General features: G+C 43.3%; 3 protein-coding genes across 6 annotated transcripts; 1 reads left to right on the top strand and 2 right to left on the bottom strand.

The window, feature by feature from the left end:
- The first annotated feature begins 28542 nt into the window (after positions 1-28542).
- On the top strand, positions 28543-62624 carry LOC115109649 (transcription initiation factor TFIID subunit 4-like). 4 transcript variants are annotated; one of them, XM_029634840.2, is made up of 15 exons: positions 28543-29767; positions 30035-30204; positions 30757-30846; positions 34354-34548; positions 34853-34975; positions 35234-35323; positions 36209-36385; positions 36834-36909; positions 37240-37351; positions 38329-38498; positions 38747-38877; positions 40927-41052; positions 48436-48492; positions 55792-55914; positions 60707-62624. In XM_029634840.2, exons 1-15 carry the CDS (start codon positions 28555-28557, stop codon positions 60866-60868), a joined length of 3015 nt encoding a protein of 1004 aa, XP_029490700.2. In that variant the 5' UTR covers positions 28543-28554; the 3' UTR covers positions 60869-62624. The 4 variants fall into 4 exon arrangements, with proteins under 4 accessions (XP_029490700.2, XP_029490701.2, XP_029490702.2 ...); XM_029634841.2 differs by having other exon boundaries at positions 34357-34548; XM_029634842.2 differs by lacking the exons at positions 55792-55914; positions 60707-62624 and adding an exon at positions 43061-43180.
- On the bottom strand, positions 62163-76740 carry LOC115109650 (BTB/POZ domain-containing protein kctd15-like). Its single transcript, XM_029634844.2, has 5 exons — positions 76071-76740; positions 72499-72674; positions 71638-71782; positions 66949-67251; positions 62163-65083 (listed from the first exon to the last, which is right to left on the bottom strand). The coding sequence occupies exons 1-5, from the start codon at positions 76095-76097 to the stop codon at positions 64925-64927; spliced, it is 810 nt and encodes a 269-aa protein (XP_029490704.1). The 5' UTR covers positions 76098-76740; the 3' UTR covers positions 62163-64924.
- An 8375-nt stretch (positions 76741-85115) lies between these two features.
- Positions 85116-88742, bottom strand: LOC115108987 (carbohydrate sulfotransferase 8-like). The gene is made up of 3 exons (XM_029633535.2): positions 88248-88742; positions 87696-88105; positions 85116-87455 (listed from the first exon to the last, which is right to left on the bottom strand). The coding sequence occupies exons 1-3, from the start codon at positions 88275-88277 to the stop codon at positions 86747-86749; spliced, it is 1149 nt and encodes a 382-aa protein (XP_029489395.1). The 5' UTR covers positions 88278-88742; the 3' UTR covers positions 85116-86746.
- Between the last annotated feature and the right edge of the window lie 55437 nt (positions 88743-144179).

Consider the following 144179-nt stretch of genomic DNA (forward strand, 5'->3'; position numbering starts at 1 on the left):
CAGGTGCATCAAAGCTGGGACCGAGAGACTGAAAAACAGCTTCTATCTCAAGGCCATCAGACTGTTAAACAGCCACGACTAACATTGAGTGGCTACTGCCAACACACTGACTCAACTCCAGCCACTTTAATAATGGGAATTGATGGGAAATGATGTAAAATATATCACTAGCCACTTTAAACAATGCTACCTAATATAATGTTTACATACCCTACATTATTCATCTCATATGTATATGTATATACTGTACTCTATATCATCTACTGCATCTTTATGTAATACATGTATCACTAGCCACTTTAACTATGCCACTTTGTTTACATACTTATCTCATATGTATATACTGTACTCGATACCATCTACTGTATCTTGCCTATGCCGCTCTGTACCATCACTCATTCATATATCTTTATGTACATATTCTTTATCCCCCTACACTTGTTCGTATAAGGCAGTAGTTTTGGAATTGTTAGTTAGATTACTTGTTGGTTATTACTGCATTGTCGGAACTAGAAGCACAAGCATTTCGCTACACTCGCATTAACATCTGCTAACCATGTGTATGTGACAAATAAAATTTGATTTGATTTGATTTGAACAATCATGTCCCACATTTTATCAACTAATACAAACACCACAAATTTAGAAAAAAAAAGTTGATTTGTCCCTTATTTCAGTCATACATTCCAACCTGTCTCTTGCATTCATGTTATGCATATGAAAATATATACAATGCCTTCGGAAAGTATTCAGATCCCGTGACTTTTTCAACATTTTGTTACGTTACAGCCTTATTCTAAAATGGATCAAATAAATAAAAATCCTCAGTAATCTACACACAATACCCCATAAAAACAAAGCAAAAACAGGTTTTTATACATTTTTGCACATTTATTCAAGATAAAAAAACAGAAATACCTTATTTACGTAAGTATTCAGACCTTTTGCTATGAGACTCTAAATTGAGCTCAGGTGCATCCTGTTTCCATTGATCATTTGAGTCCACCTGTGGTAAATTCAAGTGACTGGACATGATTTGGAAACGCACACACCTGTCTTTATAAGGTCCCACAGTTGACAGTGCATGTCAAAGCAAAAACCAAGCCATGAGGGTGAAGGAATTGTCTGTAGAGCTCTGAGACAGGATTGTGTCGAGGCACAGATCTGGGGAAGGGTATCAAAAAATTGTGCAGCATTGAAGGTCCCCAAAAACAAGGGGTCTGAATACTTTCCGAAGGCACAGGATGTGGTAGTAGTGATGTTAAACACAATGTCATAGGCCTATCATCCATCAATCACATATCTGATATTATTTCAAGCTAAATTCCAGCTAAACTTGGAGATGACAGTTAGGCCTCACTACTTACTACTTGCTTCTGGTGAAGAGCTACAAAAGTAAGTAAATAGCCGTATTAACCTAGACCGCAAAACCTGAACATAGATGGGGAGGGTTAGGGTGAGCAACTAGGGGACGTAGCACCCGCTCAGACCGCGGATCTGGCCATGAAGCCGGGCTGAAAACTTTACTGACAGTAGTACCTGAAGGGAGTGTGATATTCCAGGTGAACTCATTTCAAGCAAAGATGGTGATGTGTTCTTTCTCCACAAAGAATGCTGGAATCACTCCTCGATGAACTACAGTAACAGCCCACCTTCGGTGATATCCCTATCACCAGTACATCCGTGTTTTGTAGCTTTGAGGCCTTCAAGAAGCAGTTGATATGATGGGATATGATATCCTGGGGGAAACTTTGCTGAACCAGGACCTGTCCAGGTCGGATGGCCAACCTGTTCGTCATTCCTCTTCACAGGGAGGTCCTGCTTCACACGGAGGGCCGTCTCATAGGCATACTTGCACAGGGGTTGGATTCTTTGTGATTTCACGAACTCTGGCCCTGCCACTCTATGGCACATCTGGGCTAGCCGCCTAAACAGACTGCCGTTCGTTCTAATGATGACAGACGGGTGATCTTGTCCAGGGGTTTCAGGGCACACAAGTGCTAGCGCCTTCATCTTTTCTTGAACACCGGCCACTTCTGCTGGGAAACTCCAAATCAAGAACTACATAAAGTAAGGGTATATGGTATTACTGACACCCCAGATAGCAAGCCCAGTCACTGGGTGTATAGGAACGTGGGCTAAGTGTTGCCAATACCAACTTTCAAACAGTGTGATTACTTGTGATCCACTGTCTAATAGAGCATTACATGAAATTCCATTGAGTTTGACAGGGACAGTGGATGATGGTTCTATTAGACCTTGAGAAATGTCTGGACATTGTATGTTCTGTGGCATAGCTTTCAGACATGAGCTAGTTTTCACTGGGGGCTGATGCACCCCCTTTCCTTGGTCCCCTTTCAACATTTTTCTTCTGCTGGAACAGTCTCTTCCCCACTAGCGTGGCATTTTCCTCATTCTTACAATGCGAAGCAATGTGTCCATCGCAGCCACACCTGTAACAGAACCTGGAATATCGTGCTGGAGCTGATGTGGAGGCTGTAGAAACACTTTCTATTTTTGTGGGCCCTTGTTTGCTGATTCTGGACCATTATTTGACTGCACTGCTAATGAAGCTGCTGTTTGTTGAAGCTCTCTAACCTGGCCCCAGAATGCTGCATCATCACCATCTATAGAGAAGGGGACTTTTCCCATTTGGAGTGACTGCCCAGATAGCTGATTAGTTGGGACAGGCTCTGGGGGCCTGTTGTCTTGAGTCATCAACCAGAACATGCCTTCCTCAAGTGTGCACACCTGTTCTCTTAGACCCTCTATTTCCTTTGCCTGCGGTGATGCTGTTGAGGTCCTCTGCATTATACACACTGGAACTCTCAGTTGCAGTTTCTGTAGTTCTAGCTCCTCTTCCTCTTTAATCTCCAGAAACAGGTCTAGGAAAGTCACATGAGCCCATCGCACTAACTGCTCTAGCCTGACTAGATTAGTTCTGGCCTGGTCCAGGCAACCTTTTCTTACAGCTTTCCGTAAGAGGCCATCTATTTGCCTAAGAAAATCACACATTTGAGGTTCTGAAACATAAATACAGATCTTCCCCTCTCTCACTGCTTCCAAATGTACTCTCAAGGGCTTGGAGGTGGGGGTTTTACTACCTTTGATATTACATCCCCAATTACTCTTGCAATGGCCTCTGTGGGGGTGGTTTGTACAGTATGCCCCCCCCCCCCAAGAAACCAGAGATATCATCCACTGTTTTCCCTTCTTTTGCCAGGGAGTCTTTTAGTAAAGTTGCGAAATCAGGTTAATCTTTAAGTGTCTTGTCTGACTGACTGGTAAGTGGAAACTACCCAGGTATCATTGCCTTTAGGTGGAAATTTTATCATGGTCCACACTCTCACTACAGGCTCTGTGTGTCAACTTTGAATCATTTCCCCCTGACATGCACTCTTCCTAGTGCTTTAACATTTTGTAATGTAATGAATTCATTTGGAGTGCCTTCGGGAATGCCCGTCACTAAAATAGCTTGTTGCCTTCAAGTGAGCACCCAAAAAGTCTGGGATGTAGTAACCCTCATCTTCTGAATCACCTTTGCCACCTGTGAATTCATGTTCACCTAGGCTCTCAAGTGGAAGGGGAGCAGTTGTCGTTTGGGCCCTAGTACTGTTTCACCAGCAGCGCATCTCTCCAGCCCACCCCGGCTTTCCGAGACCCCGCTTACCTCCTCCGGAGCGCTACGCTGGAGATTCAGGAACCTTTCCCTCCCAGTCCTTTCTCTCCCCGATAGCGTACCTTATAACGCTAATGTCCGGTGGGGCTCTAGCCTGGGCTAAAGCGGTGTGGGAAAACAATCCACTGTGTGCTTCAGTCTGGAGGAGTTCATGGTGGAGGTTAAAAAATGTTTTGGATTTTCCGTTGTCTGGGAGAGAGGCTGCTCGGAAGCTAGTCCTACTACGTCAAGATTCCCGTAGTGTGGCAGACGACGCGGTCGATTTCCGCTGGCTTTTCTTGCCTGGCTCCGTATAACATACAACGGCACGAGAATGAGAATGAGTTCCAAGATACCCATAAGGTGATGGCCTTCGTAAAAGCTAAACGTTCTACCGAGGTCAGACAAAGCAAATGACTGAATGTTCACCTATTTGGCGATTAGGGTAATGGATAAATGTGTCTAGCACTGCAGACTTGCCTCTCTTTTTAAGATACTGTAAAGCGTTTCCAGTGACATCAGTTGGTGTTGTTACTTTTAGGTAACGGTAGTGAACGTTGCCGGTATCATCAGTTGATGTTGCTGTTATTATGTAACGTTACTGCCTTAGTTCTGGTGAGTCAATTCTAGTTTAATTTGATTTCCATGAAGCTGCTAATTTCATTTCTGGATGGTACCCGTATCCAGGTTAGAATAAGCACAGTTCTATTATTAGGCTATGTCATTTCTTTAAAGACACTAGTGGTACTGCTATTATAAAATATTTTTACTTTATTTTAAAACAGCCTAGTTTTGCATTGCAAAAAAGTATTTCTTATTTATTTCTTATTTGTAACTTGTTTTAAATCCTTCACCATTTCAGCACTACAAGCACATTTTCACTATTTCAGCACTACAAGCACATCTTCACTATTTCAGCACTACAAGCACATTTTCACTATTTCAGCACTACAAGCACATCTTCACTATTTCAGCACTACAAGCACATTTTCACTATTTCAGCACTACAAGCACATCTTCACTATTTCAGCACTACAAGCACATTTTCACTATTTCAGCACTACAAGCACATCTTCACTATTTCAGCACTACAAGCACATTTTCACTATTTCAGCACTACAAGCACATCTTCACTATTTCAGCACTACAAGCACATCTTCACTATTTCAGCACTACAAGCACATCTTCACTATTTCAGCACTACAAGCACATTTTCACTATTTCAGCACTACAAGCACATCTTCACTATTTCAGCACTACAAGCACATCTTCACTATTTCAGCACTACAAGCACATTTTATTTCAGCACTACAAACACATCTTCACTTTTCAGCACTACAAGCACATCTTCACTATTTCAGCACTACAAGCACATCTTCACTATTTCAGCACTACAAGCACATTTTCACTATTTCAGCACTACAAGCACATCTTCACTATTTCAGCACTACAAGCACATCTTCACTATTTCAGCACTACAAGCACACCATGTGTCGATATCTTTGCATGGGGATTAGCAGTTACCTTGTTGAATTACGTGACCAGGGTGGGTTTTCTTTTTCATACCAGACTTCTGAGTATTGTTTGTTTGTTTTTTTCTTTATTTTTTCTTAAACTTTTGTGTTTTTTATTTGCTCTTTTTGGAAAAAAATGTAATGGGCCAGTTGTTATTGTAATCTGGCTGTCACGTTCTGACCTTAGTTCTTTTGTTATGTCTTTGTTTTAGTATGGTCAGGGCGTGAGTTGGGTGGGTTATCTATGTTCCTTTTTCTATGATTTGGGATTTCTGTGTTTGGCCTGGTATGGTTCTCAATCAGAGGCAGCTGTCATTCGTTGTCCCTGATTGAGAACCATACTTAGGTAGCCTGGTTTCACTTTTGAGTTGTGGGTGATTGTTTCCTGTTGTAATGTTTGTTTCACAGTTCAGGACTGTATCGGTTTTATCATTCACTTTGTTATTTTGTATTCTTTAGTGTTCAGCTAATAAACTGAAATGGACACCTACCACGCTGCACATTGGTCCGATCTCTCCTACTCCTCCTCAGAGGAGGAAGAGGAGACCCGTTACAGAATCACCCACCACCAAAGGACCAAGCAGCGTGGTAACGGGCAGAAGCAGCGATCTCCAGACTCCTGGACATGGGAGGAGACCCTGGATGACAAGGGACCCTGGGTACAGCCGGGAGAGTATCGCAGAGCTGGAGGCAGCGAAAGCGAGAGGCGGCAGTATGAGGAGGCAGCACGGCAGTGCGGTTGGAAGCCCGAGAGGCAGCCCAAAAAATTTATTGGGGGGGGGAACACGGGGAGTGTGGCTAAGTCAGGTAGGAGACCTGAGGCAATTCCCTGTGCTTACCGTGGAGAGAGAGGGACAGGGCAGGCACCGTGTTATGCCGGGAGGCGCACGGTGTCCCCAGTGTGCAGGCATAGGTGTTTGTCTAGGTGTTTTACTCCTGTCTAGGGTTTTTGTATATCTATTGGGTTTTAGTATGTCTAGGTCTATGGTGGCCTGAATTGGTTCCCAATCAGAGGCAGCTGTTTATCGTTGTCTCTGATTGGGGATCCTATTCAGGTTGCCATTTTCCATTTTGGTTTTGTGTGTTATTATTCTATGTTTAGTTGCCTGTTCGCACTAGTCATATTGCTTCACAGTTCGTGTTGTTATTTTGTATAGTTTTGTTCAGTGTTGCATTCGTTTAATTAAATAGAATGTACGCTTATCACGCTGCGCCTTGGTCTCCTCCTTATGACGAACGTGACACTGGGCGAAAGCATGAGGAAGCTTTTAAGAGCTTTCATTTTTGTGGAACCCAGCAGGAAAGTGTCCTGGAAGCATAGAGTCAGATGAAGACAGAGTGGGAATTGTCATGGTCTCAGACTTTGGTTTTCATGCATATATAATTATGCATAGCTTATCACATTGCTAATACTGTTATGTTTTGTGTGTCTTTTTGTTGCTTTCCAAGTCTTATGCTATCACTCTCGCAGGAACCAGAAGGAGAGAGTGGAGAAACACAAAAGCGTTCCAGCTGAAATGGAACAATACAGCAGATTCAGCTGGAATGGCATTTTGTTGTGTTTTTCTCCATTTGTTAGTTTTTTAAATTTGTTTTATTATCATTTGTCCATTTATTAGTATTTACTTTCTCTTTCTTTGGGCAGAAGAATTAACACGGTTAAAATGAATGTATTACCTAAGTTTTTATACTTATTTCAAAGTATTCCTATCTTTCTGACAAAATCATTTTTTAATTCCATAGAGAGAAACTGATACCTGCTTTTATCAGTAAGAAGAAAAACACTCATACATAAGAGCGTATTGCAGAGATCTTGCCCCCAGTGTGGTCTAACACTTCCAAACTTTCAATATTATTACTGGGCAGCTAATATAAGAATCATTCTAAATTGGATGACAGAAAGAAATCCCTGACCTTTCAGGCCCGAACTGGTTGACCTTGGAGATTTCATCCTGTGGCACCCCCTCCTTATACCTGCCTTACTATACTTAAAACGTACATTACCTGAGCCTGTTTCCAAATACACTAAAGACCGTTCACATTCACAAAATATCAGGAAACTGTTCAGGCGATCGGTTGGTCAGTGAATTTTCCATTTCAGCCCTGTTATTAAAGAACCATACATTCTCTCCATTGTTATTAGACTGTTTCATATCTGGTCTGAAATAGGGATCTCCTCACTGAATGACTTGTGCGTTGATATGGATTTTGCATCTTTTGAACAGGTGGTAGAAAGTTCAATGTCCCTAGATCCCATTTCTTTAGATACAAAACTACGCAATTGTAGGTATCTTCATACACAAGTCACTTCCCATCACGCCCAGCTACTTCCCTTCTAGATTCTATTATAAAAGTGAACCCTTACATCAAAAGGGGCATAAGCCTGATCTATATGTTAAACTCGCACAATCTGGATTCACTGAACTCTCTTAAGAACCAATAGCAAGAGGATTTAAGTGAACAACTTTCAGATAACATTTGGCAGAGTATGCTGCAGAGTTTTACATTCTTCATCGATATGTCTAAGGCATGCTGTAATTTGGCATGCTGTAATTCGGCTGCATTGGTCAAAGGCAAAATTATCCAAGATTAGACCAGAAATAGATTCCACTTGTGACCGATGCAAGCTGTCTCCTGCTACTTGTGTTTTGGATATGCCCGAAATTGACAGACTTCTGGATATCCATTTTTGAGATGTTTTCTAAGATACTGGAGACACCTACAGTATAAACCTTGTGTCTTTATTACATTATTTGGAGTGGCACCACAGGAGGCCCCTCTAAACATGCTGGCATTTACTACTCTTGTGGCTAGACGTATTATACTATTTAAGTGGAAGGATCGGTTTCCGCTTACTTTTAGCCATTGGATAAAGGAAGTTATGCAACATCTCAATCTATAGAAAATACGCTACTCCATTAGGGGATCTGCAATTACATTTCATAATATCTGGCAACCTTTCCTATCCTTTGTAGAAGACTCCATTAACCAACCCAAATTAGAATTTGTATCCCTATTATTACACTATTACTATTATTATTACTATTTTTTACTTTTTTATCAGTATGGTATCATGCAAGATAACTAGAATTCAGAAACTCATAGTAAACTCAGTAATTCACCAAAGAAAAAAAAAAACTTAAATAAAGTAAAACCGGTTGCAACGTTTAAAAACCTGGGGTACCCTTTATTACTAGTCAACTCTTGCTCGACCCCCAAAACACGCTGAAACGGATGCGCACACGCGTACACACCACCTCATTATTGCAGAGTCCTAGGAAGACTACATTTGCGTTCTGGAGGACTGACATAAGCACGATGCTGCTCATTTGCTCATCAACTTATCCTATAAAATGCCCATTTTGTTTGAATATAGAAAGTGATGTGTAGGAAGTAGAATATGTCAGTGATATGTCTGCTGTGCGCAACCTTGATGGATCCCATCAAATCAAATGTATTTATATAGCCCTTTGTACATCAGTTGATATCTCAAAGTGCTGTACAGAAACCCAGCCTAAAACCCCAAACAGCAAGCAATGCAGGTGTAAAAGCACGGTGGCTAGGAAAAACTCCCTAGAAAGGCCAAAACCTAGGAAGAAACCTAGAGAGGAACCAGGCTATGTGGGGTGGCCAGTCCTCTTCTGGCTGTGCCGGGTAGAGATTATAACAGAACATGGCCAAGATGTTCAAATGTTCATAAATGACCAGCATGGTCGAATAATAATAAGGCAGAACAGTTGAAACTGGAGCAGCAGCACAGTCAGGTGGACAGGGGACAGCAAGGAGTCATCATGTCAGGTAGTCCTGGGGCACGGTCCTAGGGCTCAGGTCCTCCGAGAGAGAGAAAGAAAGAGAGAATTAGAGAGAGCATATGTGGGGTGGCCAGTCCTCTTCTGGCTGTGCCGGGTGGAGATTATAACAGAACGTGGCCAAGATGTTCAAATGTTCATAAATGACCAGCATGGTCGAATAATAGTAAGGCAGAACAGTTGAAACTGGAGCAGCAGCATGGCCAGGTGGACTGGGGACAGCAAGGAGTCATCATGTCAGGTAGTCCTGGGACATGGTCCTAGGGCCCAGGCCAGTTGAAACTGGAGCAGCAGCATGGCCAGGTGGACTGGGGATAGCAAGGAGTCATCATGTCAGGTAGTCCTGGGGCATGGTCCTAGGGCTCAGGTCCTCCGAGAGAGAGAAAGAAAGAGAGAAGGAGAGAATTAGAGAACGCACACTTAGATTCACACAGGACACCGAATAGGACAGGAGAAGTACTCCAGATATAACAAACTGACCCTAGCCCCCCGACACATAAACTACTGCAGCATAAATACTGGAGGCTGAGACAGGAGGGGTCAGGAGACACTGTTGCCCCATCCGAGGACACCCCTGGACAGGGCCAAACAGGAAGGATATAACCCCACCCACTTTGCCAAAGCACAGCCCCCACACCACTAGAGGGATATCTTCAACCACCAACTTACCATCCTGAGACAAGGCCGAGTATAGCCCACAAAGATCTCCGCCACGGCACAACCCAAGGGGGGCGCCAACCCAGACAGGCTGACCATCCCATGGGATGATGCAGCACAGTCTATGCCGATAAGCCTATCCTTTGCCTTGTTATATCCTTATTGGACGGTTATTACTAGAGTTGGTTATGTAATTGTTACCCAATGATGTGCGTTACTCCAGAGGACGATTCACACAGGATTAGTTCTTCTAAACTGCCCCGTTAGGGATGAAGATATTTCAACGTCATGCCTAGATGATAATAGGCTACACTGATAACTCATGTGTTATATCTTAGCTGTCAAAGAATGCACATCTGCACCGTTTCACATTGCACTTCACTCTCTCGTTTAATGACATGTGCCACTCATTCTGACAACCCTTTCATCCGTAAAGCAGTACACTGTCGTAAACCATAACAACGTACAGTGCGACGAACAGCACGTCATACCATACATAACATTTCAACCCCCCCTTTCCAAAACCAGGGAATGGTACCATATATAAAAATGTCCATAGGGCAAGAACCTAGAGTGATACCTGTTAGAAAGAAACATTAACCTTAAACGGAAGAGGTAAATAACGGCCAGTTCAGTCCATTTAACCTGGAGGTTGACTAAGACACATAAGTCTAAGAGTCTAAGAATGAAAGGAGGTTAAGTAGTCCCCCAGATGAGCAAGGCGAGTTCGTGCCCTCATAGGCCGTTCTTCAGCCGCCCCAGCTTGTGGCTCTGACCCTTGGGGAGCCCACAGAGGCTGGGGCTCAGGTGGTAGGCGTCTCAGGCTTATAAGTCAGTTTTGAAGGAATCTGTGTTGCCTTGAGGAGCTGGGACTTTTTTTGAGGCTGCTGGCGTGCCAGGAATGTGCACCCCTGGACCAGTTGTGCTCTGATGCTGTTCTTCAGCATTTGGTTGAAGCGTTCCACCCCTCCGTTAGCTTGTGGGTTGGGTGAGGGGTAGGCCCCACCTTGTGAACAGGCTGTCTAGGATGTCCACTATGGCCTGTGTTGTGACAGTTCCGACAGGAACCACTTCTGGCCACGTAGAGTGGTGATCATATGCCACCACAAGGAAGACAGCGTGCCCATGGATCTCGCCACAGATGTCCAGCTGGATGTGCTCACAGGGGCGGGACAGCCACGCGAGAGGCTGCAGGGGGGGTGGGGCGGACTTGTTTTCCCACTGAGGAGGCATGCAGCACAATCCCTGATCAGGGCTTCAATGTCGTGGTCGATGCCTGGCCACCATACAAGGTCTCGATATCGCTGCTTGACCTTCACTATGCCCAAGTGAACCTCATGCGCCATTGATATAACACGGGAGAAACAGACTTCTTCCCAGCAAGAAAGTTTGTGCTTCACCCTGACGAAAGTCGCCAGCTCTTCCAGCGCACGTGCTGGCCATCTAGTGCGTATGTAGGTGCGCAAGGTAGACCATGTGGGATTCTGTTCTGATGCTTGCTTCAGCTCCTCCAGTGAGACGGCTGACTGAAGGGGGGCGTAGAGCATTTGGAGTAGGAGCGTCAAAGGAGCGTGAGAGGAGGTCTGCCACCACTATCCCTCCCCGGAGTGAACTTCAGCTGATAGTCATACTGTCTGAGGCGGTCGGCCCATCTGTGCAGCCGAAGTGGCTTGTGGCCAGTTCCTGATGCTGACAGTAGCGTTGTGAGGGACTGGTGGTCGGTTCGGAGCGTGAACAGCTGGCCATATAGGTAGAGGTGCCACCTTTTGCACGCCCAGACACAGGCCAGTGATTCTCGTTCGCGCACAGAGTACTGTTGTTCAGTGGGGCTCAGGGCCCTTGAGGTGAAGGTGACAGGCCTCTCAATGCCATTCTGTAGCTGTGAGAAGACAGCTACTAGTGCTCCAGTTGATGCGTCACAGGTGTCAATGGTGAGGCAGATGGGGGTCAAAGTGAGCCAAAACTGGGGCTGTGGTGAGCTGACTCTTCAGTGAGCAGACCACATCTGAGCAGACTGCCGTCCAGGCCCATGGCTTGTCCTTCTTGAGGAGCTGGCACAGGGGCGCTGTGGTCTGAGAGTAGTGGGGCAGAAACCGGAGGCAGTAGGCTGTCATGCCCAAGAATGAGGCCAATTGAGAGGCTGAGGTTGGTTCCGGGATGTGGAGGACAGCTTCAATGTTCGACATGAGTGAGGCAATGCCTTTGGCCGACAGGCAGAAACCCACAAACTCAACGGCTGGAGCTGCAAAGGTGCACTTTCCACTGTTCAGGGTCAGGTTGTTCCGCAGTAGAGCACTGGATACTCTGTGGAGTCGATGGTCATGGATGTGGATGTCAGGGCAGTGAACCACGATGTCATCCAAAAGGCATGCGTGTATATCTGAACACACCAGCATATGTGACAAAGGCTGTGAGGTCTCTGCTGGTGGAGGGGCACCTGCAGATTACTCTTACCAAATGCTGCAGATTACTCTGACGTAGGTCGAGCTTCGTAAAGATCGTGGAGCCATGAAATTGTGCGGTCAGCTCCCCAGCTGTAGGCAAGGGGTACTTATCCGGGACAACAGCCTTGTTCACAGCACAGAGATCCACACAGGTCCAGATTCCACCTGACTTTTGGGTTGTGATGACCAAGTTTGAAATCCAGGGGGCAGTGTTGACTGGCTCAATGATGCCTGCCTCCAACTGTGACTGGAGATCTTTTATGTCGTCATCACGCAGTGTAAAGGGAATGCGCCGCAGGGGCTGCATGATTGCGGTCACGTCCGGATTCACTAGGGGCCTGTGAGTAAAAGCTGTGTGGCAGCCCAGTCCATCAAGCAGAGTTGGCCAGTTATGTTGCCATGTGCCGGTAACTTGGTGGATAGCTGACCCACTGTCATCTCTCAGTGTGAACCCCAAGCCTGTGAAGAGGTTGAGGCCCAGGAGGTCTACCATACCCACACAGGGCAGTGGAGGGCTGTTGGAGTGGTAGGTGACTGAAAAACTTGTAGTAAGTTGCAAGGTTGAGCAACGACACAGCAGCGCCAGTATCCAGTAGCAAAGGTAAACCCACCTAGCCCAGCTGCATGGTGCATGTCTTGAATGACACATGGTTAGTGGAGACGGTTTGAATTTCAGTGTGTTCATGTTGAAGAGTGAGATGAAAATAAGGGCCTGTTCTGGATGGAGCTAGTAACTGGGGCAGAATGACACACTTTAACAAAGTGATTGTATTTTGAACCGTTCTTGCATATTTCCCCATGGGTTGGGTAATATAAAGCCCTTGAATTGTGAGAAGTAGCCCCACAGTTGCCACAACTACTTCTGTTTGTTTGTCTGTGTGCCTGCTGTAGTGCGCCTGCTTGGGCTGAAGCCACTGTGTGAGAATGACTGAATGGCTGGGGCCAGTGTATGCTGCATAGTAGAGCATTCCAAAGCCGCTTCAACCTGGAGTGCTATTCTAATAGCTCCATCAAGTTGTAAAGGATCCGATTCCAAAGCACTCACCCAGGGGAAAGTCGGAGGGGCCCTCGCTCTTTCCCGGAGAGGCTGACTGCAGTGGTGAATGTGGGAGCAGATCCAAGCGCTCTGAAAATCCTCTGTAGTGAGGCAGTGACTGGAGCAGTGCTGTCCTCCGCTTGTCGGAGATTGAAAAAAAGTCCATAGCTTCAAGATAAGTGTGAAAACATTCAAGCCAGTTATTCCATGGGGCTGGAAGTTTGCCAGGCACGGCGAGGAATGGTGCTGGTGGTGATAAGCTGAATTCAGCCATCTTCGTCGCCAATTTTATATTTAGCTTAGCTGTCAAAGAACGCACATCTGCACAGTTTCACATCACTCTCTTGTTTAATGACATGTGCCACTCATTCTGACAATCCATTCATCCGTAAAGCAGCACACCATCGTAAATCATAACAACGTACAGTACGAAGAAACAGCACGTCATACCACACATAACATCATGCTTGGCTGTCAAATGTATAGGTGTCCCCATAATATTTACATTGATGAAGTCTGATCATAATCATTATTTAAGCGATCCATGGTCATTCCTAATAACTGTCAGGATGGTGTATTGGAACGGCGATGGTTAGAAAGCCAGTGACGTCGATCGCCGAACGTCGCCCGAACAAGGAGAGGGGCTGACAGAAGTTGTGACAGTACCCCCCCCCCCCCCCCCCCCTTGACGCGCGGCTCCAGCGGCGCGCCAACACCGGCCTCGAGGACGACCCGGAGGACGAGGCGCAGAGCAATCCGGCCGGCGACGGTGAAACTCACGCAGCAGTTCAGGATCCAAAACATCTGCAACCGGAACCCAGCACCTCTCCACCGGCCCGTACCCCTCCCACTCCACGAGGTACTGAAGGCCCCCCATCCGACGCCTCGAATCCAGGATGGAACGAACGATGTACACCGGGGCCCCCTCGATGTCCAAAGGGGGCGGAGGGACCTCCCGCACCTCAGATTCCTGGAGCGGACCAGCCACCACCGGCCTGAGGAGAGACACATGGAACGAGGGGTTAATACGATAATCAGAGGGAAGCTGTAATCTATAACATACCTCGTTCACCTTCCCCAGGACTTCAAATGGCCTCACAAACCGCAGACCCAGCTTCCGGCAGGGTAGGCGGAGGGGCAGGTTACGGGTTGAGAGCCAGACCCGGTCCCCCAGTGCGAACACCAGGGTCTCACTGCGGTGAAGGTCCGCACTAGCTTTCTGGCGACGCGCGGCTCGCTTGAGATGGACACGAGTGGCCTCCCATGTCTCCTCCGCGCGCCTAAACCAATCGTCCACCGTAGGAGCCTCGGTCTGAATCTGATGCCACGGTGCCAGAACCAGCTGGTACCCCAATACGTACTGAAATGGCAGAGGTTAGTGGAGGAGTGGCGAAGAGAGTTCTGTGCCATCTCGGCCCAGGGCACAAACGCTGCCCACTCCCCCGGCCGGTCCTGGCCATAGGACCGCAGAAACCTGCCCACATCCTGGTTGACTCTACCTGCCCGTTACTCTCAGGGTGAAAACCTGAGGTAAGGCTATTCGAGACCCCCAGACGTTCCATGAACGCCTTCCAAACTCTCAACGTGAACTGGGGACCCCGATCAGACACTATATCCTCAGGCACACCATATTTCCGAAAGACATGTGTAAACAAGGCCTCCGCAGTCTGTAGGGCTGTAGGGAGACCAGGCAGAGGGAGGAGACGACAGGACTTAGAAAAACGATCCACAACGACCAGGATTGTGGTGTTACCCTGTGAGGGGGGAAGATCCATTAGGAAATCCACTGACAGATGTGACCAAGGTCATTGTGGAACGGGTAAGGGATGTAACTTACCTCTGGGCAGGTGTCTCGGAGCCTTACACTGGGCACACACCGAGCAGGAAGAGACATAAACCCCCACGTCCTTAGCCAAAGTGGGCCACCAGTACTTCCCAGTCAGACAGCGCACCGTCCGACCAATCCCCGGATGACCAGAGGAGGGAGACGTGTGGGCCCAAGAGATCAACTGGTCACGGACAGCAGACGGAACGTACACACGCCCAACGGGACACTGGAGGGGAGCGGGCTCTGTACGTAACGCCTGCTCAATGTCCGCATCCAGATCCCACACGACCGGCGCTACCAGGCAGGAGGCCGGGAGAATGGGAGTTTGATCCATGGGCCGCTCCTCTGTGTCATACAGCCGGGACAGTGCGTCTGCCTTAACATTTTGGGAACCGGGTCTGTAGGACAGGGTAAACACAAAACGGGTAAAGAACATGGCCCACCTTGCCTGACGAGGATTCAGTCTCCTTGCTGCCCGGATGTACTCCAGGTTGCGGTGGTCAGTCCAGATGAGAAAAGGGTGTTTAGCCCCCTCAATCCAATGTCTCCACGCTTTCAACGCTTTAACCACAGCCAACAACTCCCGGTGCCCCACATCATAGTTACGCTCCGCTGAGATGAGCTTCTTCGAGAAGAAAGCACAGGGGCGGAGTTTCGGTGGCTTCCCCGAGCGCTGTGAGAGCACGGCTCCTATCCCAGCCTCAGACGCGTCCACCTCCATTATGAATTCCAAAGAGTGATCCGGATGGGCCAGCACTGGGGCCGAAGTAAACAGAGCTCTTAGTTGCCCAAAAGCCCTGCCGCCTCAGCCGACCACCGCAACCCTACAGGACCACCCTTCAGCAATGAGGTAATGGGCACAGCAACCTGGCCAAAACCCTGGATAAATCTCCGGTAGTAGTTGGCAAACCCTAAAAATCGCCAATTACACAAGGCTACAATGCGGTCACTCTCCATCTCCACCCCTGATGTGGAAATGTGATACCCTAGGAAGGAGACGACCTGCTGAAAGAACAGGAATTTCTCAGCCTTGATGTACAGGTCATGCTCCAACAGTCGTCCAAGTACCTTGCGCACCAAGGACACATGCTCGGCGCATGTAGCGGAGTAAATCAGAATGTCATCGATATACACCACTACACCCTGCCCGTGCAGGTCCTTGAAAACCTTGTCTACAAAGGATTGGAAAACTGATGGAGCATTCATCAACCCGTACGGCATGACTAGGTGCTCAAAATGCCCTGTGGTGGTACTGAACGCTAAAACTCCAAACAGCCTAAAACTCCAAACAGCAAGCAATGCAGGTGTAGAAGCACGGTGGCTAGGAAACACTCCCTAGAAAGGTCAAAACCTAGGGAGAAACCTAGAGAGGAACCATGCTATGAGGGGTGGCCAGTCCTCTTTTGGCTGTGCCGGGTGGAGATTATAACAGAACATGGCCAAGATGTTCAAATGTTCATAAATGACCAGCATGGTCATATAACAATAATCACAGTGGTTGTCAAGGGTGCAGCAAGTCAGCACCTCAGGAGTAAATGTCAGTTGGCTTTTCATAGCCGATCATTAAGAGTATCTTTACCGCTCCTGCTGTCTCTAGAGAGTTGAAAACAGCAGGTCTGGGACAGGTAGCACATCCGGTGAACAGGTCAGGGTTCCATAGCCGCAGGCAGAACAGTTGAAACTGGAGCAGCAGCACGGCCAGGTGGACTGGGGACAGTAAGGAATGCCAGGTAGTCCTGAGGCATGGTCCTAGGGCTCAGGTCCTCCGAGAGAGAGAAAGAGAGAGAAAGAGAGAATTAAAGAGAGCATACTTAAATTCACACAGGACACCGGATAAGACAGGAGAAGTACTCCAGATATAACAAACTGACCCTAGCCCCCCGACACATAAACTAATGCAGCATAAATACTGGAGGCTGAGACAGGAGGGGTCAGGAGACACTGTGGTCCCATCCGACGATACCCCCGGACAGGGCCAAACAGGAAGGATATAACTCCACCCACTTTGCCAAAGCACAGTAGTCAATGCACGGGCGTAAACCTCCGTCCTTCTTCTTCACAAAAAAGAAACTCGAGGAGGCGGGTGAAGTAGAGGGCCGAATGTACCCCTGACGCAGGGATTCAGAGACATACTGTATGTATTCATAGCTCTCCGCTTGCGACAGGGGATACCCGTGATGCCTGGGAAGCGCAGCCTCTGCCAGGAGGTTTATAGCACAATCCCCCCGTCGATGAGGTGGGAACTTAGTCGCCTTCTTCTTACAGAAGGTGAGAGCCAAATCGGCATATTCTGGGGGGATGTGCACGGTGAAGCATCAACGGAAACCCCTACACACCAACCCGAGCACTCTCGCGACCACCCCGTGAGAGCCCTCTGTTGCCAGGACATAGTGGGGTTATGTAGAGCCAACCAAGGAAGGTCTAGTACCACATGAAATGCAGGAGAGTCAATGAGAAAGAGACTGATTCTCTCCTGATGATTCCCCTGCATATCCATGGCCAAGGAGATGGTGCCCTCCTTGATTAGCCCGGACCCTAATGGTCGACTATCTAGAGTGTGTACCGGGAAGGGTCTAACTATGAGAAAAATAGGGATCCCTAACCTAATGGCTAATGCTCTGTCGATAAAATTCCCAGCTGCGCCTGAATCGACGAGGGACTTATGCTGGGAATGTGGGGAAAACTCAGGGAAACAAACAGGGAAACAAACCAGTACAAACAGTTGATCAACAGAGGACTCTGGATGAGTGTATTGCAAACTCACCTGAGGTGACGCCAGACTGCCCTGCCTGTTGCCTCGACTCCCAGAGGAACCAACACGGCACCGACCGGCAGTGTGTCCTCTGCGGCCACAGATGGCGCACGTGATGGCTCTTCCTCCAGTCTCCCTATGAGCAGGCCCTCCTAACTCCATGAGCACCAGTGCAGGAGTGCTGGATGATGGAAGTGACAGAGCCCCCTCTGGACGTCCGTGGGTAACCAGCAGGTTATCCAACCGGATGGACAAATTCACCAATTGGTCGAAGGAAATTGTGGCATCCCTGCAGGCCAGTTCACGTTGGACGTCCTCTCGTAGGCTGCATTGATAATGGTCGATGAGGGCCCTGTCATTCCAGCCTGCTCCTCGTCCCCTGTCTCAGATGGAAGAGCCTCTCCCCCGCCGCTCTGCCCTCAGGTGGATAGTCGAAGACGGCCCTGAAGCGATGGGTGAACTTCTCGAAGTGGTCTGGCGCCACGTCTCCTTCTCTCCACATGGCGTTTGCCCACTCCAGCGCTCTTCCTGTGAGACAGGAGACGAGGGCGGCCAGTCTCTCCCCTCCTGAGGGAGCTGGGTGCACAGTGGCCAGGTAGAGGTCCAGTTGTAACAAGAATCCCTGGCACTGTGCTGCTGTTCCATCATACTCCCTAGGAAGAGAGAGATGCATCCCACTGGAACTCTCTCAGAATGGAACAGATGGAGATAACCCCGGTTGTACTGGTCAAGGCACTGGAGAGATTTCCTGTCTCTCCCAGCGGTCCATGGTCTGGACAACACGATCCATCATAGCACCAAGATGTTGTAACATGGCCGAATGCAAGCGCTCCTCGACTCCTCGACTCCTCTTACCGGGGTACCTGCTCCTGCTGACTCCATTGAAGGTGTGTAATTCTGTCAGGATGGTGTTTTGGAGGCGAAGTTAAGTGCAGGAGAGCAGATACAATGAACAGGCTCACTTTTATTATAGTTCCAAAAACGAGAGCACTACATGAAACAAACGCGCTCAAAAAGCGGAACATAAAAGTAGAGCGCGTAAACTAACACTACCTAACATTAAAACAATTACACACAAAAACATGATGGGAAACAGAGGGTTAAATACAAGTAGCTTAATTGGGGAAATGTAAACCAGGTGTGTATGGAAACAAGACAAGACAAATGGATATACGAAAAATGGAGCAGCGATGGCTAGAAAGCTGGTGACATCGATCTCCGAACGTGCTGGAAACAAGGAGAGGGGCTGCCTTCGGCAGAAGTCGTGACAATAACAATGACCCCCATCCTGCTGATTTGAGCTGCTGAACCGTATTTCCACTTGCGATGCATTTATGGATGAGAAAGTGAACTTGCCATTTCCAAAAGGTTAATGGGGATGCCCTGCTTTGCAATCTATTGCCTGCTGGGCTGATTGCCTAGGGCAGGACTCTCCAACCCTGTTCGCCAAAAGCTAACCTGTAGGTTTTCACTCCAATTGTAATGAGTACTCAGGGAGAAAAAGGTGTAGATTCACGTGCAGAGCACGGCAGATGTTTATTAAGCCTTCGCAGAAGGCAGGAATCGTGATTACAGGCAGGCAATGGTCAAACACAGGTAGACAGTCAAAACAAACAATACCTCACAACCATACAAACAGAAAGAACTGAACTAAAATAGGGAGCTGATGAGACCAGGTGAGAAACGAACACAGTTGAAATCAATGAACAAAAATGAAAGACAGGGCTACGTTCCAGAACATGAAGAAACAGGGCTACGTTCAAGAGCACAAAGACAAGGAGCACAAGGTTGACTAAGAAAAGAAAAGCAGAACCTTACAACAATCATAATCTAATGCATCTGATTAAAAACTAGCTGGTTGATAAATCAGATTAGTTACAACTGAGGTTGGAGCGAAAACCAACAGGAAAGTAGCTCTCCAGGAACAGGGTTGGAGAGACCTGACCTAGGATATCAACAGCCAGCAAGGGTTTAATTACATACATTATTGCACATTTGGGCCTAATTAAACATGCATTTGGCGATGTTCAACTTCAATTCACTGGCACTATGTGGCACTATGAAGCACATAGAAGCACATTCACTATGAAGAACAGCCATATTCATTGCTAGCCTAATATACTGTATACTTTAATATACTGTTGGTGAATTTACAAGCATTGCAAAACAAGACATTGAGAGCTACAGATTACCAAAATACAGATGACCAAGATATAGCCTATGCGCACGGATCACACTGTCTGTCTGTCTGCCCCGATCCTCTCTCTCGATTATTAGAAGATGACAACCCACCACTTGTATTCAGTGCAGTGGTGGTTCACAGTAAGACTTGTGTAATTTCAACAGTAAACCACTAGAATTCATAATAAAATAACATACAAGTGTTTTACAGCATTATTGCTGTAGATTGCCCTGCATTATGAGTAAAATGCTGAAAAATACACTTAATTGAAAGCCTCCTGTACAAATGACTCTAACATACTGTATTTATTTACAGTAATATATTGTTTACTGTAGGTTCAAATGATCCGTTTCAGATGCCAAACTCATGCTGTCGGGTTAGACACGAAGCTCATACTATTTTAGTAAATATCTTCTTGAAGTGGCTGTGAAGTGGAAGAATATTTTCATTAGCTGCTAGCTAGGTACAGTACCTTAACTTCGTTATAAATATCTTGAATGCTAGCCAACGTTTAATTACTGCATGTTTTATTAGCTAACCTAGCTAGATAGCTGGCTAATGTTAGATATGACCAATATATTACTGGCACAACGTTTTGTTTTCTCTCGGATTGACGGGCTGCATTTTACACATACTCTACCAGTAAACCAAGTCGTGGGCCATACTCGTGAGCCACTAAATCCGATGTGAATGGAGAGTGTCGCATCGAGCTGCCTGCTGACCTATGGTGCAGTGGGCAGCTATTGCCTATCACAGTGTCGCCGGCAGTAGCTAGTAACATGGCCAATTTTGTTCCCTCCCAAGATTATATTTCAAGTATGATGGCAGCCTACACAACAAATCATTAATATTGATAGTAAACTAGATGTCACTATGATATAGTCTACTAGTCAATGTTAAACCATGAACATCAACAACACCGGGACACAGTGTGTCACCAAGGCGCTTGCACGAAATGAGTGGACCAAGGCGCTTGCACGCCCAGGGATCAGCACCTTGCCTCCGAGTCATCCCGGAAGCTCCCGGCGGTCACGTTGCCAAGAGAACCTGGCTTCCCGACCTGCCACGAGGGCTGCCGAAGACGGCCGAGTCACCGCTTCCTGAGCCTATGCCACTAGGCAGAGCTGGGTTGTCGCCAGCGAACGGCAATACAGGATCGACACGAAGAGTTGTCTGTACTGCGGGATTCTTGGTCATTTTGTGTCCTCTTGTGCTTTAAAAAATCAGGCTCACCGGTAAGAGCGAGTACTCTGGTGGGCCATATGGAGAATGTTCCTGCTTCCCTTGCTTGCACTCCTTTTCATGCCATTCTCTCCGGGTTCTCATTGACTGGGGCCGACAAGAGCTTTTTGGACGCTACCCTGGCATCCGAGCTGAACATCCCCACTCAGCCCCTCTCCATTTCCTTGGACGTTAGAGCTCTGGACGGGCTCTCTATAGGCCAAGTCACCCACAACATCTTTTCCATCAACTTACGTGTGTCAGGGAACCACAGCAAGGCTATCCAGATCCTGCTCATCAAGTCCCCTCAGATTACCGTAAGATTGGAATTCTCCTGGAGCCCGCTCTGCCATGCCCATTGCCTGAAATCAGCACAACCTGCCCCGGGATGTCTTCCTGGGGGCCCGGAAGGTGCCCCGGACCTCTCCGCCATTCCCGCGGAGTACCATGACTTCCGGGAGGTGTTCAGCAAGGTCCGAGCCACTTCGCTCCCACCGCACTGACCTTACGACTGCAGGATTTACCTTCTCCCTAGCACGACATAGCCCTGGGGATGACTGTGCTCTCTGTCGGGACCAGAGACCAAGACGACGGAGACCTATATTGGGGACTCCATTGCTGCAGGATTCATCCATCCTTCTTCTTCTCCTGCCGGTGCAAGTTTCTTCTTTGTGGAGAAGAAGGACAAGACCCTGCGCCCGTGCATCGACTACCGGTGAAGAACCGCTATCTGCAACCACTCATCTCCTCGGCCTTCGAGCCGCTCCAGGGAGCCACCGTGTTTTCCAAGCTGGATCTACGGAACACCTACCACCTGGTGCGGATACTGGAAGGGGACGAGTGGAAGACCGCCTTCAACATGGCCAGCGGTCACTACGATTACCTTGTCATGCCATTTGGCCTTACCAACACCCCTGCTGTGTTCCAGGCTCTGGTCAAGGATGTTCTCAGCTACATGTTGAACCGGTTCATCTTTGTCTACCTAGATGACATCCTCATCTTCTCCCGTTCCACCCAAGAACATATGCTCCACGTCCGACAGGTTCTCCAACGCCTCCTGGAGAACCAGCTGTTTGTAAAAGCAGAGAAGTGTGAGTTCCATCGTTCCATTCACCTTGTCCAAGGTTCCGTTCACGTGGTCTCCAGCTGCTGACCAGGACCTCAAACGTCTCTTAACCATAGCTCCCATCTTGGTTCATCCGGACCCTTCCTGTCAGTTGGTAGTAGAGGCCGATTCTTCGGATGTCAGAGTGTGGTCGGTCCTGTCCTAGCGTTCTGCCCTGGACCTCAAGCTACCTCCCTGAGCCTTCTTCTCCCATCGCCTCAACACGACAGAAAATAACTATGATGTGGGGAATCATGAGCTTCTCGCAGTGAAGATGGCATTGGAGGAATGGAGGCGCTGGCCGGAGGCGTGGACAATCCATTCATTGTGTGGACCGACCACAAGCACCGCCAAGCATCTCAACTCCAGGCAAGACAGATGGGCCCTGCTGTTCACACGGTTCAACTTCTCCCTCTCGTACCGGCCAGGACCCAAGAATGTCAAGCCGGATGCACTGTCCCGCCGCTATAGCCCCACTGGTACCACCCCGGAGCCCGAGACCATCCTTCCCACCTCATGCCTGGTGACGGCACTAATCTGGGGTATAGGGAAACAGGTCCAGGAGGCGCAGCGGTCCCAGCTTAACCCTGGGGGAGGGCCCTGATAATCTGATGTTTGTGCCTGACACTGTTCGCTCTGCGGTCCCGGAGTTGGCCCATTCCTCCAGGCTTGCCTGCCACCTGGGCTCCCATCAGACCCTGGCCCTTGTATGACAACGCTTTTGGTGGCCTACGATTGTTCCAGATGTCGCCACGTTTGTCTCCGCCTGCACAGTCTGTGCTCAGAATAAGACTCCTTGGCAAGCTCCGGCTGGTCTTCTGAAACCACTGCCTGTCCCTCACCATCGCTGGTCCCACATATTCCTGGATTTAGTCACGGGTCTCTCCCTGTCTGAGGGCAACACTACCATCCTGACTGTGGTCGACTGGTTTTCCAAGGCCGCTCTCTTCATTCCTCTCCTGAAACAACACTCGGCCAAGGAAATGGCCCAGCTCATGGTACAGCACGCCGTGGACATGGTCTCCGACCAGGGGCCTCAGTTCTCGCCCCAGTTCTGGAAGGTAGTCTGCACCCTCATTGGGTCGCAAGCCTGTCCTCTGGGTTCCATCCCCAGTCCAAGGGCCAGTCAGAGCGAGCCAACCAGGATCTTGAGACTACTCTGCACTGCCTGGTCTCCGCCAACCCCACCGCCTGGAGCCAGCAGATGGTGTGGGTCGAATATACCCGCAACACCCTTCCCTGCTCTGCCACAGGCCTATCTCTGTTTGAGTGTTCCCTGCTCTTCCCTGAGCTGGAGGAAGAGGTCGACGTACCTTCTGCCTAGATGTTTGTCCGCCGCTCTCGTCGTTCCTGGAGAGCCCGGTCGGCTCGACAAGCAGATCTCTGGTATCGGGGAGAAGGTATGGCTATCCACCCGGGTTCTGCCCCTCCGGGTGGAATCCCGCAAACTCTACCCCCAGTTTATTGGCCCATTTCCCATCTCCAAGATTATTAGCCCTTCTGCTGTTCGTCTTCTGTTGCCCCGTACCCTTCGTATACATCCCACCTTTCATGTGTCCAGAGTCAAACCTACAGTTGAAGTCGGAAGTTTACATACACTTAGGTTGGAGTCATTAAAACTTGAAATTCCAGAAATTGATGTGATGGCTTTAGCTTTTTGACACATGCTGAATTTTTTATTATTGTTTTTAGAAAAGGGTGGGACTTTTTTTGCAGAAAGTACAGATTGGCTCATCAGTTATCGTTTCCCAAAACCAATCTTATAGGATTTTTGAGAGGATTTAAGAGCTATGTTAAAAAGGCAAACACATGCCATTCCTGTGCTATACACCCTCAGGTTTTTTCTGTTGGGAGGTTGCCGATTGGGCATCTCACAGCCCTCAATGAGCCAATGTTTTGGATGCAATCATCAGCAAAACGCAGCAGCGCTGCATGGGTAAAATCAGTGGGGAAGCCAAGCCAGGGGGAAAAAAATCTATATTACAACCTGTGTGTTGTGATAATTTTATTGTTCCCTCTATAACCTAATCTCATGCCTTTTGCACACAATGTATATAGACTCCCCTTTTTTTCTACTGTGTTATTGACTTGTTAATTGTTTACTCCATGTGTTGTCTTTTCACACTGCTATGCTTTATCTTGGCCAGGTCGCAGTTGCAAATGAGAACTTGTTCTCAACTAGCCTACCTGGTTAAATAAAGGTGAATTTGTATTTTTTTATTTTTTTAAGTTTCTTAAATGGAAGAAGTTTAGAACCACCAAAACTCTTCCTAGATCTGGCTGCCTGGCCAAACTGAGCAAATTTGCAAAAGGCACCTAAAGGACACTCAGACCATGAGCAACAAGATTCTCTGGTCTGAAACCAAGAATGAACTCTTTGGCCTGAAAGCCAAGTGTCACGTCTGGAGGAAACCTGGCACCATCCCTACGGTGAAGTATGGTGGTGGCAGCATCATGCTTTGGGGATGTTTTTTAGCAGGACTTGGACTCCAATTGTCAGGGTTGAGGGAAAGATGAACGGAGCAAAGTACAGAGAGATCCTTGATGAAAACCTGCTCCAGAGCGATCAGGACCTCAGACTTGGGTGAAGGTTTACCTTCCAACAGGACAACAACCTTAAGCACACAACCAAAACAATGCGAGAGTGGCTTCGGGACAAGTCTCTGAATGTCAGAGCCCGGACTTGAACCCTATCAAACATCTCTGGAGATACCTGAAAATAGCTGTGCAGCGACGCTCCCCATCCAACCTGACAGAGTTTGAGAGGATCTGCAGAGAAGAATGGGAGAAACTCCCAAGCTTGTAGCGTCATACCAAAGAAAACCTTAGACTGTAATCATTGCCAACGGTGCTTCAACAAAGTACTGAGTAAAGGGTCTGAATACTTAATACGTATTGTGAATACTTAAATCATATTTCCTTTTTAAATATTTTTTTTTTTGCATTTGCAAAAATGCTACAAATCTGTTTTTATCTTGTCATTATGAGTTAGTTATTATGGGGTAGTGTGTAGATTGATGAGGGGGGGAACTATTTAATACATTTTAGAATAAGGCTTTAACAAAATGTAGAATAAGTCAAGGAGTCTGAATACTTTCCGAATGCACCGTATTAACCATCTGCACAAGGCTACTACTTTTGCCCTCTCGCATTGCAACACTTCAGCCACTAGAACCGGTGCATATGCATGGTCTAAACAAGTTTGGGGGAGTATAAGCACATTCTCAAGTTCAGTTTTATGTTTGCCAACTTTTATGTGAAATCTGGCGCATGCATGTTTTGGAGCATATTTGTTTTTGTGTGCATATGCAACATTTATAAATGAGGCGGCTGGAACCGACAATTATAGCCTGATCAATTATAGTTTTTTGAGCATGAATTAAGTGACACGTTTTATGAAATTATCTGCAGTGCTTCTCAGAACATTTATTTCAACTGTTATTGTTGATTGTCTCTTGTAATCACAATATAACGTATAAACAATGTTGTCTCTGTTATTCTTTTTAAAAACGACTTAATACTGGCAGGTAGCCTAGTGATTAATACTGCTCGTAACTGAAAGGTTGCTGATTTGAACCCCCGAGCCGACTAGGTCAAAAATCTGTTTATGCCGTTGAGCAAGGCACTTAACCCTAATTGTTCCTCTACAGTAAGTCGCTCTGGATAGGATTGTCTGCTAAATGACTCATATGTAAAAGTACAAGTCCTATACCTTTACTGTGTACTGCTAACCTTGTTAGATTAGCAACAGATATACTGTAGGACTATAATTTGTAAATAATTGTCTCCATTTATTGCCGTTCTGAAAGTGTGAATATACTAAAAGCCTGGTTTATATTCACTCATTTAATTTGTGAATATTATTTTCTTTTTTTAAATTAAATGTTCATTTTGTTAGATTTTTGAACACTTCATGTAATGATATTTGACATTAAGTTTCACATGGGGTCACAACCTTTCACATGTGAAATCATGTGGTCCAGAATACTTCAAATTATGATGTTTCACTTGAAGTTTCACATGTGGATATTTTTCACATGCGATTTCCTGCAAACAAACACTGTTTTTAAATTACATATTTCACTTTTCTATTTATACAGTAAGTAGCATTCAACATGTCCTCACCTGGGATTTGAATACACAACCTATTGGTGCATGGCTTTCTGCGCTTCCTACTACACCACCATGTCTGTGTCAATGAATGAGTTCACCTATAGGCTTATTCCTATGCTTTGCACTACAAAGTAGATCTCAGCTTTGTTAAAAATACACAGAAGAAAAATAAATGTATCATAGAGTGATTCAGGAGTAATATTAAAACAGAATAATATGCACCATCAACATTAGACAGCTATACTGAAAACCCACACTCAAATTACTGAAATAAGTTAATTAAATCAATGAGAGAATAGTCATATTAATTTATAACTAAAACAGCACTGCTGTTTTACTCAGCGCAGAGACATATTTTAGGTAATGAATGTGTAGTGAACTTTCAAGATTTAACAGATTTGGTGGTGCAATAGAGAGATCATCATATTCTAGATGCAGAGGTCATGAGTTCAAATCCCGTGGGATTTACTGAAAAGTAAGCTCCAATTGATCAACTGGAGTGTGAACATTAAATAAAGATGTTTACACTCTTTTATCTGAACAGCATTACCGCTTACCTTAAAACCCCCCTTACTATTCCACTACTTCCCTTACAATAATAAAAACTTTAAATGTGTAGTTTCACATGTGGAAATTGAATTTGCACTATCACGTGAAACATTTTCAAATGTTGATACTTGTAGTTTCATGGGATCACATTTTGAAATGTTATACCTATTTATTTACCATGAGATCATGTTTTCTTAAGTACTCAAACGTTTTCACATGTGTAGTTACTTTATCACGTTTCTTTTCCATGTTGTCACATGTGGCAGTGTCAGTGTCAGAGGAAGGCCCTAAAATTAGTCAGACTCCAGCCAGCAAAGGCATAGACTGTTGTACCGCACAGCAAGCGGTACGAATGCACCAAGTCTGGAACCAACAGGACCCTGAACGGATTCTACCCCCAAGACATAAGACTGCTAATAGTTAGTTAAATAGTTAACCAATATCTTGCTACCCGGACTATCTGCATTGACCCTTTTTGTCTCATCACATATGCTGCTGCTAATGCTTATTATCTATCCTGTTGCCTAGTCACTTTATCCCTACCTACAATATATGTACATATCTACCTCATACCCATGCACGTCAACTCTGTATTGGTAACCCCTTGTATATTGCCAAGTTATCGTTACTCATTGTGTATTTATTCCTCGTGTTATTATTTCTCTCTTTTTTTTCTCTGCATTGTTGGGAAGAGCCCCACGTGAGTTTTTCACTGTTAGTCTACACCTGTTTACGAAGCATGTGACAAATAAAATTCGATTTTAATTGATATGATCACGTGAAAGGGAACGCTGTATTATTCAGTCCCAGGTTAAATAACACCATATATAGATTCTACAGAACCTACTGAGTACTCCCAATCCGATTTTTCCTTCTGCGCAAATAATCGTTCTTTCACTATATATTATGCCAATATGAAATTCATATAAAGTGATTTGCTTTCAACATACAATACCAGTATTTGTTTAAACTTTCAAACCTAATGCTAGTATAAATAATACATTATAATAAAAGTACATAAAATCATCAATGTATCTTGTCCAAGGTGGTTGCAATGCTGTGAAAAACAGTTGTACGTGTATCGAGATTAGACAATTTTGCATATCTTTGCATGCGGCTCTTATTTTGAAAAGGAGAATCCGCGATCGTGACGCCAGCATCCGGCTACATGGAAAATGGTAATATCGTTTTTCTAAATTTGGTGCTGACGGGAAATCAACATCTCGCGGGTTTTCGACATCGTCTGGAACCAATGGTGGAGTTCGTTTTGCATGGCTCGGTGCCCGTATGTGGGGAGTTTGGATTTTAGACCATTCGATTGGTGCTTAAGCTAAATCTCCACTCAAACGGGGAACCGGGGCATGCAAAACAAACTTCCACACTCTAACACGTCTGGAATGGGTTTATTAAATAGCAGCAGCATATAGCTTATGGGTTTACTAAATAGAAGCAGCATATAGCTTTGATTTATACATTAGTAGGCCTATTTGTTTCCTTCTTTATTATATTTGTCTTGAAGCACTACTGTAGGGTATCTTGTGGAATGAGAAACGTTGAGGTACAACCAGCGCAAATCTGCATTATAGTAGAACAGTGGTCCTTTCTTGAAATTATATTTCTACATTCGAAGCCCACGCGCATGCGTACATTCTAAAATACGATTTGCACAACGGTCTATCATCAAAGATGGCGGGAGCCTCCGACCCACTGGAGGACATGCTCTTCAATGAGGTAGACGAAAAAGCAGTAAGTGACTTAGTTGGCTCTTTGGAATCGCAACTTGTCAGCCAAAAGACTTCGCCCGCCACATTTTCCGATATCAAACGAGAAGGATCTACGGGCACTGTCAGCCAGTTCTCAGGGAAAGTGCGTGATCAAGTGGGTTCTCTGGAGCCGCCACAACAAGGACACCCAAAAGCGGTGTTAAACGCGGAACCCTGCGCGAATCAGGCGATTTCGAACAAGAGTATCACCGCTTCTACCTCTTCCATCACTACTGGGGGCATTATAAACGCTGGTACCAATTTACAAACACATGGAGCCGCATCTCGCATCATTTCCCCCGCACCACCAGGATCGGTAACTTTGCCTGCTCAGACGACTAGCTACAACAGAGGGACTGTTTTGGGTCCAGTTGAAACATCGGCGGTGACGGCTCCGAACTCAAACCTCACAACAACAACGGCTATCAGGACTCCTTCACCTGGATTACAGAGTTTTAACGGTAGCCCCGGAGCTGTGAAGTTGGTCAACTCGCCAGCTGCTGCTCCCCAAATCGGGTTAGGCGGCAACACTGTTATAAGTACTGCCAGTGCGGGCAACTCAAATATCATTGTGTCTATGGCTTCACAGCCTCATTCTCTACCAAACTATCCGGTATCTCAATCTGCTGTGGCATTTGTTACTCCCACTGTTGCATTGCAAAGGCATCCCAACCCCATGGCCAGTGCCTCACAGAATGGAGTAATAGACCCTAAGGTTTCTGCAGTGGTCACACAGGGTGCAGGTTCTCCGGGGGCCACCACCTCTCAGGTCATGAACCGCAATAACACTCTTATTAACACTACAATGGTGGCACCCAACCAGCCAGTCTCTGCTGGCCAATCAATCATTCTCGGAGGGTCTCCCTCTCCTGTTGTTGTGAACTCACCCATAAGCCAGGCACAGAGTGTGGCGAGTCCCACTCTCGCAGCCGGGGTGAAACCAACAGTTAACGGAGTTGGTCAGCCCACGGTGACCATCGTGAGGCCCCCCGGCGCTCCTGTGATGGCCACCTCCGTGCAGCAGCAGAGACCTGGGCTGGTAGCGAGTCCCACGAGGACTGTGGCACCACAGATGGTCGTCAGACCACCACAGCAGACCACCATTCAGTTACCCCCTGGATTTACCATACCTCCCGGTAAGGAACCCTACTGACGTTATCCTGATTCTAAAACCTTGAAAACCTAGGTTCTGGTTCCCCAAGCTCCATTCTGAACAGAAATGTGCACTCTTCAATGTGTTGACCCATGAGTCAATCAATTAAACATTCATATAGTCAATAACCTAGTCTGCTATTCATTAATGCATTTATTAACCCAATGCCTAGGCCCCAAAAAACCCAAACAGTAAACCATTGAAAATGGCAAATAGAGAAAGATGTGTGACCTGACTGTTTCTCCCCCAGGTATGGTGCTGGTGCGTACAGACACAGGCCAGCTGGTAATGGTTCCTCAGCAGGTTCTAGCCCAGGCTCAGGCTAAGACCCAACAAGGCCAGGCTGCTGTCTCTAACATCTGCCCCCGGCCTGCTACACCTACCGCTGGGACCACCATCAGAGTCAGTAATCCCAGCCAGGTATGGATGGGGGAATCATGCTGAAGTTATCTAGAGGGGGACTGAACTGTATTATGTCATATCAAACGTGTTTGTCGATCTGAACGACGTCTGTCTGCCATGTAGTGTCCAATCCTCTTTAGTGGCCCAAGTATAGACCTAGTCCTCCTGAATGGCACTGGTAGATCATGTTGATTTTGCATAAGATCGATGCTGCCCGTGTCAGGAATATTATTGGGGATGATGTAGTATATGACTGCTCATGGTCATGGTCAACATCAGTCTCACGAGAACATAGATTCTCGTTCGGGTCCGGTCATGGTTATCTGCTGTGGCTGTAGAGTCCCATTCGTGAGCGGTATACTCTGCCACTGGGCATAACCGAAGGTCTGCCCTTACGTTGTAGGGATGTCCTGCTTTTTCTTCCTCTTCACCCTTTTAATTTCCCTCTCAAGTTGGGCCAGTGTGGGTTTCACTTTCAAGTAAGTCATAAGTTGACCATGTATACCGGTACTAATGTCTGTACTAATGTCCAGTGCACCTCTGACCCCTTGCTCCCCCTGTCCTCTGCAGGCCCCTTGTACAACCCAGGCTGTTCGTCTGGCCTCCCCTGTCCAGGCCAGAATGTTGCAGTCCCCCTCTCCCACCAGCTCTGCTATACAGGTGTGTACTTACTGTCTCCATTGCAGCCCTCTGTCAGAAAAAACACACCTAATTATAGTTAGCTACTAGAGCCTCTCAGTAGATTTTAAATGAATTTGTATTAAGTACATTTCACATATTCCAGCCCTGTTTTTATTTTTGTTGTGGTTTTAGTTGTTTGACTTACAGTGCCTTTGGAAAGTAATCAGACCTCTTGAATTTTTTCTCAGCAATCTACGCACAATACCCCATAATGACAAAGCAAAAATAGGTTTTTAGACATTTTTGCACATTTATTAAAATAAAAAACAGAAATACTTTATTTACGTAAATATTCAGACTTTTTGCTGTGAGACTCGAAATTGAGGTCAGGTGCATCCTGTTTCCATTGATCATCCTTGAGCTGTTTCTACAACTTGATTGGAGTCCACCTGTGTTAAATTCAATTGATTGGACATGATTTGAAAAGGCACACCTGTCTATATAAGGTCCCACATGTGACAGTGCATGTCAGAGCAAAAACCAAGCCATGAGGTCGAATTAATTGTCCGTAGAGCTCCGAGACAGGATTGTGTCGAGACACAGATCTGGGGAATGGTACCAAAAAATGTCTGCAGCATTGAAGGTCCCCAAGAACACAATGGCCTCCATCATTCTTAAATGGAAGAAGTTTGGAACCACCAATACTCTTCCAAGAGCTGGCCTCCCAGACACACTGATCAATCGGGGGAGAAGGGCCTTGGTCAGGGAGGTGACCAAGAACCCGATGGTCACTCTGACAGAGCTCTATAGTTCCTCTGTGGAGATGGGACAACCTTCCAGAAGGACAACCATCTCTGCAGCACTCCACCAATCAGGCCTTTATGGTAGAGCGGCCAGACAGAAGCCATTCCTCAGTAAAAGGCACATGACAGCCCGCTTGGGAGTTTGTCAAAAGGCACCTAAAGACTATCAGACCATGAGAAACATGATGCTCTGATGAAACCAACATTGGCACCATCCCTACAGGGAAGCATGGTGGTGGCAGCATCATGCTGTGGGGGGTGTTTTTCAGCAGTTGGGACTGGGAAATTAGTCAGGATTGAAGCAAAGATGAATGAAGCAAAGATGAACGGAGCAAAGTACAGAGAGATCCTTGATGAAAACCTGCTCAGGACCTCAGACTTGGGTGAAGGTTTACCTTCCAACAGGACAACGAACCTAAGCACACAGCCAAGACAAAGCAGGAGTAGCTTTGGGACAAGTCTCTGACTGTCCTTGAGTGGCCCAGCCAGAGCCCGGACTTGAACCTGATCGAACATCTCTGAAGAGACCTGAAAATAGCTGTGCAGCGACACTCCCGATCCAACCTGACAGCGCTTGAGAGGGTCTGCAGTAGAGGTCGATCGATTATGATTTTTCAACGCCGATACCGATTATTGGAGGACCAAAAAAAAAAAGCAGATACCAATTAATCGGCCGATTTTTACAACATTTGTTTATAGTAATGACAATTGCAACAATACTGAATGAACACTTATTTTAACTTAATATGATACATCAATAAAATCAATTTAGCCTCAAATAAATAAGGAAACATGTTCAATTTGGTTTAAATAATGCAAAAACAGTGTTGGAGAAGAATGTAAAAGTGCAATATGTGCCATGTAAAAAAGCTAAAGTTTAAATTCCTTGCTCAGAACATGAGAACATATGAAAGCTGGTGGTTCCTTTTAACATGAGTCTTCAATATTCCCAGGTAAGACGTTTTAGGTTGTAGTTATTATAGGAATTATATAACTATTTCCCTCTATACCATTTGTATTTCATTAACCTTTGACTATTTGATGTTCTTATAGGCACTTTGTTATTGCCAGTGTAACAGTATAGCTTCAGTCCCTCTCCTCGCTCGAACCAGGAACACAACGACAACAGCCACCCCCGAAGCAGCGTTACCCATGCAGAGCAAGGGGAACAACCACTCCAAGTCTCAGAGCGAGTGACGTTTGAAACGCTATTAGCGCGCAACCCGCTAACTAGCTAGCCATTTCACATCGGTTACACCAGCCTAATCTCGGGAGTTGATAGGCTTGAAGTCATAAACAGCGCAATGCTTGACGCACAACGAACAGCTGCTGGCAAAACGCACAAAAGTGCTGTTTGAATGAATGCTTATGTTCCTGCTGTTGCCTACCATCGCTCAGTCAGACTGCTCTATCAAATCATAGACTTAGTTATAACATAATAACACACAGAAATACGAGCCTTAGGTCATTAATATGGTCGAATCCGGAAACTATCATCTCGAGAACAAGACATTTATTCTTTCAGTGAAATACTGTTCCGTATTTTATCTAAGGGGTGGCATCCATTAGTCTAAATATTCCTGTTACATTGCACAACCTTCAATGTTATGTCATAATTAAGTACAATTCTGGCAAATTAGGCAGCCTAAACTGTTGCATATACCCTGACTCTGCGTGCAATGAACGCAAGAGAAGTGACACAATTTCACCTGGTTAATATGGCCTGCTAACCTGGATTTCTTTTAGCTAAATATGCAGGTTTAAAAATATATACTTCTGTGTATTGATTTTAAGAAAGGCATTGATGTTCATGGTCAGGTACACATTGGAGCAACGATAAGCACAGCATCGATTATATGCAACGCAGGACACGCTAGATAAACTAGTAATATCATCAACCATGTGTAGTTATAACTAGTGATAATGATTGATTGATTGTTTTTTATAAGATAAGTTTAATACTAGCTAGCAACTTACCGTGGCTTACTGCTTTCGCGTAACAGGCAGGCTCCTCATGGAGTGCAATGAGAGGCAGGTGGTTAGAGCATTGGACTAGTTAACTGTAAGGTTGCAAGATTGAATCCCCTGAGCTGACAAGGTAAAAATCTGTCGTCCTGCCCCTGAACGAGGCAGTTAACCCACCGTTCCTAGGCCGTAATTGAAAATAAGAATGTGTTCTTAACTGACTTGTCTAGTTAAATAAAGATTAAATAAAGGTGTACAAAAATCACAAAAAAACCACTTGAAATCGGCCCTAATTAATCGACCATGCCGATTAATCGGTCGATCTCTAGTCTGCAGAGAAGAATGGGAGAAACTCCCCAAATACAGGTGTAGCGTCGTACCCAAGAAGACTCGAGGCTGTTGTCGCTGCCAAAGGTGCTTCAACAAAGTACTGAGTATAGGGTCTGAATAATTATGTAAATGTGATTTTTCAGTTCTTTTATTTTTTATAAATTAGTAAACATTTCTAAAAACCTGTTCTTGCTTTTTGTCATTATGGGGTATTGTGTGTAGATTTTGAAAAAAATATCTAATCAAGTTTAGAATAAGGCTGTAACGTAACAAAATGTGGAAAAAGTGAAGGCGTCTGAATACTTTCCGTAGGCACTGTGTTATGTTGTGGTAAATGGTCGTTTACTCTCTCAGCTGAACTATGTGCGTCGTGTTAACCGTTGTTTCCACGACTGTATAAAGTTCTAGTCATATTCTAGTCATTTATGCCTGTTGCCATTCTCTCCAGAAGGCGATAACCGTGGCTCCTGCAGGTGCGTCTGTGTCGGTGAAGATGACCACCCCTCAGAAAGCCCAGACAGTGATCACAGGGGGTCAAGCCCTGGCCAAGCCTGGTGCTGTACGGCCCTCTATAACCTTTAACACTGCAGCAGCAGCCAGTGCCTCCACAACCCCTACAATGGTAACTGCACCAGTCTCCCAGGTTTGTCAATTGTGTTACTTTACTGACACTTTGCTAGACCCAAACAGTGTGTGGTTTACCATGTGGTGAGTTGATTGACATTTTTTTGGGGGCCAGTTTCCCACTGGGGGGGGGGGGGTGTTGTTTACTGTAAAGTGTTTTGCTATTTTAAATGCCCCTTTAAAATAATGTTTTGAGTTGATTTAATAATGTTTTCTAATACCAGAAGTGGTGGTGACATGAGAAGCAATGTTTGTGCAAGACTTCTCAATCATTTTCATGGAAAGTCTAATCCTACTCAATGACCCATTCTCCTCTCTTGCAGGAAATGCAAGAAAATGTGAAGAAGTGCAAGAACTTCCTGTCCACCCTGATCAAGCTGGCGTCCCACAACTCCCCATCTCCAGACACATCCAAGAACGTCAAGGCCCTGGTGCAGGATCTTCTGGTGAGTCAAGACTCCTATAGAACACTAGGTTAAGAATATGATGAGGAGATGACGTCGTTTGTCGTTAACTCATGCCTTATAAATGATCTACGAGTGGTTTATATGTGACAGTTATAAGGAGTGATGGCTTTTCACATTTTGTTATGTGGTTCAATTGTCAGTGGAATTATGGAGCGTGGGAATTATGACATTTCCTTTGATTTTATTTCTTTTTTTGTTGTCTGATTTTCACACTTAATGTCTTCTTTCTTTGATCAGGATGCTAAAATCGAGCCTGAGGAGTTCACCACACGTCTGCAGGCTGAGCTGAAGTCCTCTCCCCAGCCGTACCTCATCCCCTTCCTCAAGGTTTGTTTGTTACCCTTAACCCTCAGACGGACCTTTTTCTGAGCTCATTGCTATGCAATTACTAAAGTACCATGTAACATGTTACTACAATCTTACTAGTGTAATTAGTGTCACTACCCAGGTATAAGAGCAAATTCACGTAAATTGTTACCCTAACATAGTAAATTGTTACCCTAACATAGTAAATAGTTACCCTAACATAGTAAATAGTTACCCTAACATAGTAAATAGTTACCCTAACATAGTAAATTGTTACCCTAACATAGTAAATTGTTACCCTAACATAGTAAATTGTTACCCTAACATAGTAAATTGTTACCCTAACATAGTAAATTGTTACCCTAACATAGTAAATTGTTACCCTAACATAGTAAATTGTTACCCTAACATAGTAAATTGTTACCCTAACATAGTAAATTGTTACCCTAACATAGTAAATTGTTACCCTAACATAGTAAATTGTTACCCTAACATAGTAAATTGTTACCCTAACATAGTAAATTGTTACCCTAACATAGTAAATTGTTACCCTAACATAGTAAATTGTTACCCTAACATAGTAAATTGTTACCCTAACATAGTAAATTGTTACCCTAACATCGTAAATTGTTACCCTAACATCGTAAATTGTTACCCTAACATCGTAAATTGTTACCCTAACATCGTAAATTGTTACCCTAACATCGTAAATTGTTACCCTAACATCGTAAATTGTTACCCTAACATCGTAAATTGTTACCCTAACATCGTAAATTGTTACCCTAACATCGTAAATTGTTACCCTAACATAGTAAATTGTTACCCTAACATAGTAAATTGTTACCCTAACATAGTAAATTGTTGACGACATTACCACGTAACCCATATTTGTTTCCTTCCGTTCAGAAAAGCCTTCCTGCCCTGCGGCTGTCCCTGCTCAACAACCAGCAGACTCTGCTGGCCTCCACCAACGCTTCTGCCCTGGCCGCTGCCTCCACTACTACCACCAGCGCTATCAGGGCCCGGCTCCCCACCACCGTCAGCCCCGCCACAGGCATTGTCAGGACACCCACCACTTGTCTGGTATGACCTTCCCGAACTTAGACACTGGAGACTGGAAAGATGCGCTGCCGTTTTTAAGGGTTCTTCTTTCCATAGTAGGCCAGGCAGAATTCCTTTTGAGGCCGTTCTAGGTTGTCTCTCTATAATACACACAACCATTCAGTGTTGTGGTCTGTTCTATTCAGTTGGTTGTGTTCTGTCTGTTATGCACCACTTGGCTCAAACTATTGTGAGTTCCGTTTTCTGTTCCAGGTTTTATGTGTCACATGCACAAGTACAGTGAAATGCTTAAACTTGCTAGCTCTACCCAACAGTGCAGTATTCAATATCAAAGTAGTATAACTAATAATAAAAATAATTTTAAAAAACACAATAAATAAGGGAGGAAGCTATATACAGGGACAGTGCCAGTACCAAATGTCCAATGTGCAGGGATACTGTTCATGTTCTAATGGTTCCTCTCTTCCAGGGTGTGAGAAGACCAGGGGTTCAGGGGGTCCAGACTCGCATGCCGATGGTCATCCCTCAGACCATCCGGCCACAAGGTACTGGCACCGCACAGCGCCCTCTCTCTCTCCATGCAGACAACGGACAACCTCAATAGGCGCTCCCGGCGCTCTCGACCTGTGCTATTGTTGAAGGGAAGAGGTTATCCCCAGTGGGCACTTGTTTTACCCACATCGTTCAATTATTCAAGGCCTGGATGATTATTAAGTGTCTCGGGTGTTAAGTGTTGAGCTATAACAGAAATGGACCAGCAGGGGAGGCCCCAGGACCGGATTTGAAAACCCCTTGTTAAGAGCAATGCACCGAGGCCCATTTTCTCACCATGCTATTGAACAGCTTTGTAATGATATGTTTTGTTTCTTTGTCAGGCACAGTTGCAAGAGGACTCACTATTATTGCAGGCAGATCCCCTGTGGGCATTGGTGCCCAGGCCTCTGCCAATCAGAAGAAGCTGAATGAGCCTGGAGGCGGGACGTTCAGGTACAGAATATCCCGGGTTGGCAGGGGGAAACTATACTCTCTGTAACCAGGTTTCCATCCAACCTTTTTATGCAGGTAAATGTTGGTGGAAATGCTTTTATGCACAAATATTGATCTAATAACCGCCATATCGAAGTAAACTTGGAGTCACGCGAGATGACTTGTTGTGTGACCCTCCCACTACGACTCGTTGGGAAAGCATGAGGTTCATTAGGCTACAGATGAAATAAGTTATAATGAACTTCAAAGGGTGATGAAAGTGCAAGGTGAGCTTGATGCTCTTTTCCAATAAATATCCAGGGTCTTATACCAGAGTGGGCATACTCGCTATATAACGCAACATTGTTTGTGGGATTTGAAAATGTGATGGAAACACTTAACTTGTATTTGGTACATGGGGAATTAAACCACACAGGGTATTTTTATGTGTAAATGTCATCACTCACAGCCTTTTTTCTGCAACAAGTCAATTTGATGGAAACATCTCTTGTGGGAAAATGTGCATATTGTTTTTATGCAGATTGTTAAATATTCACATAAATCTCTCACCGATTGGATGGAAACCTAGCTACTTTGGGTATCTGACCCCATGTAAACCTACAGTGTTTGAGGCTCCTGGAACTTTTTGGCTTAGTTTTACTGTGATAGTTTTCCATGACGCACAGAAACAGATCCACCACAAGATGGCAGCATTTCACACGTTTTGACACAATGGTGGGGTTGAGAAACACACTTAAGAAACACCAACTCCTGTCCTTGATCTGTGTGTAAATTACTTCATGTTCTTTTGAGAAATTGACATGAAATCCACATGGTGTAATTGTCTAGGCAACCACCAAATGTATATTCATGTGTAGCTTTCTTTAATGAACCAGAAAATCAAGACCTAACTGACTGATTAACAAAGTTAGCTGGCCAACTTAATGAACTTGCTTTCTGGAATGCCCCACTGATCTGTGTATACTGCATCTCTTTAGGGATGATGATGACATCAACGACGTGGCGTCCATGGCGGGGGTGAACCTGAACGAGGAGAACGCCCGCATCATGGCCACCAACTCTGAGCTGGTGGGCACCAAGATCCGCTCCTGTAGGGACGAGGCCTTCCTCCCGCCAGGCCTGCTACACAGACGCATCATGGAGACCGGTATGTGCAATAACCTGTCCTTTCTCCTGAACCAGCTATAAAACCCCCAAGTGTGCACTTGTTCACTTACGTATATATTGGATATGAAGGGAAATGACTAGTGTCAGAAATACGCTTCTGAAAGAAGTGGAGCTGGGCCCTGATGTCTGTCGATCGTCAATAAATGACTGACCGCACCTTGCCATCCTACCACAGATAACGGCACTGATTGGCTGCTAATGCCTTTCTCTCTCTTTCTTCTGCTAAAGCCAAGAGGTTTGGGGTGACAGAGGTCCCAGCTGAGGCAGTGAACTACATCTCCCATGCCACCCAGGCCAGGCTGAGATCCGTGCTAGAGAAAGTGTCAACTATCGCCCAGCACCGCACTGACGGGGGCAAGGTAAGAACAGGAAGAGTCGAGGTTATCATGAACAGAAGCAGGTGAACAGTACAAGCGCAACAGTACATGAATAACACAAAAATAACACATGACCAACATCATGAACAGTACACAAACTACATCAACAACAGCATGAACAATACACAAACTACATGAACAGTACATGAACAGTACACAAACTACATGAACAGTACATGAACAGTACACAAACTACATGAACAGTACATGAACAGTACACAAACTACATGAACAGTACATGAACAGGGGACAAACCAAATAAACAACATCATGAACAGTACATAAACAACATGAACAGTACACAAACTACATGAACAACAGCATGAACGGTACACAAACTACATGAACGGTACACAAACTACATGAACAGTACACAAACTACATCAAGAACAGTAGTGGACAAAAGTTTTGAATGACACAAATATTAATTTCCACAAAGTTTGCTGCTTCAGTGTCTTTAGATATTTTTGTCAGATGTTAACTATGGAATACTGAGGTATAATTACAAGCATTTCATAAGTGTCAAAGACTTTTATTGACACTTACATGAAGTTGATGCGGAGTCAATATTTGCAGTATTGACCCTTCTTTTTCAAGACCTCTGTAATCCGACCTGGCATGCTGTCAATGAACTTCTGGGCCACATCCTGACTGATGGCAGCCCATTCTTGCATAATCAATGCTTGGAGTTTGTCAGAATTTGTGGGTTTTTGTTCTTCCACCCGCCTCCTGAGGATTGACCACAAATTCTGAATAGGATTAAGGACTGGGGAGTTTCCTGGCCATGGACCCAAAATATCGATGTTTTGTTCCCCGAGCCACTTAGTTTTGCCTTATGGCAAGGTGCTCCATCATGCTAGAAAAGGCATTGTTTGTCACCAAACTGTTCCTGGATGGTTGGGAGAAGTTGCTCTCGGAGGATGTATTGGTACCATTCTTTATTCATGGCTGTGTTTTTAGGCAAAATTGTGAGTGAGCCCACTCCCTTGGCTGAGAAGCAACCCCACACATGAATGGTCTCAGGATGCTTTACTGTTGGCATGACACAGGACTGACTGATGGTAGCGCTCACCTTGTCTTCCCCGGACAAGCTTTTTTCCGGATGCCCCAAACAATCGGAAAGGGGATTCATTAGAGAAAATGACTTTACCACAGTCCTCCGCAGTCCAATCCCTGTACCTTTTGCAGAATATCAGTCTGTCCCTGATGTTTTTCCTGGAGAGAAGTGGCTTCTTTGCTGCCCTTCTTGACACCAGGCCATCCTCCAAAAGTCTTTGCCTCACTGTGCGTGCAGATGCACTCACACTTGCCTGTTGCCATTTCTGAGCAAGCTCTGTACTGGTGGTGCTCCAATCCCTTAGCTGAATCAACTTTTTGGAGACGGTCCTGGCGTTTGCTGGACTTTCTTGGGTGCCCTGAAGCCTTCTTCACAACAATTGAACCGCTCTCCTTGAAGTTCTTGATGATCCGATAAATGATTGATTTAGGTGCAGTCTTACTGACAGCAATATCCTTGCCTGTGAAGCCCTTTTTGTGCAAAGCAATGATGATGGCACATGTTTCCTTGCAGGTAACCATGGTTGACAGATGAAGAACAATGATTCCAAGCACCACCCTCCTTTTGAAGCTTCCAGTCTGTTATTCGAACTCAATCAGCATTGACAGAGTGATCTCCAGCCTTGTCCTCGTCAACACTCACACCTGTGTTAAAGACAGAATCACTGACATGATGTCAGCTGGTCCTTTTGTGGCAGGGCTGAAATGCAGTGGAAATGTTTTTTGGGGATTCAGTTCATTTGCATGGCAAAGAGGGACTTTGCAATTAATTGCAATTCATCTGATCACTCTTCATAACAAACTGGAGTTTATGCAAATTGCCATCATACAAACTGAGGCAACAGACTGAAAATGTATATATGTCATTCTCAACATTTGGCCACGACTGTACATGAACAACATCATCCTACGTGTCCCTTTTTTATTAGATTTTTTTCACTCTCCCTTTCTCCTGTCCCTTCCCTCTCTATGCAGGATGAGGAGTGGTATGAGCCGTCGACAGACGTCAGGGCCCAGCTCCGCTTCTTTGAGCAGCTGGACAGGATGGAGAAACAGAGGAAGGACGAGCAGGAGAGGGAGGTCCTAATCAAGGCTGCCAAGGTAGAGACACGCACCACCGGACTACATGCCCACCGGGACTGTGCTACTACCACATTACCGCATCACCGGCAATAATTTGTTTAACTCCAGGAGAGGAGTGGCCTGTTAATAGTTGCAGTGTGTTTGTCGGTGCGTGTGCGCACGCGTGTCCACCCCATGGGAACGATGTGACACATGAAAACGGAGGTAATTAGTGGAGTTTGAATAGAAACCACAACTCCCTCTACAGACATCATTAGACCTCCACGGGAGTGTACACACGCACGCTAATTAACTTAATGTGGGATAGAGATGTCATCCAGGAGATAATTAGCTCTGTGGTGCTGTGTAGATGGGATCTCACCAACCATATTAACACTGTCATGTGGGAGTCGGCCTAGTTACTATGCATTGCCCTGCTTGTAATTGACATTAGACAACACATACACTGGACAAAAATATAAACGCAACCATTTTAAAGATTTTACTGAGTTACAGTTCATACAAGGAAATCAGCCAATTTAAATTAACGAATTAGGTCCTAATCTATGGATTTCGTAATGACTAGGAATACAGATACCTTAAAGAAATGTAGGGGTGTGGATCAGAAAACCAGTCAGGATCTGGTGTGATGACCATTTGCATCATGCAGCGCGACACATCTCTGTTCGCATAGAGTTGACCAGGCTGTTGATTGTGGCCTGTGGAATGTTGTCCCCCTCTTGTGGCTGTGTGAAGCTGCGGGATATTGTTCGGGAACTGGAACAGGCTGTCGTACACGTCGACCCAGAGCATCCCAAACATGCTCAATGGGTGACGTCTGGTGAGTGGCGCGAGGAGCAGAGCGTGCCCAATTTGACTGGAACGCGGAGCGAGATTCCCGAAGACTGGAGCATCAGCTGCCGCCTTGCCCGCTCCAGTAGCGCTCACTTCACGAGTTCAGAGCATGCCAGGCCCAGCACTCACGTGTAGGCTACTCTGTCGATTACTTGTGTGCTGCTATGGCTACTCTCATGGAGTTTGCTAAATATTTTCGAAAAGAAACTGATCAAATGCACAGGTGCCAAATCAAGGTGACTTACAAAGATGAGGACTAAGAGTAGTATAGTGAGTGCAATGATGTAAGGTCCGTAACTAAAGAATCATATTGTGGAATCTGAAAAGACGCGTATGCTAAAAGAAAGTAACGAGGTGTGTAGCTAATTGTCATTGTAGCAAAGTATTTATAAACAAAAAATCTGATCACTTAAGTTTCCTTTTATTTTATCATTTCTATTATCTATACAATTGATTTTGGCCCAATAGACCTGGCATATTCCAACTTTCAAGGAGCTTTCTGTTTTCATTGGGTTATTTTGCTTAAAAACCTTTTATGCTTACAACTCTGCATGCCTGTCAAGAGTGACCAAAAGGGGTGTTTAGCGTCCCCAGTGGCTCTGCAAGAGCAGAGAGGATATTCTCCGCTGCTGACCTGCTCTCTAGGAACAATCACATGAGCCTGAAGCCACAGACTCTGGCCAAACTCGTCTTTCTAGAAATGAATTCAAAGGCACTGTCGACTGAGCCTAATAAGGCTTTTTTTGTTTAATTTGTATTTAATTCTAAGTAAATCACAACCTATATGTGCAATTTATAGACTAATAATGATTTGAATTAAAATAGATGTTTAAATGCTGAGCGCTTAATGTCTCCAACTTAATGTCTCCGAGTGTGTTGCACTCGCAAATGCTTCACAATGTATTTCTTTGTACGCTATAACCTTGAAATAATTGGCTCCCTGTCTGGCTCTTGACCCGATTTAGAGTGTTTATATGCTGTTTTAATACGACATGTAGCCTATTTGAAATGACGAGCACTTCTTACATCTTTTCATGTTTTATTCAAATACATTTCATTCAAATGATATGGTTTGGTTTCAACGCTTCAAACCAAATGGTCCAAAAATAGATGGTTGTTGGTGAAATTGTGATTTTGATGAATGGAGTGAATTTGGAGCTGCTTTTTTTTTTTTTTTTGTTCATGTGAGCAGGTAGCGGTTTTTAGCAGAGCACTTGGAAAGGACGCAGAGCTCCGGAGAGGTGCACAAGCACCGCTCCATGAGCGGTGAGCGGGATTTCCGACCGCTCAACTCCACTCACATACTCTGCTGGTGAGTAACGCAGGCCATGGAAGAACTGGGACACTTTCAGCTTCCAGGAATTGTGTACAGATCCTTATGACATGTGGGTCGTACATTATCACGCTGAAAACGTGTGATGGCGGCGGATGATTGGCACGACAACGGGCCTCAGGATCTCGCCACGGTATCTCTGCATTCAAATTGCCAGCGGTAAAATGCAATTGTGTTTGTTGTCTGTAGCTTATGCCTGCCCATACCATAACCCCACCACCAACATGGAGCTCTCTGTTCACAACTTTGACATCAGCAGACCGCTCGCCCAAATGACGCCGTACACGCTGCTTGCCATCTGACCGGTACAGTTGAAACCTGGATTCATCCGTTACGAGCACACTTCTCCAAAGTGCAAGTGGCCATCGACAGTGGGAATTTACCCATTTGAAGTCGGTTACAACGCCCATCTGCAGTAAGGTCAAGACCCTGGTGAGGACGACGAGCACGCAGATGAGCTTCCCTGGGATGGTTTGTGCAGAAACTATTCGGTTGTGCAAACCCACAGTTTCATCAGCTATCCAGCTAAATGGTATCAGACGATCCCGCAGGGGAAAATAAAAACGTGGTCTGCGATTGTGAGGCTGGTTGAACGTACTGCCAAAATTTACATTTACATTTAAGTCATTTAGCAGACGCTCTTATCCAGAGCGACTTACAAATTGGTGCGTTCACCTTAAGACATCCAGTGGAACAGCCACTTTACAATAGTGCATCTAAATCTTTTAAGGGGGGGGGGGGGGTGAGAAGGATTACTTTATCCTATCCTAGGTATTCCTGAAAGAGGTGGGGTTTCAGGTGTCTCCGGAAGGTGGTGATTGACTCCGCTGTCCTGGCGTCGTGAGGGAGTTTGTTCCACCATTGGGGGGCCAGAGCAGCAAACAGTTTTGACTGGGCTGCGCGGGAACTGTACTTCCTCAGTGGTAGGGAGGCGAGCAGGCCAGAGGTGGATGAACGCAGTGCCCTTGTTTGGGTGTAGGGCCTGATCAGAGCCTGGAGGTACTGAGGTGCCGTTCCCCTCACAGCTCCGTAGGCAAGCACCATGGTCTTGTAGCGGATGCGAGCTTCAACTGGAAGCCAGTGGAGAGAGCGGAGGAGCGGGGTGACGTGAGAGAACTTGGGAAGGTTGAACACCAGACGGGCTGCGGCGTTCTGGATGAGTTGTAGGGGTTTAATGGCACAGGCAGGGAGCCCAGCCAACAGCGAGTTGCAGTAATCCAGACGGGAGATGACAAGTGCCTGGATTAGAAAAAAAATAATTAATAAAATGATGTTGGGAGGCGGCTTATAGTAGAGAAATGAACATTAAATTCTCTGCCAACAGCATCTGGTGGACATTCCTGTAGTCAGAATACCAATTGCACGCTCCCTCAACTTGAGACATTGATCATGCTGTTTAATCAGGTTCTGTGCCACACCTGTAAGGTGGATGGATTATCTTGGAAATGCGCATTAACAGGGATGTAAAGACATTTGTGCACACAAGTTAAATTTTATTTCAGCTATTGAAACATGGGACCAACATTGCGTTTTTTTATATTTTTGTTCAGTATATAATTGACTAAAAGTGAAAAACCAATACTTCTTTTCCCACACCAGATGCATAATCTTTATCAGTAGTTCAGAACAATAACTGTAATATACTATAACAGTGTTCTTACACCCCACATTGGTGCTATGATCTGCGGCTGTGACTAATGGAATTTTGGATGACGGTAATTGGCTAGCTAAATGACGCGGTCTCATTAATAACCGTTCTAATAGCAATAGACTTTTGGTAAAAAAGCAAAAAATGAGTTTTAATTTAGGAAATCTGTTCCCAACTATTGCCACACAAAAAAAAAAAGATGTGATCGCGTCTCAATGTAATCATCAAGGTATGCAATTATTATTTTCAGATACAATCTCTTTTTGGGCTTAGTTGTGTTCAATTTGCAGAGTACAATTTATTATAATTATTTTGCGCCCCCCGATTATTTTCCTGCCTGCTGAAGTTGTACATTTCCAAGTTTAGAAGAAGTGACTGCTAAATGCTAACTCCCGATCTTATAAGCCATTTCTGTATGCATAGCTAGCACACAGAAATTGGTGCTTGTAGTCAGTCGTTGTTAACTGTTGATTGGCGACTATGGCATGAACATATATTGGGGTTGACATCCATACAAGCATTTTCTACTCCGAACTCAACATAGTGTGAAATGCAAGTCGGAAGTTCACATACACCTTAGCCAAATACATTTAAACTCAGTTTTTCACAATTCCTGACATTTAATCCAAATAAAAATGAATTGCCTTTTTAGGTCAGTTAGGATCATCACTTTATTTTAAGAATGTGAAATGTCAGAATAATAGTAGAGAGAATGATTTATTTCAGCTCTATTTCTTTCATCACATTCCCGGTGGGTCAGAAGGTTACATCCACTCAATAAGTATTTGAAAGCATTGCCTTTAAATTTTTTAATTTGGGTCAAATGTTTAGGGTACCCTTCCCACAATAAGTTGGGTGAAGTTTGGCCCATTCCTCCTGACAGAGCTGGTGTAACTGAGTCAGGTTTGTAGGCCTCCTTGCTCGCACATACTTTTTCAGTTCTGCCCCCGTATTTTCTATAGGATTGAGGTCAGGGCTTTGTGATGGCCACTCCAATACCTTGACTTTGTTGTCCTTAAGCCATTTTGCCACAACTTTGGAAGTATGCTTGGGATCATTGTCCATTTGCAAGACCCATTTGCGACCAAGCTTTAACTTCCTGACTGACGTCTTGAGATGTTGCTTCAATATATTCCCATAATTTTCCTGCCTCATGATGCCATCTATTTTGTGAAGTGCACCAGTCCCTCCTGTAGCATAGCACCCGCACAACATGATGTTGCCACCCCTGTGCTTCACGATTGGGATGGTGTTCTTCGGCTTGCAAGCCTCCCCCTTTTTCCTCCCAACATAACGATGGTCATTATGGCCAAACAGTTCTATTTTTGTTTCATCAGACCAGAGGATATTTCTCCAAAAAGTATGGTCTTTGTCCCCATGTGCAGTTGCAAACCGTAGTCTGGCTTTTTCTATGGCGGTTTTGGAGCAGTGGCTTCTTCCTTGCTGAGCGGCCTTTCAGGTTATGTCGATATTGGCCTGGTTTTACTGTGGATATAGATACTTTTGTACCTGTTTCCTCCAGCATCTTCACAAGGTCCTTCGCGTTTTTATTTCCTGAGCGGTATGATGGCTGCGTGGTCCCATGGCGTTTGTACTTGCATACTATTGTTCGTGCAGATGAATGTGATACCTTCAGGTGTTTGGAAATTGCTCCCAAGGATGAACCAGACTTGTGGAGGTCTACAATTGATTATCTGAGGTCTTGGCTGATTTCTTTCTATTTTCCCATGATGTCAAGCAAAGGGGCACTGAGTTTGAAGGTGTGCCTTGAAATAGGCTAATTGACATCATTTGAGTCAATTGGAGGTATCAGAAGCTTCTGAAGCCATGACATTTTCTGGAATTTTCCAAGCTGTTTAAAGGCACATTCAACTTAGTTTATGTAAACTTTTGACCCACTGGAATTGTGATACAGTGAATTATAAGTGAAATAATCTGTCTGTCAATAATTGTTGGAAAAACTACTTGTGTCATGCACAAAGTAGATGTCCTAACCGACTTGCCAAAACTATAGTTTGTTAACAAGACATTTGTGGAGTGGTTGAAAAATGAGTTTTAATGACTCCAACCCAAGTGTATGTAAACTTCCGACTTCAACTGTATGAACAATAGCCTAAATGTAGGAACATTTTGCTGGGGGGGGGCAATGATATTCGTGATCTTTCTCCCACGCATTTCCATGTCATTTCCATTGACCTCTTTACCGCATCTATTACGAGTGTACCCATGTGTTTACCAGTCCAATTGCCAGGGTTAGAGGTTCCAAGCCCTTTCTATTTTCTACGTGTGCTGCTTCTGCATTGTGGGGGTGTTGCCTCGGCCAGTGGTTCTCAAACTTCTCCTCGTGGACCCCCCCAGACGTTACACAATTGTTTGTTGTTGTTCTGAACTAGCTCACCTGATTCAACTAGTCAAGGGCTTGGTGATTTTAGTTGACAAGTTGAATCAGGTGTGCCGGCTCTGGAATAGATCAAATGCATGGAACGGCTGGGGTTCCCCGAGGAGAGGTTAGAACCACTGGCCGAGAACCGGAGACTCGTTTGCTTGTTTCAGCAAGGCGCAACAACGTTTCTTCACACTGTTAATGGTACCGCAGAAACGGACTCAACCGCAAAGAATGCCTGTGGCCGTCCTGTCTTAGGTCAGCTGTTGGTTCCTAAAGACAATATTTTATCTTCTTGTCGTTCTTCGTCCATAACCATTGGTTACGCAGTTATATAGTTATTGGGCCCAGCCCTACAAGCTAAAGAAAATCGATTCAAATCTAATCTTATTTGACACATGCGCCAAATACAACAGGTGTAGACTTTACAGTGCAATGCTTTGCTTACGAGCCCTCACCAACAATGCAGGGTTAAAAAGTAAAACATGTAAAAGTGAGAAAAATGTGCTAGATAAAAATAGTAACACAATATAGCAATAACCAAGCTATATACAAGGAGTACTGGGACCGAGTCAATGTGCAGGGGTACGAGGTAATTGAGATATGCACATCTAGGTAGTGGTAAAAGTGACTCGGCAATCAGAATAGATAATATACAGAATAGCAGCACTCTGTGTTTGGCGTCAATATGCGTGTGTGTTCATAGAGTGTGAGTGTGCATAGAGCCGGTGCAAGTTAAAAAGGGGGGTCAATGCAAATAGTCAGAGTAACAATTTGATTAACTCTTCAGCAGTCTTATGGCTTTGGGATAAAAGCTGTTCAGTAGCCTTTTGGTCCCAGACTTGGTGCTCCGGTACCGCTTGCCGTGTGGTACCAGAGAACAGTCTCTGACTTGGGTGGCTTGAATCTTTGACAATTTTTCTGCCTTCTTCTGACACCGCCTGGTATAGAGGATTTGGATGGCCGGGAGCTCTGCCCCAGTGAGGTCCTGGGCCGTACGTTTTTTTTTCAGGGGGAAGAGGGATTGTCGTGCCCTCTTCACAACTGTCTTTGTTGTATTTGGACCATTTTATAGGTCCTTAGTAATGCGGACACCGAGGGACTTGAAGCTCTTCCTCTCATGACAAGGTATCCACCTCCCCTGTCTCTCTCTCTCTCTCTCCCTCTGTCTCTCCTTCTAACCCGTGTTTCTCTCCAATATAGAGTCGCGCCAGGCAGGAGGACCCAGAGCAAGCTCGGTTGAAGGCGAAAGCTAAAGAGGTTAGTGCTTCATTTTGTTTCCATCCACATACAAACACATCAAAGCAGTTGACACTCAGTATCATTATCGATGTACAATATCCCAAAATACACAAATGGTGTATATATATAGTCCATTGTCAGACAGCTACAGACTGGCATCCAAGAACGTTCCACCAAAATACAAACATTTTCCATATAGACCTCCCCACCCCAACCATGCCCTTATTTGAGGCTAGCTCTCCCCATATTATAGCTCTGCCTTGGGGCACACTCTGTTTGGACAGTGTTTCGCCACTTCGACCCAGAGGGGGCTCTGTGCCTTGGGGCATTATCCATAAAGATCAGGGAAGGGGAGCCCAAGTCAGGACATGTTGCTGTAGTACCGTAGAAGTCACCTAATCAGTCTTTTGTTTAGCTTTATCATTTTTGTTAGTGATGGGCTTGAACAAAGGCATGTAAAGCCAAGTTGCTCCCCAGGAGGAGGGTTGGCCACACCTGGTTTGATGTTTGGTATTTTATTAGGATCCCAATTAGCTGTTGCAAAAGCAGCAGCTACTCTTCCTGGGGTCCAACACAAAACATGAAACATAATACAGAATGACATAATACAGAACATAAATAGACAAGAACAGCTCAAGGACAGAACTACATACATTTAAAAAAAAAGGTAGCCTACATATTAATGCATACACACAAACTATCTAGGTCAAATAGGGGAGAGGCGTTGTGTTGGTTTATCTGTTTATTTGAGCAATATGAGATGGAAGGAAGTTCCATGCAGTTAGGAGTCTATATAATACTGTATGCTTTCTTGAATTTGTTCTGGATTTGTGGACTGTGAAAAGACTGCTGGTGGCATGTCTGGTGGGATAAGTGTGTGTGTGTGTCAGAGCTGTGTGTAAGTAGACTATGCAAACCATTTGGGATTTTCAACACATTAGTGTTTCTTATAAAAAAGAAGTGATGCAGTCAGTCTCTCCTCAACTCTTTGCCAAAAGAGACTGGCATGTGTAGTATTTATATCAGCCCTCTGATTACAATTAAGAGCAAAACGTTCCGCTCTGTTCTGGACCAGCTGCAGCTTAACTAGGTCTTTCCTTGCCACACTGGACCACACAACTGGACAATAATCAAGAGTAGACAAAACTAGAGCCTGCAGAACTTGCTTCTTGTAGTGGTGTCAAAAAAGCAGAGCATCTCTTATTTCGGCCAGACCTCTCCCATCTTTACAACCATTGAATCTATATGTTTTGACCATGACAGTTTACAATCTAAAGTAACAGAAAGTAATTTAGTCTCCTCAACTTGTTCAACAGCCACACCATTCATTACCAGATTCAGCTGAGGGCTAGAGCTTAGGGAATGATTTGTACCAAATACTATGTTCTTAATTTTAGAGATGTTCAGGACCAGTTTATTACTGGCCACCCATTCCAAAACAGACTGCAACTCTTTGTTAAGGGTTTCAGTGACTTCATTAGCTGTGGTTGCTGATGCGTATATGGTTGAATCATCAGCATACATGGACACACATGCTTTTTTTATGCCAGTGGCAGGTTATTGGTAAAATAGAAAAGAGGGCTTAGAGAGCTGCCCTGCGGTACACAACACTTTACATGTTTCCCCATCTCTTTCAACTATACAGTTTTTCAATTCTGCATCAATCCATGGAGCCTTAACAGTTCTAACAGTCAGTGTTTTAATAACTTCTTAGGGCTGCAATCCTATTAACGGGATCGATATGACAACAGCCAGTGAAAGTGCGCCAAATTCAAAACAACAGAAATCTCATAATTAAAATTCCTCAAACATACATGTATCTTATACCGTTTTAAAGGTGATCTTGTTGTTAATCCCACCAGTGTCCAATTTCAAATAGGCTTTACAGCGAAAGCACCACAAACGATTGTTAGGTCACCACCAACTCACAGAAATATTCAGCCATTTTTCCAGCCAAAGAGAGGAGTCATAAAAAGCACAAATAGAGAAAATTAATCACTAACCTTTGATGATCTTCATCAGATGACACTCATAGGACTTCATGTTTTGTTTGATAAAGTTCATATTTAAATAAAAAAAATCTCAGTATACATTGGCACGTTACGTTCACTAGTTCCAAAAACATCCGGTGATTTTGCAGAGAGCTCATTTTATTGCAGAGATCATTTTACAGAAATAATTATAAATGTCGATAAATACAATTGTTAGATATACCTCTCCTTAACCTCTTGCTTCTACCTGAGACGCTTGCGTCCCAACTAGAGCTCTGGAAATGCAAATGCCCTACGCTAAATGCTAATAGTATTAGTTAAAACTCAAACGTTCATTAAAATACACATGCAGGGTATTGAATTAAAGCTACACTCGTTGTGAATCCAGGCAAAAGTCAGATTTTTAAAATGCTTTTTGGCGAAAGCATGAGAAGCTATTATCTGATAGCATGCACCAATACACTACAACACAAAAGCCACGCAGGGGACGTAAACAAAATAATTAGCATTTCGGCGTTACACAAACCACACAATAAAATAGAAAACAGTCATTACCTTTCACCATCTTCTTTGTTGGCACTCCTAGATGTCCCATAAACACTATTGGGTCTTTATTTCGATTAAATCGGTCCATATAAAGCCAAGATATCGTTATATGTAGACTGTGTGATAAACGAAAAAAACAGCGTTTTCAAAACGTAACGTCATTTTTTAAAATTCAAAAAGTCGACGATAAACTTTCACAAAACACTTCGAAATACGTTTGTAATGCAACTTTAGGTATTAGTAAACGTTAATAAGCGATAAAATTCATCAGGAGGCGATGTAAAGATCATTAGCTGTCCGTCTGGAAAAATGTCCGGCTAGAAACTCAACGAAAATATCCGGTCCTAGACCTGAAGAAATACGGTGCCCTGCATGTGTTTGACCAAGAAAAAACTCGAAGGGAAATGACAAGACTCTAGACACCGTGTGGAAGCTGTAGGTACTGCAACCTCAGTCAATTAATTGTGGTTCACCTTTATCAATGGGTTCAAGTAGCGCATGGATATATTTTCCCATTTTCAGTGATCAGTTTTTCCTGTGCTTTTCGATGTAAATGCCGTTCTGGTAAAGCCACAGCAGTGATTTAACCAGTTTTATAAACGTCTGAGTGTTTTCTATCCACACAGACTAAGCAAATGCATATACTATATTCCTGGCATGAGTAGCAGGGCGCTGAAATGTTGCGCGATTTTTAACAGAATGTTCAAAAAAGTAGAGGGTAGAAGCAACAGGTTAATACAACCGCTGTGTCAGATTTCAAAAAGACTTTACGGAAAAAGCAAACCATGCAATAATCTGAGACGGCGCTCAGAAAAATATATATATATACCCGCCATGTTGGAGTCAACGGAAATCAGAAATAACATTATAAATATTCCCTTACCTTTGATGATCTTCATCAGAATGCACTCCCAGGAATCCTAGTTCCACAATAAATGTTTGTTTTGTTCGATAATATCCATTATTTATGTCCAAGTAGCTACTTTTGTTAGCGCGTTTAGTACACAAATCCAAACGCTCGTGCAGGTCCAGCCGAACGTTGGACGAAAACTTATATTATATTAAGTTATATTACAGGTTGAAGAAACTTGTCAAACTAAGTATAGAATCAATCTTTAGGATGTTGTTATCATAAATCTTCAATAACGTTCCAACCGGAGAATTCCTATGTCTGTAGAAAAGCCATGGAACGCAGGTCGCTATCATGTGAAATGCGAGTGACCAGGACCTGGTTCTCTGCCAGACCACTGACTCAAACAGCTCCCATCCGGCTCCACTTCACAGTAGAAGCCTCATTCAAGTTTCTAAAGACGGTTGACATCTAGTGGAAGCCTTAGGAAGTGCAACATAACCAATATCAATGTATTCAATAGGGGCTGGGGTGAAAATTGACCAACCTCAGATTTCCCACTTCCTGTTTGGATTTCTTCTCAGGTTTTTGCCTGCCATATGAGTTATGTTATACTTACAGACATCATTCAAACAATTTTAGAAACTTCTATCCAATACTAATAATAATATGCATATATTAGCAACTGCGACTGAGGAGCAGGCCGTTTACTCTGGGCACCTTTCATCCAAGCTACTCAATACTGCCCCTGCAGCCATAAGAAGTTTAACAGGTGCTTGTTTATTAAGAATTGGAAGAAGCAATTTCATAAATTCATGAAGTGCAGCGTCTGGATGCTCCTTATTAATCACATCAGACCAACAAATATTTTTTAGGAGTCACAGCAAAATCTATTGTACACCTTTTTAGGCCCAGCTGTTGGAACTTTGGCTTTCCTGGATATAGCCACTACTGTATATTGTTATCACTGCATCCAATGGGTACGAATACAGCTTTAGAACAAAGTTCTACAGTATTGGTAAAAATGTGATCAATACATGTGGATGATCTTGTTCCTGTAGTGTTTGTAAACACTGGTAGGTTGATTAATAACCTGAACCAGATAACAGGCACTGGTTACAGTGAGAAGCTTTCTTTTGAGCAGACCACTTGATGAAAACCGGTTCAAGTCCCCAAGAAAATAGACGTCTCTGTTTACATCACGTATTCCATCAAGCATTTCACACACATTATTTAGATTCTGACTGTTAGCACTTGGTGGCCTATAGCAACACCCCAAAAGAAAAGGCTTTAGATGTGCCAAGTGAATCTGCAACCACAACACTTCAATAACACTTGACATGTCTTCTCTAAGCATTACAGGGATATATATACAGCAACACCTCCCCATAAACATTTGTCTCTTCTATAGATGTTATATCCTTGTATTGCTACTGCTGTATCAAATTAATTATCTAAGTGACACCTAGTTTAACACCTATGTCAAGAATAGAAAACTGGTTTTCATTCTCTCCTAATCAGAGACGGACTCAGACCTGAGACACCAGGTGGCCTCTGTCCAATTAATCTGTGACATACAGTTGAAGTTGGAAGTTTACATACACTTAGGTTGGAGTCAGTAAAAATCGTTTTTTCAACCACTCCACGCATTTCTTGTTAAAAACTATAGTTTTGGCAAGTCGGTTAGGACATCTACTCTGTGCATGACACAAGTCATTTTTCCAACAATTGTGGACAGAGATTATTTCACTATCACAATTCCAGTGGGTCAAAAGTTTACATATACTAAGTTCACTGTGCCTTTAAACAGCTTGGAAAATAACAGAAAATGTCATCATGGCTTTAGAAGCTTCTGATAGGCTAATTGACATTTGAGTCAATTGGAGGTGTACCTGTGGATGTATTTCAAGGCCTACCTTCAAACTTAGTGCCTCTTTGCTTGACATAATGGGAAAATCAAAAGAAATCAGCCAGGACCTCAGGAAAAAAATTGTAGACATCCACAAGTCTGGTTCATCCTTGGGAGCAATTTCCAAACTCCTGAAGGTACCATGTTCATCTGTACAAACAATAGTACGCATGTATAAACACCATGGGACCATGCAGCCATCATACCGCTCAGGAAGGATACGCGTTCTGTCTCCTAGAGATGAACGTACTTTGGTGTGAAAAGTGCAAATCAGCAACAGCAAAAGACCTTGTGAAGATGCTGGAGGAAACGGGTAGAAAAGTATCTATATCCACAGTTAAACAGTCCTATATCAACATAACCTGGAAGGCCGCTCAGCAAGGAAGAAGCCACTGCTCCAAAACCGCCATAAAAAAAAGCCAGACTACGGTTTGCAACTGCACATGGGGACAAAGATTGTACTTTTTGGAGAAATGTTCTCTGGTCTGATTAAACAAAAATAGAAGTGTTTGGCCATGATGACCATTGTTATGTTTGGAGGAAAAAGGGGGAGGCTTGCAAGCTGAAGAACACCATCCCAACCGTGAAGCACGGGGGTGGCAGCATCATGGTGTGGGGGTGCTTTGCTGCAGGAGGGACTTCACAAAATAGATGGTATCACGAGGCATGAAAATGATGTGAATATATTGAAGAAACATCTCAAGACATCAGTCAGGAAGTTAAAGCTTGGTTGCAAATGGGTCTTCCAAATGGACAATGACCCCAGGCATACTTCCAAAGTTGTGGCAAAATGGCTTAAGAACAACAAAGTCAACGTATTGGAGTGGCCATCACAAAGCCCTGACCTCAATCCTATAGAAAATGTATGGGCAGAACTGAAAAAGCGTGTGCGAGCAAGGAGGCCTACAAACATGACTTAGTTACACCAGCTCTATCAGGAGGAATGGGCCAAAATTCACTCAACTCATTGTGGGAAGCTTGTGGAAGGCTACCCAAAATTTTGACCCAAGTTAAACAATTTAAAGGCAATGCTACCAAATACTAATAGAGTGTATGTAAACTTCTGAACTAGTGGGAATGTGATGAAAGAAATACAAATAAAGCTGAAATAAATCATTCTCTCTACTATTCTGACATTTCACATTCTTAAAATAAAGTGGTGAGCCTAACTGACCTAAGATAGGGAATTTTTTACTAGGATTAAATGTCAGGAATAGTGAAAAACTGAGTTTAAATGTATTTGGCTAAGGTGTATGTAATCTTCCGACTTGTAAATAAATCATTACTACTACAAGGTAGAAAATAAAACCAGCACTACTTGGGCCCTCCAGTCCTCTGGCCTATGTGATCAAGACTAGTTTCTAGAATGTGCAGAGAGGCGTAACCTGGTTCTGCCTCTACCAATTTAATTTCTCAGACAGACAGGGACCTGACCAGAGGCAATGTTGGCTTACAGTGCACCACTCTCTGCCTTGTGCCCTCATAATATCTGAAGATACAATGCCCCCGTCACACACACACACGCGCTCGCCTGCTTCTGGCCGCTGTTCCATCTTAACCTCCAGGGTCAGGTCTCAGCTCACTGTACCACATCACCAGTGTGTGTGTGTGCAGCACTTCCCTTTCAATTAGCATTAGTAACGTTGACATTAATGAGGACGTCAACGTTGCCTTGAATGATATCTTCTGTCGATTCCAGGCTCCCCCTTTGGAGCAGGCGGATGTTTTAGTTTGTAGCACTAGCCTGCTGCAGAAGGATTTGTTTTCATGGCAGATGATAATAAGCTCAATAATATGAAATGGTTGTAGTCAATGAATAGGCCCATTAGAGGCGTTTGTCCCGTATGAATATCTCGGTGCCGTTTCATAAAGCTACTGTACTTCTTCGCTCTGTATCACATCTCTCTGTTGTAGATGACAAACTGTCTCCATTCCAGCTATTATGCCACCACTGATAGATCCTTTTCAGGATGTAAATCAGACAGGAGAGGTGTAAATGTCTCTCTCTTTTCCCCTCTTAGATGCAGCAGGCAGAGCAGGCCCAGATCCGGCAGCGTGAAGCCAACCTCACTGCCCTGGCTGCCATCGGGCCCCGCAAGAAACGCAAGATGGACTCGCCAGGGAGCTCCACATCGGGCACAGAGGTAAGGGTCCCTAAAATGTGGCAGTATGAAGGTGCTTATATCCTAAGTTTGATATCCTAATTTTCCAATGACTTTCACCCTCTGACTCTTCATCACATTATGGGGGGGGGGGAATATGTGAACTCGCCTTTGAAGTAATGCCAAAAAAAGAAAGTGTGGATTTATTTGCTCACAGTCATACACCTGTGTCATCAATGCACATCCCCCAGCACTCTCCCTATCCAGCAGAGAGCAGAGTAAATGTGACCAGAGTTGAGTGAAGGGGGTCAGCATGGGCCTCTAGGCTTGTTGTGGGTGTCTGCACCACTCTACCCCCTCCAAGCCCTCTCTCCTCTCACCCCCTGAGAGGAGCCATAGATTTCAGCTCTGCAGAAATGAGCCTGGGGGACGACAGCATGGGGCGGCTGCAGTATGGGTGCCTCGGTCACACCCATCACCCCCTCCCACATCCAGCCCTGAGTTCTCCCCAAAGCGATCCCAGACAAAAGGCTCTGTGCTGGGTGAGAGCCCGGGATTAGGAGAGGGAGGGAATGCAAGCTTTAGAGTGAACATTTTAGGGAGGGGAAGGTGTAATAATGAACTTTGCCATGGTGAAGTAATCTGAACGGCTAGCAAGCTTGTTGGTCAGTTGGTAGGTTAGCCAGTTGGTGAGCTAGCCAGGTAGTTAGCTGGGTCGTTCCAACAATACTGGGTGCCTTTTGAGAAGTGTAACTCTGTAAAAAATGTCCTAAAGAGCACATGTTCAACTTTATAAAAAACATGTTTTCCCATCTCAAGAGATTAAAAAATAAATAATACTATAGTAAGTGACTATTAGGTGGCAAATAAAGTAACAGGGTTGACTGCCATTTTATTCAGACATAAATCCCCTTGTGACAGGGTGAATGGAAGCTTGTTGTGTGCAACAGGGAGTGGCAATTGAATGCAAGCTTCCCAAAAAATGAAATTGTGTCTAGCCTGTCTATGCATATCAAGGTTGACTTGTAATGCTCAACCCGCTCAGTTTTCCACCACAAAACACTAATGGCCAAAAAGAATACATGTCCAATTTCTTCTTGTGGGAAAACAAAATATTTAAATTAGCAAGTTTCACCATATTAAAATGAAAGTTCAGTTCACATAACAGGGTTGACCTTAAAATGAGGGACAGATGTAATTAAATAATCATCTTCATAAATGACTGTCAAAGCAACACAATAACTAAGGCTTTACAATGATGGCGAAAACACAGAGGGACATGTCAAAATGGCACTTTAGCAGTTAATTATTCATGTTACATTTATTTCATGTGGTCTATATTAAAGGACACTTCTCTTAATATAACAGGTTTTTAAAATTCAATATTGGTGCACAATTTCTACTTAAAATATCAAAGGGACGCAAAAGGCACTCATTTTGTGGAACTACCCAGCTAGTCCCTCATCAGCTACTTTGCTTGCTAGTTTGTAAAATGGATATAAAGTTGCTAGTGGCTGCCTTAAAATGTAGTAAAGAAATTATAGAAAATATTCCTGATATTAAAATGTGGAGTAGGGAAAAAAATACTAATGTTTGATTACATTTTAAGGCCGCAACATGTGCAAGGGGAGTGTAAACTCACTAGCCACTGTATAGGACTTCAGGCAGTTAGATATACAGGTAACTGACAAAAATAAAGGAAACGCCAACACAAAGTGTCTTAATAGGGCGTTGGGCCACCACGAGCTGCCAGAACAGCTTCAATGTGCCTTGGCACAGATTATACAAGTGTCTGGAACTCTATTGGAGGGATGCAACACCATTCATCCACAAGAAATTCCCATAATTTGGTGTTTTGTTGATGGTGATGGAAAACGCTGTTTCAGGCACCACTCCAGAATCTCCCATAAGTGTTTTAATTAGGTTGAGATTTGGTGACTGACACACACACACACACACACACACCCTTTAAACATCCCATGCTCCTTTTAAGACCTCTCCTTCAAAGTCCCTGAGATTTATTTTAGCCAAGGTAGCCAAAATAAGGGGCAACTGGGGATTTCTATACATGGCCCTAAGCATGATGGGATGTTAATTGCTTAATTAACTAAAGGAACCACGCTGGTGTGGAAGCACCTGCTTTCAATATACTTTCTCTCATTTACACAAGTGTTTACTTTATTTTGAACGTCACCTGTATGTTAGTTAGATACGGTAGTTGGGTAATTAGCAAGTAAACAAGGTAGTCCCCTATGGGATGTTTATTTTCTACCGTAGGTAATGAGTAGTAATGCACAAAGGTTTCCTGGCTCCTCTGTTAGCATTTCCTCATACAGTGTAATTCAGACCCCTTGACTTTTCCCACATTTAAAAAAAAAAGTGAAAACAAATGTATTAAAAATGTAAAATAAACTGATTTATACACTATTTATACATAAGTATTCAGACCCTTTTGCTATGAGACTCAATTGAAGTGCACCCTGTTTCCATTGATCATACTTGAGATGTTTCTACAGCTAAATTGGAGTCCACCTGTGGTAAATTAAATTGATTGGACATGATTTGGAAAGGCACACACCTGTCTATATAAGGTCCCACAGTTGACAGTGCATGTCAGAGCAAAAACCAAGCCATGAGGTCGAAGGAATTATCGCTATGGACTAATTAGGAATTAGTCCATAGCGCTCTGAGATAGGATTGTGTTGAGGCACAGATCTGGGGAATACCGAAAAATGTCTGCAGCATTGAAGTTCCCCAATAACACCGTGGCCTCCATCATTCTTAAATGGAAGAAGTTTGGAACTACCAAGACTCTTCCTAGAGCTGGCCGTCCGGTCAAACTGAGCATTCGGGGGAGGACTTTTGTCAGGGAGGTGACCAAGAACCCGATGGTCACTCTGACAGAGTTCCTCTGTGCAGATAAGAGAACCTTCCAGAAGGACAACGACCTAAAGCACACAGCCAAAACAACGCAGGAGTCACTTCGGGACAAGTCTATGAATGTCCTTGAGTGGCCCAGCCAGAGCCTGGACTTGAAGCCGATCTAACATCTCTGGAGAGACCTGAAAATACCTGTGCAGGGACGCTCCCCATCCAGCCTGACAGAGCTTGAGAGAGTCTGCAGAGATGAATGGTAGAAACTCCCTAAATACAGGTGTGCCAAGCTTGTAGTGTCATACCCAAGAAGACTTGAGGCTGTAATCGCTGCCAAGTGCTTCAACAAAGTACTGAGTAAAGGGTATGACTACTTGTAAATGTGATTTTGTTTTTAATTTTTAATAAATGTGCAAAAACAATTCAAAAAAATCTGTTTTTGCTTTGTCATTGTGTGTAGATTGATGCAGGGGGAAAACGATTTAATCCATTTTAGAATAAGGCTGTAACGTAACAAATTGTGGTCAAGGGGTCTGAATACTTTCCGAACGCACGGTACATACCCAAACGTTCTGAGGTGTTCGTGGCAGGCGGATGTGTCTGTCTCACCCTGACCACTCCTGCAGATGGGTGCTAAGGGGCCTGTTGGCAGCTTGGAGACGAGATTTCACGCCGGGATTCAATCCGATCGCCCCTTTTCAACTATGCACCTTGAAGGCAATTCCTGTATTCATAAAGATTTGCATTTGTCAGCTGTCAGATTTTTTTTAATGAGATTTTCAGGAGCTCAATCAGAAATATTTGTGTACCTGCTATATAAGGCGGATCTGATCGGAATGAATTTGGCCTTTAAGTCAGAGAACTAAATAACATTTGTAATGCGTTCTTCTCAATAGAGAAAAGTTATTTATCCACGGCCAACTTCCATCGTACCTAATGTGAACAAGTTTCCTGAGTGATCAGACCGGTCAGAGTTATATCAAAAGAGGATCTTTGACTGATTTGAGTCGGAGCGGTGATCTCGTGCAACCCATCACGCTTGATTGGAGTGTCTCCACTGGGTGTGTGATGTTGGGCATTCATTGTGCCAGTATGGAGTACACACCCATGTGTGGCGCGTGTGTGCAGGAGGTTACCACACCTGCAGGCTGTTAAGCTGTATAATGCTCTGATTGTGTTCCTGTATGAACCTGGAGCCTTATTCCAATCCTCCAGTGTCAGCTCCCCCCTCAGGCTCTCTGCACATAGAAGTAGAATATGGTACTAAACTCATTTTACATAATAGGAACCACCATTGTTTCACAAAATGGCCATTTCATGAAAGACATTTTCTAGTTCCCAAATGTTTTTCCCCTTGAGCCCCGATAATGAAATGTACCCATTGTCAACACCAGGCCCCAGTTAAGGAACCGCTGACTGGCTTGTAGCCTATCCGTTCCAGGATACATTACAGGGCTATTCAGTTGGGCACAATGTCACGGAGTTCACTAAGACATGTACAATTTTGTCACCCCATCAAACAAGCCTCAGGATATTTCAGTAGTGTGCACCACGCAGCATCAACTCAACCCACACTGTGTGATATCACATTGGTAATTGCTGCTCTTTTGAGTTTGTTGGAGTTGTCCCAAAATGGAGAGAGCATGGCATTTAGTGTGCACGGTAAGGGTGGGACCGCTTCCCTCCAGCTGTACACACACCTTGTATGAAACTGTGGTGACGTACGTACAAGCCTGGGCTGTCAAAGCTTAGTGAGTGGGACAGGATAGGTGACAGTGAATTGACATTTCTCTGGTTAGACCACATCGCTTGTTCCCCCTGCCTGCATTACTATTGCTTGAGCCTCGATGTTGGCACACAGGCTGGATATCGCCAACACATATTTTAAGTCAATCGAAACGACCCTAAATCACTTACTAGCAGATCTAACTTTTGTAATGCCGTCCCTTTTTCTCCTCAGGTTGCTTTGGGTTCAGGGGCTGGCTCTTCCACAGCCGCCTCCTCCCGCCAACAGCTCCGTCAGCGGATCACGCGAGTCAATCTCAGGGACTTTATCTTCTGCCTGGAGCAGGAGAGAGTCACATCCCGGTCCTTACTGCTCTATAAGGCTCTCCTGAAGTAGTGGAGTCCCCCAGGGTTCTGGACTTGACCCAATACAAATTTGTGACAAGTTTCCCCTTTACCAACTCATATATATATATATATACATACACACGTTCCTGTACCACACTATCCTTTATCCCCCTAATCTGATACTAAGCAACCCCACGCCACCCCAACGTTGCCCCCTGATCATACAGCCCCTTTGGACAGGTACACTGCTGGCTCTACTCTTTCACTTGGCCACATCATTGTTCTCACATCAAGTCTAGTCTCATTCACTAGCTGTGTGCTTTACAATGCTGAGAGCCTCGAAGCTGGCAGGCGGGCACACACTCATTTTTTACAATGACTTCTGCTATGTACCTGACGAGGTGCCTTTTGAGTCTGTCCCAATCCGTTGCCTAATTCTCAAACAAAACCTACAGTTGTAAGATTTGTGTCAGGATCCTTGCTATTTTAGCCCAATGGCTACTCACTAAGGATGTTACATCACACCACAGATAGTTTTGACTGGATTTTCAAGAGGATTGTTTGGTCACCCTGGGTAGGATCTGTGCTCTCCAGATCAAAACCTACAAACACTTGTGTTATCTACGTTTTTCCAAACATTGAAAAGGAACCATTTCAAATTGAAAGATAATGTTTGCATTTTATGTACCATACAAGTAAGTACGGCGTTAGAAACTACAGGTTTTAATTCACCACACCATATAGTGAATGTTAGAGAAATCTAATGTCAGATAAATGTACAGAGTACTGTGATGCCTCATTTTAAAACAACAAATACATATAGTACTTACTAGTTCCAGACCTGGGTCAAATACTTTCAAATGATTGAGCTGTGCTTGATTTAGTTTGCCTGGTACAGTAGAACCAATGGAATAGTCCCATTAAATGCAAACGCCAAGCTAAATCAAGCGCACCTTAATTTGACCCAGGTTTGGCTGGTATACATGGTGGTTTAGGGTTCATATTACGATATTACTGCGCAGCATGTCTGATAGGTATTATGGCAGAATAGTGAAACATAAGATTATTATATTTTTTTGTGTGTGTGTAAAGAGCCAACTCTGTTTATATAGGGTTCATACAAAGACCCGTCTCTCCTATTGTAGACCGTGAATCTAGATATATTATTATTCAGACTCAAGCTCAGCACAGAACAGGGAGCTGGCTCTCTTATACACTCACTCAGGCTAATGAAATAAAAACGTCAACAAACATTGTTGTCATATTGAGCACCATTCCTATCATTTTCTTCTCAAGACCTTAAAATTCCATCCAGGGTTTTATTTTTCATTTTTTCCCCCACCTGGAAAGTCAGTCTCTTGCAGCACCGCGCAAACAAGATCTATAGTGTGCTTTGCTATGTTAATGCGGATCAACATCAAAATGATCTGTCGTAGCGATCGAGCAAGTATTTTTCTAATGCTAATTGTATACAACTACTCATTTTTTGGGGGACGAAAGTGCTTTTTTCCCCCAGTTTGACTTTGGAATGACTGAAGGTTTTTAATGCTTTAAATGTATTTTTTTACTGTAACAGGCATTTGTTTATATAGTGCATAGTTCTAATTGATCAATGAGATACAGCTGTGGTGTTAAGAGTCTGGGTCTTAGCACCTAGCTACAGTACCATCTGTTGAAGGACACATTTTTGTGACTATTTATATTTCCTACTATCTGTGTATTCAAACCTGACGCATTTCAGGCGATGCAATTTTACTATTGTTTGTACCTTTGCAAAAAAAATTAATAAAGAAAGTGACAAAGTACACATAGCCGGATTTCTTTGATGGTACAGTACATTCGGAAAGTATTCAGACCCCATGACTTTTTCCACATTGTTACGTTAGTCTTATTCTAAAAATATTTTTTTTTCCCCCCTCAACCTTAACAAAATACCCCATAATGACAAAGCGAAAACTGGTATTTTTTTTTTACTGCAAATGTATTAAATAAAAACATACCTTATTTACATTAGTATTCAGCCCCTTTGCTATGAGAGAACCTGTTTTTGTTATTTCATTGTGGGGTATTGTGTGTTGATTGAAGGGGGGGTGGACGATTTTATCCATATTAGAATAAGGCTGTAATGTAACAAAATTTGGGAAAGGTCCAGGGGTCTGAATACTTTCTGAAGGCACTTTGTGCCAGGTTGAGTTTGGCTTAATGGAGTCTTATAAATCTCTGCAACCCAGAACCAAAATCTCCCAGCTACTTGGCTGTCTGAGAGATTAGTAAAACAAAAACTGCCAAAAACAGTTATCAATACAGCTGCACAAACAAAAATGACTAAGCAAACATACCTTAAATATTAACTGAAATTGCAGTTAAATCTGTGAAATGTGCACCACATACAAAACCCCAGTTTTCACATCATGAACATTTGTCAGGAAAGTTTTACATTAGTACCAGTCAAAAGTTGACACCTACTCATTCAAAAGGTTTTTATTTGGACTTTTCTACATTGTAGAATAGTGAAGACATCAAAACAATCATGTAGTAACCAAAAAAGTGTTACACAAATATTTGAGATTCTTCAAAAGTAGTCACCCTTTGACAGTTTTGCACACTCTTGGCATTCTCTCAACCAGCTTCAAGGAGTTCCCACATATGCTGACCACTTGTTGGCTGCTTTTCCTTAACTCTGCGCTCTAAATCATCCCAAGCAATTGGGTTGAGGTCGGGTGATTGGAGGCCAGGTCATCTGATGCAGCACTCCATCACTCTCCTTGGTCAAATAGCCCTTACACAGCCTGAAGGTGTGTTGGGTCATTGTCCTGTTGAAAAACAAATGACAGTGGGACTAAGTGCAAACCAGATGGGAGGGCATATAGCTGCAGAATGCTGTGGTAACCATGCTGGTTAAGAGTGCCTTGAATTATAAATAAATCACAGACCGTGTCAGTAGCAAAGCACCCCTGCACCACCACCTCAATGCTTCACTTGGGAACTACACATGCAGAGATAATCCGTTCACCTACGGTTGGAACCAAAAATCTCACATTTGCACCCATCTGACCAAAATACAGATTTCTACCAGTCTAATGTCCACTGCGTGTGTTTCTAATGAAGGATTGTAGTTTCTCTTTGCTTATTTGAGCTGTTCTTGCCATAATATGGACTTGGGCCTTTATCTGTATACCCCCCCCGACTACCTCATGAAGCTGGTTGGGAGAATGCAGAGTGCAAAGCTGTCATCAAGGCAAAGGCTGGCTTCTTTGAAGAATCTCAAATAAAATATTTTGATTTAACACTTTTTTTTTTGGTTACCACATGATTCCATACTTGTTATTTCAGAATGTTGATGTCTTCACACTTATTCTACAATGTAAAAAAAAGAAAAATACAAAAAAGGAAAACCCTTGAATGAGTAGGTGTCCAAACTTTTGACTGGTACTGTATATATATACAAATTGGAAACCCCATATTGTCCATTTGACATTTAATTGAACAAATACCTACACGTTAGTCAGATCTTGGGTAGGAAGTCGTCAAGAAATGAGGCAAACACAGACATGTTCTGTTCTTCCTGCGGTAGGGCATGGCCATTTTTGGTTGCATTTATACAGTTTACCAATCATTGGACAAAAGATCAGAATTGGGCTGCCTGTGTAAACGCAGCCATAATGGCTCTCAAGCGGAGGTCATCGGTCATACCAGTAGACCCATCCTGAGGCTTGAACAGGAGTCCCCAGTTAAACCTAAGCTGGAATTGAGCACCATATTACTAGAGCTATTTCCTCCTAGTTGTCAACAGCCCAGAAGTCACGGACCGTTTCACTTGGATCCTGATAGATACTGTATCTCTGTTGGAAATGGCAGCAGTAAGAGTTCCATACAAACAGAGCTAATGAGCTCACCTCAGAGGATCCCTTTAGTGTCTTTGAGTCTCCATAGAATCACAACCCTCTCACATCTTGCTAGTCCAGTCTACATTGCCACTGGCAAATGATATTCCCAAGCATGAAGAGTCCTTGTGTGTTTTTCCACTGTTAAAGTTGTGTAAATAGGACTCGAAAATCAGCACCGGACATGTTGATCTCTCACGGGTGCCTCTGTTCCTCCCAACCTAGTCCAGAGGCTCTTGTTTGATGTGGATGGTGGTGTCGGTGGGCTGACCCCTGCGGAGCTCGCGACACAGGACGTACTCGCTGAACTGGGAGGAGTCAACTCCGCCGCCACATGACGCCGTCACGCTGAAGCCCTTCTCGAACAACCTCTCCAGAACCTGCAGGGAGCACAGGAGAGTCCGACAGGGTTTTTAGACATAAGTTATAGTGCCGAGTACCCTCTTCCTTGTACGCTATACAGTATATACACAAAAGTATGTGGACACCCCTTCAAATGAGTGGATGCTGCCATTTCAGCCACACCCGTTGCTGACGGATAAAAATCGAGCACACAGCCCTGCAATCTCCATAGACAAACGTTGGCAGTAGAACGGCCTTACTGAAGAGTTCAGTGACTTTCAACATGGCACCGTCATAGGATTCCACCTTTCCAACAAGTAATTGTCAAATTTCTGCCCTGCTAGAGCTGCCCCCATCAACTGTAAGTGCTGTAATTGTGAAGTGGAAACGTCTAGGAATGGCTCACCCGCGAAGTGGTAGGTCACACAAGCTCAGAACGGGACCGCCGAGAGCAGACTGTCCTCTGTAAATCTTAACGCTACAGCATTAAGCATACAATGACATTCTAGACGACTCTGTGCTTCCAACTTCGTGGCAACAGTTTGGGGAAGGCCCTTTCCTGCTTCAGAATGACAATGCCCCCATGCACATAGCGAGGTCCATACAGAAATGGTTTGTCGAGATCTGTGTGGAAGAACTTGACTGGTCTGCACAGAGACCTGACCTCAACCCCATTGAAAACATTTTTGGAATGACGACTGCGAGCCAGGCCTTATCGCCCAACATCCATGCCAGACCACAGTAATGCTCTTGTGGCTGAATGGAAGCAAGTCCCCGCAGCAATGTTCCAACATCTGGTGGAAAGCTTTCCCAGGAGAGTGGAGGCTATTATAGCAGCAAAAGGGGGACGAAGTCCCTATTAATGCCCATGATTTTGGAATGAGATGTTCGACGAGCAGGTGACCAAAAGTATGTATAATAGAGTTGACCAGGAGCCATATAAGAACAGAGTTGACCTATAACTACATCACTGCACCCGAACTGAGTTGAGCCTATTAAGAACTTAAACATTTTAAACTGGGTTTGCAAAGTAACTGAAGTAAGTCAGTCGGCCATGTTACAGAGTTGACTTTTAGTCTTCGGCATTGCTGACCCGATCCGCGGTGTACACAAAACATTAAGACTGACCAGGTGAATGCAGGGGAAAGCTATGATCCTTTATTGATGTCCCTTGTAAAATCCACTTCAAAAATCAGTGTAGATCAATTGGAGGAGACCAGTTAAAAGGACTTGTAAGCCTCGAGACAATTGAGACGTGGATTGTGTACGTGTGCCATTCCGAGGGTGAATAGGCAAGACAAAAAGATGTACAGTGCCTTCGGGAAGTATTCAAACCACTGGACTTTTTCCACATTTTGTTATCGTTACAGCCTTATTCTAAAATCTATTAAATAGTTGTCGTTTTTCTCTTCCATTTAAGAATGAATGGCCACTGTTCTTGGAGACCTTAATCCATTTTAGAATAAGGCTGTAACGTAACAAGATGTGGAGAAAGGTCAAAGGGGGCTGAATACTTTCCGAAGGCACTAAGTGAAACAGGGTCCTGTAGTAGGTGCCAGGCACACCGGTTTTGTGTCCAGAACTTCAACATTGCTGGGGTTTTCACGCTCAACACTTTCCCATGTGTATCAAGAATGGTCCACCACCCAAAGGACATCCAGCCAACTTGACACAACTGTGGGAAGCGTGGGCCAGTGGACCATTCTTGGACCCTGTGGAACGCTTTCGACACCTCGTCGAGTCCATGCCCCGGAGAATTGAGGCTGTTCTTAAGTCAAAAGGGGAGGGTGCAACTCAATATTAGGAAGTTGATCCTAATGTTTGATACACTCAGCGGCATTTACCTGAATCCACATCAGAACAGAATTGACCTATAGAACTACAACTATATCACCGTCCGCACCTGAACTGAGTTGAGCCTGCAGTAGCCGTTGAGAGGGAATCGGATGACATGCGTGGGGTCGTGGTTCCAGCCGGCATTCACAGAGTTACACATGACGTCTCCAGTCTCGGGGAAGATCTCTTCGATGAGCACCTTCCCTCCGCTGAGGGCAATCCTCTCCCCCAGGTCAGGGGTCACTCGGACCACCAGGCACTCGCAGGGCGGTCTCTTCTGGCCCTCCTGCTCCGTCTGCCAGCGCTCCAGCTCGCGGACCATGGGTGTCAGTTGGTAGTAGCGAGCCTCCTCGTATAGCTGGGGGAAGTCCTGTCATAGTAGAAACACATAAGCAAGGATACACACCCACAAGAAAACATACCCAAAACACATGAACACACCAGGGTTTCCATTAGCTGGTAATAGCTGGCTTTTGTCTGATAAATAAAATTGGTGCCACCAATTGTCCAGGAGAATAAGAAATATCTATTCATGGAAATACAGTTGACTGGTCAGGTTTATCGGTCCATAGGTTAATTAGCATCATTTAGTGGAATTGCGTGTGTGTACAATATATTCGTTATGTACAGTATCTTATCACACACGTTCAGTGTACAGATACAGAGCCTGTGAGCGGAAAATCTGTCAGACAGCGCAAGCATTGCTGCTACAGCATCTTGTGCTGCTTTCAAGACAACTGGGAACTCATGACATTAGTGGTCTTCAGATCGGGAAGTTGGAGCTCTAGAAATAAATCCTTGTTTCAACAGGATGTTGTATCGATGCCTTATGTCATGCCTTTTTGGTTTCATTTACAATATATGTTGGTGGAAAGGTTGAATGTTGCCACATACATACTTAACAAAATTAAGGAAGTTTCTATTCAAATTATTAATAAATATTATCCTGCCAACAACGATATAAAGTTTTAAATAAAAAATAAAAACATGCATTCAAATTGTACATTTTGTAATGACCACCCAGAAATGGTGTTGCATCTTTTTTGGCATTGTATTCATGTAAGGAATCTCTGGCAAGACATCAGCAGACTTATAATTGAACACATTTCAGATTGTAGACCATTATGGAGGATTGTACTGCTTGGATTCATTACCCACGAGTTAAACAAATACATTTACAAACAAAACACGACATTTTCTTAACTTACATTTTTTTTTGAATACAATTAAATTCTCTACCAACAAAAAAAGCTGTTAGAATTCTAAAGTGTGTGTATGTCCCTTAAGGTCCTTGTGTAATGTGATATTGTACCCCCTAGCCCAATTGTCCTTTGAACACACACACACACACACAGTTGAAGTTTACGTACACCTCAGCCAAGTACATTTAAACTCAGCTTTTCACAATTCCTGACATTTAATCCTAGTAAAATGTCCGTCTTAGGATCACCACTTTATTTTAAGAATGTGAAATGTCAGAATAATAGTAGAGAGTGGTTATTTCAGCTTTTATTTCTTTCATCACATTCCCAATGGGTCAGAATACACTCAATTAGTATTTGAAAGCATTGCCTTTAAATTGTTTAACTTGGGTCAAATGTTTCAGGTAGCCTTCCACAAGCTTCCCACAATAAGTTGGGTGAATACTGGCCCCTTCCTCCTGACAGGGCTAGTGCAACTGAGTCAGGTTTGTAGGCCTCCTTGCTCGCACACGCTTTTTCAGTTCTGCCCACAAATCTTCTATTTGATTGAGGTCGGGGCTTTGTAATGGCCACTCCAATACCTTACCTTTGTTGTTCTTAAGCCATTTTGCCACAACTTTGGAAGTATGCTTGAGGTCATTGTCCATTTGGAAGACCCATTTACGACCATGTCTTGAGATGTTGCTTCAATATATCCACATCATTTTTCTCCCTCATCTATTTTGTGAAGTGCACCAGTCCCTCCTGCAGCAAAGAACCCCCACAGCATGATGCTGCCACCGCCGTGCTTCAAGGTTGGGATGGTATTCTTCAGCTTGCAAGCCTCCCCCTTTTTCCTCCAAACATAACAATGGTCATTATGGCCAAACAGTTCTATTTTTGTTTCATCAGACCAGAGGACATTTCTCCAAAAAGTATGATCTTTGTCCCCATGTGCAGTTGCAAACCGTAGTCAGTAAAAGTGCAGTAACTGCAGTCGACTGGTATTTTGGACTCAGTGATAGCAGAATAACCGCAGTGTACAGCAGTTGAACTGCAGTTACACTGCAAAATTACTGCAGTAAAAACAAATATATATATATTATTTATATATTATTTGGGGTGCAGCAGTATGTGCAACATACTGCACTCTAACTGCAATCTCCTTTTGAAAGGGAAGACATGTCTTTCCATCTCACTCTCCCCTGTATCGTCCCCTTGCATGCCCTATATTATGACAGCACTGCGGCACATAGACATGCACACAAACACAGAAACTTCTGCTGAGAATTACTGCATGTGAAACAGAGGGAGCTGCCTCTATCTGCCTTTGCGCCATACTGCTTCTGACAACAGGCGTACACAGAGCTGCTAACCCCGCAGGCTCCTCTCTGTATCAAAGCCTGCCTCCTTAGCTCCCCCTCCCTTCATAGGCTTGAAGCGAGGGATAGATGTGTTTTATAAAAAATGAGGGCTCTATCTGCAGGGCACTTTAGTCATCCTGTGCAAAGGACAGAATAACACAGCCACACTAACTACAGAGAAGGACACACACACACACCCTCCTCACACATCAATTTAGCAGAACACACAATGCCCCTACTTCCAGCCATGCAGAACTGGCCCCTGTAGAAGCCCAAGGCATAATGGATAACTGATTCAAGTGTTCGAATACCTGCAGTTTACACACACAGAGTGCCTATAGTGGCACACTGTGAGAATTAAGCTAACGATGTGTTTCTGGGTACTGCGGGATAATTTGTATGACTTTACGGTCATGTTTGCATAACCATCCTGAAATCACTGTGAGAGACACTATTATTTCATACACAGAACAAAATCCCACAAATTTTTACCAAGCCTGCATTTTCATACCAGCTTTTTTTTGTATATCTGGAATGGGTAGAGAGAAAAAACATGGGGCAAAAATGAAAAGCCACCTAAAGACCTAGTCATGATTCCTGCATTTTCCCAGACCCTGTAACCAAAATACAGGTATTGGGTCTGTGTGATAATGACAAAGTCATGACAAAGTAAAAAAAAATTTTTTTTTTTACAAATGTTTGCTAATTTATGAAAAATATTTACATAAGTATTCAGACACTTTTGCTATGAGACTCAAAATTGAGCTCAGGTGCATCCTGTTTCCATTGATCGTCCTCAAGATGTCGACCTGTGGTCAATTCAATTGATTGGATATCATTTGGAAAGGCACATACCTATATAAATAAGGTCCTACAGTTGACCGTGCATGTCAGAGCAAAAACCAAAGCCATGAGGTCAAAGGAATTGACCTTCCGGAAGCACAACCATCTCTGCAGCACTCCACGAATCAGGCCTTTATGGTTGAGTGGCCAGACGGAAGCCACTCCTCAGTGAAAGGCACATGACATCCCACCTGGAGTTTACCAAAAGGCACCTAAAGGGCTCTCAGACCATGAGAAACAAGATTCTCTGGTCTGATTAAACTAAGACTGAACTGCCAAGTGTCATGTCCGGAGGAAACCTGGCACCATCCCTACGGTGAAGCATGGTGGTGACAGCATCAAACTGTGGGAATGTTTTTCAGGGGCAGGTACTGGGAGACTAGTCAGAATCGAGGGAAAGATTAATGGAGCAAAGTAGAGGGATCCTTGATGAAAACCTGCTCCAGAGCGCTCAGGACCTCAAACTGAGGTGAAGGTTCACCCTCCAACAGGACAACGACCCTAAGCACACAGCCAAGACAACACGAGAGGCTTCGGGACAAGTCTCTGAATGTCCTTCAGTGACCCAGCCAGAGCCTGGACTTGAAGTCGATCTAACATCTCTGGAGAGACTTGAAAATAGCTGTGCAGCAACGCTCCCCATCCAACCTGACAGAGCTTGAGAGGATCTGCATAGAATAACTTCCTTATACATAGGTGTGCCAAGCTTGTAGCGTCATACTCAAGAAGACTCAATGCTGTAATCGCTGCCAAAGATGCTTCACCAAAGTACTGAGTAAAGGGTCTGAATACTTATTTAACTGTCAGGTTTTTTTTTTTTATATACATTTGCAAAAATGTCAAAACGTATTTTTTTCTTCGTCATTATGGGGTATTGTGTGTAGATTAAAAAGAAAAAAATGCAATCAATTTTAGGATAAGGCTGTAACGTATCAAATTGTGGAAAAAGTCAAGGGGTCTGAATACTTTCCGAATGTACACTGTATTATTAAAAGGGGTATAGCTGCCAATAAGTGGTAAATAGCGAGCTGTTTGAAGGGGGGGTCATATAAATATTGGCTTGTATTTTTACAGGTAACATACCACATTTGAGGTCTGAAATGGGTATAAGTTTGTATGTGTTTGTATGTGTACAAAAAAGTTGGGAAATTAAGTAATACCTGGTTAATAGACTGTGTTAGCCTAGGCATTAGCTCAGAAATAAAACAAGTATTCACGCCTCAGGCAAGTTTATGCATAAGTAACAAAGTTGGTTTGGTTTAACTATGCTCGGGTGATAATAAAGTAATGTATTAGGCCCATTTTACTCTTTTGGTGAGATGTGAGCTATTTTGGACAAGTGTTGTCCCCCTGCATTGTGAACTGTACCTTGAAGTCCTCTGGGAGCAGTAGTTTGCAGGTCCTGAGGAAGCTGAGGATGTATCTGAATATATCTCCATCCCTGTCAATGAAGTAGTGCTGCTTCAAGCTGTCCAGTACAATGGGCTCTGTTCCATTAAACAGACGACTGATTCTGGAGAGAAAGACAATGGTTAAGAGCTCTAGATTAATACTATGAATCAAGTAGTACTTGAAGTATGTTTAGTGAAGCGTAAAACTTGTTTCTAGTGTAGTTGATCATTCATTGAGAGTGACGTAAGTCATGTAGGCCTACATTTTAGGCAGGAAGTGGGCTACAAAGTTTATTTTAGTACAGAAAATGAATTGGGTCTACTATGACTTCGGAATAACATACTGGGTTGAATACAACACTCTCTCTCTCTCTCTCCCTCTCTCTCGCTCTCCCCCTCTAAATCGATGCCAACTGCACAGTACTCATCTTTCTTCTCCCCTATGCCTGAGGTGGTCCTCTCCTCTTCCAGCAGGAGTCTCACCTCATAGCTCCAGACAGCTCAGCCTTCTCCACTCTCTCTTTGTCTTCCAAAAAGCAATTAAAATCTACTCTTTTCCTTTCTCTCTCTGCCCTCTCTCTGTATTTGCTTACTCTCAGACCAATTACCATGGATACCAAGCTGCTTGCGTTTCAACACGATGCTATGTGGATTTCTAGAAGTAATTGAATAACGTATCAGTCATAATGCACAGTCAATAGACCTATTCATGAACCTGACATGTTATTCCATAGGGGGGGGAAAGTTAGTATTGAATCAATAATACATTATTTTCCACGAGGAAATTATTCACATTGCCATGGTGGTGGTGCTATGCTTCATGGCCTTATACTCTTACCTAGACTCTGGGTATTTGGTGAGAGTACCCAGGCTGCTGGTGTACATGTGTCCTCCCACGTCGATGTGGACCGGGGCATTGGCTTTAGTCAGCTGGGCCGGTGATGGGATGCCCTGGGCATTCATTGGAGAAACTGGAGAACGACTCATAGACATCCTGGACATGCTTCTTCCCTCCTACAGGAACACATGGAAATACACTGCTCAAAAAAATAAAGGGAACACTTAAACAACACAATGTAACTCCAAGTCAATCACACTTCTGTGAAATCAAACTGTCCACTTAGGAAGCAACACTGATTGACAATAAATGTCACATCCTGTTGTACAAATGGAATAGACAACAGGTGGAAATTATAGGCAATTAGCAAGACACCCACCCCCAATAAAGGAGTGGTTCTGCAGGTGGTGACCATAGACCACTTCTCAGTTCCTATGCTTCCTGGCTGATGTTTTGGTCACTTTTGAATGCTGGCGGTGCTTTCACTTTAGTGGTAGCATGAGACGGAGTCTACAACCCACACAAGTGTCTCAGGTAGTGCAGCTCATCCAGGATGGCACACCAATGCGAGCTGTGGCAAGAAGGTTTGCTGTGTCTGTCAGCGTAGTGTCCAGAGCATGGAGGCGCTACCAGGAGACAGGCCAGTACATCAGGATACATGGAGGAGGCCGTAGGAGGGCAACAACCCAGCAGCAGGACCGCTACCTCCGCCTTTGTGCAAGGAGGAGCACTGCCAGAGCCCAGCAAAATTACCTCCAGCAGGCCACAAATGTGCATGTGTCTGCTCAAACAGTCAGAAACAGACTCCATGAGGGTGGTATGAGGGCCCGACGTCCACAAGTGGGGGTTGTGCTTACAGCCTAACACCGTGCAGGACGTTTTTCATTTGCCAGAGAACACCAAGATTGGCAAATTCGCCACTGGCGCCCTGGGCTCTTCACAGATGAAAGCAGGTTCACACTGAGCACATGTGACAGACGTGACAGTCTGGAGACACCGTGGAGAACGTTCTGCTGCCTGCAACATCCTCCAGCATGACCGGTTTGGCTGTGGGTCAGTCATGGTGTGGGGTGGCATTTCTTTGGGGGGCCGCACAGCCCTTCATGTGCTCGCCAGAGGTAGCCTGACTGCCATTAGGTACCAAGATGAGATCCTCAGACCCCTTGTTAGACCATATGCTGGTGCGGTTGGCCCTGGGTTCCTCCTAATGCAAGACAATGCTAGACCTCATGTGGCTGGAGTGTGTCAGCAGTTCCTGCAAGAGGAAGGCGTTGATGCTATGGACTGGCCCGCCCGTTCCCCAGACCTGAATCCAATTGAGCACATCTGGGACATCATGTCTCGCTCCATCCACCAACGCCACGTTGCACCACAGACTGTCCAGGAGTTGGCGGATGCTTTAGTCCAGGTCTGGGAGGAGATCCCTCTGGAGACCATCCGCCACCTCATCAGGAGCATGCCCAGGCATTGTAGGGAGGTCATACAGGCACGTGGAGGCCACACACACTACTGAGCCTCATTTTGACTTGTTTTAAGGACATTACATCAAAGTTGGATCAGCCTGTAGTGTGGTTTTCCACTTTAATTTTGAGTATGACTCCAAATCCAGACCTCCATGAGTTGATAAATTTGATTTCCATTGATAATTTTTGTGTGATATTGTTGTCAGCACATTCAACTATGTAAAGAAAAAAGTATTTAATAAGAATATTTCATTCATTCAGATCTAGAATGTGTTATTTTAGTGTCCCTTTATTTTTTGAACAGTGTAGATAGTATTTGTTATAGAAGTGTGTACTGCATCTGCCCTGAGCTGAGTAAAGTGAAAAGTAGTGAAGTAGAGAAGTCTACTTTTTATTCAAGTTAGGCTACTGATTGCGTAATGACGTGAAGCAATAGCAAATGAGGTGTATGACTGTACAGTGGTTTAGACTCTGGCTCGCAGCCAATCAAATTATTTGAGAGATACATAAACCTCAGCGTTCCCCAATTAACATGAATACAATATTCATAAGCTGCAGACAGTTGTTGAAGTTGCCCACAGTGGGTGAACAGAGGGTGTTCATGACCCCAGGGCACTGGGCAAGTGCAGCTTCTGGATTAATTAAACCATCCATCCCCCACCAAGTCTCTCCATTGTAAAGAGGTTCTTTGAACCATAAAAAGGTGAACAGGAGGTGAACTTCATTCAATGTTTTGCCAGGGGCAAGATGCCCGGGGCTGCTGAGCAGAGCACACAGAGTTCTCACTATATTTCCTGGGCGTTGTCTCCTCTGCATAGTCAGAAACCAGTATTTTATTTAATCCAATTATTAATGTATTTTTTAAACACATTTCTGGCCATGAAACCAAGTGGGAGAAAAAAAAATATTGCAAAGATTCTACTCAACACTTGCATACTTTCCCCCCATATTTTGAAATTGAACATTCTTTAGCATATTATTTCAGACATTAATTCAAACAAGATGCAGTATAGAGGTCAATGACCAAACAATGGATTTGCCATGAGGGGGGCGAATCTCCTCATTGCCCCCTAGCAAAAATGGCCAAATGTTCATATGTGTATTTCATAATATGTTGAAGTGAAAATCGGAGTATAATGTTTGTAATATGGATGTCAACCCCAACACATATCAACCCCAACACAACTGCATTACAGTTAAAGGTGTTACACGTAGGATTTATAGATTTTGTTTTGCATTGTAATTTCAGAAAATGTCAGTGTAGAATTTTAGCAACCAGGAAATAAATCAGAACTGTTTTCCCAGTTGGACAACTAGGTGCCGCTCCAGCTGGAGAAATCAATAGGCGAATATCACAGCCAATCACAACACTGGCGGGTAAGTAATACTATAAAACAGTAATATTCCATTATTAGAGGCAGATATATTATGGACACTTTCTGAAATTGCAATGCACATTTTAATTATATGTGTAGCACCTTTAAAAACGAGGACTACATCCACGAATGCTAGCTATGCTAACCAGATTATACGAACGGGAGTTAGCATTTAGCTTCTAAACCTGAAAAGGGACTAAGTTACTTCTAAATGTTATGCAGCGAAAACAGCCAAATATATCCAAATTGGATTTAAGTAACCCCATTGTGGGTCTGTTACAATACATAAATCATGACGGATGACAAGTATCCACTTTGCTAGACCCGATCTGTTGAATGTGCACCAATCTGGTCAAATGGAACGTCTTGAGTTCCCATCGACCTCTTTACCACATCTAGAATCGAATAGAAACTACAGTATCTCAATAAATTGAATCCACCGTTTCAAGCATTTTTTAGATCAGATGCGTTCCGGTGATGATTCTATCAGGTCACTGAAGCTTCCGTTCCACTAGAATATTACAAATACATTTGACACAATCCAATAGTATCCGAATACTGGCGGCTAGTTTTTCTTGGCGTTTAGAGTCCAAATGTTTGAAAACTTTGGGGATAGTCCCTGGAAATCTACACCAACGCAAGGATTTTAGAGCGTCCGGTCTTTAAGATTCAATTTCTCAGACAGACTAGCCTACCCCCCAAAAACTACAAATAAAACAAATTGCGTCCTTACCTGGGAGGACACGGATAGAGAAGACATAGTAATCTCTTCTCCCTTCCAATTGTATCAATGTTTTATGCCAGTTTGGTCGTCGTTTGCTGTATATCTGTCTTTGTCCGGGTCTTTCCTTTTCTGATATGATGAAACCGTCGAGTTTTATGAGAAGAAAGCCAGTCTGTCCCTAAATAAGAAGCGGGCTAGAAGAATTCTTGCTCTGGGCTATTCAAACGCCTGCAGGGCAAGGGTTACGTTATAATAGAGCAGCCCTTTCTATCTCGCCACATCTCAGTTCAAGGTGAAAATGAGATCCACTGTTTCTTATTTCACACGTAAATTTGATTTGACCAAAAAACATGGCAGTTTTATTCCAACGGAGAGCAGTCTGGTCTGCTGCATGGGTAGCAGTGTTCGGTTTAATCTTGCTCCCAATTGTCATAACTCACTCATCGGATTTAGGAGTGTGAAAATTGGCTACGTTCGTCCTAAAAAAACATACATGTAACGTTTTGATAAAATGTCTAATAAAAGGGATACTGTGAATGTCCATAAAACTATTAAATGATAGGCTCTTAAATAAAACTGTCGCATATTCAGGGCGCCCGCAGATCCTCTCAGTTCTGTAGTGTTTTCGTCTTTCTCCCCAATAGTTTTATATTTAAACATCTCCCTGGCATTAAAGCCAAATTACGTCTATCGTCATGCATTATGCCATTGCAAAAACCGCCTTAGGCAAAATGTGCCATTTCAGTTATTGCGCGCTAGTAGATGGAGATGCTTGCCCCGAGCGCTTGCAGGCAGATACGTTTTACTCCTCAAACACTAGCTCAGTTTGGTAGTCTATTGGTATCAACAACAAAAAAACTGTTATGTCAATTTTTGCACCAGTGCTCTAGACATTAATTGCCAGGGTTGGGGAGTAACTGATTACATCCGTTACATGTAATCTGATTACAAACGGTCATCTGTTACCTTACCAGCAACACTGTTGTAATCAGATTACAGATACTTTTTGAAAAACTAGTTTACTTCTTGGATTACTTTTAAATTCAGTTTTTGATGTAAAAAAATACATTGACACCTTTCTGTTTTCTCAATGACATTCAATTCAGAATTGAAAAAAGGTGCACGTTTTAGTTTTTCTCTTGAGCAAGTCTGACCACAAGTCAGAGACCACTATGATGACACACCAGATGTGTTTTAATGGATCCTTTTTTGTCTTCTAATACCTCTTAAGGGGAAAGTAATCCAACAGTAACATAGTAAAAATATTACTTTACTGAGTTTTGGTAATCCAAAAGTTAAATGACTGATTACAATTTTGAACAGGTACCTAGTAGCTGTAATGGATTTCATTTAGAAAGTTACCTACCCAACTCTGTCAATTGCCCCAATGTTTAGATTGATTGTCAACTAGTCGTACTCAAAGGATCCAAGACAGACCATATTGAGAACACACAGCAAAATACTGTCCGTTACAAAAATGTACCTTAAAGATATACATAGGCTAGCCTAACTATGGACCATTTCAAGCGTTACCCAATGCTTTCCCTCTCGTATGAAGCTACAGTATGGGTGAGGAGGATGGGATGGACATAAAAGACGTTGCTTTGATCATTTCCTTGTTAATTTTTACATGAAAGTCATTCTCTTCATCGGTTGTAGAGCAATACACACAATGTCTGTTTGACACTAAGACTCCAGTGTTAAATCCTCCTCTTCCATTTGTTTTTGCCCCAGGGTGATGCTGTGCATGTGGTTTCCTCTGCTGTAGTGAAAACCACACAAGGACTTGATTCTGCCTCTGTTCCAAATGGCACCCTATTCCCTAGATAGTGGACTACTTTTGACCAGTGCCTATAGGGTCGTAGTCAAAAGTGGTGCACTATAGGAATAGGGTGCCATTTGGGACAAATTACTATATTTTTTTCTTATTAAAGCAACCCTGCAGTTAGTTCAATTAGATTAAGTATGGGGAAGATGTTGTGAATTTGTAGATTTAAATAGCTGGCAAAGTCACCTCAGGCAATGGCAGTTCATTTTCTTAATTTATGAATGTTATGCTGAGTGTCTGATGTGGAAAGAGAAGAAGCAGCTCAGTTGTCTTTATGTCCAAAGAGCTCATCTTCAAATAAAGAAAATTAACCGTCTCGTTTTTGAAGTCATAAATGTAAAGTGTTGGTCCCATGTTTCATGAGTTGAAATAAAAGATCCCCGAAATGTTCCATTGACACAAGAAGCTTATTTCTCTCAATATTTTGGCAGAAATTTGTTTACATCCCTGTTAGTGAGCATTTTATCCTTTGTCAAGATAACCCATACACCTGACAGGTGTGGCATATCAATAAGATAATTAAACAGCATGGTCATTACACAGATGCACCTTGTGCTTGGAACAACATTTCTGTCTGTAATAAAGTCCTTTTGTAGGGAAAAACTCATTCTGATTGGCTGGTCCTGGCCCCACAGTGGGTAGGGATGGCTTTCGAGTGGGCGGTCCTATGCACTCCCAGGACCACCCATAAATCAATCAAATGTATTTATAAAGCTCTTTTTACATCAGCCAATGTCACAAAGTGCTGTACAGAAACCCAGCCTAAAACCCCAAACAGCAAGCAATGCAGATGTAGAAGCACGGTGGCTAGGAAAAACTCCCTAGAATGGCCAGAACCTAGGAAGAAACCTAGAGAGGAACCAGGCTCTGAGCGGTGGCCAGTCCTCTTCTGGCTGTGCCAGGTGGAGATTATAACAGAACATGGCCAAGATGTTCAAACGTTCATAGATGACCAGCAGAGTCAGATAATAATAATCACAATGGTTGTAGAGGGTGCAACAGGTCAGCACCTCAGGAGTAAATGTCAGTTGGGTTTTCATAGCCGATCATTCAGAGTTAGAAACAGCAGGTGCGGTAGAGAGAGAGTCCAAAACAGCAGGTCCAGGACAAGGTAGCACGTTGAACGGGTCAGGATTCAATAGCCGTAGGCAGAACAGTTGAAACTGGAGCAGCAGCATGACCAGGTGGACTGGGGACAGCAAGGAGTCATCAGGCCAGGTAGTCCTGAGGCATGGTCCTAGGGCTCAGGTCCTTCGAGAGGAGAGAGAGAGAGAGAGAGAAAGAGAGAGAGAGAGAGAATTAGAGGGAGAATACTTACATTCACACAGCACACCAGATAAGACATGAGAAATACTCCACATATAACAGACTGACACTAGCCCTCCGACACAAACTATTGCAGCATAAATACTGTAGGCTGAGACAGGAGGGGTCGGGAGTAGAAGTCAAACGATTATGATTTTTCAATGCCGATACTGATACCGATTATTGGAGGACCAAAAAAAAAAACCTGCTGCCGATTAAACGGCCGATTTTATATATATATATTTTGTAATAATGACAATTACAACAATACTGAATGAACACTTATTTTAACTTAATATAATACATCAATAAAATCAATTTAGTCTCAAATAAATAATAAAATGTTCAATTTGGTTTAAATAATGCAAAAACAACGTGTTGGAGAAGAAAGTAAAAGTGCAATATGTAAAAAAGCTAACGTTTAAGTTTCTTGCTCAGAACATGAGAACATATGAAAGCTGGTGGTTCCTTTTAACATGAGTCTTCAATATTCCTAGGTAAGAAGTTTTAGGTTGTAGTTGTTATAGGACTATTTCTCTCTATACCATTTGTATTTCATATACCTTTGACTATTGGATGTTCTAATAGGTACTTTAGTATTGCCAGCCTAATCTCGGGAGTTGATAGGCTTGAAGTCATAAACAGCGCAATGCTTGAAGCACAGCGAAGAGCTGCTGGCAAATGCATGAAAGTGCTGTTTGAATGAATGCTTACGAGCCTGCTGCTGCCTACCACCGCTTAGTCAGACTGCTCTATCAAATCATAGACTTAATTATAATATAATCAGAAATACGAGCCTTAGGTCATTAATATGGTCAAATCCGGAAACTATCATTTTGAAAACAAAACGTTTATTCTTTCAGTGAAATACGGAACCGTTCCGTATTTTATCTAATGGGTGGCATCCATAAGTCTAAATATTCCTGTTACATTACACAACCTTCAATGACTCTGCTTGCAATGAACACAAGAGAAGTAACACAATTTCCCTAGTTTAATATTATTAATATTTGTTTTAACTAAATATGCAGGTTTAAAAAAATATACTTCTGTGTATTGATTTTAAGAAAGGCATTGATGTTTATGGTTAGGTACATTCGTGCAACAATTGTGCTTTTCTCTCAAATGCGCTTTTATTAAATCATCCCCCGTTTAGCGAAGTTGGCTGTCTTTGTTAGGAAGAAATAGTCTTCACAGTTCGCAAAGAGCCATGTGGCCCAAACTGATGCATATACCCTGACTCTGTTGCACAGAACGCAAGAGAAGTGACACAATTTCCCTAGTTAAAATAAATTAATGTTCGCAGGCAAGATTAACTAAATATGCAGGTTTAAAAATGCACTGCTCAAAAAAATAAAGGGAACACTAAAATAACACATCCTAGATCTGAATGAATGAAATATTCTTATTAAATACTTTTTTCTTTACATAGTTGAATGTGCTGACAACAAAAATCACACAAAAATGATCAATGGAAATCAAATTTATCAACCCATGGATGTCTGGATTTGGAGTCACACTCAAAATTAAAGTGGAAAACCACACTACAGGCTGATCCAACTTTGATGTAATGTCCTTAAAACAAGTCAAAATGAGGCTCAGTAGTGTGTGTGGCCTCCACGTGCCTGTATGACCTCCCTACAACTCCTGGGCATGCTCCTGGTGAAGTGGCGGATGGTCTCCTGAGGGATCTCCTCCCAGACCTGGACTAAAGCACCCGCCAACTCCTGGACAGTCTATGGTGCAACTGTTGGTGGATGGAGCGAGACATGATGTCCCAGATGTGCTCAATTGGATTCAGGTCTGGGGAACGGGCGGGTCAGTCCATAGCATCAACGCCTTCCTCTTGCAGGAACTGCTGACACACTCCAGCCACATGAGGTCTAGCATTGTCTTGCATTAGGAGGAACCCAGGGCCAACCGCACCAGCATATGGTCTCACAAGAGGTCTGAGGATCTCATCTCGGTACCTAATGGCAGTCAGGCTACCTCTGGCGAGCACATGGAGGGCTGTGCGGCCCCCCAAAGATATGCCACCCCACACCATGACTGACCCACCACCAAACCAGTCATGATGGAGGATGTTGCAGGCAGCAGAACGTTCTCCACGGCGTCTCCAGTCTGTCACATGTGCTCAGTGTGAACCTGCTTTCATCTGTGAAGAGCCCAGGGCGCCAGTGGCGAATTTGTCAATCTTGGTGTTCTCTGGCAAATGCCAAACGTCCTGCACGGTGTTGGGCTGTAAGCACAACCCCCACCTGTGGACGTCGGGCCCTCATACCACCCTCATGGAGTCTGTTTCTGACCGTTTGAGCAGACACATGCACATTTGTGGCCCGCTGGAGGTCATTTTGCAGGGCTCTGGCAGTGCTCCTCTTGCTCCTCCTTGCACAAAGGCGGAGGTAGCGGTCCTGCTGATGGGTTGTTGCCCTCCTACGGCCTCCTCCATGTCTCCTGATGTACTGGCCTGTATCCTGGTAGCGCCTCCATGCTCTGGACACTACGCTGACAGACACAGCAAACCTTCTTGCCACAGCTCGCATTGGTGTGCCATCCTGGATGAGCTGCACTACCTGAGCCACTTGTGTGGGTTGTAGACTCCGTCTCATGCTACCACTAGAGTGAAAGAACCGCCAGCATTCAAAAGTGACCAAAACATCAGCCAGGAAGCATAGGAACTGAGAAGTGGTCTGGTCACCACCTGCAGAACCACTCCTTTATTGGGGGTGTCTTGCTAATTGCCTATAATTTCCACCTGTTGTCTATTCCATTTGCACAACAGCATGGGACATTTATTGTCAATCATTGTTTCTTCCTAAGTGGACAGTTTGATTTCACAGAAGTGTGATTGACTTGGAGTTACATTGTGTTGTTTAAGTGTTCCCTTTATTGTTTTGAGCAGTGTATATACTTGTGTATTGATTTTAAGAAAGGCATTGATGTTGATGGTTAGGTGCATTGGTGCAACGACTGTGCTTTTTTTGCGAATGCGCTTGTTAAATCACCTGTTTGGCGAAGTAGGCTATGATTCTATGATAAATTAACAGGCACTGCATCGATTATATGCAACACAGGACAAGCTAGATTAACTAGTAATATCATCAACCATGTGTAGTTAACTAGATATTATGTTAAGATTCATTGTTTTTTACAAGATACGTTTAATTCTAGCTCGCACCTTACCTCGGCTCCTTGCTGCACTCGCATAACAGGTAGTCAGTCTGCCACGCAGTCTCCTCATGGAGTGCAATGTAATAGGCCATGATCGGTGTCCATTACTGATTGTTACCGATTTTTATGAAAACTTGAAATCTGCCCTAATTAATCTGCCATTCCGATTAATCGGTCGACCTCTAGTCGGGAGACACTGTGGCCCTGTCCGACAGATTACTACGGACAGGGCCAAACAGCAGGATATAACCCCACCCACTTTGCCAAAGCACAGCCCCCACACCACTAGAGGGAAATCTTCAACCACCAACCTACTCCCGTGAGACACGGCTGAGTATAGCCCACGAAGACCCCCCCCCAATCAACTCAAGTGACGCACCACCCTAGAGACGGCATGGAAGAGCGCCAGTGACTCAGCCCCCGTAATAGGGTTAGAGGCAGAGAATCCCAGTGGAGAGAGGAGAACCGGCCAGGCGGAGACAGCAAGGGCGGTTTGTTGCTCCAATGCCTTCCTGTTCACCTTCACACCCCTGGGCCAGACTACACTCAATCATAGGACCTACTGAAGAGATGAGTCATCAATAAAGACTTAAAGGTCGAGACCGAGTCTGTGTCTCTCACATGGATAGGCAGACCATTCCATAAAAATAGAGTTCTATAGCAGAAAGCCTTGCCTCCAGCTGTTTGCTTAGAATTTCTAGGGACAATAAGGAGGCCTGCGTCTTGTGACGTGTAGGTATGTACGGCAGAACCAAATCGGAAAGATAAGTAGGAGCAAGCCCATATAATGCTTTGTAGGTTAGCAGTAAAACCTTGAAAGCAGCCCTTGCCTTAACAGGAAGCCAGTGTAGAGAGGCTAGCACTGAAGTAATATGATCAAATCTTTTGATTCTAGTCAAGATTCTAGCAGTCGTGTTTAGCACTAGCTGAAGTTTATTTAGTGCTTTATCCGGGTAACCGGAAAGTAGAGCATTGCAGTAGAAGTGACAAAAGCATGGATTAATTTTTCTGCATAATTTTTGGACAGAAAGTTTCTGGTTTTTGCAATGTTACGTAGATGGAAAAAAGCTGTCCTTGAAACAGTCTTGATATGTTCGTCAAAAGAGAGATCAGGGTCCAGAGTAACTTCGAGGTCCTTCACAGTATTATTTGAGACGACTATACAACCATCAAGATTAATTGTCAGATTCAACAGAGGATCTCCTTGTTTCTTGGGACCTAGAACAAGCATCTCTGTTTGTCCACGTTTAAAAGTAGAACATTTGCCGCCATCCACTTCCTTATGTCTGAAACACAGGCTTCCAGGGAGGGCAATTTTGAGGCTTCACCATGTTTCATTGAAATGTACAGCTGTGTGTCATCCACATAGCAGTGAAAGTTAACATTATGTTTCCGAATGACATCACTAAGAGGTAAAATATATAGTGAAAACAATAGTGGTCCTAAAACAGAACCTTGAGGAACACCGAAATTGACAGTGGATTTGTCAGAGGACAAACCATCCACAGAGACAAACTGATATCTTTCGACAGATAAGACCTAAACCAGGCCAGAACTTGTCGGTTTAGACCAATTTGGGTTTCCAATCTCTCCAAAAGAATGTGGTGATCGATGGTATCAAAAGCAGCACTAAGGTCTAGGAGCACGAGGACAGATGCAGAGCCTCGGTCTGACACCATTAAAAGGTAATTTACCACCTTCACAAGTGCAGTCTCAGTGCTATGATGAGGTCTAAAACCAGACTGAAGCATTTTGTATCCATTGTTTGTCTTCAGGAAGGCAGTGAGTTGCTGCACAACAGATTTTTCAAAACATTTTGAGAGGAATGGGAGATTTGATAAAGGCAGATAGTTTTAAAAATTTTCTTGGTCAAGGTTTGGCTTTTTCAAGAGAGGCTTTATTACTGCCACTTTTAGTGAATTTGGTACACCTCCGGTGGATAGGAAGCTATTTATTATAATCAACATAGGAGGGCCAAGCACAGAAAGCAGCTCTTTCAGTAGTTTAGTTGGAATAGGGTCCACTATGCAGCTTGAAGGTTTAGAGGCCAAGACTATTTTCATCATTGTGTCAAGAGAGTCATGTGAAATCCATAGATTATTGGGGCCTAATTCATTTATTTCAATTCATTGATTTCCTTTATATGAACTGTAACTCAGCAAAATCTTTGAAATTGTTGCTTGTTGCGTTCATATTTTTGTTCAGTAACCTAATTTCCTATGCTCCGACCTAAGACAGATTCGCAACATACCACCAACAGTTGTAGTGATACCTAAGTTAAATTATAACCCTGAACCTTATCTTAGTTGATGAACTTACACTGACTCAGACAAGGAATATTGAAAAACCTTCGATATGGTACATACTGTAGATCTATTACTGCTCAGAAGAGTGAAACCAATTAATTTGCATCCATGTGCCTGTGTCGTAATGTTTATCTCAATTGGCCAAACTGTGTCCATCTATGGTTCTGATGAGTCCTCTGAGCACCATGTATTTCCTGACCCTGCGCCTGGGGGCCCCGGCCTGATAAGAGACAAAGAAAGAGGGGGAGTGAGGCTAAGAGTGACCCACAGGCCAGGGGAATGAGACACGACACTTTAACTCAGATTAGATAAATAAAGTGTCAAATTTGTCATTTGAAGTGGGGGAAATGTTAACATCTGTCACTTTTCCTAAAACCAGATGTGGAAAAACAATAGATACACGTTTTTTTAAATTACTTAACATTTATTCATAGTAAAGGCGCTTGAAAACCCAAACAAATGAAAAGTGGCAGTGTTAAGGCTAGGGGATTGAAATCACGTTTGTAGATGGAACACTTCTGCACAGACATGTAGAACAATTTTGTACATTCTCTTTTACAGTGTAATCATTTGTATTATAACATTAGGCCCATATTCAGTACCAGTCAAAAATGTGGACGCACCTACTCATTCAAGGGTTTTTCTTAATTTTTGTACTATTTTCTACATTGTAGAATAATAGTGATGACATCAAAACAATGAAATATGGAATCATGTAGTAACCAAAAAGGTGTTAAACAAATCAAAATATATTTTATATTAGAAATTGTTCAAAGTAGCCACCCTTTGCCTTGATGACAGCTATGCACATGCTTGGCATTCTCTCAACTAGCTTCATGAGGTAGTCACCTGGAATGCATTTCAATTAACAGGTGTGCCTTGTTAAAAGTTAATTTGTGGAATTTCTTTCGTTCTTAATGCATTTGAGCCATTCAGTTGTGTTGTGACAAGGTAGGGGTGGTATACAGAAGATAGCCCTATTTGGTAAAAGACCAAGTCCATATTATGGCAAGAACAGCTCAAATAGAAATGACAGTCCATCATTACTTTATGGTCAGTCAATCCGGATAATTTCAAGAACTTTGAAAGTTTCTTCAAGTGCAGTCGCAAAAACCATCAGCGCTATGATGAAACTGGCTCTCATGAGGACCGCCACAGGAAAGGAGGAATCTAAAATATATTTGAATGAGTAGGTGTGTCCAAACGTTTGACTGGTACTGTAATTATCCCAAAACAAAATCATATGTTTCAATATAAATTGCCAACAGATTTAAAGATAATTTAACCTCCGATACATCTGGAAAGCTATATGCAATGAACCAACATACTATATAGTAATGCCACTATTTCCTCCTCTATTCACAGATTCTTAAACATTTTCAGCTCGAGACCCAAATTATAAATTGACTGTCCTCCCGTGACCCAAATTAAGAAGAAATAGTGTGTGATTTATAGATGGGGGGGGGGGGGGGTAGGCAGTCATTGTAAATAAGAATTGGTTCTCAACTGACTTGCCTAGTTAAATAAAAATTAAATAAAAGCAAGTGTGGTTTTGAAATCAAATTGAATTATATTCCATTTGATTTCACATCAGTAAGCAGTAGCTATGAAATCCGTTACAGTATCTGCAAACACTAGCCTTTGCTCTGGGAGAGTATACCTAGCCTCTCTCTTTCCCTTCTTTTCATGAACTTAGCCTGCAGAATAAGAATACACATTATTGAAGAGGACCAAAAAGTATACCTTCACGTAAACAAGGCTGAAAAATAATAACAATAACAGATCACTCATTCTTTACCCAAAGTACAGGTCACTTCATAGAAGTCACTGGTCTGCCAATCAATGCAAATGCATTTGACACACTATACAAAGCTTTATGACAAAAAAGCTGTAGGCCTACAATCTATGTCCAAAGTAATTACATTAAATCATTATTTTAGCCATTTGTAAATAAGACCTGTAAAAATAATATTTGACATGAATGTGCCTGTAGTGCTTATTCAAGTCCCACAGGATAATAATCTCTTCCGTAGTGTTCATATTAATAACCTCAACCGGGCAATCCAGCCAGTACCTCAGTACAGGTCTTTAAAGGGCTTGGGGTAGTTAAACATCAGATAATCCATGTAATAAAAGTCATAGGCCCTCTGTCTTTCTGTGGAGTTCAATTGTTCAAAGTATCTCTGGGTGATGGAGGAGGAAGTCCTTTCTGCCTTTGGGTTCCTGTCTTTAAAGTCAGGGAAAGTCAGGTTTCTAGGTGCCCCGATGCTCCGTAGCAGGAAGTTGGCCTCCTCCTTCAGGTTCTCGAACTTCCCGATGAAGTCGTTGCGCAGCAGGCAGGGGCTGCAAAGCTGGCTGACCGGCTCCCAGTGGATGTCCATGCCCACGGGCCGCCTCACATCCAACAGGTACTGGACAAACTCTCTGAAGGTGACCCCGGCGCCGGTCCTCAGGGCGGAGCGTGAGGCGTTGGCCCGGTACCGGGAGATGATGGGCCGGCCGAACACCGGGTGGTAGTACGAGTTGGGGCTCTCGAACTTGTCGCGGAAGGCCGAAACCAGCCTCTCGAAGGGCTCCCGTACAAAGAGGACCTTGGTGTAGGAACGGAGGCGCTCGGCCACGCCCGCCTGGTCGAAGGCGTCCAGTCGGCGGAGCTGGTTGGCGTAGTGGGCGTCGTCGTGGGCGATGATGTGCGTGGAGGTGGCGCTGCCGCCCAGGACCATCAGCACCCGTTTCCAGTTGGAGCAGCCGGCTTTGGGCACCTCACAGTACAGCAGGCCTGACCTATTATTTATTAAACAGTACAACACAAATATATTCATAGTTATCTGGGGCTGTGTCCTGTATGTATCTAGGAATCCTGATTTCGGATCAGTTCTGCCTTTTTAGATCACAATGAATTCAATTATATGGACGGGGGGGGGACATGAATTTCAATTAAATACAATTATACATGTAAGTTATGTACTGTGAATAATATCTGTAAATAATTCTCAATGAAATGAACCACTAAAGTTACAACACCTGTCCTCCACGTAGACGCGGGACACCTGCCGGCGGGACACAGGGCGCTCGGTGACACCCGGCTGGTATTTGGCGCAGACCTCCCTGAGCAGGCGGCGACGGGACGCCTGGGTTTGCGCCAGGCCCTGTAGCCGACTGTCCTCTTCACCAGAGCGGGCACCACTAGGGGTTACAGGCCCGCTCTTTAACAGCAGCTTCCTGTGGCGTTTGGTGAGGGGTTGCCCGGTGCTCTCGGCCTGCTGGTCCCCAGAGGTTGGGGTGGCTGGGTGGGGCAGCCACTGGAAGGCTGGAGGTTGTCTGGGGCTAGGAGTAGGGAGGCTGGGGTTAGAGGACATCTCTACCCCTGGTGCTCCATGGAAACCTCCACCCAGGTTGATGCCTATAACGACTGCACTGTCAAAGGACTGCTCCTGTGGCACACAGGAGCACATGGAACAATTGTTAACAGAAGCTCATATAGTGCTCGTTTCTCAAGAATCCACAAGATGGTGCCATTACATTATTTTGAGTGAACTGAGACAACAGTGATCTGATCTAATCCAATAATCGTACCTTTGGAATTGGCCACCTTGGAGCAACCATCAACTTTGCACCTAGAGAGAGACAGGGGGGGTTGAATTTGAGAGAGATTGATAGAATCCTACATTACGTATTACAAAAAGTCCTTTGCTGGTAACAAGTTTCTCCAGCTGAGCTGAAATAGTTATCAAGAGAGAGCCTGGAGGAGAGATGGTGTCTATTACCGATGGTGCTATAGGAGGAGGATCCATTTTATCACAAGATTAGGTTTTTGATAGAGAGGCAAGACGTGTGTGTGTCTGTGTTTGTGTGTGTGTGCCTTGCCCAAGTGATATTCTTTAGACTGGGAAAAGTGACTATGCATAATAGGACAGGAATTGTAACAGGACTGGTGAGTAGGGATGCCAAAAACTGCTTTGTCATCAAAATATACAGTGCCTTTCCCGAAAGTATTCAGACCCCTTGACTTTTTCCACATTTTGTTACGTTACAGCCTTATTCTAAAATGGATTAAATAAATAAAAATCTGAAATCTACACACAATACTCCATAATCACAAAGTGAAGAGGTTTTTAGACATTTTTGAAAATGTGTTAAAAATAAAAAAGATGGCTTATTTACATAAGTATCCAGACCCTTTGCTATGAGACTAGAAATTGAACTCAGGTGCATCCTGTTTTCATTGATCATCCATGAGATGTTTCTACGCAAAAATGCTCAAAAACCAAGCCATGAGGTCGAAGGAATTGTCCGTAGAGCTCCGAGACAGGATTGTGTCAAAGCACAGATCTGGGGAACTCCATCATTCTTAAATGGAAGAGGTTTGGAACCACCAAGAATCTTCCTAGAGCTGGCTGCCCGGCCAAACTGAGCAATCAGGGGAGAAGGGCCTTGGTCAGGGAGGTGACCAAGAACCCGATGGTCACTCTGACAGAGCTCTAGAGTTCCTCTGTGAGGATGGGAGAACCTTACAGAAGGACAACCATTTCTGCAGCACACCACAAATCAGGCCTTGGTGGTAGAGTGGCCAGACAGAAGCCACTCCTCAGTAAAAGGCACATGACAGCCCGCTTGGAGTTTGCCGAAAGGCACATAAAGACACTCAGACAATAAGAAACAAGATTCTCTGGTCTGATGAGACCAAGATTGAACTCTTTGGCCTGAATGCCAAGCATCACGCCTGGAGGAAACCTGGCACCATGAAGCATGGTGGTGGCAGCATCATGCTGTGGGGGTGTTTTTCAGAGTCAGGGACTGGGAGACTAGGCAGGATCGAGATAAAGATGAATGGAGCAAAGTACAGAGAGATCCTTGATGAAAACCTGTTCCAGAGCGCTCAGAACCTCAGACTTGGGGCGAAGGTTCACCTTCCAACAGGACAACGACCCTAAGCACATAGCCAAGACAATGCAGGAGTGACTTCGGGACAAGTCTCTGAATGTCCTTCAGTGGCCCAGCCAGAGCCCGGACTTGAACCCTATTGAACATCCCTGAAGAGACCTGAAAATAACTGTGCAGCAACGCTCCCCATCCAACCTGACAGAGCTTGACAGGATCTGCAGAGAAGAATGGGAGAAACTCACCAAATACAGGTGTGCCAAGCTTGTAGAGTCACACCCAAGAAGACTCAAGGCTGTAATTGCTGCCAAAGGTGCTTAAACAAAGTACTGAGTAAAAGGTCTGAATACTTATGTGATCAGTTTTTTTTAGAATAAGGATGTAATGTAACCAAATTTGGAAAAAGTCAAGGGGTCTGAATACTTTCTGAAGGCACTGTATGTCTTTGTTACCCTCATTCATCTGCAATATGTTATTTTATCATGCTCAAAATATATCCCTTCATACAGTTGCTTGTTTTTTTGCTTTTCCTTTATCGTGCCAAACTCAGTCAAAACTCAGTCTCTTAGAAGTCAGGGTAAGACGTGGTTGACCTCTTGAGAGGAGGAGAGATTCTTCATGGCTCTTCTGACACTGCAGCCGTCAGAAAGCAGGAACCTTCAGTGTTAAGATGATCCCAGGTCAACTGCTATAAATCCACCTGGATCCCCCAATACCCTTGGTACAAAGACATTAGCAGGCGCTCTGTGTTTGTGTGTTCTAGTAAAGAGTGGCAAGGTTGTCATTGTTATGTAAAGCATCAGTCACCCCCTTGTGGAGCAGCCCAATAGCCCTGCATTTATTTATTTAGTTTTCTTGCAGCTGCCTGGTGCTATAGAGAAGTAACACAATATTGAGAACTTGTTTTTGAAATAGTTCATGAGAAATTTAGCACAGTGTCGTTATACATTCTAGATGCAACATTATATGAATCATTATATGACTGTATTTAAAAGGTAGCCTGCGCTGTAGTTGCTGTAGTTCTCACCAGTAACATCTCTAATGTGCACGTGATGTCTTGAACATCTGCTATGGTGACTAATGATGTTTTCTGTTGTATTCCTCCATCTCTTGGGTGTCTACTTCCCTCACGAAAAAATATTATTTTATGATGGATTATCAACACAATGTGAAAGACATTGACTGTTGTCAAAATGTCTAGTGACTCAGTCCCCAGTATTGAATCATGCTTTCTGTTTGACTGGTTTTCAGTTCTGCTCAAATACATACAGTGCCTTCGGGAAGTATTCAGACCCCTTGACTTGTTCCGTATTTTGTTAGGTTACAGCCTTATCCTAAAATTGATTGACAATTTTTTTCCCCTCATCAATCTACACACAATACCCCATATTGACAAGGCAAAAACTGGAGAAAAAAACCCAGAAATATAACATAAGTATTCAGACCCTTTACTCAGTACTTTGTTTAAGCACCTTTGGCAGCAATTATAGCCTTGAGTCTTCTTGGGTGTGACACTACAAGCTTGGCACACCTGTATTTGGGAAGTTTATTCCATTCTTCTCTGCAGATCCTCTTAATCTCTGTCAGGTTGGATGGGGAGCGTTGCTTCACAGCTATTTTCATGTCTCTCCAGGGATGTTCGATAGGGTTCAAGTCCGGGCTCTGGCTGGACCACTGAAGGACATTCAGAGACTTGTCCCGAAGCCACTCCTGCATTGTCTTGGCTATGTGCTGAGGGTCGTTGTCCTGTTAGACTGGGGGCGAAGGTTCACCTTCCGAGGTCCTGAGAGCTCTGGAGCAGGTTTTCATCAAGGATCTCTCTGTACTTTGCTCCGTTCATCTTTGCCTCGATCCTGACTAGTCTCCTAGTCTCTGCCGCTGAAAAACACCCCCACAGCATGATGCTGCCACCACCATGCTTCACCGTAGGGATGGTGCCAGGTTTCCTCCAGTAGTGACGCTTGGGATTTAGGCCAAATAGTTCAATCTAGGTTTTATCACATCAGAGAATATTGTTTATCATGGTCTGAGAGTCTTTATGTGCCTTTTGGCAAACTCTAAGCAGGCTGTCATGTGCCTTTTACTGAGGAGTGGCTTCCATCTGGCCACTCTACCATAAAAGCCTGATTGGTGGAGTGCTGTGGAGATAGTTGTCCTTCTGGAAGGTTCTCCCATCTCCACAGAGGACCTATAGAGCTCTGTCAGAGTGACCATCGGGTTCTTGATCACCTCCCTGACCAAGGCCTTTCTCCCCTGATTGCTCAGTTTGGCCAGGTGGCCAGCTCTAGGAAGATTCTTGGTGGTTCCACACTTCTTCCATTTAATAATGATGGAGGCCACTATGTTCTTGGGACCTTCAATGCTGCAGACATATTTTGGTAGCCTTCTCGAGATCTGTGCCTCGAAACAATCCTGTTTCGGAGCTCTACGGACAATTCCTTTGACCTCATGGCTTGGCTTTTGCTTTGACATGCACTGTCAACTGTGGGACCTTGTATAGACTGTGGGACCTTATATATCATGTACAATCAATTGAATTTTCCACAGGTGGACTCCAATCAGATTGTACAAATATCTCAAGGATGATCAATGGAAATCGGATGCACCTGAGCTCAATTTCGAGTCTCATCGCAAAAAGTCTGAATAGTTATGTAAATAAGGTATTTCTGTTTTTAATAAATATTTAAACTTTTTTTTTAAACCGTTTTTGCTGTGTTATTATAGGGTATTTGTTTAGACTGCTGTAGATTTTTATTTATTTATTAAATTTAGAATAAGGCTGTAACTCAACAAAATATGGATAAAGTCAAGGGGTCTGAATACTTTCCAAAGGCACTGTACATAAATGCTAATTACTGGTTATGTCAATTGCACTTGTGTTGGTTGTCTAAGTAATAGCCCTCAACGGCATGTGTTCAGTTTTCCTCTTCACATATCTGGAACACCTACTGGTAGTTAGGGCTATTACTGTAGTGTTTACATTCTGTATCTATTTAGGGAAGATTGTAAAGCATGCACCTGCTGCCTGCCTAAAAACCACCCCCTACCCACACATACCACCACACACAACCATCAGCCCCCTTCCTTAATTTCAGGCATGACTCCCATGACTCTCTAGCAATCATAGACTCACAGCCGCAACTGTAAACCTAAACTTCACTTTTCCGTCTGTACGCACACACTCTCAGACAGACAGACACTGGCCTAACGACCCTGGTCTGCCTATGATGGAGATTACGAGAGGGGAGCAACCTGACCAGGGTGGAGTATTTTACCAACGTTCCATCCAGAGAATAAAGCACGTTTCTCCGGGTAACCAGGTATTTCTCACCAAAACCGTGAGTGTCATTCAAAAACATTATAAAGCATATAAATAGGCCTATGTCTGGAATTTGATTAGAGCCTTGATCGAAAATTCAAGCATGATGCTACCTGAGCCTGATGAGTCATACATTAAATAGATTTTATGAGCCCTACATGAATGACATTTAATGAGCACAAGCCCCAAAAAATACCAAATGATTGTGCCGTTATCCAATACATATATGAAACTGGCTACTGCACATTACGCACAACAGATACACATAAAAGCCCAAAGATGTAGCTAGCTATATGCTCTCTTGGGTAAATAAATGAAACTAGCTCCAGTAGGCTAATCTTTTTGAGTGTGAACCGTATTACTGTACTTTATTATTATATGGACTGGAATTATGCACATCGTTCAAACCATGATTAAACAGGGAGAGAACATGCGATTCTGGTGCAGCACATGCAGCCTACAAAGTTACAAGTATATGCTAGAAAATTCGATTTTCATTTTGAAATATAATAGGGCCCATTTTATAATTAGTAGGCTGACGCATTTATACCTTTCATAATATTTCCCCTAATATTAGCCAACCTCCTATTTATATTTGTTGTTGCTTCATTCTTTCCTTGCTTTCAACAGTTAAATTAAATACGTTTGGTTTACTTTCCCTTCACCATTCTAATGACATTCTTGAATAAGATAGGACTAGAATTAAATGATGAAGACTTTCACTTCTCTTGAGGAACTTTGAACGGTTACGGGTCTGAATAAATAACTGCTTTAGCCTACCGCCATCGTGCGTTCGCTCTTCTTTCAAACGACCCGATCTATTGCTGCTGTATTTAACATTCAGAAAACAAGAGCTTGCATTCTTTTCGAAGTCTATTGGCATAAGAAATGCTAAAAAAAAACATGTCAATCAAGATATTCTAGTCTAGCGTTTCCTGCATAGGACTCCCAATAGCTAAGGAGCGTTTTTTTTAGTAGGAAAGGCCAGCGGCGCACAGGTGCGTGCGTATTCCGCAAGACACAGAGCCTATACATTAGAAGCTTATTATGCATAACCCATCAAGCCACTTGATGGCGAATATAATACTAAATTGAATTAATTTTGTTAGGTTACAGCCTTATTCTAAAATTAATTAAAAATGAGTTTCCCTCATCAATCTACACACAATACCCCATAATTACAAATCAAAAACATGTTTTTTAAAATGTTTGCTAATTTATAAAAAACAAAAGAAACCTCCATGATCACATTTACATAAGTATTCAGACCCTTTACTTAGTACTTTGTTGAAGCACCTTTGGCAGCGATTACAGCCTCGACTCTTCTTAGGTATGACACTATAAGCTTGGCACACCTGTATTTGTGGAGTTTCTCCCATTCTTCTCTGCAGATCCTCTCAAGCTTTGTCAGGTTGGATGGGGAGCGTTGCTGCACAGCTATTTTCACGTCTCTCCAGAGATGCTCGATCAGGTTCAAGTCTGAGCTCTGGCTGAGCCACTCAAGGACTTTCCAAGACTTGTCCCGAAGCCACTCCTGCGTCGTCTTTGCTGTGTGCTTAAGGTCGTTGTCCTCTTGGAAGGTGAATCTTCGCCCACAGTCCTGAGGTCCTGAGAGCTCTGGAACAGGTTTTCATTAAGGATCTCTCTGTATTTTGCTCCGTTCATTTTCGCCTTGATCCTGTCTGGTCTCACAGCCGCTGCCACTTTCTCATGGTCTGAGAGTCCATTATGTGCCTTTCGGCAAACTCTAAGCAGGCTGTCATGTGCCTTTTACTGAGGAGTGGCTTCCGTCTGGTTACTCTACCATAAAGGCCAGATTAGTGGAGTGCTGCAGAGATGGTTGTCCTTCTTGAAGGTTCTCCCATCTCCACAGAGGAACTCTTGAGCTCTGTCAGATTGACCATCGGGTTCTCGGTCACCTCCCTGACCAAGACCCTTCCCCCCCGATTTCTCAGTTTGGCCGGGTGGCCAGCTCTAGGAAGAGTCTTGGTGGTTCCAAACTTCTTCCATTTAAGAATGATGGAGGCCACTGTGTTCTTGGGGACCTTCAATGCTGCAGACATTTTCTGGTTCTCTTCCCCAGATCTGTGCCTCGACACAATCCTGTCTCGGAGCAATACGAACAAGTCCTTTGACCTCATGGCTTGGTTTTTGCTCTGACATGCACTGTCAACTGTGGGAACTTATATAGACAGGTGTGTACCTTTTCAAATCATTCCAATCAATTGAATTTACCTGTCACGCCCTGAGGTTTTATTTCTCTATTTGGTGAGGTCAGGGTGTGATGTGGGGTGGGCATTCTATGTTTTGTATTTCTTTGGTTTTGGCCGAGTGTGGTTCCCAATCAGAGGCAGCTGTCTATCGTTGTCTCTGATTGGGAATCATACTTAGGTAGCCTGTTTTCCCACCTATGTTGTGAGATCTTGTTTTTTTGTGCGCTCTGTGAAGCCTTTTGTTGTTTTTGTTTGGTGTTCTGAGTGTTAAAGATCATGAACACTTACCAGGCTGCACCTTGGTCGACTTCTTCAGACGATCGTCACATTACCACAGGTGGACTCAAATCAAATTGTAGAAACATCTCAAGGATGATCAATGGAAACAGGATGCACCTGAGATCAATTTCGAGTCTCATAGCAAAGGGTCTGAAGGCATCTGTTTTTATGTTTAATATGTTTTTTTTTAAATGTCTAAGAACCTCTTTTCACTTTGTCATTATGGGGTATTGTGTGTAGATTGCTGAGGATTTTGATTTATTTAATACATTTTAGAAAAAGTCAAGGGGTCTGAATACTTTTCGAAGTCACTATATAGGGCTATATATCAATCTAGAACAGGATGATCTATTTTGGATGCAATTTTAATGGAATTAATGGAGAGATCGAAAGACTGCAAAAGAGTGCTCGCGCCGTGCCCTGATTTAAAGCGATGATATTCCAGTGATAAGGCTGTTTTTTAAAACTTTGCAGCTGGAGTATATAAATACAAATCTTTACAATTAAAAAAAATAAGGTGACCCCCAAAAGCCAGATGTAGATGAGTAAATTAGATGCGCATTCAGTCTTTATATTCCTGTGGCATAGACTATGCTACAGCAAATGCAGGCTTACCTGTCACAAGAAAAAAAGTTACTGTGATGAGATGAAGTATTTGTGAACTGCGTACCATACTGAGATGGGCTGTCTGTCCCCACCATAAGCGTTGATGATTCATCATGCAGAGGCCGTAGAGAAGACAGATTTAGACATTGCATATAATTTAACAGTTCCATTTCACACCATGCTGTTCATATAAATCATTTACCAGTTTCTTGCAGTTAATCCCGGTAAATCTTGGTAACCAGGCCATTCAATCCTAGAACTGACTGACAGCACGTGTCAACAGGGAGGACAGGAAGGTTGTGTCAATGCCGTCACACTGACCTCTACACAGGGTCATCACAGGATTATAATGATTATATCGATTATATGCCAGACCTGTGGAGGCCTGCTACTGGTGACAGACTGAAAGAGAGGGGTGTTTGTGTACTGTGTGTGTGTGTGTGTGTTTGTACTCTGGCTCAGTTTGTAGAGCATGGAGCTTGCAACGCCAGGATTGTGGGTTAGATTGGGGCGGCTAGAGTTGGGCCATTAACCACGAAAGGTTGCTAGATCGAATCCCCGAGCTGACAAGGTAAAAAATATTTCGTTCTTCCCCAGTGTTCCTAGGCTGTCAATGTAAATAAGAATTTGTCCTTAACTGACTCGCCTAGTTAAATAAACATTCCTGAGGCCACCCATATGTAAAATGTATGCACGCATGTCTGTAAGTCGTTTTGGATAAAAGCATCTGCTAAATGTCATATGTTATATTATATTTACTGTGTGTGTGTGTGTGTGTGTGTGTGTGTGTGTGTGTGTGTGTGTGTCGTGGGGAGCTGAGCTGAGCTGAGCTGAAGGGCCAATTACTTACTTCCTAGGCAAGAACCAGATTTCAAACACCTGTCTAAGGTCTCTCCACTGTCAGTCTACAGACAGACTCTATGAGTAACATCCATAACTCTGCACTCTACTCTTTCTAATCCTCACCATACTAACTACTCTCTCGATTAAAATCTACTGTAAAACAGTGTCATTGTTTCAACTTGAAAAACATCAGTTACCCAGTTTTCCTAACAAATGTAATTCCATCAACTCATTTGTTGAGTTGACTAACTGCATTCACGCTGCATTCATCTTCTCTCTCACCCCTGAGCAAGAAAGGACAGCACAACTCCATAGACTCAAACTCTGAGCATATGGGTGGGGGGGTATGTACAAGAGTAGTCACTTGTATAGACACACAAAGACACTCGTGCAGATCAGTGGCGGCCGGTGCTGTTTAAGATGAGGGAGGAGGATTTTTTATATGAGCATGGCCTTATTTCTATTACAGCATATTGGAAGACTCTCATTCATAGTCCATTCACCCAGTTCAATATAACAGCGATAGGTTTAGGCTACTGATACTCAAATGTCCCCTATACCCATCATGACGTTGCTACAACCTAGTCTATGAATGAAAGTTTACAACGCAGGTGCACACAGGTCGGGAGACAAATTTCAGGTGATGGACAGTGACACATTCAATAGCGCCTTGCACACTCTTGCCTGCATCTAGCTGATCTTGGGTGTACTCATTAGTCCAACAGTTGAAAACAAGAGTTTTCATTGGACAAATTCAGGTATGTTTATTCCCGTTTTGTTCTGTTTGTTTCTGTTTAAGAAATGTTTTTCAATGTGAAAACAGTTAACTTTCATAGCCATATACAAACAGCCTGTTGTATTCCTTTTCACATCTACACGTGACATTTTGAATATATTTTGTATAATTTGATCTAAAAAGGCTGATGTTATATTTATATTTCTTTTTTTTTTCTTTTTATGAAATTCACTGAGGATGGTCCTCCTCTTCTTCCTCTGAGGAGCCTCCACTGGTGTACACACACGCACACACACGCGTATACAAACAGATTCTCACAAACATGTATAAAAACGCATGCAACATGCATAAAGGAAGGTACACACACATGCTCAGAAATGCATGCAGTACATTGTAAATGTATCTGTATATCCTATCAATACACATTACACAGGCCTGTAGACTCTTTACATCACAATCAAACATGTTGTCACGACTTCCACCGAAGTCGGTCCCTCTCCTTGTTGGGGCGGTGTTCGGTGGTCGACGTCACCGATCTTCTAGCCATCACCGATCCATTTGTAATTTTCCATTGGTTTTGTCTTGTCTTACTTCACACCTGGTTCCAATCCCATCAATTAAATGTTGTGTATTTAACCCTCTGTTTCCTCTCATGTCCTTGTCGGAGATTGTTTGTTTGTATGTTCGTGTATTGGGGTGCGACGGGTTCTTGTCCCCACTTTTATTTATGTTGTATTTTGGTTTTGGAGTTTTTGATAAGTTTACTAAACGACTCCATTTATACCAAGTTCGATTCTCCTGCGCCTGACTTCCCTGCCACCAACACACACATTGTTACACATGTCATCTTCTAGAGGGATTATCAGTAGTTTATCACAGCATTTCTTCACTGGTGTGTGATGTATGACTAGGGCTGGTGTGGTGCCAATATTACCACCACACCTGCAGCCATGAGCCATGAACGCAGTAAAATTCTACGTGACCGCTGAGTCATGGTAATCTCCTTTTATGCACTCTGGACATGCATTCTTAGTACCCAATTTACTAACGATCATCAGGTGTCTAATGGCCTGGTACTCAGCGCTCTATTGTCCCTCTAACCACTCTGTCATCAATGCAAATGCAATCATCAAAACAGTATGAGCTTTTAAAGTTCACCTCACTGCGATTGATCAATTTAAAGAAAGAAGTTAAACAATAGGATGAAACTGAGTGAAAAAACTTGGTCATTGTGGATGTTGTTTCAATGCCTAACATAAACAAAAGGACAGCACTTTATAGGCCTAAATATAAGCACCCCCCTCAAAATGATTGTGCCGTTATACAAGAAATAGCCTCCCGCCTATTACACATGAAAATTTTAAATAATACTGATTTAAGATATCTTTGGTGTATAATTGGTCTAGCCTAAATTAAATAAATTCAGATTTAGCCTACAATTATAGTGAATTTGCTTTTGATTTTGAATAGCCTAGTAATAGGGCATTTTTAATTTAAAAAATAAATAATAGACTGACACATTACCTTTTAACAACAGAATATCTCACCACTGAGTTTAAATCTGCTCCCCTCTCTCGTTCATTCCTTTCGCCACCGTGCAGAGAGGGGCTGTCAACAGTTTAAGAAATATATTTCATTGTGAAAACATGTTACCATTCATATTCCCGAACAGATTTCACTTGTTTTCCCAAATGAAGCACTGGGTAGCTACAGGAACGGGGTTGGAGAGCCCATGGTATATAGAATGGCGCAGGTAAATTACCGCAATAGCCATGAGTGAAAAACATTCAATTGAGAATAGTCTGATGGGTTAAAATGTGATCACTTGATGAGAGAACAGCGGCAAGAAACAGAGTGCAAGCTTTTTTTGCCGACTTTTCAAATCCTCAATAGCCAATAGTCACATCATGCAGCCCATATATCTTCTGATTTCTAAGGCATTCCAAGGTTTGTATCATTTACAGCTAAAGTTTCCAAATAACTATAAATCTATCATATAGGACCTGTTTCAAAATGTAAACGCTCCTTGTTGCGGCTTTATGTGAGGAGCCTGGAGATGCTAAATGTGTTTGTTATTTGACGGTCAATTACCGTGAGACTGCCAGGCTTTTTGCATGACAATAACCGCTGACAATTCCATGACTGCCACAGCCCTACGTATGACTCACGGATGCAAAGACAAAAGATCTAGAGACAAAATGAAAGCCAACAAAACATAAAAAGATGACAAAGCACAAAGGCAGATACAGAGATGTTTAATCTCGATGTGACAAGCACACCAACTCACTGCTGTACGAAATATGCATTCGGTGGATATTGTTTCTTGTGCCTTCGGGAAGTATTCAGACCCCTTGACTTTTTCCAATTTTATTAGGTTACAGCCTTATTCTAAAATAGCTTAAATAGTTTCCCCCCCTCATCAATCTACACACAATACCCCATAATGACAAAGCAAAAACAGGTTTTTAGAAAATGTTGCAATTTATAAAAAATTCTAAACAGAAATATCACATTTACATAAGTATTCAGACCCTTTACTCCGTACTACTCAGTACTGCAGATATGGTTGTCCTTCTGGATGGTTCTCCTATCTCCACAGAGGAACAGAGCTCTGTCAGAGTGACCATCGAGTCCTTGATCACCTCCCTGACCAAGGCCATTCTCCCCCGATTGCTCAGTTTGGCCGGGCGGCCAGCTCTAGGAAGAGTCTTGGTGGTTCCAAACTTCTTCTATTGAAGAATGTTGGAGTTCCCCAGATCTGTGTTTTGACACAATCCTGTCTCGGAGCTCTACGGACAATTCCTTCGACCTCATGGCTTGGTTTTTGCTCTAACTTGCGATATCAACTGTGGGACCTTATATAGACAATTCATGTCCAATCAATTGAATTTACCACAGGTGGACTCCAATCAAGTTGTAGAAACCGCTCAAGGATGATCAATGGAAACAGGATGGACCTGAGCTCAATTTCGAGTCTCATAGCAAAGGGTCTGAATACTTATGTAAATGTGATATTTTAATCTTTTAATTTTGAATCAGTAGCAAAAATGTTTAAAAAAAAATGTTTTTCCTTTGTCATTAGCAGGTATTGTATGTAGATTGTTAATAGTTTTATTCATTTAATTCATTTTAGAATAATGCTGTAATGTAACAACATGTGGAAAAGTTGAGCGGTCTGAATACTTTACGAATGCACTGTATATAGCTACTTTCTGCATGAAAACATGGAGTAATCAAAGAGAATCGACAATATATTAATGCATAATCTTCTATTTTATTAATGCGTCAGCCAGAGCGGAGCAGTGGTCGATTGAATTTAGTACTTTGCATAATTGCTGTCATCCCACATTGGCCCACATAACCTTGATACGACTTAAAGTAGAGCTGCAGCTCCAGCTCACCTGGTCTCAGTCAACTGTTGTGTGCACTGAAGAACAGCCATGTTAATGTCAGTCATGTGACCATTCATCAGTTAAGAGAACAATGTATGAACAACAATTTAGGCTACTATACGCTACTGGTGTTTTTTTGCTAGTGTGACATAGTGTTCCCATTTTCTCCTCTACAATGGGAAATAACTTGAGAATGTGTATGTATGCATACTGTATCCACTGCATGCATACTGTATGTCAATGTGTTTAAGTGCACTTATGCAATGAAACCATTTCCATTTGGTTTCAAAATTCTACCCAGCCAGTCACACCATGTCAGGAAGATATTCTGATCTTCCAAAGCAAAGTGTCCTGCATCACAGAGTAAAGCATGTTCATTTATGGTAACGTGTCGATGTCAAATTACCAGGAAAGCCTTGCAGAGCTGCTTACTCTAATTTCACAGGGATTTATTTACCTGACTCGCTAACGACCTAAACTGAGATCTTTAATGTTCCCAGTATTAATCCCACCAAACATAAATTCTGTACATGCTCGCCAGATCTTTTTAAGATATGAGTTATCCCTGTTTCCATTAGACACTGTTACCCTGGCTAATAAGAACTGAGACTAAAATCTACACCAACAAACATTGACTCACTTTTTAATGTGCTCAACTTTGATCCATTGGGTGCAATATTCCTGAAGTATGCCTTATTGCTCAGATGCCTTTGCTTCAACAACAACAAATAGTAAAGAAAACCTAAGGGCATGAGTTGGTCTTTTATTCAGATTTCTCACACAGCACTGCTTGTATTACAGTATCTTCTGACCAGTAGACACTCCTCGGAAGAGGAAGTGGAGGACCATCCTCCTCAGTGAATTTCATAAAAATTTTAAACTTTTAAAAACGTATCATTTTTAGATAAAACTATACTAAATATGGGCCTATCGAGTGACGCAGTAGTCTATAAGGCACTGCATCGCAGTGCTTGGGGCGTCACTACAGACCCGTGATAAGGAGTCCCATAGGGCGGCGCACGATTGGCCCAGCATCGTCCGGGTTAGGGGAGGGTTTGGCCGGGGGGGCTTTACTTGGCTCATCGCGCTCTAGCGACTCCTTGTGGTGGGCCTGGCGCTTGCAGGCTGACTTCGGTTGTCAGTTGAGCGGTGTTTCCGCCGACACTGGTGCAGCTGGCTTCCCGGTTCAGTGGGCGGGTGTTAAGAGGCGCGGTTTGACGGGTCATGTTTCGGAGGACGCATGACTCGACCTTCCACTCTCCCAAGCCTGTTGGGGAGTTGCAGCGCTAAGAAAAGATCGTAATTGGATCGCAATTGAATATCAGGAAATTGGGGAGAAAAGGGGGGTAAAATACAAAACAAAATACAATAAAAATAAAACTATACTAAATATAATCAAATGTCACCAAATAACTGATTAAAACACAATGAACAATAGACCGGAGGAAATCTGTCCTTTGGTCTGATGAGTCCAAATTTGAGATTTTTGGTTCCAACCGCCGTGTCTTTGTGAGACGCAGGTGAATGGATTATCTCCGCATGTGTGGTTCCCACCGTGAAGCACGGAGGAGAAGTTGTGATGGCGTGGGGGTGTTTTGCTGGTGAGACTGTCAGTGATTTATTTAGAATTCAAGGTACACTTAACCAGCATGACTACCACATCATTCTGCCGCGATACGCCATCCCATCTGGTTTGCGCTTAGTGGGACAATCATTTGTTTTTCAACAGGACAATGACCCAACACACCTCCAGGCTGTGTAAGGGCTATTTGACCAAGAAGGAGATTGATGGAGTGCTGCATCAGATGACCTGCCTCCACAATCACCCGACAACAACCCAATTGAGATGGTTTGGGATGAGTTGGACCACAGAGTGAAGGAAAAACAGCCAACAAATGCTCAGCATATGTGGGAACTCCTTCAAGACTGTTGGAAAAGCATTCCAGGTGAAGCTGGTTGAGAGAATGCCAAAAGTGTGCAAATCCTCATCTCTCCCAAGTGGTCATTCTCTCTTTCTCCCCTTACCCATCTGTCTATCGCCTCCTTTGAATTCCATGCTGTCACAGTTACCAGCCCTTTCAAGCTTAACATCCTTATCATTTATCGCCCTCCAGGTTCCCTCGGAGAGTTCATCAATGAGCTTGATGCCTTGATAAGCTCCTTTCCTGAGGACGGCTCACCTCTCACAGTTCTGGGCGACTTTAACCTCCCCACGCCTACCTTTGACTCATTCCTCTCTGCCTCCTTCTTTCCACTCCTCTCCTCTTTTGACCTCACCCTCTCACCTTCCCCCCCTACTCACAAGGCAGGAAATACGCTCGACCTCATCTTTACTAGATGCTGTTCTTCCACTAACCTCGTTGCAACTCCCCTCCAAGTCTCCGACCACTACCTTGTATCCTTTTCCCTCTCGCTCTCATCCAACACTTCCCACACTGCCCCTACTCGGATGGTATCGCGCCGTCCCAACCTTCGCTCTCTCTCCCCCGCTACTCTCTCCTCTTCCATCCTATCATCTCTTCCCTCTGCTCAAACCTTCTCCAACCTATCTCCTGATTCTGCCTCCTCAACCCTCCTCTCCTCCCTTTCTGCATCCTTTGACTCTCTATGTCCCCTATCCTCCAGGCCGGCTCGGTCCTCCCTCCCGCTCCGTGGCTCGACGACTCATTGCGAGCTCACAGAACAGGGCTCCGGGCAGCCGAGCGGAAATGGAGGAAAACTCGCCTCCCTGCGGACCTGACATCCTTTCACTCCCTCCTCTCTACATTTTCCTCTTCTCTCTCTGCTGCTAAAGCCACTTTCTACCACTCTAAATTCCAAGCATCTGCCTCTAACCCTAGGAAGCTCTTTGCAACCTTCTCCTCCCTCCTGAATCCTCCTCCCCCTCCCCCTCCTCCCTCTCTGCAGATGACTTCGTCAACCATTTTGAAAAGAAGGTCGACGACATCCGATCCTCGTTTGCTAAGTCAAACGACACCGCTGGTTCTGCTCACACTGCCCTACCCTGTGCTCTGACCTCTTTCTCCCCTCTCTCCAGATGAAATCTCGCGTCTTGTGACGGCCGGCCGCCCCTACAACCTGCCCGCTTGACCCTATCCCCTCCTCTCTTCTCCAGACCATTTCCGGAGACCTCCTCCCTTACCTCACCTCGCTCATCAACTCATCCCTGACCGCTGGCTACGTCCCTTCCGTCTTCAAGAGAGCGAGAGTTGCACCCCTTCTGAAAAAACCTACACTCGATCCCTCCGATGTCAACAACTACAGACCAGTATCCCTTCTTTCTTTTCTCTCCAAAACTCTTGAACGTGCCGTCCTTGGCCAGCTCTCCCGCTATCTCTCTCAGAATGACCTTCTTGATCCAAATCAGTCAGGTTTCAAGACTAGTCATTCAACTGAGACTGCTCTTCTCTGTATCACGGAGGCGCTCCGCACTGCTAAAGCTAACTCTCTCTCCTCTGCTCTCATCCTTCTAGACCTATCGGCTGCCTTCGATACTGTGAACCATCAGATCCTCCTCTCCACCCTCTCCGAGTTGGGCATCTCCGGCGCGGCCCACGCTTGGATTGCGTCCTACCTGACAGGTCGCTCCTACCAGGTGGCGTGGCGAGAATCCGCCTCCACACCACGTGCTCTCACCACTGGTGTCCCCCAGGGCTCTGTTCTAGGCCCTCTCCTATTCTCGCTATACACCAAGTCACTTGGCTCTGTCATAACCTCACATGGTCTCTCCTATCATTGCTATGCAGACGACACACAATTAATCTTCTCCTTTCCCCCTTCTGATGACCAGGTGGCGAATCGCATCTCTGCATGTCTGGCAGACATATCCGTGTGGATGACGGATCACCACCTCAAGCTGAACCTCGGCAAGACGGAGCTGCTCTTCCTCCCGGGAAGGACTGCCCGTTCCATGATCTCGCCATCACGGTTGACAACTCCATTGTGTCCTCCTCCCAGAGCGCTAAGAACCTTGGCGTGATCCTGGACAACACCCTGTCGTTCTCAACTAACATCAAGGCGGTGGCCCGTTCCTGTAGGTTCATGCTCTACAACATCCGCAGAGTACGACCCTGCCTCACACAGGAAGCGGCGCAGGTCCTAATCCAGGCACTTGTCATCTCCCGTCTGGATTACTGCAACTCGCTGTTGGCTGGGCTCCCTGCCTGTGCCATTAAACCCCTACAACTCATCCAGAACGCCGCAGCCCGTCTGGTGTTCAACCTTCCCAAGTTCTCTCACGTCACCCCGCTCCTCCGCTCCCTCCACTGGCTTCCAGTTGAAGCTCGCATCCGCTACAAGACCATGGTGCTTGCCTACGGAGCTGTGAGGGGAACGGCACCTCAGTACCTCCAGGCTCTGATCAGGCCCTACACTCCAAACAAGGGCACTGCGTTCATCCACCTCTGGCCTGCTCGCCTCCCTACCACTGAGGAAGTACAGTTCCCGCTCAGCCCAGTCAAAACTGTTCGCTGCTCTGGCCCCCCAATGGTGGAACAAACTCCCTCACGACGCCAGGACAGCGGAGTCAATCACCACCTTCCGGAGACACCTGAAACCCCACCTCTTTAAGGAATACCTAGGATAGGATAAAGTAATCCCTCTCACCCCCTCCCCTGAAAAGATTTAGATGCACTACTGTTCCACTGGAGGTCATAAGGTGAATGCACCAATTTGTAAGTCGCTCTGGATAAGAGCGTCTGCTAAATGACTTAAATGTAAATGTAAATGTAAGCTGTCATCATGGCAAAGGGTGGCTACTTTGAATAATCTAAAATATAATATAATATATTTTGATTTGTTAAAACGTGATTCCATAGGTGTTATTTCATAGTGATGTCATCACTATTATTCCACAATGTAGAACATTTGTAAAAAATAAAGAAAAACCCTTGAATGAGTAGGTGTGTCTGAGCTTTTGACTGGTACTATATACAGTTGGTTTCTGTCCCTAAAAGTGCACATGCTCATATGACTAGTCAGATCCCGCTATCCTCTGTCTGTGGACATTAAAGCTTCCATAGATTTCTAATAATTCTACTTTATGAAAGCTCCTCAGGTGCTCTATTCCAACTCAGTGCCTCGACTCATTACCTCTGCACTGAGCAGGAGATACTGTGACAGAGATGGCTCTTTCAACAAACGGCACACAGTGCTGTGGTCCGGAAGCCTTTCAAGTCACGCTGAAATGCACTCAAATATTTATAACCTTTCCATCAATAAAATATACCCCTTCAGAGGAGAGAGAGAGAGAGAGAGAGAGAGAGAGAGAGAGAGACCCGAGGAGCTGGAGGTGGAAACTGAGCTGCTCTTCCTAACCTCCTGCTAAATGTATGACCATATTAGAGACACATATTTCCCTCAGATTACACAGATCCACATATCCAATTTTGATAAACTCCCATATCTATTGGGTGAAATACCAGTGTGCAATCACAGCAGCAAGATTTGTGACCTGTTGCCACAAAAAAAGGGCAACCAGTGAAGTGCGAACACCATTGTAAATACAACCTAATATTTATGTTTATTTATTTTCCCTTTTGTACTTTAACTATTTGCACATCATTACAACACTGTATATAGACATATGACATTTGAAATGTCTTTATTATTTTGTGAGTGTCATGTTTACTGTACATTTGATTGTTTATTATCTAAACCCCACAGCATGATGCTGCCACCACCATGCTTCACCGTAGGGTGAAGGGATGGTGCCAGGTTTCCTCCAGATGTGACACTTGGCATTTAGGTCAAAGTGTTCAATCTTTGTTTCATCAGACCAGAGAATCTTGTTTCTCATGGTCTGAAAGTCTTTAGTTGCCTTTCGGCAAACTCCAAGCGGGCTGTCATGTGCCTTTTACTGAGGAGTGGCTTCCGTCTGGCCATAAAGGCCTGATTGGTGGAGTGCTGCAGAGATGGTTGTCCTTCTGGATGGTTCTCCCATCTCCACAGAGGAACTCTGGCGCTATCGGGTTCTGGGTCACTTCCCTGACCAAGCCCCTTCACCCCTGATTGCTCAGCTCTAGGAAGAGTCTTTGTGGTTTCAAACTTCATCAATTTAGGAATGATGGAGGCTACTGTGTTCTTGGGGACCTTCAATTTTTTTTTGTACCCTTCCCCAGATCTGTGCTTTGGCGCAATCTTGTCCCTGAGCTTTTTGGACAATTCCCTCGACCTTATGGCTTGGTTTTTGCTCTGACATGCACTGTCAACTGTGGGACCTTTTATGTAGACAGGTGTGTGCCTTTCCAAATCATGTCCAATCAATTTAATTTACCACAGGTGGACTCCAATCAAGTTGTATAAACATCTCAAGGATGATCAATGGAAACAGGATGCACCTCTGCTCAATTTAGAGTCTCATAACAAAGGGTCTGAACACTTAAATAAGGTATTTATGTTTTTCATGTTTAATAAATGTGCAAACATTTCTAAAAACCTGTTTTCGCTTTGTCATTATGGGGTATTGAGTGTAGATTGATGAGGAATTATTTTTATTTGATCCATTTTAGAATAAGGCTATAACGTAACAAAATGTGATAAAAGTCAATGGGTCTGAATACTTTCTGAATGCACTGTACAGTCTAGACTGTCCTTCCAGTGCAGCCATCTGTTCAGACAGAGTGTCTGTGTCACGACACTGTGTGGACAGGTCACAGTGCTGGAGGGTGTCCAGCCTACTGTGTCTCTGCCAGGTCTTTATAGAATTAATCAACACTTTGGACTCTCTTCCACATTGCAACACCCTGCCAAACTTACCCCCTCCATTTCTCCTTCCCTCCCTTGCCCCATCTATCCTCCCCTCTTTCCCTCCCTCCCATCCTATAAAATGGGACTGGAGTGAGTTTCTGATCGCACAGAGCTGTTGGTGTGTTTTGTGTTTTTTCTCACTATCGTAGCTGAAACCCCCACAGCCCTTGCAAGGAGGGAGGGCCCACGAGCTCTGGAGACCCATGCGCCCACCACCATCTCACACTTATGTCTACATTTTATTAATTTCTTTAATAAATAATTTTGATGGTGGACTGATTGGATTATTTGGCATTAAAGGGGAACTGCCTTCTCGAACCAACTACACTGGTTATAAAAGGCCTATGTGGCATCGATATGAGTCAGAAACATGAATTCTAGTGTCAAAATTGACTACAAAGTGTAAATAGGATAATCCAATTGCCCAGAGCTGCCATGTGTTGTGGACATGTTGTCAAGTCTGAAATGCACACACACTTGCCCAGCATAGGAGTGAAAATTTGCTTAAAATAAAGTTGGTGCAAACTTCAAATGGCAAGGAATGGATTATATACATCAAACACACGACATGATGGCTGTGACTGGTGTGTCGTGAGTATAGTTAGCTAATGCAATTTTTTACATCACGCTGTAACGTACAATTGACCTTATTTTAGCGCCCAAAAAATGTAATACTTCCAGGTCAACTGTAATATGAATACCATTGTAAAGCACAATTTCTCCCCTTTCTAGTAAAATCAATAACGAGACCTTCATGCTGCCCATCTTTGGGGTGGCAGGTAGCCTAGTTGGGCCAGTAACCGAAAGGTTGCTGGATCGAATCCCGGAGCTGACAAGGTAAAAATCTGTCGTTCTGCCCCTGAACAAGGCAGATAACCCACTGATCCCCGGTAGGCTGTCATTGTAAATAAGATTTAGTTCTTAACTGACTTGCCTAGTTAAATAAAGGTTGAAAAAATGCAATAAAAATCTCTGCGTGATTGAAGAAGCTCTGTTGAGTCTTTTCAAAAATGGTGGGTGGGGAAGCGAAACCTACTGCGTGATGGGGAACTGCTTTTTTCAGCGATTTGTCCAACTTATCACCTCTAAAATGTAATTAAAACACTATAAAGAGTTTATATAATGTGTCATTGCATACTTATTTGAAGATTTGTGTCAAATTTGAATCGGGTTTTTAGGGCGACTGTTACGTTCCCCAGTTTCTGTGTTGTGGGTTTGTGTGTGTATTTCAGGAAATGGCTTCCTGGATTCTAAGCAGCTGATTGGTCGGCCCCATCGATGATTGGAGCTCTGAACCCTCCCTCTCGTCAGGGGAAACAGCTGTTTTCAATTACCAACTCCTTCTCCAGCTGGATAAAAGCCCTGTTCCTTTGTCAGGAAGAGAGAGCTTCTTTGATGTCCTGTGTTGGTTGTTGCCTAGTAACAGTTTTGTTGAAAGTCTTTTGTAGCCGCTACTTCTGAGGTGTCTGTATGCCAAAAGGACTGTGTTTGTGATTATTGAAATTGTTCACTAAGTTAGTAATTGATCTGTTTTTGTTCCCAGGGGGGAAAGGGAAGGCACCTTGGGAGTGCTTAGGCAAGAGGCCTGCGGGCATACATAACCCATAGTATTTACTGTCTATGCACACTAGTTAAGACCTGGGCGGACCACCCCCTGTATTTTGGTTAGTGCGCTAGGAGGTGCTAAACGGTGGGTAGGCAGGTAAGGTACTTTCTTTGGCTTGGTTCCGTCCAGCCCCTTTTCCCCACATTACCGTATTGGGGAAATTAAATTCCCCGTAAATGGTAATATTCTCTGTCATCCTTACCCACACCTACAATCACATAACTGAGGTGAGTTGTAGCAGGGTGTTGCGTTCCCTCCAAGAGGCGTGTGTCACAGCTGCGCTAAAGTAAACAGCAGCTGTCGCAGCTTTTGAGAGGCATGATGGCTTGCAGTGATGACGCAAAAAATGAATACATTCAGTTGTACAATTGACTAGGTATCCCCCCCTTACCCTGTCCCTTTCTTGTTTTTAATATGCAAGAGGAGTGCTACACCTGGTGGAGAGAGGCTGTACAACACAGAATGAGTTGCGTTATGCCATGTCACAATTTGGCATACAGCATCAGAGGGGTCTGTTTTTTTTCAACTTTCCTCCAATACTATTGGGTCATTAACATGTACAGTTGAAGTCAGAAGTTTACATTCACCTTAGCCAAATACATTTAAACTCAGTTTTTCACAATTCCTGACATTTAATCCTAGTAAAAATGCCTGTCTTAGGTCAGTTAGGATCACCACTTTATTTCAAGAATGTGAAATGCCAGAATAATAGTAGAGAATATCATTTCTTTCAGCTTTTATTTCATTCATCACATTCCCAGTGGGTCAGAAGTTTACATACACTCAATTAGTATTTGGTAGCATTGCCTTTAAATTGTTTAACTTGGTTCAACATTTTGGGTAGCCTTCCACAAGCTTCCCACAATAAGTTGGGTAAATTTTGGCCCATTCCTCCTGACAGAGCTGGTACAACTGAGTCAGGTTTGTAGGCCTCCTTGCTCGCACATGCTTTTTCAGTTCTGCCCACACATTTTCTATAGGATTGAGTTCAGGGCTTTGTGATGGCCACTCCAATACCTTGACTTTGTTGTCATTTTGCCACAAATTTGGGTTAACTGTGTCTGGTTTCTGTGTTTTAACCTATAGAAAAGGGTGTGTGAACCTTTATAAAGCAAGCTCATGGTGTGTGTGGCTCTTCCACTCAGTCACACCCACACAGTTATCTATACTGTATTATTCATTGGGCTTTTTGTTATTCATTTGACTGTGGTTGAGCGGATGTCTATTCAAGGCAACAACAAGCGATACGATTGGACGTGCTCTGAGATAAAACACTTTCTGAATAAAACAGCAGGGAGGAGGTCAAATGTTTAGGTAAACGACTGGATGATTGCTGCGAGAAATGCATTACACCGTATTTAAAGCTGGACACTTTACAAGCCTGCAGTTTGTTCCTGAAATGCATTGGCATAAATATGACTGAAAGGAATACAGCTGCCATGCTGAACCTTCCTTTATGATTTTAGTACAGTGACAAATCATTGAGTTAGTTTCTAAAAAAAACTACACCAGAAACATTTGATCATGATCCACAAAGTGAGGAAGAGAGTCAGTATTTACGTACAGGCAGTCGAGTTGCTAACTTGTTGACAATGCAGTGCGGATTACTTTCAAGAGGATTCTCTATGGACTATTTGAGAACAAAGGTATTATTTATGGCAGAGGACCCAAACAGGCACTCTCTGTACAATATAAATCCAAAAGCTTGCGTAGTGTAGTACTTCTCTACTGTATATCAATCAACTAGCCTGCTGCATAGATACACTACATCACCAAAAGTATGTGGACACCTGCTCGTTGAACATCTCATTCCAAAATCATGGGCATTAATATGGAGTTGGTCCCACCCTTTGCTTCTATAACAGCCTCAACTCTTCTGGGAAGGGTTTCCACTAGATGTTGGAAGATTGCTGCGGGGAATTGCTTCCATTCAGCCACAAGAGCATTAGTGAGGTCGGGCACTGATGTTGTGTGATTAGGCCTGGCTTGCAGTCGGCGTTCCAATTCATCTCAAAGGTGTTCGATGGGATTGAGGTCAGGGCTCTGTGCAGTCCAGTTAAGTTCTTCCACACCAATCTCGACAAACCATTTCTGTATGGACCTCGCTTTGTGCACAGGGGCATTGTCATGCTGAAACAGGGAAAGGCCTTCCCCAAACAGTTGCCACAGATTTGGAAGCACAGTCATCTAGAATGTCATCGTATGCTGTAGCGTTAAGATTTCCCTTTCACTGGAACTATAGGGCCTCGCCCGAACCATGAAAAACAGCCCCAGATCATTATTCCTCCTCCACCAAACATTACAGTTAGAACTATGCATTTGGGCTGGTAGCGTTCTCCTGGCCTCTGCCAAACCCAGAATTGTCTGCCAGATGGTGAAGCGTGATTCATCACTCCAGAGAACGTGTTTCTACTGCTCCAGAGTCCAATGGTGGTGAGCTTTAACTCCAGCTGACGCTTGGAATTTCGCATGGTGATCTTAGGCTTGTGTGCGGCTGCTCGGCCATGGAAACCCATTTCATGATGCTCCCGTCGAACAGTTTTTGTGCTAACTTTGCTTCCAGAGGCAGTTTGGAACTCGGTAGTGAGTGTTGCAACCGAGGACAGAGGATTTTTACAGGCTACGTGCTTCAGCACTCGGCAGTCCCGTTAGTTGCGCTTGTGTGGCCCAGCACTTCGCAGGGGTGAGCCCTTGTTGCTCTTAAATGTTTCCACTTCACAATAACAGCACTTACAGCTGACCGGGGCAGTTCTAGCAGCGCTGAAATTTGACCAACTGATTTGTTGGAAAGGTGGCATCCTATGACGGTGCCACGTTGAAAGTCACTGAGCTTTTCAGTAAGGCCATTCTACTGCAAATGTGTGTCTATGGAGATTGCGTGGCTGTCAACAACAGGTGTGGCTGAAATAGCTGAATCCACTCATTTGAAGGGTGTCCACATACTTTTGTATATATTGTGTAGCACTTCACATCAACCCTGTCAGTCACATCTTCTATTCTAATCATCAGGGACTCACAACACAAGGGAGTCTATTTATTTAGAGAAATTACACTAAAGACGATTAATATAGCTTGAGTAAGCTTGAGTAAGTATTGCTTCACAATACTTCAAAGAACTGATCTACTGTATGTTGGGTCAATGTTGTAAAAATACAGCTAGATATTAAATTAGAAATACATGTCGTTGTTAGCAGTCATCTATCTACACTCTTAGAAGACAACAAAGGTAATTGTCCCCATAGAGGAACCCTTTTTGGTGCTAGGTAGAACACTAGGTAGAACCCTTGCAAAGTTATGTGTAATTCCTATTATACCATAGCATTGTTGAATACTCCTTTCTGATTTTATTGAAGGGCATTCTAGAGCGTGCATTACTTCCCTATAACGCATGGAATATTTGCAGGTTAGAATTCAATGGCTATAGTTAATTTTTTACATGTTTTGTTTGAGCTGCTTTTGAAAGGAAAAGTTGAAAACAGTATTGGTATTGTTGAATTCGATTTTCATAATAGCAAACTAGGATATATGGTTTGGTTAGCTGTTTGTTTGAATACCACGGTAACTACTGTAGCTATCTAGTAAACTTGCTAGCTACTTCAGTGGATGTTGAGCACATTTCTATGGTCAAATGTGTTAAATTATAGCCTTGGTATAAAAGGGATAATTAACTCGGACGCAATGCGTTCTCTGGAAAATAATGCAACTACGTGGAAGATCAGTTCCACTCTGCTAGGCTTCGTGGAACACACCTTTCATGTTGTTCATTATTTTACAAAGAACGCATAGCCCCTCCTTGATTATCCCTTACTTGGAATCCAGACCGAGTGAAAATATCCAACAATTGGAACCCATAATCAACCGCATTCAGAGTGACTGCCAGGGTAGGGAATATTCATTAATGATACTACCTAAATCATCTAAACTGGATCAACCATCTCAGTAATGCGTGCAATAAATCCAACTACTAACACTTTGGATTAGTTTAGAAAAATGAATGTTATTGTAATGAAACAGCAGGGAGCAGGTCTCGAACCCTCGACCTTTGAGCCCGAGGTCCGGCGCGCTATCGACTGTGCCGCAAAACCATGCTCGTGCGGCAGAATCGATTTCCGTGGTTATAAACCCAGGCTCATTACACTATTTATCTTTGCGTAACATTAGATTTAATAGACCAATCTATGTACATGCACAAACACAGATATTGAAACAATAAATTCTGAAAATCAACCTGCAATTTAACATACTGGGAAATATGATAATCATGGTCAAAACACAATCACACTCAACTCTGGTTATGAGTCCCACTGTATCACTGACACTTTTTGGACTTCTACCCCCTTTTAAACATTGTGTGCTTGAGATACAGACTGAAACCAACCATTAGTCTGTGTGATAAACGGGGGCTGAGCTATAGGGGGTTTTGTGAGACAAGGGTGGATCCCGAAGTGAAAACATCTGTAGAATCCGAATACAAATAATTACTAAACAAAAATATAAATGCCACTTGCAACAATTACAAATATTTTACAGTTACAGTTCATATATGGAAATGAGTCAATATAAATAAATGACTTAGGCCCTAATCTATAGATTTCACATGACTGGGCAGCCATGGGTGGGCCTGGGAGGGCATTGGCCTCCCCACTGGGGAGCCAGGGCCCAGCCAATAAGAATAAGACTTTTTCCTCACAAAAGGAAAAACAGATGTATACAGACAGATATAGTCCCATCTATGAAAAGCTGAGACTCACTCAAACACGTACATTTGAAATCAATTTTTCTCTACGGCGGTTATTTGTCGTATATTAATTTCCCACTTGGGGGGCTTGTCTGGCCTTTTTTTTCATTGACATTTGTCAATAAAACTCATGAATGCAACTGTTTGTCTATTTGTTTGTGTGTTATACTTGTAGCCTTGGTTGTCCTAAAAATAAAATGATGCTTAATATATGGGTTGGACATATAGATTTGAACCTTTTTATTTAACTAGGCAAGTCAGTTAAGAGCAAATTCTCATTTACAATGACTGCCAAACCCGGACAACACTGGGCCAGTTGTGTGCCGCTCTATGGGACTCCCAATCCTGTCTGGTTGTGATACAGCCTGGATTCGAACCAGGGTGTCTGTAGTGATGCCTCTAGCACTGTGATGCAGGGCGCCCACTCGGGAGCCCTAAATGAAAGTAGTGAGAAAAAACACTGATTTTTGCTGTGGTCCTGGGCCTGTTAAGGTTCAAACCAACAGTGGGGTTCTTGTACACACCTGAGTGTTAAGTTAATTTAAATCCTGAATCAACACTAGAAATGTTACACTGAAAAATCAACACTAGGTAAAACTGGCCAATTTGCTGCGTACCATACAATAAACTGCGGGTTCACTCATACTCACTTCTATTATTCTACTCTCTGCTCAATAAAATCACTGAAAATACTAATTTGAAAGACAGAAATCATGGCAAAGATATCAACTATGTCAGTATTGTATATGTAAAATGATTAAAGGAATACCAGATATATAGTTACTTCAGAAAGTATTCATAACTCTTGACTCATTACATATTTTGTTGTGTTACAGCCTGGATTCAAAATGTATTAAATTCATTTTTTTCTCACCCATCTACACACAATACCCCATATTGACAAATTGAAAACATGTTTTTAGAAATGTTTGCAAATGTATTGAAAATTGAAATACAGAAATATCTAATTTACATAAGTATTCACATCCCTGGGTCAATACAATCAACTTTGGCAGCGGTTACAGCTGAGAGTCTTTCTGGGGAAGTCTATAAGAGTTTTGCACACCTGGATTGAAACTTTTTTTTTATTATTCAAGCTCTGTCAAGTAGGCGGTTTTCAAGTCTTACCATAGATTTTGAAGGCGATTTAACTAGGCCATTCAATGTCATCTTGGTAAGCAACTCCAGTGTATATTTGGCCTTGTGTTTTAGGTTATTGTCCTGCTGAAAAATGAATGTCTCCCAGTGTCTTGGAAAGCAGTCTGAACCAGGTTTCCCTATAGGATTTTGCCTGTGCTTAGCTTTATTTGGTTTCTTTTTATTCTAACAAACTCCCTAGTCCTTGCTGATGACAAGCATACCCATAACATGATGCAGCCACCACAATGCTTGAAAATATGAAAAGTGGTACTCAGTGATGGGTTGTGTTGGATTGCCCCAAACATAATGCTTTGTGTTCAGGACACAGAATTAATTTATTTTCCACATTCTTTGCTGTTTTACTTTAGTGTCTTATTGCAAACAGGATGCATGTTTTGGAATATTTGTATTCTGTATAGGCTTCCTTTTTTTCACTACAATATTGTTGATCCATCCTCAGCTTACTCCTATCATAGCTATTACTCTGTAACTGTTTTAATGTCACCATTGGCCTCATGGTGAAATCCCTGAGTGGTTTCCTTCCTCTCCAACAACTGAGTTAGGAAGGACGCCTATATTGTTGTAGTGACTGGGTGTATTGATATACCATCCAAAGTGTAATTAATAACAACATCACCATGCTCAAATACATATTCAATGGCTGTTTTTTTTTAAGTACCCATCTAGCAATATGTGCACCTCTTTGTGAGGCATTTGAAAACCTCCCTAGTCTTTGTGGTTGAATCTGTGTTTGAAATTCACTGCTTGACTGAGGGACCTTACAATGTACTTCCGGCGCCGACAGTGATGGCCGCCTCGCTTCACGTTCCTAGGAAACTATGCAGTATTTTTTTTTTTACGTGTTATTTCTTACATTGGTACCCCAGGTAATCATAGGTTTTATTACATACAGTTGGGAGGAACTACTGGATATAAGAGCAACGTCAACTCACCATCATTACATCCTTCTGTTCACCTGACTTAGAATTCCTCACAATCAAATGTCGACCGCATTATCCACCAAGAGAATTCTCTTCGATTATAATCACAGCCGCATATATTCCCCCTCAAGCAGACACATCGATGGCCCTGAACAAACTTATTTGACTCTGTAAACTGGAAACCACATATCCTGAGGCTGCATTCATTGTAGCTGGGGATTTTAACAAGGCTAATCTGAAAACAAGACTCCCTAAATTCTATCAGCACATCGATTGTGCTACCAGGGCTGGTAAAACCCTGGATCATTGTTATTCTAACTTCCGCAACGCATATGAGGCCCTCCCCCGCCCTCCTTTCGGAAAAGGTCCATTTTGTTGCTCCCTGCCTGTAGACAGAGACTAAAACAGGAAGCTCCCGCGCTCAGGTCTGTTCAACGGTGGTCCGACGAATCACACTCCACACTTCAAGATCGCTTTGATCACGTGGACTGGAAAGAGACAAAGTAGAGTCGCAATTCAACGGCTCAGACACAAGAGGTATGTGGCAGGGTCTACAGTCAATCACGGATTATAAAAAGAAAACCAGCCCCCTCGCGGACCAGGATGTCTTGCTCCCAGACAGACTAAACAACTTCTGTGTTCGCTTTGAGGACAATACAGTGCCACTGACACGGTACCAAAACCTGCGGACTCTCCTTCACTGCAGCCGACGTGAGTAAAACATTTCAACTTGCTAACCCTCGCAAGGCTGCAGGACCAGACGACATCCCCAGCCTCAAAGCATGCGCAGACCAGCTGGCTGGTGTGTTTACGGACATATTCAATCAATCCTTATCCCAGTCTGCTGTTCCCACATGCTTCAAGTGAGCCACTATTGTTCCTGTTCCCAAGAAAGCTAAGGTAACTTGAGCTAAACGACTACCGCCCCGTAGCACTCACTTCCGTCATCATGAAGTGCTTTGAGAGACTAGTCAAGGACCATATCACCTCCACCCTACCTGACACGCTAGACCCACTCCAACTTGCTTACCGCCCCAACAGGTCCACAGATGACGCAATCGCAACCACACTGCCCTAACCCATCTGGACAAGAGGAATACCTATGTGAGAATGCTGTTCATCGACTACAGCTCAGCATTTAACACCATAGTACCCTCCAAACTCATCATCAAGCTTGAGACCCTGGGTCTTGACCCCGCCCTGTGCAACTGGGTCCTGGACTTCCTGACGGGCCGCCCCCAGGTGGTGAGGGTAGGTAACATCTCCACCCCGTTGATCCTCAACACTGGGGCCCCACAAGGGTGCGTTCTGAGCCCTCTCCTGTACTCCCTGTTCACCCACGACTGCGTGGCCACGCACGCCTCCAACTCAATCATCAAGTTTTCAGACGTCACTTCAGTGGTAGGCTTGATTACCAACAACGACGAGACGGCCTACAGGGAGGAGGTGAGGGCCCTCGGAGTGTGGTGTCAGGAAAATAAACTCACACTCAACGTCAACAAAACTAAGGAGATGATCGTTGACTTCAGGAAACAGCAGAGGGAGCACCCCCCCCCATCCACATCGACGGGACAGTAGTGGAGAGGGTAGTAAGTTTTAAGTTCCTCGGCGTACACATCACGGACAAACTTAATTGGTCCACCCACACAGACAGCGTGGTGAAAAAGGCGCAGCAGCGCCTCTTCAACCTCAGGAGGCTGAAGAATTTCGGCTTGTCACCGAAAGCACTCACAAACTTTTACAGATGCACAATCGAGAGCATACCTGGTACGGCAACTGCTCCGCCCACAACCATAAGGCTCTCCAGAGGGTAGTGAGGTCTGCACAACGCATCACCGGGGGCAAACTACGTGCCCTCCAGGACACCTACACCACCCGATGTCACAGGAAGGCCATAAAGAACATCAAGGACAACAGCCACCCGAGCCACTGCCTGTTCACCCCGCTATCATCCAGAAGGCGAGGTCAGAAACAGGTGCATCAAAGCAGGGACCGAGAGACTGAAAAACAGCTTCTATCTCAAGGCCATCAGACTGTTAAACCACTACCACGATAGCCATCAGACTGTTAAACAGCCACCACTAACATTGAGTGGCTGCTGCCAACATACTGACTCAACTCCAGCCACTTTAATAATGGAAAAATGTATGTAAAAAATGTATCACTAGCCACTTTAAACAATGCCACTTAATATAATGTTTACATTACCCTACATTTCTCATCTCATATGTTTATACTGTACTCTATACCATCTACTGCATCTTGCCATCTTTATGTAATACATGTATCACTAGCCACTTTAAACAATGCCACTTTTATATGTTTACATACCCTACATTACTCATCTCATATGTACAGTATATACTGTACTCGATACCATCTACTGCATCTTGCTTATGCCGTTCTGTACCATCACTCATTCATATATCTTTATGTACATATTCTTCATCCCTTTACACTTGTGTGTATAAGGTAGTTGTTGTGAAATTGTTATTATTGTTGTTATTTCTTTTTGGCGCTCTCTTTTGCCTGACGAGGTGCCTGAGAGCTGTGACTGTGCCAAGGGCTAAAATATTGTGTGTTTCCTCTTCGTGTGCAGGGCAAATAAAAATAATCCAACCAGCAGACCTCCAGTTGTGGCAGTGTCCTAATTAAAAGTACACAACGCAGAACGAACCATGATATGTGTACTTTGTGCACTGAGTTGGTTGGAACCTCTCCAGCGAGCTTATAATAAACAATGATTAATTTAAGATTGACTTTGTGTCCCTGTTTAGAATTTCCACAACAATTTGGTATCAATGAGCAGGATGATTGATTCTGCCTGCAGAGCTTTCCAGTGGGGGTCTGAGAGAAAAAGCGGTGGCGTATTTTATGAAGCGTGAGGGAAATTCCCATCTGACCAAAAGACCACGAGACCCGCCCAGACCAGACCCTTACGGTGACCTGCCCAGGAGGAGACACATCATCCACAAACAACTGAAGGACGCGGCGACTGAATCTCAGTGAGTCAATTTAAATGAATTTGTAGAAAAATAATAATAAAACCAATATAACTAAACATAAAAATGGAGGAGGGTACCACTAGTCCTAAGTCAAGTAATAGCACAATGTGGATGGGAGTTGTGTGTGTGTAGCGAATATGGATGTGAGTTGTGTAGTGTGGAAAGTATTAAGCTGAAATAGAGATAATAACAGGATTGAAATTTGGCTATTAAGCTGATTGAAATTTGGTTAATACAATATTTGACATTTGGATATTAAGAAATGTTAATTAAGTTATTGAAATTTGGATAATAAGTACTGAGTGAATGTGTGAAAGTGTGTGTGTTATTCTATATGTATGCGGCAAGACTATAGAATCTATAGGGACCATAGAATTTATGACTACATAAACTTCTGAGACTATAGACACTGAGACACTATAGATACGTGAGACTATAGATACTATAACGAGTATAGATACTGTAGAGACTATAGAGGAACCACGGCAGTGAAACATATGACAGAAGAAGGCTATAGTGAGGGCAAGTAACGGTACCATGCCCCGCTGACAGCTGTCTGTATGCATTTATAAGAGAAGTGTCTACATGGTCTGAAACTTAAATCAGTTCTACCTAATTTCTATCAACATGTTAAATATTTAACCAGAGGAAAAACAATTATAGATCACCTGTACTCCACACACAGAGACGCGTACAAAGCTCTCCCTCGCCCTCCATTTGGTAAATCCGACCACAACTCTATCCTCCTGATTCCTGCTTACAAGCCAAAATTAAAGCAGGAAGCACCAGTGCCTCGATCTATCAAAAAGTGGTTCGATGAAGCAGATGCTAAACTACAGGGCTGTTTTTCTATCACAGACTGGAACATGTTCCTGGATTCTTCCGATTGCGAGTACACCACATCAGTCAATGGCTTTATCAATAAGTGCATAGAGGACGTCGTCCCCAGTGACTGTACATACCCCAACCAGAATCCATAGATTACAGGCAACATTCGCACTGAGCTAAAGGTGCGGGACTCTAACCCGGAAGCTTACAAGAAATCCTGCTATGCCCTGCGACGAACCATCAAACAGGCAAAGCCTCAATGCAGGGCTAAGATTGAATCATACTACACCGGCTCCGACGCTCGTCGTATGTGGCAGGGCTTGCAAACTATTACAGACTACAAAGGGAAGCAGAGTGAGCTGGCCAGTAACACAAGCCTACCAGACGAGCTAAATCACTTCTATGCTCACTTCGAGGCAAGCAACACTGAGGCATGCATGAGAGCATCAATTGTTCCGCAAGACTGTGTGATCACACTCTCCGTAGACGATGTGAGTAAGACCTTTTAAACAGGTCAACATACACAAGGCTGCAGGGCCAGACGGATCACCAGGACGTGTGCTCCGGGCATGTGCTGACCAACTGGCAGGTGTCTTCACTGACATTTTCAACATGTCCCTGATTGAGTCTGTAATACCAACACGTTTCAAGCAGACCACCATAGTCCCTGTGCCCAAGAACACAAAGGCAACCTGCCTAAAAGACTACAGAGCTGTAGCACTCACGTCCGTAGCCATGAAGTGCTTTAAAAGGTTGGTAATGGCTCACATCAACACCATTATCCCAGAAACTCGAGACCCACTCCAATTTGCATAACACCCAAACAGATCCACAGATGATGCAATCTCTATTGCACTCCACACTGCTCTTTCCCACCTGGACAAAAATAACACTTATGTGAGAATGCTATTTATTGACTACAGCTCAGCATTCAACACCATAGTACCCTCAAAGCTCATCACTAAGCTAAGGATCCTGGGACTAAACACCTCCCTCTGCAACTAGATCCTGGACTACCTGACGGTCCGCCCCCAGGTGGTGAGGGTAGGTAGCAACACATCTGCCACGCTGATCTTCAACACTTGAGCTCCCCAGGGGTAAGTGCTCAGTCCCCTCCTGTACTCCCTGTTCACCCATGACTGCATGGCCAGGCACGACTCCAACATCATCATTAAGTTTGCAGACGACACAGTAGTAGGCCTGATCACCGACAACGACGAGACAGCCTATAGGGAGGGGGTCACAGACCTGGCCGGGTGGTGCCAAAATAACAACCTATCCCTCAACGTAACCAAGACTAAGGAGATGATTGTGGACTACAGGAAAAGGAGGACCGAGCACGCCCCCATTCTCATCGATGGGGCTGTGTGGAGCAGGTTGAGAGTTCCTTGGTGTCCACATCAACAACAAACTAGAATGGTCCAAACACACCAAGACAGTCGTGAAGAGGGCATGACAAAGCCTATTCCCCCTCAGGAAACTAAAAAGATTTGGCATGGGTCCTGAGATCCTCAAAAAGTTCTACAGTTGCAACATCAAGAGCATCCTGAACTGGTTGCATCACTGCCTGGTACGGCAATTGCTCGGCCTTTGACCGCAAGGCACTACAGAGGATAGTGCATACGGCCCAGTACATCACTGGGGCTAAGCTGCCTGCCATCCAGGACCTCTACACCAGGCGGTGTCAGAGGAAGACCCTAAAAATGGTCAAATACCCCAGCCACCCCAGTCATACACTGTTCTCTCTACTACCGCATGGCAAGTGCTACCGCTTGTCTAGGACAAAAAGGCTTCTCAACAGTTTTTACCCCCAAGCCATAAGACTCCTGAACAGGTAATCAAATGGCTACCCGGACTATTCACATTGTGTGTCCCCCCCCCACCCCCCCTATTTTTATGCTGCTGCTACTCTCTGTTTATCATATATGCATAGTCACTTTAACTATACATTCATGTACATACTACCTCAATTGAGCCGACCACCCAGTGCTCCCGCACATTGGCTAACCGGGCTGTCTGCATTGTGTCCCACTCACCACCCGCCAACCCCTCTTTTACACTACTGCTACTCTCTGTTCATCATCTATGCATAGTCCCTTTAGCCATATCTACATGTACATACCACCGCAATCAGCCTGACTAACCGGTGTCTGTATGTAGCCTCGCTACTTTTGTAGCCTCGCTACTGTATATAGCCTGTCTTTTTACTGTTGTTTTATTTCTTTACCTACCTATTGTTCACCTAATATCTTTTTGCACTATTGGTTAGAGCCTGTAAGTAAGCATTTCACTGTAAGGTCCACCTACACCTGTTGTATTCGGCACACGTGACAAATAAACTTTGATTTGATTTATGAGGCCGCCATCTGGTGTAAGCTTCCTGTTAAACAATAGATAGCTACCAGTACACACTGAACTCAAAAAACAGGCTGTGGGAGTAAGGGACACAGTGGGGAAATTTGGGACAAAGGTATGAAAATTATATGTTTTTTTTAAACTATTTCTCAATTCTATAGTTTGGGTAGCACTAAAACAATAATCTGTTTAAATGATGTGGAACTGTGTCCAGAATGAAGTAGATCCATGTCAATGTTTTAAGTCCCGAATATTGAGCTGATAAGCCAGCACCAACTTTATGAAGGTCTTAGCTGATTTGTTAAACAACATGTTTCATATTTTGAATACTTTATGTCCCAGGGACAGCTTGTACAGAACTGTATGTCAATGCAACAGGTCAAAATAACAATGATTACAAGAGAGGGGCTCTGGGATTGTTTACTTTAGAAGGTGCCTATTCAGCTTGACGGGACACTATCATCTGATGTGTCTGAAGTATAATTCTGTATATGCATGGGTTTATCAAGACTTCCCGCCGAAGATGCAGAAAACCTGATTAAGACAAATAATTTTTTAGGACTGATCAAGATGTTCATTTTCTTTCTTACAGGCCTGATGGAATGTCTGCTAAGTTTTTTTAATATGTTTGCCAATGGTTATTTGTCTTTCCCTTTGAGGGGCTTCCTGAGGCAGGTGCAGACTGTGCAGTGTAAAGGTGCCTGGATCCAGCTGTTGAGGGAGCTCCCAAATGAAGTAAGGCATTTATAGATGGCATTTTGTTTGTTTTTACCACACAAACGCCAGCACCCACACACAACCCACCTTGATAAGAAATGTACTGAAACACCCAATGTAAACCTGATACAAAAAATGTTTGAAATATATTTAAATAATGCCTGAGGTACAGGGAAACAAACAGACTTAATGGGGTTGAATGACCTCTGACCACTGTTCTGACTTCCTGGAAAAGGCCTGATCACCCTCATTAGAAAGACTAGAAACATTGGGTGAGATTTAAATGGGCTATGTAAAAACTAGATAATTAGGAAGAAGTTTATAATTTATCAACAGTCCTATGTATGATTCAGAACAAGAGAAGGAGCAAGAGAGTGCGCTGCCCCTGAACGTTGTTCTTTTTTTGGGACCTATGACTCGGTGTGAGTCATATGCCCAAAGGGGGAATTACTGGTCCCCTGGGGCCCTTTGGTAAATATGCAAATTGTTTTTCTTCACATTCCTGCCAGTAAAAGGAAAAAATATAAGTTGGTAAAGTTTTCCCCACCTCTAGTTTATTATAAAGAAGTGTATTGCTGTTGTGTTGTTTGTTTTTTGTCTTTATTGTTTTTATTTTTTTTTACCTTTTTATTTTTTTTAGGGGGTAGATCAGCTTTAATATTGCACATAGATTGTAGCTTCCATCAATGGAATTGTCTGCATCACTTCCAATCCCCCATATATTTTTTTGCAAATATATATACATATAAAGTTGAAGTTGGAAGTTTACATACACTTAGGTTGGAGTCATTAAAACTTGTTTTTCAACCACTCCACAAATTTCTTGTTAACAAACTATAGTTTTGGCAAGTCGGTTAGAACATCTACTTTGTGCATGACACAAGTCATTTTTCCAACAATTGTTTACAGACAGATTTATTTAACTTAGAATTCACTGTATCACAATTCCAGTGGGTCAGTAGTTTACATACACTAAGTTGACTGTGCCTTTAAACAGCTTGAAAAATTCCAGAAAATGATATCATGGCTTTAGAAGCTTCTGATAGGCTAATTGATATAATTTGAGTAAATTGGAGGTGTACCTATTGATGTACTTCAAGGTGTACCTTCAAACTTAGTGCCTCTTTGCTTGACATCATGGGAAAATCAAAATAAATCAGCCAAGACCTCAGAAAAAATTTGGTAGACCTCCACAAGTCTGGTTCATCCTTGGGAGCAATTTCCAAATGCCAAAAGCTACCACGTTCATCTGTACAAACAATAGTAAGCAAGTATAAACACTATGGGATCACACAGCCGTCATATCGCTCAGCAAGGAAGAAGCCACTGCTCAAAACCCGCCATAAAGCCAGACTACGGTTTGCAACTGCACATGGGGACAAAGATCGTACTTTTTGGAGTAATGTCCTCTGGTTTAATGAAACAAAAATAGAACCGTTTGGCCATAATGACCATCGTTATGTTTGGAAGAAAAATGGGGAAGATTGCAAGCCGAAGAACACCATCCCAACCGTGACGCACGGGGGGTGGCAGCATCATGTTGTGGGGGTGCTTTGCTGCAGGAGGGACTGGTGCACTTCACAAAATAGATGGCATCACGAGGCAGGAAAATTATGTGGATATATTGAAGCAACATCTCAAGACATCAGTCAGGAAGTTAAAGCTTGGTCGCAAATGGGTCTTCCAAATGGACAATGACCCCAAGCACACTTCCAAAGTTGTGGCAAAATGGCTTAAGGACAACAAAGTCAAGGTATTGGAGTGCCATCACAAAGCCCTGACGTCAATCCCATCGAAAAGTTGTGGGCAGAACTGAAAAAGTGTGTCCAAGCAAACCTGACTCACTTACACCAGCTCTGTCAGGAGGAATGGGCCAACATTCAACCAATTTATTGTGGGAAGCTTGTGGAAGGCTACCCTAAACGTTTGACCCAAGTTAAACCATTTAAAGCAATGCTACCAAATACTAATTGAGTGTATGTAAACTTCTGACCCATTGGGAATGTGATGAAAGAAAGAAAAGCTGAAATAAATCATTCTCTATACTATTATTCTGACATTTAACATTCTTAAAATAAAGTGGTGATCCTAACTGACCTAAAACAGGGAATTTTAACTAGGATTAAATGTTAGGAATTGTGAAAAACTGAGCTTAAATGTATTTGGATAAGGTGTATGTGAACTTCCAACTTCAACTGTACACACACACACACACACACACACATACATACATACATACATACATACATACATACATACATACATACATACATACATACAACCGTTCAAAAGTTTGAGGTCACTTAGAAATGTCCTTGTTGAAAGAAAAGCAAAAAAAAAAATGTCAATTTAAAATAACATACAATTTAACATAAATACAGTGTAGACATTGTTAATGTTGTAAATGACTATTGTAGCTGGAAACGGCAGATTTTTTTATGGAATATCTACATAGGTGTACGGAGGCCCATTATCAGCAGTCATCACTCCTGTGTTCCAAATGCACGTTGTGTTAGCTAATCTAAGTTTATCATTTTAAAAGCTATGTACTTAAAACAGTATTATAATCTTCTACCATAATAATATTGTATAGCTTGCAGTGTTGATCATTTATCATATGTATTTTCAAAGAAGCGTGGATCATCATTATTTGGTCCGTAAAGGTTAATTAATGAGCGATATCTGTTTATGGTCCAATAACATATTTAAAATGATCCATCTACTTTGTGGACCTCTTTGGACAATTTGCACATTCAGATCAAAATTACTGTTAATATCATCACCCCTTTTGAGTTTCTTTGCCCATGGGAGAAGTATATATTTCACCCCCTCCAGACCATTTTTCACTCACCTTTTCATTCATTGTTGAATGAGTTTCCTGTAAACAATAAGGAATATAATATCTATCTTTGAACCAGGTAAATATAGTTATTTTCTTTCTTTTCTCTTTTTATATGTTATTTCTTACATTGTTACCCCAGGAAATATTAGGTTTTATTACATACAGTCGGGAGGAACTATTGGATATAAGAGGAACGTCAACTCACCAACATTACGACCAGGAATACGACTTTCCCGAAGCGGATCCCCTGTTTGGTCCACCACCCAGGACAATGGATCAGATCCCAGCCGGCGACCCAAAACAACGGCGCCGCAGAAGGGCGAAACTGAAAACTCGAACCACTGCTTTTAATCAAGGCAAGGTGTCCGGAAACATGACCGAATACAAACAGTGTAGCTATTCCCTCCGCAAGGCAATTAAACAAGCTGAGCATCAGTATAGAGACAAAGTAGAATCGCAATTCAACGGCTCAGACACGAGAGGTATGTGGCAGGGTCTACAGTCAATCACGGACTACAAAAGGAAAACCAGCCCCGTCGCGGTCCACAATGTCTTGCTCCCAGACAAACTAAACAACTTCTTTGCTCACTTTGAGGACAACACAGTGCCACTGACACAGCCTGCTACCAAAACCTGCGGGCTCTCCTTCACTGCAGCCAACGTGAGTAAAACATTTAAACGTGTTAACCCTCGCAAGGCTGCAGGCCCAGACCAGCTGGCTGGTGTGTTTACGGACATATTCAATCAATCCTATTCCCAGTCTGCTGTAACCACATGCTTCAAGAGGGCCACCATTGTTCCTGTTCCCAAGAAAGCGAAGGTAACTGAGCTAAATGACTATCGCCGCCCCGTAGCACTCACTTCCGTCATCATGAAGTGCTTTGAGAGACTAGTCAAGGACCATATCACCTCCATCCTACCTGACACCCTAGACCCACTCCAATTTGCTTACCGCCCCAATAGGTCCACAGATGACGCAATCGCAATCACACTGCACACTGCCATAACCCATCTGGACAAGAGGAATACCTATGTAAGAATGCTGTTCATCGACTACAGCTCAGCATTTAACACCAGAGTACCCTCCAAACTCGACCCTGGGTCTCGACCCCGCCCTGTGCAACTGGGTACTGGACTTACTGACGGGCCACCCCCAGGTGGTGAGGGTAGGTAACAACATCTCCACCCTGCTGATCCTCAACACTGGGGCCCCACAAGGGTACATTCTCATCCCTCTTCTGTACTCCCTGTTCACCCATAACTGCGTGGTCATGCACGCCTCCAACTCAATCATCAAGTTTGCAGACGACACTACAGTGGTAGGCTTGATTACCAATGACGATGAGACGGCCTACATTGAGGAAGTGAGGGCCCTCGGAGTGTGGTGTCAGGAAAATAACCTCACACTCAATGTCAACTAAACAAAGGAGATGATTGTGGACTTCAGGAAACAACAGAGGGAGCAGCCCCCTATCCACATCGACGGGACAGTAGTGCTGAAGGTAGTTCCTCGGCATACACATCACGGACAAACTGAAATGGTCTACCCACACAGACAGCGTGGTGAAGAAGGCGCAGCAGCGCCTCTTAAACCTCAGGAGGCTGAATAAATTTGGCTTGTCACCAAAACCACTCACAAACTTTTACAGATGCACAATCGAGAGCATCCTGTCGGGCTGTATCACCGCCTGGTACGGCCACAACCGTATGGCTCTCCAGAGGGTAGTGAGGTCTGCACAACGCATCACCAGGGGCAAACTACCTACCCTCCAGGGGATCATCAAGGACAACAACCACCCGAGCCACTGCCTGTTCACCCCGCTATCATCCAGAAGGCGAGGTCAGTACAGGTGCATCAAAGCGGGGACCGAGAGACTGAAAAACAGCTTCTATCTCAAGGCCATCAGACTGTTAAACAGCCATCACTAACATTGAGTGGCTGTTGCCAACATACTGACTCATCTCTAGCCACTTTAATAATGAAAAAATGGATGTAATAAATGTATCACTAGCCACTTTAAACAATGCCAATTTATATAATGTTTACATACCCTACATTACTCATCTCATATGTATATACTGTACTCTATACCATCTACTGCATCTTGCTATCTTGATGTAATAAATGTATCACTAGCCACTTTAAAAAATGCCACTTTATATAATGTTTACATACCCTACATTACTCATCTCATATGTATATACTGTACTCTATACCATCTACTGCATCTTGTCTATGCCGTTCAGCCATCGCTCATTCATATATTTTTATGTACATATTCTTATTCATTCCTTTACACTTGTGTGTATAAGGTAGTTGTTGTGAAATTGTTTGATTAATTGTTAGATATTACTGCATGGTCGGAAGTAGAAGCACAAGCATTTCGCTACACTCTCATTAACATCTGCTAACCATGTTTATGTGACAAATAAAATTGGATTTGATTTGATGATTTATCTGCTAAGCCATTACAATTATAACTGGCTATACTTATCACACTATTTACCATAATGAGATACAAGTTTCAAATCTATTCATCATAATATATGTTTGTACATTTACCATTTAAAAAGTACCATAGTGATTGAGTGTCCATATAGCTGTACCATGATATTTGCATTGCTACTAAGTAACCCTCCAATTGTTCTCCACTACTCCACCCACCAAAGCCCCTCCCAAATTGGGTTGTCATCCCAGTGACCGGCAGACCACCCCCATATCCCTAGGCCTCCCGAAAGGCTAAGACTCATCCTTCGAAAAGAGCACACAGTGCCACCCACAAAACAGAAGTAGATAAACCGCTAAAAGTTTTTCCAATGCGCTCACCTCAATTGGCTTTATAATATATTGCTATAAAAATAATATACAGTGGGGCAAAAAAGTATTTAGTCAGCCACCAATTGTGCAAGTTCTCCCACTTAAAAAGATGAGAGAGGCCTGTAATTTTCATCATAGGTACACTTCAACTATGACAGACAAAAGGAGACAAAAAGTCCTTAAAATCACATTGTAGGATTTTTAATGAATTTATTTGCATATTATGGTGGAAAATAAGTATTTGGTCAATAACAAAAGTTTATCTCAATACTTTGTTATATACCCTTTGTTGGCAATGACAGAGGTCAAACGTTTTCTGTAAGTCTTCACAAGGTTTTCACACACTGTTGCTGGTATTTTGGCCCATTCCTCCATGCAGATCTCCTCTTGAGCAGTGATGTTTTGGGGCTGTTGCTGGGCAACACAGACTTTCAACTCCCTCCAAATATTTTCTATGGGGTTGAGATCTGGAGACTGGCTAGGCCACTCCAGGACCTTGAAATGCTTCTTACGAAGCCACTCCTTCGTTGCCCGGGCTGTGTGTTTGGGATCATTGTCATGCTGAAAGACCCATCCACATTTCATCTTCAATGCCCTTGCTGATGGAAGGAGGTTTTCACTCAAAATCTCACGATACATGGCCCCATTCATTCTTTCCTTTACACGGATCAGTCGTCCTGGTCCCTTTGCAGAAAAACAGCCCCAAAGCATGATGTTTCCACCCCCATGCTTCACAGTAGGTATGGTGTTATTTGGATGCAACTCAGCATTCTTTGTCCTCCAAACACGACGAGTTGAGTTTTTAACAAAAAGTTACATTTTGGTTTCGTCTGACCATATGACATTCTCCCAATCTTCTTCTGGATCATCCAAATGCTCTCTAGCAAACTTCAGACGGGCCTGGACATGTACTGGCTTAAGCAGGGGGACACGTCTGGCACTGCAGGATTTGAGTCCCTGGCGGCGTAGTGTGTTACTGATGGTAGGCTTTGTTACTTTGGTCCCAGCTCTCTGCAGGTCATTCACTAGGTCCCCCCGTGTGGTTCTGGGATTTTTGCTCACCGTTCTTGTGATAATTTTGACCCCACGGGGTGAGATCTTGCGTGGAGCCCCAGATCGAGTGAGATTATCAGTGGTCTTGTATGTCTTCCATTTCCTAATAATTGCTCCCACAGTTGATTTCTTCAAACCAAGCTGCTTACCTATTGCATATTCAGTCTTCCCAGCCTGGTACAGGTCTACAATTTTGTTTCTGGTGTCCTTTGACAGCTCTTTGGTCTTGGCCATAGTGGAGTTTGGAGTGTGACTGTTTGAGGTTGTGGACTGGTGTCTTTTATACTTTTATCAAGTTCAAACAGGTGTCATTAATACAGGTAACGAGTGGAGGACAGAGGAGCCTCTTAAAGAAGAAGTTACAGGTCTGTGAGAGCCAGAAATCTTGCTTGTTTGTAGGTGACCAAATACTTATTTTCCACCATAATTTGCAAATAAATTAATTAAAAATTCTACAATGTGATTTTCTGGATTTTTTTTCTAATTTTGTCTGCCATAGTTGAAGTGTACCTATGATGAAAATTACAGGCCTCTCTCATCTTTTTAAGTGGGAGAACTTGCACAATTGGTGGCTGACTAAATACTTTTTTGCCCCACTGTATATATATATTCAAATACCTTGCGTATCTTAATTTCCATCATGAACAATTAATATGCGTAATAATGTTGGCAGTTTGTGTAGTGGATTGTTACCTATAACCAGGACTGCCATTGCATGGAATTACATTTTTGTCAAGCAATTATTATTTTAACAAACCATTATTGTGATTCTTCCTTTATTGTCCCTAACATCCGTATTCCCTTGCAACGGATGTGGGACACACACACACACACACACACACACACACACACACACACACACACACTCAATCCCTTTATCCAACACTCAACCATGAGCTCAGATGCTCAACGGTTGTTACTTTCCACGGCCCAACACAAGAAAGAGATTTATGAATGCATATACAGTTGTGTCATGCACAAAGTAGATGTCCTAACCGACTTCCCAAAACTATAGTTTAACAAGAAATGTGTGGAGTGGTTGAAAAACAAGTTTTAATGACTCCAACCTAAGTGTATGTAAACTTCCGATTTCAACTGTATATCCCTCATCTGCACAAAATTGAAAGCGCTCTCTCTCTCTCAACCCCTGCTCACAGATACACATTGATTCTGGGATATGCAACCATTTCCTTTCTCACTCACTTAACACCAGAGTTTTCCAAACACCAAAAACACACACCACACCTTCCATCACAATACATCCACACATACCCACATACTGTGCCTTCTATGTCTTCTGTTTGCTGTGTTTGTATCTCCACCATGTTGAATTAGTACTTTTATGTTCCAATTAGTTATATTTGAAGATAATTTTGCTACTTATCCTTTCTTCTAATGCTATCTTGTCCATTTGTAAAATACTATAAAAGGACAATTGAATACTAATTGTTCTACAACATTCCCTATCTTGAAAGGTACAGTGTAGTTGTGCTTTATTTATTTAAAAATTATTTTATTGCTTTTCTATCATTTTTTTATTATTATTACAAACCCTACCATGGCTAGAATTGGATGTTCCATTATTTGACTCCTCTATGAGAACTTGTAATTTTTAGAATAGCCATGGAGCAGTCTTTGTGTCTCAGAACATTTGGTTGTCAATATACAATTAATCGACTACGAGAGCTACACGCCTCCCTTTTAATCTATTCTCCTTGAAGATCGGATACAGAACTTTGTGCCGTTCTGCAATCTCCCTCGGGAACTGATCATTCATGCCTATTTTCGTGCCAGCGAGTATTTTACTCAGGCTTTTAACCATTACTTTATCTTTAACCAATCCAAATTCACAAGGCGTGAGCACTAGGTCCAGACAAAAAGTCAAAAAAGTTCTATTACAGTTTATAGAAACATGTCAAACGATGTATAGAATCAATCTTTAGGATGTTTTATCATAAATCTTCAATAATATTCCAACCGGACAATTCCTTTGTCTTTAGAAATGAAAGGGAACGGAGCTCGCTCTCACAGCCGCACACATGACTTAGCTCATGGCATTCTGCCAGACCCCTGAGTCAAACAGCTCTTATTCGCTCCCCCTTCATAGTAGAAGCCTGAAACAAGGTTCTAAAGACTGTTGACATCTAATGGAAGTGTATATTGGATAGGCAATCACTTGGAAAAATTACAAACCTCAGATTTCCCACTTCCTGGTTGGATTTTTCTCAAGTTTTCGCCTGCCATATCTCAAGATATTCTGTTATACTCACAGACATCATTCAAACAGTTTTATAAACTTCAGAGTGTTTTCTATCCAAATCTACTAATAATATGCATATCTTAGCTTCTGGGCCTGAGTAGCAGGCAGTTTACTGTGGGCACCTTATTCATCCAAGCTACTCAATACTGCCCCCCAGCCCAAAGAAGTTAACATGCGAGTGGCATGCAACAAAAGCTCCAGCTGAAATGTAATTCCCAGAATCCATAAATTCAATTGTGTAAAGAAGCATATGTGTAACTGTATGAAGCAAAGGTCTTACTTAAGCCATGGTTTTACAAGAAGGGTTGTACAACCCAGAATGAAGTATTTGAAATTAAGTGTCTGGTTTTACGTGTTGATTTCCCTTACTTTTAATAGAAGTATAGAACATTTTGATAGAAGCTATAACCTAATGTCTACCTTAAAATGTAACGAGAATTATCACAGATTGGGTGAAAGATGAGGGAATGTGATGAAAATGTTATGTTTGTGCTTTTCTATTAACCAATTTCTGTGTTCTATGTCGTTGCTTTTCTAAAAAGCCATTTCTGTGTTTCTGTGTGATTGAACGAATCCTCACTATCAGTATCTGCAATTTGGCAGTACGCCCAGACCCTTGTTTTGAGAATGAAATATATCTGTTTTCAGGTCTCAGCTTAGAGAGAAGAAGCCTAAATGAGGTATTGGTATGTCACATGCATGAACCAGTATTGGTCAGTCACATGAATGAAGCAAATGTTAATGATGAATAAGCTAAATCATGCAAATATTACTTTCTGTCTAAGCAGTATATAAGATAACTAAAGGGACTGCCCCGGCAGAGCTCCTATTTGACATGTATACTTTGTGCATTGAGTTGGTTGGAACCTCTCCAGCGCGCTGATAATAAAAACCTTTTTTTATTTAAGATTGACTTTGTAGAATTTCCACAACAACACTATTATTGCACACAGAGTGAGTCCATGCAACTTATTATGTGACTTAAGCAAATATTTGCCGTAACTAAGGGATGAAATACTTATTGACTCAAGACATTTCAGCTTTTCATTTTTAATTAATTTGTAAAAATGTCTAAAATATTATTCCACTTTGACATTATGAGGTATTGTGTGTTAGGCTATTGACACAAAATCTGAATTTTAATATATTTTAAATTCAGGCTATAACACAACAAAATGTGGAAAAAGTCAAGGGGTGTGAATACTTTCTGAAGGCACTGCAGGTATAGTTTAAAACCTTCTCAAACCTATCTTTTTAAATTTATCAGATTACTCCTGATGTCAAAGTTTAACTAATGCTCAGGGGCGTTGATGCGGAGTATTTTTCTCCACTCGTGCAAGAGTAATAAAGGCGTAGTTCACAAATTTAGTAGATTTCTTATTTTTTAATAAAAACGTTTATAACCTTTTTTTAAATGTCGATTTATCAGGTGGTGCTGCAGCACCTCAGTATCCCTACTTCCGAAGGCTATGGCTAGCAGTCACATGAGTGAGTGCTAGCTAGGTACCGACCGGAACATTAAGCTACCCAAGACCAACAACACAATCAAACAGACTATACAGCTACAAGTATTGAATGGAGTAACAAACGGACTATTCTAAAGAAATTAATGTCTTACCTGTGATGAAATGTTTTCCACACACATAGCTACATGTAGCGAACTTGGACACCTTGTCCCCACATTTCCCACTCTCCCACAACAAAAAGCCTGAAGCCATAGGGCTCTTCTTGCAGGCTCCATTTCCCTACGTGGTAGCATTGTGAAATGTAGGTCAGGATTTTTGACCTGGTTATATGTAAATTGAACAACCCAGTAGCTTTCCAGCATGTTTTGTTTTCTCCCATGTGTGGGCGTGGTCGAGGGGAATTCCTTCTTATGGGGTGAATATCTACTCGGAGTATGTTAAAGGGTCTAGAACCCTTTCCCTTAGAAAGAACCCTCCTCTTCCAAAAAGGGTTCTTCAGATGAAAAGGGTTCATGGTAGAACCCTATCCTTCCGCAAATAACCCTTTGGAACAGTTTTTTGTAAGTGTAGTCTTTTTAAGCAATGCGGCCAGAGGAGGTGTGGTATATGGCCAATATACCACGGCTAAGGGCTGTTCTTAAGCACGACGCAATGCGGAATGCCTGGACACAGACCTTAGCCGTGGTATATTGGCCATATGTCACAAACCCTGAGGTGCCTTATTGCTATTATAAACTGTCTACCAACGTAATTAGGTGCAGTAAAAATAAAGGTTTTGTCATACCCGTGGTATATGGTCTAATATACCACGGCTGTCAGCCAATCAGCATTCAGGGCTCGAACCACCCAATTTATAATAGTCATTATAGTAGGCCTACAGTCAGCACTCTGATTTAGATGCACAAATGTCTCAGAAATAATGACTAAATCAAATTGTACACCACTACCAAAATGCAGATGTCTTCACTTCTTCACTCATAAGGAAATGGCCATAAATTGAATTGGAGTCCAGTGTCAGAAAAGTGAAAAAGACAATTAAGACAGCATGGCAGGAAGTCATTTTATTGAGATTCGCTAACAGCATGATATAATGTGTTGTGGTCCAGACTCAGCTAAAAGCCAGACTAATGCATTTCACCCAATCAATCACTGTGTGACTGTATGATTCTATGAAGACTTCAGACTGCGCTCATCAATTTGATTACTGCCTATGCATTCCAAATGGCACCCTATTCCCAAGTTAGTGCAATACTTTTAACCAGGGTCCATATGGCTCCGGTTAACAGTTGTACACAATATAGGGAATAGGGTGCCATTTTGGACGAAACCAATGATGTGTCTAGACGCTATATTGAAATGAAAATTCCATTCACACTCTTTGTTCATGTCCGTCATTTTGTCCTCTTTGTTCGAAACCATCTTAGTGACTCGACTGCAGGTACGTGAAAAAAATCATGTTAATTTGTATTTCGAGGAAACTACGGAAACCCGCAGATGACTTCAGTGATGACTAACCGAAAGATGACTACAGTGCTCTAGTTGTTCAGTGCCGAGCACCACAGATACATCTTTATGAGCTGGTGCAATGTGGTCGATTTGGAGAGGAGACGCCATAAATGAAAAAGCACTTAGGGAGGCCCCTGTCATAAAAGTCCTGCTCCAGAGGTGAACTAGATGATGGAGGAAAGGCCAGGTCACACTGGAGATTTGTCCGCTTACATAGGACCTTTAGTGGGCTAATGCAGTTTATCCACAATAGTGTGTCATGACAAACTTATTTTAGGGGATGTGTCAAGTCTACACAATCTTATTGAGGAGTCCAGATGACATATACAAAATATATATATATTTGATGACAACGAGGGAGAGAAATAGATGCTTTAGTCGACGCTAATCGTTTCCTCACTGATGGTAGTATGGAGTGAAGAACGCCCTGCCTGGACGGAGAAGCAATTCCTTTGATTGCACCGCTGCTGTGGCTCAGCAGTCAGACTATGAGGGAAGAACTCTTTATTTGAAGTTCAGTAGAGGGGCACGCTTCGGGGGAGATGAGCGCCCCGACCATCCTAACCTCCTGAATTGTGGCTGAACTTGTCATTTGGAGCTGAGGAGGGCTTGAGAAATGCTCTCTGGAGAGATGGAAATGAGGAGCCTGGTTACCACAGGTTACCACAGTCCAATACCCCTCCATTCACACTCTATCCAGTCAGCTTGGTCTGTACTCTATTCACTTGCATTTTAGTCAACATTTCCTTTAGTCTCCCATTGGTTATTAGGCCTGTAAGTTCCCTTCAGTTGGTATAGCCTACAATATCACTTCATTTAATTACATTGTTTCGTTTACCTTCATTTGCTTCCTCTGTAAATGCAGCCAGGGCTGTATGGTTGTCGCTGAGGATCATCAGTAACAGTTGATCATATTATATATTTTTTTGAATGACATGCAGGCCAATTAAATCGTTATGGAGCGGAGTGCAGACCAAGCCATAACAGTTTGTGGCCGATGCGTAATGCAGGCAAGTGCAGGCAATAGACAAGGGTATACTGATTCATCCTGAAAGTTGCCGTATTCAGTCCTTCAACACATGGTAATGTTGGAAGATTAGCATACATACAATTATAATAGGGAGAATAAACATGTGTAAAGGCTCTCCAAACGTCATGTTGTTTCCTAAGCCTAAATCATTTACAAGATCAGAGGATTTTTAAATCTACCAATTGGTGCTGAAACGGAGACGAATATGCATGTATTTATATGGCCCACTGGGCACACACTGGTTGAATCAACATTGTTTCCACGTCATTTCAATGAAATTACACTGAACCAACATGGAATAGATGTTGAATTGATGTCTGTGCCCAGTGGGGGCTTCTTTCATTTATCCCTAATATTCTGAACCTGACTATAGTGAGTCTGTCAACAAAATTGTAACTAAAAGGTACATATACTGAAAACCCTATTGAATGAAAACGGCACAAGAAAATCTGTTCAGCAGCAAATGGGAGGATTTTCAGTGGTTTAAATAAATACATTCAGAGCGTGCGAGGTAGACGAGCAGTGTAGTACTACAATCTCACACACACCTATACAAACTGAGCTAATAATTCTGTACTTGCAGCATAACAGTTATCGCAAACAATTATCATAGGTTGGTTGAATGGAAATTTTGACTAGGAGGCTAGGAGGCAAATCCAACTGATTTGTTTGCGCTCAGTGTAGTGGAGGTGGTGGGGGCTGCCTAATGTCAGAGCTACCTTCCAGAACTCCGCCAGTGAACTGGAGTGGGCAGGAGGGGCGAGGGGAGTGGAGATGAGAGGAGAGAGAAGGGGAGAGGAGAGGGCAGGGGAGGGGATGGGAGTGGAGATGAGAGGAGAGGAGAGAGAAGGGGAGAAGAGAGGGCAGGGGAGGGGATGGGAGACTCTTGTGCTCAGACTGTGTTTGCATGCTGGCATCCTGATGTTCTCTCTCTGTGGGTGGCTTGTCCCAGACATCGCTGGTAACACTATGTGGCTAATAATAAGTCAGATCAGATGTTATGATCAAACTTGTCTCAAGGAGAGGCAGCATAAAGCATGTAGCCGGTGCATCTTTCTGTAAGCTACATTCAAAATGCTACATTCCTAGTGACAGGGTGAAAGACGACATATTTAGCCATTTCTGCACAGCACTTTAGAAACAATAATTATACTAGACAGGACACTTTTCTAATAGAGCGTGTCAACAGAGCCATCAAACTGGCATCTTGACGTAACCATGCCAACTATTCCTGTTTGGCCTGGAGATTTTCTGGCTGTCTAAATTATGAAATTAAGAACTGAGATATGAAAAATGTTGAAGGACTTTTATAATCTCCCGGAGTGAGTTGGCAACACAACCCTGACCTTGTATCTATTTGAAACTAGTGATAAAAATTAAAAAAATCTCAAGTTCATGATTACCCATGAGCTATTTTGATAGGACATACATATATATGAGACGTAAGGGAATCACTCTTGTCTCTTGAGGACCAATACCTTGAAGCTTTGACCTTCCTAGAAGTATGCGCTGACTCACTCAATACCCAGGGGTAGGAATATGTGTGTGTCTCCTCTATCTGTCTCCTGTCAGCGTATTCAACACAAGTCTAGGTGTGTGAAGTCGTATACCAGTGTATATGTGTACGTGACCTGGGATCTAAAACAAATGGAGATCCATCCTATGGCCTTAAAAGCCCAGCGCAGTCAAAAATGTGATTTTTCTGTGTTTTATATACATTTCCACATTATGAGGTTGGAATAATACTGTGAAATTGTGAAAATGATGACAATGCCATTTAAGAGCTGTTTGAACAGACCGCCTGAAATTTGTTTGTTTTAGTGGGATGGAGTTTTGGCCTGCCTGTTGACATCACCAGGCAGAAAATGTAACATTTTCGATATGCATTAAACCTTCCGTAGTGTGCGTTGTTTTAATAGTATGTGCCCACAGGTAAGAATGATGGTGCCTGTACGTGTATTTAGACACAGCCTATTTAAAACTAGTTGTTGCTTGGTTTTGTTTAGAATTTGATTACAATTATTCATTCTCTTTTTAGGCCTTTTCAATAAGTTATTTCATCTTGCTTGCTTGACAACATTTGGCATGTCCATGCTCAGCCATAATGCAATTTACAGTTGGCCTAGCCCCTATATCATAGCCAATGTTATGTATATATTTTAACATCGAAGCCATGCAATTACATAGAATAATGTGGACTGCAAACAGGTTCAAGTTAACATATTTAGCAAAGACAGGATAGGTCTACATTTTTGTTATTTTGTTTCTGTAAGCAATATAACTAACTATAATGGACTAACCTTGGAATTGGAGTTGATTCCAAGGCAGTACAGAAAAGCAACCAAATATTTAGAAATGGATGACGTTCTGATTGGCCGGTGGGGGGCAAAACCTTGACACTCCCACAACTTGTTTATTCATCAAAAACCCAGCTCTTTGTTGCCAACCACAGCAACTGCTCCATTAATTGTGCCTGTGAAAATAGCTCAAATATTTCTGACACACCCCCCCGAACCTATAGCACTACCGCCCAGCCCTTAAATTGACCGTTAGGTTTGTTAAAGTAGAGCCCTAGGGGTGAAATGAATGGTGTTGCATGGTTACTGCCAAGCAACCGTTAGTCTCAGTCTTGAACTGTGTGGATTGAAAAGACTTCCGCCTTTGTGTGGGCTCACAAATCCCTAGATTGAGGTGGGCTGCAGTTCTAAACAACACTGAGTTTATTCTCAATGTATTGTTACAGAGACATTTTCTATCATGCTCACTAACACAGGTATTCCCAAACTGGGGTACGGGCAATGCCATCGGGGGTTCGCCAAATAAAAATGTTATTTATTTTTAACAGGGGTTTTTTTCCTTCACATTTTCAAACAGTCCATTTATATTTTCCAGTGAGGCTATACATTTGGGTGAGGTTTTTTTCTAACCTTAGTAGCCTCGTTTCACTGCCAAAAATAAATGTAAACCATCTAGTGTTCAGCGAAATAACAACACAATGTCAAATACAGGTAGCCTAGTCCAATAGTTAACATCCAATCACATTAATCATTACCCTCTAACGCGAATTCCCCTAACGGTTCGTATGTAGCCAAATGTAGGTGCTGCTCATGTTGGTATCTGTACTGATGGTGCAAAAGCCATGACAGGGAGACATAGTGGAGTGGTAACGCGCGTGCAAGCAGTTGCTCCCGACCACATTTAGGTACACTCCAGCATCCACCGAGAGGCTCTTGCTGCCAAGGGAATGCCTGATGGCTTGAAAGACGTTTTGGACACTAGAGTGAAAATGGTTAACTTTGTTAAAGCAAGGCCCCTGAACATTTGTGTATTTTCTGCACTATGCAATGATATGGGCAGCAACCATGTAACGCTTTTACAACATACAGAAGTGTGCTGATTATCAAGGTGGCAAAGTATTGACACATTTAAATTGAGAGGCGAGCTTAAAGTTTTCTTTACTGACCATAATTTTCACTTGTCTGATCGCTTGCATGATGATAAGTTTCTCACACAACTGGCCTATCTGGGTGATGTTTTTTTCTTGCCTGAATGATCTAAATCTAGAATTACAGGGACTCTCTGCAACTATATTCAATGTGAGGGACAGAATTGAGGCTATGATTAAGAAGTTGGAGATCTTTTCTGTCTGCATTAACAAGAACAACATACAGGTCTTTCATCATTGTATGATTTTTTTGTGTGCAAATGAACTCAAGCTTACGGACAATGTCAAATGTGATATAGCAAAGCACCTGAGTGAGTTGGGTGCGCAATTACACAGGTACTTTCCCGAAACGGATGACACAAGCAACTGGATTCGTTATCCCTTTTCATGCCCTGCCTCCAGTCCACTTACCGATATCTGAACAAGAGAGCCACATCGAAATTGCAACAAGTGGTTCTGTGAAAATTGAATTTAATCAGAAGCCACTGACAGATTTCTGGATAGGGCTGCACTCAGAGTATCCTGCCTTGGCAAATCGCGCTGTTACAGTTTTTGACAATTGCTTCCACATGATTTCTGAAACTATGGCTCCTTTTCTCTAGACTCTACACACAAAACCCCAAAACACACACAACATGCAAAATGTCACACCTCTCTTGCAAAACCAAACACTTCATTTTGCATAAAAACTCTACACACAAACCCTCAAATGATTAACTCTTATACACACCAACTACACACGGATATGACAAATGTAAAACACTACTATCTTGTGTCTTTTGCATGTTCCGTGTGCAGTGGAGTCTACGGCAGTTTGTCATAGCACTCACACGTACATGTATGTGCACAAATATATATACAGTATGTATGTATATTTAGTATATATTTACACTATAAACAGAAATTCAAGGGGGAAATAATCAAATGTATTTCTTTCTCAAAACATTGTATTTTCATCCAGATTTCGGGATGAACAGTAACAGACAAAACAAATACAGTAGAAGATAAACAAATAGGCTTGTCCTCGCCCTCCTTGTCCTCTTCCTCCTCCTCGTCGTCCTTGTCCTCGTCCCCCTCTTACTCTCACTCCTCTTCCTCTAACTCTCTCTCCAAAATTGGCCTCCATTGTTGTCCAAACCAAGAAAGCCAACCTGAAGCCTATTTCTAGTCAAGAAATGAGCTATAAGTGTTTTCACATGTGAGCACTGGGTCTAGCTAATCGGTAAATGAGTGTGGCATTTGGAATGGCAGGGTTTTCCAAACGAAACACAAGACCTGTTAGTTTTGAATGATGTGTCTAATGTAGAGAACTGTGTTTTAGTGTTTTGCAAAAAGTGTGTTTTACAATTGCAAACGGAGTGTAAAGCAGATAATGTGCTTGCCATTTTGCAGACTTGGTCTGAAGATGAGGTACATGAGTTAATGGTTTCACTGAGTGTGCCTCAAGTACCACTTTTAGTGTGTAAGAGATTGTAAGACACTGTTGCCCTTTGCAACCACGTACCTATGTGAGTGTGGATTCTTGGCCCTCACTAGCATGAAAACAACTAAATACAGGCACAGACTGTGTGTGGGAAATGATTTAAGACGGAGACTCTCTCCAATACAACCCAACATTGCAGAGTTATGTGCATCCTTTCAAGCACACCCTTCTCATTAATCTGTGGTGAGTTATTCACAATTTTCAATGAACAAATAAGGTTTTATATGTAAGATGGTTAAATAAAGAGGAAAATGATTCATTATTATTATATTATTATTTGTGCCCTGGTCCTATAAGAGCTCTTTGTCAGTTCCCACGAGCCGGGTTGTGACAAACTCACACTCAATCTTATGTTTAATAAATGTATCGTATAGTGTGTGTGGCAGGCTTACAATGATGGCAAAAAACAACATTTGAGAGTGTGCTGACCCTGGTGCTACAGGGGGTATACAGCTGAAGGTTGAATGTTTGAAGGGGTATGGGACTATAAAAAGTTTGGGAACCACTGCACTAACAGAGAGACGGGCATTGAAGCGTTAACATGTCTTGTCAATGTGAGAGAACGGCATAACAATGACAAAAAATGATAATGGGAATGTCACTAGAGATATTTAAACAGGCTAGAATAAATACACATTCCAATGTAGTTATTGTGTTGAAGAAGGGTGGCTGCAATGAAATGGCTCAGACAACCCCTGGGTAGGGGGAGGCTGCTGTTGGACCACCCCCGGTGAACATTAATTAAATCTTGCTGTTCAAATTAAGTTTTAGCCTGCTGTGACATGTTTTTGTTTAGACTCAAATAGGACACACTTCACGTCTCACACACCCATAGTCAAACTTTAGGGAGAGGATTCAATGAGACGCAGAGAAAGAGGAAATATCTAGAGGTAGAGGTAGAGAGAGGTAGAGGTAGGTAGAGGTGTAGAGAGAGAGGCTGGGAAAGCTTTGATGTGATTGAATGTGCTTTACCCGCTACCAAAACCTGCGGACTCTCCTTCACTGCAGCCGACGTGAGTAAAACAATTAAACGTGTTAACCCTCGCAAGGCTGCCGGCCCAGACAGCATCCCCAGCCGCGTCCTCAGAGTATGCGCACACCAGCTGGCTGGTGTGTTTACGGACATATTCAATCAATCTTTATCCCAGTCTGCTGTTCCCACATGCTTCAAGAGGGCCACCATTGTTCCTGTTCCCAAGAAAGCTAAGGTAACTGAGCTAAACGACTAGCACTCACTTCCGTCATCATGAAGTGATTTGAGAGACTGTAGTGTCGTCCGCAAACTTGATTGGTTTACATACCCTACATTACTCATCTCATATGTATATACTGTACTCGATACCATCTACTGCATCTGACCTATGCCGTTCTGTACCATCACTCATTCATATACAGTATCTTTATGTACATATTCTTTATCCCTTTACACTTCTGTGTATAAGGTAGTAGTTGTGGAATTGTTAGGTTAGATTACTCGTTATTACTGCATTGTCGGAACTAGAAGCACAAGCATTTCGCTACACTCGCATTAACATCTGCTAACCATGTGTATGTGACAAATACAATTTGATTTGATTTGACTTTGTCAGGCTCACCTCAACTGAGTGCAGCAATGCCCCATTGTTTAGAGTCTGTTTGAAAAGCGCCAAGTTCTGAACAAATGTCTGCCAAGGTTTTTGGAGGGCCGTTGTTAGTTACCCGAGGTAGTCTTTCAGAAAGCAGGCAGACAATGAAATATAACAAAAATAAATGAATCTACCTTGAATAATTGCAATGTGTTTCTGAGATGCATAGTACAGTACATAAAATGAATTCATAGTATATGGTCTGGATGAGGGCTGTTGATTAATGTGCTGTCAGTGTAAAATGAAGTGATAATTTGGAGGCTATTCACTTCAGTAGCGTAGTAGATTCATTTGCACAAGGTGTGTTCTGTGAGTTGCAAAAAATGTGAAATACTGTACTGAGAGAGTAGGCCTCAATTGGGGGGAATAGAGGGAAAAGAAAGTGTGAAAGTGAGAAAAGATAACAGAGTGGCACTTCAAATCCCAGTTAGATTATAAATACTGCACAGTGAAAAGTAGGATCTGTTCTCACAAGAAGCTAGGAAATTACGATTTGCATTGATTCAATTAAAGAGGACAGGGCCATTTCTAGCTTTTTGGGGTGCCAAAGCCTGATTTAGTTGGGGCTCCCCCCACCTCACAGGAAAAACATTTTAGTGGCCCTCTTGGCATCGTAGAGATAATGTTTCAGATTCAATGCACATTTTCTGCAATTTTACTCATTTTGCAATGGGGCCAAGAGAAAACGATGCATGTTTTAAAGCTAATTTCCTGCAATGCTAAACATTTTGCCATGGAGTTAAGATAAATATTTGCAGTATTAAAGCTCATTTCCTGAAGTTAAACACATTTTGCCATGACTTCTGCCATGTGCATATGATATCTGAGTAAGAGTGTCTTGCAAAATCAATAGGGGCCCCCTAGCGGTCAGGGCCCCTGGGCATGTGCCTTGCATGCCAGATCAGTAATTCGGCCATGATTACTACAAGGCTTAGATAGCTGGCTAGACTAATTTAACGAGTAACATTTTTAAATTGCACATTGTGTATTCTGCTATCCTGACCAACAGTTATTTGAGACAACGACTGACTTCCTAAAATATTGGTTGGGGGCCCCCTGGCGGCGCTTATTCCGCTTATGCCTACAAACGGCACTGGAAGAGGAACAATAATTTGAAATGGCATGTGAGTTATTATTACTCTCTGTAATATCATAGTGAACTTTCTTCCCTCCCTGAGAGCAGTGGAATCAATGATCTGCTCATCAACTAGAGTTTTGGGCTTTGGGCTAGAGGATATCCAAGCTGGTCCAAGAACCCATCCAAGTAGCCTAAGGCTATGGTAGATATATTGGATAATTCAACGTGTAATGACACAGTAACACCGTAACAGTCATTGAGAGTCGAATACAACTTTTAGCTCCAAACCATGAAGTTGACATAGATTGAAGAAGGTTAGTGGTAGTTAGACAATTAACTGAATTATTATTGGTTTGACTATGCATTTATAGAGTGATGTTTCCCGCATGCCTGTGTAATTTTAAGAGGGTCAGAGGCTGAGGGAGGGTGGCCGGCTCAGGCTTGAGTCAACCTGCTGAATATTATATTGATCCCCCCCTGGACCTTCTCATCACTGTCCCCTCCCCTCAGCCCCCCTCCTCTTCCTCCCTCCCCTCACCTCCCCTCTGCCCTCACC

This window comes from Oncorhynchus nerka, linkage group LG25 (genome assembly GCF_034236695.1).
Source record: "Oncorhynchus nerka isolate Pitt River linkage group LG25, Oner_Uvic_2.0, whole genome shotgun sequence".
In the NCBI taxonomy this organism is placed as follows: Eukaryota; Metazoa; Chordata; class Actinopteri; order Salmoniformes; family Salmonidae; genus Oncorhynchus; species Oncorhynchus nerka.

Coding starts and splice junctions, on each gene's coding strand:
- LOC115109649 (XM_029634840.2), top strand. CDS start 28,555: ATGGCGGGAGCCTCCGACCCACTGGAGGACATGCTCTTCAATGAGGTA. Junction 36,910..37,239: donor TCAGACCATCCGGCCACAAG/GTACTGGCACCG, acceptor TTTCTTTGTCAG/GCACAGTTGCAAGAGGACTC. Junction 41,053..48,435: donor TCCTAATCAAGGCTGCCAAG/GTAGAGACACGC, acceptor TCTCCAATATAG/AGTCGCGCCAGGCAGGAGGA.
- LOC115109650 (XM_029634844.2), bottom strand. CDS start 76,097: ATGTCTTCTCTATCCGTGTCCTCCCAG. Junction 72,675..76,070: donor CTCTATCCGTGTCCTCCCAG/GTAAGGACGCAA, acceptor GTGTTCCTGTAG/GAGGGAAGAAGCATGTCCAG. Junction 71,783..72,498: donor ACCAAATACCCAGAGTCTAG/GTAAGAGTATAA, acceptor CTTTCTCTCCAG/AATCAGTCGTCTGTTTAATG.
- LOC115108987 (XM_029633535.2), bottom strand. CDS start 88,277: ATGGTTGCTCCAAGGTGGCCAATTCCAAAG. Junction 88,106..88,247: donor CAAGGTGGCCAATTCCAAAG/GTACGATTATTG, acceptor TGTGTGCCACAG/GAGCAGTCCTTTGACAGTGC. Junction 87,456..87,695: donor CGCGTCTACGTGGAGGACAG/GTGTTGTAACTT, acceptor AATAAATAATAG/GTCAGGCCTGCTGTACTGTG.